This window comes from Schistocerca nitens, chromosome 1 (assembly GCF_023898315.1).
Source record: "Schistocerca nitens isolate TAMUIC-IGC-003100 chromosome 1, iqSchNite1.1, whole genome shotgun sequence".
In the NCBI taxonomy this organism is placed as follows: domain Eukaryota; kingdom Metazoa; phylum Arthropoda; class Insecta; order Orthoptera; family Acrididae; genus Schistocerca; species Schistocerca nitens.
In genome coordinates this window covers 863,532,139-863,676,317 of record NC_064614.1, presented here as the reverse complement: position 1 = coordinate 863,676,317, position 144,179 = coordinate 863,532,139, and the positions used below count along the sequence as shown (strand labels likewise).

The following is a 144,179-nucleotide window of genomic DNA, read 5'->3' as shown; positions in this document are numbered from 1 at the left end:
CTAAAATCTCAATAGTTTTATCACTTCACTTTAAAAACATGACCCACAGTAGCTTTCTGTTTATGTTTGCAAACTACGTGCTAGGCATAAAGAGAAAATTATTTTATACTACAAATCATTGCATTTGTACAAAACCTAAAATCTATTGATGGAGAAAGTTTATCATCTGTATCGCTTCTGCCTTACTTTCTTTACTTAGAACTGCGTAGCAAAAGAAAAGGAATAATTGCATCCATGAAAATGTTACTAAGATTACATCAAAATAAGTTTCCTGTTATTTTTCATTTCATAATATTAATGAAATTACTTTCCTTAAAAGGTTATTCCTGAACTTCTACTACTAGAGTGAAAGATTGTTGTTCAGCAAAAGGTTTACTTAAGATCTACTTATGCACACGAAAAAAATAAATATGTCTTAAGACTACTGTGTACACTGTGAAATGTCTTACATACTAACACATTTACAAATTCTCATAATATTTACATAGGTCCATCCACTCTAGGAAGTGTTCACTCAGTAAAATATTTCTTTATATCTTGTTGTAACATGTGACGGATTTCATTCGATACAGCTCCTCTGTTGGCTCACGGGACAGAACAGATAGAGTGGCAAAATGTTTCGTGAGGCTTCACTTGCATTGTATACGCATATCCCTTAATTATACTGAGCTTTTCATCAGAAACAGGTATATATTTGCTTAAAAGGTCAGTCAGTTCGTTTTGTTGTACAATGTTTAGATAAACTGATAAATAAACTTTGCTTTGTATTTCTTATCAGCAAGACTGTACATCAAACTGCTGTTGACTGGACTGTGTTTGATCTGTCAGCATAGGAAATTGATTGTCACGTAAAATACCCTCTGGTTTTATGTATTTGATTCGGGCTCCTTGACATAACTTACTGTGAACCGGCTTGCTTTTAATGAGTGGAATGGATATCCCCTACCCATTCACTTTTAATACACATTTGTCTTATTACTGCATCTCTTTCGTGTAAGAAATCTACTCCCCATATGCAGCTCACTGATAAGCCTTCACAGACCAGGAATGTGCTCTCCATAGCTTCATTACCTGCCTCAACTAATACATGAGTCTGCATTTGTACTCCCTTTGACTTATTTCCAAACGCACCAATGACCCTACAATTGTTTATTGGCAGTGTATGTGGTGCCTGAAGTTCACAAATCTTATTATAGACTTCTAAAGCCAAACAATTTGCAGCCGCACCCGAGTCGACAGTAACTATGGTTGGTATTCCACCTACTACTGCGGGAAATACAGCTTGGATTATTTCCTTTTCGGCTAGTTTACACAAATAGTTTTCTTCGCATGGTTCATCATTCAAATTTTTGCCTGATTATATCTTATTAAATACACGCTCTCACGACATTTGCCTCCCGCTTCTTCCGCGACACCTATATGAGGGCTGTATGAGGTCGAATTTAGTTTAACGCCTCTGAAGTGCTGGGCGTAGTGTTGCCCACTACTTCTATAATTCTTACTGGTGGCTGTTGTATTCAGTTTTGTCCAGAACTATTGTGTTCAGCGGCACTGTTAGGTAGTGCATAAGTGCCAGGTGATTATGTATGGGTCCTGTATTAGGATGCCAATTACTGTTTGACTGCTGTGGTATTGGTTGCGAGCGGTTGGGCTGATTATTGTTATTACTACTGTAATTACTGTAACCCAGATGATATCTGTTGTCTTGCCTACGCATCGTGTTAAAAGGAGGAGAATGTCTTCCATCGCTTTGTCCTAGTTTATTATTACCATTGTAAGATTGAGGCGAACTATTCCAATTGTTGTTACCATTACCGTTTTTATTGTGATATTGGTAATACTAGTAGTTATTAGTGTTGTTGTTTGACACTTGAGCATTACTGTCCCCGTTCAGTTTCCTTCTTAATGCAACAGGCCAATAGAATCAAGCGTTGACATGAAAAGGTGTATGTGTGAGTCTGGTACATGAAGTAGTTTTTCTTCTATTCAGACTGGTAATTTTGATTTTAAAAGCCATATGTCTTCTTGTTTGAGCACTGGTTCATCCCAATATTTCGTTTTATTTATATACTTTTCAAAACATTTACGCGATGTACCTGCTTTACTATTGTAAATCTCGGGATTATGCACTTCACGTCTTGAACGTTGTTGTGTTTTTGCTGACCAATACTTATTTAAAAAAGCTTTCTCGAATTCCTCATAAGTATGACAATAATCTATTACTTGACTAGCCCATAAGGCTCCATCACCTTGAATGTGGGTAGTGATAAACTGTATTTTCTGTTTATTATTCCATGACTTTGGTAGTATACCACGGAAGCTTTTGAGAAAAATAATAGAATGTGGTATTTGGCGACTCAGTGCATAACTTAGGAACTGTCTGTATTTTAGCTAACTCTCTTCCACAAGTATGTTAGAAAGAGAACTGGCCGCCTCCTGTTCACAAGTTACGTGAACGGGTTGCGGGCTGAGCACTGTTGCTGCTCGAGATTTCACAGTCTGCGTCTCTGGCAACTTATTGATACGTAAATCAGACTCGCCTGTTGTGTTTTTTATCGCTGCAAGCTCCTTCTTTAACGTGTCTACTTCTTGTGTAAGTGTCTGTTTCCAGAAACCTGTTCGGCGTTTTCACCTAACATGTTTGCTGCAACAAAGTTTCGTGTGTCGCTTTCTTTACGGTTACAGGTAGTTCGTTCCGTAAATATTCTTGAAATTGGTTATCTTTCATGTTCAATCAGTTTACAAAGTCAAGAGTAAACTGACTGCCTTTCTCTACAAACTTCGCTTCTACAGATTTCTATTTTTCGATAGCGAGTACCTGTACCTGTGTAGCTGTTTGCTGCACAGAATTTTCTAATGTACTTTGTGCTGCATTAACTGGCACCAGCTGCTTGGTTACATCATTGACAGCTTCGGGCTAGTGCTTGTATGTCTTCTCGTATTTCGTCAAATTCATCACTAATATTTTTGAAGTTAGTTTCTGTTTTACTGAATTTTCAATCAAGGTCGTCACGAATTGGTATAGCAACATTTTCTTGTATCTGATGGCGTTCAAATTTTCGTTTATTAATTTTCTTATATTACTTTGAATGTAAGTGGCCACAGTTTGAAGTTTTCTATTTAAACTGTCAGTCTGATTTTGAAGTTTTGCGTCTAAACTGTCAGTCACGTTTTTTAGTTTTGCATCTAAATTGTCAGTGACATTTTGTAGTTTTGCACCTAAACTGTCTGTTACATTTTTCTGAACTTCTATAAAGTGTGCATTTTGTTCGTGAACAGCGCGTTGTAAACCTTGCATCTGTTCCTTGAAAAATGTGAATAGTTCCGCGAAATTAGTAGGTACTGATTCACTCTGCGTGGGTTCTTCAGTATGTTCGGCCATATGTGCATTTTCACCCACAGATAATTCATTATTTTGAGTTTCGTGACTGGGCGTATTTTGCTCGTCATTGTCTATATCTGACTCTACTATGGGCGGTGTAGTCATTTTAATATTTCTACCAACTTTGTCCATGAATTTAAAAAATACACCCCACTGAATTTAATAAAGTTTACCGTTAATTCTCCTCAAGTTATACACGGCAAATGTTATTTAATAAGAATTACTGTTAATGTACAGCGATTTATGATAAAACTATCTAGCGACGATTCTCGGTCGTTCTAGAAAGCGGCCATCTTGCCGACATTTCGTTTTGCAAAAGTCACAAACACAAATTTGCAAGCTATTGTGAACAACTTTTCTTTTTAATTTAACACTCCATAACTGACTTTTACACACCAAAGCGAAGGAAAATAGTAATGGCCTTACTTCCTTTCTTACTGCACTTCAGCAATGTATCGAGTCGTAGTTTTTTCTTGTAAGGATCATGCTCCACATCTCGTATTACCCAGCTTGTTGAAAGTGTCTCATATCTCATTAGAGTGGTTTTTCATGTAACAGAAATATACAAATTTTTTAAGATACGAAAATTACAATAATACATACACATACATGTGTACATACATAGATAGGTTAATTAGCTAACTGAATCTTCAATTAAATCAAGAAAAATTACTTACTTGCAAAATCATATAAAAATATTTTTTAAATATTGAAATTGGAATTTAATTATCACCATCATGATTCATTTTCCTTTTTTTTCTTTTTTTTTTTTAGCTAGGCTCCTCTTGTCTGTTGGCGAATATAATTTTGGGATTAATTTGCGCCTAAAGGCCGTCTGACTTCATTTTGTGAAAAGTGAAACTTTAGATGCCGGTTCTATTCCGAAAGCAAACCAAACGTATTGTACTTACTGGTGCCATTAATACGCAATCATTCACTAACAGACATCACCACACAAAGTAATCCACATTTAACTATCAAATTCATGAAAAAAGCTGAGGAAAAAAAGGTATGATTAGTCGTAATAACAAACACAATGAAATTAAATGGTTATTGTTATGCAAATAGAGCGCAAACAACAAAATCTCTATGTAACATAAACCATGTTTTATTACGATTGTAGCAGACGATGGCTGACCAGGAAGAGAGATGACAAAAGGTTGCGAGTCCTTGTTAGCTTAAATTTCAGAAATATTAATTTCGTTGTAATCACACTGTCTTTTTTTTTTCAACGATAAAATCGTCTCAGCACTACCTCGCGAAAACACACAGTCACGAAATCCGCTAACACTTGGGGGAACATTATACCGTGTCCGCGCAACTTGCGTTTGGCCCCAAACTAAAACGTTTCTTCCAGCAGCTTCTTTCAGGTTTTTCTCATTGACATGCAAGACTTGGGTTCGGTGTGTTAATACTGTCGAATCGATTGTCATTCATTTGCATTACATACTGTACATTTTGATAGGAAAATCTCCGCATTATCGTCGAAGTATTGAAACACGTGTGTATTCATTACCAGCGATGGCGAGGCATGACAGAATCTCTGACCAGAGAGTTATTTATCGTTGCTAGTCTGCGCGTAACCGCGCCGCGCGAGACGACTGCAGTTGCGTGTAGCGAGTCGGCAGGAACAGTAGTTCAGTTGTACTCTGTCTGTAATAGTAGTCAGTCGACAGTAGTAGCGAGTGGACGGTTGTACTGAGCGGGCGTCGGCATGCGTCGACGGCGTGCTCTTCTTGTGACTCTGGTCAGGATTGTGGTGGACGATGAGTATTGTTGTAGAAGGTAATGAAGCAGCATTGCGCACATCTAATAATGTATGTTAATTGTAATTAATTTGTTCAAAAAATGCCCCAATAATAATTTTTATAAAGTAACTGTTTTTAAAGAAAAACATTCATTTCAATTTAAAGAATATTTCCTATGCATTTCCTCCAAGAATCAAAATTAAATATACGCCAGCATTGCAAGAAGCTGTGTCGATAAATAAGAGCAGATATAGTTGCAGTTTTTATTGAGGTAAGAGTTTTTGCTTCTTTATTCAGAATACAGGGCCGAAGGTCAGCGTCGCCAAGTGTAACCTCCCCACAAAAATTAAAGAAAAATCAATATTAGTGAAATTGTCCCAAATGTTGTCTCCCCACAAAATTAAAGAATAATAATTGATCATAAACCCACAATAATATTAATCAAATAATGAACCATCAACCGTATGTAACATCTCAACAGAAATAATTAAACCTGAAAAATTTTATAAGGGCAGCAGCGCTGACCTTCGGCCCTGTATTCTGAATAAAGAAGCAAAAATTCTTACCTCAGTAAAACTGCATCTATATCTGCTCTTATTTATCGACACAGCTTCGTGCAATGCTGGCGTATATTTAATTTTGATTCTTAGAGGAAATGCATAGGAAATATTCTTTAAATTGAAATGAATGTTTTTCTTTAAAAACAGTTTCTTTAGAAAAATTATTATTGGGGCATTTTTTGAACAAATTAATTACAATTAACATACATTACTAGGTGTGCGCAATGCTGCTTCATTACCTTCTACAACAATACTCATCGTCCACCACAATCCTGACCAGAGTCACAAGAAGAGCACGCCGTCGACGCATGCCGACGCCCGCTCCGTACAACCGTCCATTCGCTACTACTGTCGACTGACTACTACTACAGACTACAACTGAACTACTGTTCCTGTCGACTCGCTACACGCAACTGCAGTCGTCTCGCGCGGTCACGCGCAGACTAGCAACGATAAATAACTCTCTGGTCAGAGATTCTGTCATGCCTCGCCATCGCTGGTAATGAATACGTACGTGTTTCAGTATGTCAGGTGACATATTCATCTACGAAGTATAAAATCTCATGTAAGGTGCTAATTTGATATTTATTCAAGCTGCCGCCTTACACCTTAGACACAGTAAACTATAATCAGTTCAACACAACTGAAAAATCAATTTACGCATTAGAAGCACGCGTTTTTCGTGTGTTGTCGTTCACAGTTACAGCCGCGTTTCCGTTTTTTGAACCTAGTATTTGTTTCGTTGTCAGAAAAGGGTATTCATTACACATTTACCAAGGAAACTCGGATGATTAAGACACTGTGTGGAAATTGTCGCTTTTTCTATTTTCGCAGAGTTAGCTAGCACATTGTTGTAACTTCCTCCAAAGTGAAGTGTCGTTAATGTCCGCTCTTGAACGACTTTCCTTTACGTAAGTCAGTAGCCTTCCACTGCCGGCTTCATTTTGGACAAAATAATTTTGTGTATTGGGAAGCGTCATTCTAAACTACTAAAACAACTAATTGAAGAAGTTCTGACCGGTTTGTTGCAGTCTTCTTCAGGTGTACTCACTGCTTTATAATGGTGAATACCTTTATATACTGTCGGTTTTGGTTATCTGGGGGCTACCGACGTGACGTATCTGAGATATCATTGGCCAATTTGAAGAGGTTGTTATGGAGGGTTGGCTGCGGCTGTTGTAGAACACCACCAGGAAAGTGGCTGTCGCATCAGTTTTCAAGAACCTGGCGAGCTTGTTCGCCAGCCGTGGATGCAGCAACGTCAGATAAGAGAAGCTACTGGAATAATCAAACGCCCTAACAACATGAACAGGGGGACGGCTGCACATTACCTACGGTATGGCTGCCAGCAATTCCAGCCAGGCGGAAGGCGAGCGTTCGCCAACCAGCAGAGACACTTGACCGAGTTTAACGGCATGCTTTTCTCGAAAAGTGATGAATGGTTGAACTCTACAAAAAAAAAAAAAAAAAAAAAAAAAATCGCCTGTAATCTGCAAATTTTTCTAGTTTTTCTAAACTTTGCTCAGAAGTCATGTTGTAATCAGGGAACTGACCACTATTTGAGTATTACTGATAGTCAGTGTTAGAGGGTGAAAACCGACTTGTTTTTCGTGTTAATGCGGAAGTGCTGCAACACGTCGTGGCACGGACCCGATTAATGTGTGAAGTAGTGCTGGAGGGAAATGCAGGGCTGTCCACTACTCCGTAAGAGTACGAGGGGATGAAGACCTCTTCTGTACAGCACGTTGCAAGACATCCCAGATATTCGCAGTAATGTTCACGTCTAGGGAGGTTGGTGGCCAGCGGAAGTGTTTAAACTCAGATGAGTGTTCCTGGATCCATTTTGTAGCAATTCTGGACGTGTGGGGTGTCGCTTGTCCTGCTGGAATTATCCACGTCCGTCGGAATACACAGTGGACATGTATGGAAACAGGTGTTCGTTCAGACAGGATGCTTACGTACGTGTCTCCTGTCAGAGACTTATCTAGACGTATCAGGGACCCCTTTTCACTCCAACTGCATACGCCCCACACCATTACAGAGTCTCCACCAACTTGAACAAGCTCCATCGATTGATGAGGTTGTCTCCAACCCGTACACCTCCATCCGCTCGACACAACTTGAAATGAGATTCGCCTGACTAGGCAGCATGCGTCCAGTTATCAACAGTCCAATGTCATTGTTGAAGGGCCCACGCGAGGCGTAAAGCTTTGTGTCGCGCAGTCATCAAGGGTACACGAATGGCCCTTCAGCTCCGAAAGCCCATACCGAAGATGTTTCATTCAGTGGTTCGCACGCTGACACTTCTTGATTTCGCAGTACTGAAATTTGCAGCAATTTGCGGAAGGGTTGTACTTCTATCACGTTGAACGATTCTCTTCAGTCGTCGTTGGTCCCGTTCTTGCAGGATCTTTTTCCGGTCGCAGCGATGTCGGAGATTTGATGTTTTACCGGATTCCTGATATTTAAGGTACACTCGTGAATTGGTCGTACGGGCTAAATCCCCACTCGTCGCTACCTCGGAGATGCTGGCCCCCATAGCTCGTGCGCCGACTATAACATCATGTTCAAACTCACTAAAAAATCTTGTTAACCTGTCATTGTACCGGCAGTAACCGATTTAACAATTGCACCAGACGCTTACTGTCTTATATAAGCGTTGCCGACCGCAGCATCGTATTCTGCCTGTTTACATATCTCTTTATTGGAATATATTACGTCTCCATGTGGGTCGTCAATTATGGGGTGTCTAGGAATCCAGGGTGCTCGGTTCACTAGACAGTCAAATAAAGTGGGTCGTATTAATGAGTTTTATTACAAAAAGTAAATTTACAATAATTAACTTTGCAATTACACAGAATTTCACAAGCAAAGTGCGACATACAAAATATTTAATCCTGCCTAGTCGTCGAACATGGGGTGTCTAAAAAACCTGCTTTCTCGGATCGATAGACAACAATTCAAACAAATCGCATTAATGAATTTTATTAAAAAACGAAATGATTAGAATACTTAACTTTGTATTTACACAGATGTGTCGCAAGCAAAGGGTGACAGACAAAGTAAGAAATCTCTTCAGTATAGCAAATCCAAGTTTGAGCTACATAGAGTGTACCAGCCAAGTAATGAGCTTAGACGCTTCTCGGAGAACTGGGCCGCGTCCAGTTGGCCCTGGCACTTTATGTCCTCTTCGCTTAGGAGGCCGCTGCCTGGAGAGGGGTCAATCAGCGTGCGATTGGCTGACGTCTTGTCATAGCCTTCTCTGCTCTGTCGTTCCCGACTGGTATGCCGGCGCTTGACTTTACGCCGTAACATTCCCCCAGCCCGCTCCCCACCCACCCCCAAAGCGACGGACCCTCGTCGTATAGGTTGCTCGACAACGCCGGGGGAGGCAGAAGCGTGGACACTGCGCTAGGCTGAAAGCTGTGGCTGCAGGGGAAGTCAGTTTTCCAGTCGTACCCCGTCATCCGGCCTTTGATCTGGCGGAAACGTCCCCCGGAAAACGACCGGAAGGGTACGTGTCCAACTCCTGAGGCCCATAACCAGATGTAGAAGGTGTCGCTGGCTACTGCTGCATGGGCGGATCCAGCTCCGGCGGTAGGACGAGAGGAGGCGGAGGAGGCGAAGTTTCCGTCTCCGTGGGGTTGTCCCGCGGTGTCGTGATCACACCCTCTGGCGGCTACTGTGGCCGCGTTGTCCTCTGGATCCGAGAATGTGGGGGAAGAAATACAGAAGGATCACCGCGCACATGACAGTGGCGAGTTTGAATGTGATGTCGGCGCTGCATTCCGCCTGGGCCTAAAAAGAGATACATGCATGCGTCGACGAAGGATTTCGCCTAGCGCCCACCATCTGATGCCGCTAAAACCATGTAAAACACATCATGCCGCCTTCCTTCGGCGCCGGATGCGGAGGAGGGTAGAGCAGGTGGAGTAGTGTCAGATGGCGGCGGCCGTGAAGCAATTCCGCCGGCGATGGTCCATCTCGTGGACGCGAACGATATGAGGCGAGAAACAGTTCCAATGCTTGATCCATGGCGTGCTGTGCGAATTTTGGCGATTTGCTGCTTGAATGTTCTGACAAACCGTTCCGCTTCGCCGTTTGACTGTGGATGGAACGCTGCACTACTTAGATGCTGCATGCCATTACGTTCGTAGAATGTTTCACATTGATTTGGCGTGAACTGAGGGAACCTCTGATTTAAAAAATAGAGGACAACGCCTGAATTTGTCGAGTTCTTCAAATCGGAATCAGCTTCCGTGGCCTGTGCAATTTTCCCGTAGTTCAGAGGAAATTCAGAGGAATTCAGAATCTTGCGCATCGATGTGACAACGAGATGCAGCAGAAGCATCAAAGTCTGTATCAGGACCAATCGGAAGATGTCAAAGTACGTCCACATCATTATGTTGAACTGTCGGACGATACACAATGTCGTATTGGTAGTTAGACGACGAATCCCATCGTTGCAATTTTTGGGCAGTTCGGACAGGAACGGGCTTCATCGAATGAAACAAACACTGCAATGGCTTGTGATCCGTTACTAAGTAGAATTTTCTGCCATACAAATAGTGGTGGAATTTGGCGACAAAATACACAATAGCAATGCCTCTCTCTCTATTTGTGAATAGTTACACTGAGCTTTGGCCGGCCGGAGTGGCCGTGCGGTTTTAGGCGCTACAGTCTGGAGCTGAGCGACCGCTACGGTTACAGGTTCGAATCCTGCCTCGGGCATGGATGTGTGTGATGTCCTTAGGTTAGTTAGGTTTAATTAGTTCTAAGTTCTAGGCGACTGATGAACTCAGAAGTTAAGTCGCATAGTGCTCAGAGCCATTTGAACCATTTTGAACACTGACCTTTGGACAATACTTTTGATGTGAAAGCAATATGACTGTCTTTATCACTAATTCTGTGCGAAAGCACTGCACCGGCTCCGTAAGAGAAAGCGCCCACTTGCAACAGAACTGGTTTCTCAGGATCGAAGTCAACCAAGCATCGAACACTGAGCAATGTAACTTTAAGTTTTTGAAAAGCTTCTTGGCACTCATCTGTCCAAACAAAGGGAACGTTCTTGCGACGCAAGCGATGCACTGGAGCTGCGATTTGTCCTGCATTCGGTATAAACCAAATATAATAGTTCGTCTTCCCCAAAAACTGACTGCAATTCTGTGACATTGCGAGGAACTGGCAGATCACGTATGGCTAACAAATGTGACTGAAGAGGGTGTACACTTTGACTGTTTATGTCATAACCAAGATACTGTAACATAGGTTTAAAAAAAATCACACTTGTCCAGTCCACACTTCAGTCCTGCATCAGATAACACATGAAACGAAGCACTCAAATTTGCAACGTATTTTTCAGATGTACGACCTGCTACGACAATATCGTCCAAATAGTTGAAGGGTTTGGTACTTGAGTAGTCAGCTGTTCCAAACACCGTTGGATAATAGCGGGTGCGGAAGCATTGGCAGAAGGCAAACGTAAATAATTAAACAAGGCCAAATGAATATTCAGAACACAAACGTTTTGACATTATTCATCTAGTGGTAATTGAAGATATGCGTAGAGTAAATCAATTTTTGAAAGCAACGACGAGCGCCTAATCTGTCCATGAGATCCTCTGGGCGTAGCAATGGATAAGAATCAATCACAGTTTGTGGGTTGACTGTAGACTTAGTCAACACAGAGGCAAACGCGACCTGGAGTTTTGCGGAGCAAAACCAGTGGTCTTGCCCACTAACTATCTTGTATGGGTGCAATAGCTACACTGCCTTACAATTTTTTAAGTTCAGTAGTGACCTCGTCCCGTAATGCGAGGCGAACAGTTCTGGCGCGGCCAAATTTCGGCGGAGCGTTGTCTTTCATAGTACTATGTCCAACGAAATTGTTAGCCTTGTCTAAAACTTCAAAGAAGAGTTCAGGAAATTCTTTCAGCAAGCTAGCTACACTGTCTTTAGCATTGAATGCAGTCACTAAAATGTTCAGATGTGTGTGAAATCTTATGGGACTTAACTACTGAGGTCATCAGTCCCTAAGCTTACACACTGCTTAACCTAAATTATCCTAAGGACAAACACGCACACCCATGCTCGAGGGGGACTCGAACCTCCGCCGGGACCAGCCGCACAGGCCATGACTGCAGCGCCCTAGACCGCTCGACCAATCCCGCGCGACTGCAGTCACTAACAATACATTTCTTTGAATTTTAAAGCCCAACAAATCAAACGAATCAAGGTCAAATATCTTTTCACAATCGCGTGATGGTAGCACAGTGAAAGTCACAGTTCGCGTATGCTAGCGATGCTTAGCAGGCGAAGTATATTTTCCGAGAACGGGAAGGTCTTGTCCGTTATAAGCCGTCAGGTGCGTTCTGGTTTTAGACAGGCGCGGTGAGCCTAACAGTTCATATGTGTTACGATTCAGTAATGTAACAGAGGCACCCGTGTCCAACTGAAATTTCACACTTTTTCCACTAGTATGCAATTGAACGAAAAGTTTGTTGGACTGGCGTGACACTGAAGAAACTATGTTGCTAATGCCCCCAGCAGCTTTGGAATATATTCCATTAATGACATGGGCCTTGTTACCAGATTTTTGTGACTGGCCAGAATTCTTATATTCGTTCCTTTGCAGACATACGGATTGTACGTGACCTTTCTTGCCACAAGCGTAGCACTGTGCTTGTCGGGTGGGCGGTCTTGGCATTTGTGCCGTGAATAGCATGACTTAATTCTGTCGTTGCCTACTGGGCCGGTCGTAAGAAAGGGACGACTCAAGACAAATTGGTGGCTGCTCAAGTTTATCGGCCGATACAGCACCTGAATCGTCCTGATCTAGTATTTGCACTAGGTGTTGAAATGATGGATGTGACTGTTTTAAAATCTGTTCCCTAAGTCTGACATCAGTTACATTGTACACGATCGCATCATGCAACATAACGTCTGAATATAAAGCACCACAAGCACATTTGAATTTGCACGTCCTCATTATACCCTTAAAATCTGTGACCCACTCGCGATAAGTTTGTTCTGAGCGTTTCTTGCAATTAAAGAACTGGTGCCTATCTGCCATCACATTCATTTGTTGGTCATAATAGTTAGTTAGCGAATCTATAACTTGTTCATAGGAAAATTCATTCGGAATGGCGTGAGTGAACAATTTCTGAATGAGGCAGAACACTGCACTTCCTAGTGTTGACTAAAAGTATTGTAGTTTCACAGTGCCTGGTACGTTGTGAGCAATTATGTGGGCTTCAAACTGCTGCAACCATTCCAGCGACTTCTCGTCTTTTTCATTAAACTGATGAAAAGGCGGTAAGTCTCTCGGAGCTACAGGTGTTGATTTGCACTGTATTCGTTTGATTCCCCAGAAACTGCTGTACCATGTTTAGCAGCGTGGCTGTTTGTTGGATCCGAAAGTGAAACATCTGTTTTAGCTGCATTACAACGATCGCTTGCAGCTGGGGCGCCAGAACAGGGGGTGGGAAAAGTGGGTTGCTCATATCAGAAAAGAAAAATGCAATAAGCAGACAAGGCAAGCAATAAAAATAAGCACACAAGAAAAGAAAATTTCCGCAACGCCCACCTGCAAACACTGAAAAGCAAAAACACTAGAAGAGATACTGTTAAAGCAAGTAAACACACGCCCTTACTCGTCGCTAAATGTTGAATCCTGCCTAGTCGTAGAATATAGACTGTCTAGGAAACCTGCTTCCTCGGATTTCTAGACAACAATTCAAACAATTTGTATTAATGAATTTTATTAAAAAAGGAAATGATTGCAATACTTAATTTTGTATTTACTGAGATGTGTAGCGAGCAAAGGGCGACAGACAAAATAAGAAATCTCTTCAGTATAGAAATTCCAAGTATGAGCTACATAGAATGTACGAGCAAAGTAATGAGCTTTGCCGCTTGTATTCAGATCACTGGTCTTGAAGCTTCTAGTAGAACTTTGCCGCACCAGTTGCGTTGTTGTCCTGGAGAGGGGTCGATCAGTGTGCAGTTGGCTGACGCCTTGTCACAGCCCTCTCTTCTCTCCTGTTCCCGACTGGCGTGCCGGCGCTTGACTTAACGCCATAACACGAAATAAACAAACTGCTTCAGTATAAACAATTTCAAGTCTGTGCTACATAGAGTGTATAAGCGATGTGAATAGCGTTGATGCTGATCTAATCTTGAAGCTGCGATTCAACTGGGTCGTCGCCAGTCGGTCTTGGCGCATATGTCCTCTTCACATAGCGTCCGCCGCTGTCGCGTTGTCGTCCTGGAGACGAGTTGGTCAGCGTGCGCTTGGCTGAAGTCTTCTCACAGCCATCTTTTCTCTGTCGTTCCCACCTGGCGTGCCGGCGTTTGACTTTACGCCGTAACAGAATATGTATGCGTATACCAGTTTCTTTGGCGCTTCAGTGTAAAATAATGCAACATTTCAAATCAATGCAAATATTACGAATAAAAATTACTCTTTTGAAAAAAGGTTTATTTAAAAACGAAACGTTTTAGCACTGCTGCTACGGCTAATTAAATTTTCGGTTTGTTTAACGGATAATAGGTAATAGAAGAAATGGTAAAATAGCCATATCAATTTCAACTGGAAGTTTTTTTCATCCTCCCTCAGATTTCTGACATCTTTAGGACCAGATAACCGCTTTTTTTTTTAAGTCGTCGGTCTTCTGACTAGTCTGATGCGGCCTGTCCGAAATTCCTCTTCTGTGTCAACCTCTGCATCTCAGAGCAGCACTTGCAATATAGGTTCTCAATTACTTACAGGATGTATTCCAGTCTCTGCCTTCTTCTATACTTTTGCCCTCTACAGCTCCATCTAGTACCATGGAAGTCATTCCCTGATGTCTTAAGAGATGTCTTCTGTCCCTTCTCGTTGTCAGTGTTTTCCACATATTCCTTTCTTCTCTGATTCTGCGCAGAACCTACTCATCCCTTACCTTATCAGTCCATCTAATTTTCAACATTCGTCTGTAGTGCCACATCTCAAATGTTTCAATTCTCTTCTGTTCCGATTTTCCCACAATCCATGTTTCACTACCATACAATACTGTACTCAGAAATTTCTTCCTTAAATTCAGGTTTATGTTTGATACTAGTAAACTTCTCTCGGCCAGGAAATTCCTTTTTGTCAATGCTAGTCTACATTTCATGTCCTGCTTACAGCGTTCGTCATGCGTTATTTTGCGGCCTAGGTAGTAGAATTCATCTACTTCGTAACCATCAGTCCAGATGTAAGTTTGTCACTGTTTTCATAACTTTCGTCTTTCTTCGATTTTCTCTCAAGTCTCAATCCATATTCTGTACTCATTAGACTGTTCATTACATTTAGCAGCTCACTTTCACTTAGGATAGCAATGTGAGTAACGAATCGTATCATCGATATCCTTACATCTTGAATTTTAATGCACCTCCTGAACCTTTCTTTTATCTCTACCATTGTTTCTTCGATGTACAGACTACTTCTCTGTTTTACACCCTTTTTAATCCTAGAACTTAGTTCTTGGTCGTCTACTCTCATTATTCCCTCATGGCTCTTGCATATATAGTATGTTACCCCTCTCTCCCTATAGCTTACGCCAATTTTTCTCAGAATTTCGAATAATTAGCACCATTTTACAATGTCGAACGCTTTTTCCAGGTCGACAAATCCAATGAACATGTCTTGATTTTTCTTTAGTCTTGCTTCCGTTATCAATCGCAATGTGAGAATTGCCTCTCTGGTGCATTTACCTTTTACCTTTCCTAAAGCCAAACTCATGGTCATCTAACACATCTCTAATTTTCTTATCCATGTATGCTATTCTCGTCAGCAAGTTGGATGCATGGACAGTTAAGCTGATTGTACGAAAATTCTCACACTTGTCAGCTCATGCTTGTGGGGATGATATTTTTCCGAAGGTCAGATGGTATGTCGCCAGACTCACACATTCTACACACCAACGTGAAAAGTCGTTGTGTTGCCACTTCCCCCAATGATTTTAGACATTCTGATGGAATATTATCTATCCGTTCTGTCTTATTTGATATTAAGTCCTCCAAAGTTCTCTAAATTCTGATTCTAATACTGTATCCTCTACCTCTTCTAAATCGAATCCTATTTCTTTATTTTATCACTATACGCAAATCATCCCTCTCATAGAGGCTCTCAATGTACTCTTTCCACCTAACCGCTCTCTCCTCTGCATTTAACGGTGAAATTCGCTTTGCGTTCTTGATGTTACCACTCTGACTTTTAATTTCACTGAAGTTAGTTTTGACTTCCCTCTATGCTGAATCAGTCCTTCCGACAGTCATTTCTCATTCGATTTATTCACATTTTTCGTGCAGCCATTTCGTCTTAGCTTTCTAGCACTTCCTACATATTTCATCCATTATTTCTGTATTCCCGAATTACACTGAACATTTATGTTCTTCCTTCTTTCATCGATCAACTGCAGTATTTCTTCTGTTTTCACGGTTTCTTCGCAGTTACCTTCTTTGAACCTATAATTTTCTTTGCGTTTCTGTGACTGCCCTTTTTAGAGACGCCCATTCCTCTTCAACTATACTGCCTACTGAGGTATTTCTTAGAGAACTTCAAGCTTATCTCGACACTTCTGAGTACTTTGTATCCCACTTCTTTGCGTATTGATTCTTGCTGGCTAATCTCGTAATCTTCAGCCTACTCTTAATCACTGGTACGTTGTGGTCTGAGTCTATATCTGCTCCTGGGTACTCCTTACAATCCAATATCTGATTTCGGAATCTCTGTCTGATCACGTGCAATCTAACTGAAATCTTTCCGTATCACCCTGTCTTTTCCAGGTATACCTCCTCCTCTTGTGATTCTTGAACAGATTATTTGCTATTACGAGCCGCAATTTATTACAGAACTCAAGTAGTCTTTCACCTTTCTTATTTCTTGTCCCAAGACCGTATTGTCCTGTAACCTTTACTTTTATCCTTGCCCCTACTATTGGATTGTAATCTCCTGCTGCTTCTAGATTTTCATCTCCCTTTAGCTATTGTATTACTCTTCCAAGGTCCTCATATACTCTCTCTATCTTATCAACTTTGTCTTGCGACGTCGGCATGTATACCCGGACTACCGTTCTCGGTGTTGGGCTGCTGCTGATTCTGATAAGAACAACCCTTTCACCGATCTGTTTACAGTAACACACTCTCTACCCAACCTTCCTATTCATAACGAATCCTACTCCCGTTATACCATTTTCTGCTGACAATCCTACAATCATATGACCATAAATCCTTGCGTTCTTTCCACTTCACTTCACCGAACCCTGCTATGTCTACATTGAGCCATTCGATTTCTCTTTTCAGATTTTCTAACTACACTACCACGTTCAAGCTTCTTAAATTCCACGCTCCGACTAGAAGAACGTTATCCTTTCGTTGGTTATTCAAGCTGTTCCTCGTGTTCACCCACCCCCATGGCAGTCCCCTTCCGGAGATCCGAATGGGGAAATATTCCGATATTTTTTTGGCAATGTAGAGATCATCGTGACACTTTTTCAATTACAGGTTCAACTGGTTCAAATGGCTCTAAGCACTATGGTACTTGACATCTAAGGTCATCAGTCCCGTAGACTTAGAACGACTTAAACCTAACTAACCTAAGGACATCACACACATCCATGCCCGAGGCAAGGTTCGAACCTGCGACCGTAGCAGCAGCGGTTCCGGACTGAAGCGTCTAGAACCGCTCGGCCACAGCGGCCGGACAATTACAGGTCACGTTGTAAGAGGTCCGAGCAGATGTAATTTCGATGTATTGCTCATGCGCTGCCTGCGATATGCAAGGTATAAGAAAATCTCTGACCAGAGAGCAGTGTTGACTGCAGTAGGAACTGTGTAGCTGTAGCAGTAAGTTGTTGCTAGTCTGGAGTCTGCTCTGGTCTGGTATGGTGTATCGTGTTGGCTGGCCCGGTCGCGGTGCAGCGATCTCGGAGCCTGAGTATTATTGTATAAGGTAAAAAGCAGCCTCGCGCATATGTAGTAATGTTATCTTACGTCGCATGTAAATGTTTTAAAACTCTCGTAATAATGATCTTCCTCATAAAAAGTAACTTTTAACAACCATTCATTTCAATTTAAAGAATTTACTAATTTCTCCCATCCATGATCATCCCGATTATTGCAATAGAAAAATCAGTTGCTTCCTTTCATAAATGACAGATAGGTCGGCCAGCATTGCACAGAGCTGTGCCGGAAAAATTTATTGTAAGAGCAGATATATCCGGCGACTTCACTGAGGTAAGAATTTTTCCTTTTTTTTTATTCAGAATGATCTTTCAGGGCCATGACGCAGCACTGCTGTCGTCCAAAATTTACCAGGTTAAATTCACAGTGAATTATTGAAAAGTCATAAGTGAGCGACAATTTAATTGAGAGGTTAGTTACATTGTATTGTTACCAGGTTACTGAATTTTTTTTTATTGGGACGTTACACTGAATGTGAACGACATAATTATAATTTTTAGTGTTGAGAGGTTTAGGAATTTTTCTGTTTTGAGCTTACACTAAACGTGAATATTGTTTATGTCTGTTTTGAGGTTACACTAAATTAGAATCATATTCATATTCATATTTATTTATTTTATTATATTTTGTGGGGAGGTTACACTTGGCGACAACCGGCCAGGATCGTATTTCTTTGTGAATTTCTGAGAAGTAGTCATATATCTGCTCTTATTTACTTAAATGTAGTTTGCATCTGGCGCAACGCATTTACTAATTTGTCACTCTTTATTTCACAGATGATCGGCATTTATTGCTCTTTGTTGTAATTGTGTTTGTTCCATTTTTGCTTTGTCTTTGTTTCATTTTGTGCTTAATTTTGATTAGTGAAAATGTCGCGAAAAACTGTTAACAGTACATCGCGAAGTGCAATGAGTGAAATAGCCGACTCTAATAATTTGACCGATAATCCTTGCGACACCCAGTGTAATAGTGATAATCCTCTAATTACAGATAATCAGTGTCTGCCGATCACTAGTAATGATTTTAATTCTAATGATGGGCAAACAAATTCAATTATGTCCACAGTAAATTTAACAATTGATGACGCGACACGTTCCGATTCAATGAACGCTGCCCAGTTTGACACACCCGGTTTGCAAAATTTGAATTGTGAACAGATAAATTTTTCTCACGGAGATGAACAATGTAGTCAGAATACGTCAAATTTATTTGATTCCGGTGTAGTGACCAACAGTGCACATCCAATTGGCGAACTTTTTCAAGAATCAGAAAATGACCAAATGGTTACACAAAACGCGACAAATGCAGATACATCATCACACAGCACAGAGAACAGAGTAGGTAATATTGGCATGGATCAAGTTATGGCATTATTGCTACAAATTAATCAGTCGTACAAACAACTTAATGAAAAACTAGACAACAATTCCAAACAGTCGAATGAAAAACAAGACAAGATAACTGAACAGAACAAACAACTTAGTGAACAGATTACAGCCGTTGCCGTGCAATGTCACGATACTGAAGAACAATTACGTGAGGAAATTAAGGCTTGTGCTAGGAACAGTAGTAAAGAAATTAGATCTGTTGCACAAGAATTAAGTAATACACATGCAGCCACAACGAAATTACTTAGAGATGAAATTAGTGCAGTCGCTAAACAATGTTCTGAAAACGCAACACAGTTACGCGACGAGTTTAAATTAATGTCATCAGAACTTTCACGCACACTGGATGCGAAAATAGATACGATATTTGAACAACAAAACAGTCAAATAGACGAACGTTTTAATCACCACCTACAAAACAGTGAAACGCGTTACAGTAAATTTATATAGCAACAGAATAAAGTAAAGCAACAAGTCATAGAAACAATTACTGCACAGAGACAGGAAGATAAGCGTAAATTGTTTACGAAAGCAAAAACATACGTAGACAACAATATTGCTACAGGATCGGACGAAATCAAACAGTTGAACACCGAATTGCATGATGAAATCTCCGATCTTAAAACAAAAACAGACACACACACTTTAGACTTTCAGGCAATGACCAACAGACTTGAAAAGTTGGAACTAATACAGGATCCCGATGCCATAAGCAGTCGTTAAAAAATTGAACAAAACTACACGTAAAATACAAAAACAAATTAATGCTTGTGATACTAAAAACGATGATCAGGTAAAAGTACTGAACGAAAAATATGATGAATTGGCCAGTCGTATTAACGTTATAGAAAGTAATAATGACACCAAATCAGACGATACGTCACCTGTTTCGTTTAATCAAACATCCGAATTCCAAAATTTACAGCAGACGATCAGTGAGATAGGTTCGTCCAATAATACATTACGTAGAAAATTGTCAACTTTACAGCACGAAATGACGGAGATGAAAAATATTTCAGCCTCTAACACGGCACAGCATACGCCACATTCGGAACATTTCTCACACTCACACAGCCAGTATAATTTAGGTAATTTACAGAGAGTACGTGTCTTAGATTCAGAACAGTTACAGACAAACAGATTGTTACACAAACCTGAACCTGCTGTCATGTAGAGACGATAATTTTGATAATAAGCACTTTCTATTGATGAGAAAATTTAAGGAATTTAAGAATGATAGAACACAGATTCACTCTTTCGACTGGATACGACAATTTGCTTTTGAATTTTCACCGGCATTGCCTGTAACGCAGAAACTAAAATTTATTTGCAGCGCGTAATTGACCTCAGGGGATTCATTACACTTTGATGAATATGTGCCGTAGCGTGCACAGGGCCCGAGCCGTAGTAGTGCTATTTCATCTTTAGTTTTCTACACTGCTGCCTTCTCTTTTACTATCCTTTATATCTATCAAAACAACTCTTCAACTATCGATCTATCTAGAATTAGGAATGAATAATGAAAACTTGATATGACAAGTTTTACCGAAAGTGACAGTTTTCTTTAGACACTCCCGAAATGACAACTACCGCCGTAATTTTAATAACAGATAAAATTTTAGTCATCAGTATGGACAAAATTTTCAGCTATCGCAGACGCATTTTGGCAACAATAGAGGGTTTTCCCCGCAACAGCATCAAAACCAGCCGGTTAGCATACCTAACCAACAATGTAATGTGCAAGGTCAACCAAGCTTAATGTTTCGCCGCCTACACGTATAGCGTCGGCTCCACCAAATAGTAACGCACAGCAACAAGGAAATCAGTACGTACAGAAAACACACCATTTCAACTCATATCGCAATGCACCGTATAGAAATGACTATCATGACAGACGTAAAAGTAATGAGCACAATTTTCAGCGTACGTTTAATAACAGTCGGTCTTACCAGCAGCATAATCAACCACAACAACAGATTATCATGAATGAACCAGACATTCGGTATCATCCCGAACGTAATACGTCAGGAAGAAATAACAGAACAGTACAAATAGTCGAAATGCCACAGCATCCTCCCGCAAATAACAGCACGTCAGATAGAATTTGACTAGATACAGTACAGATTGAACCTTCCAGCGATGTAACACCCAGATCTTACTAGAAATTTTTCCATTGCCACCGACAGTTCTAACACCGCTTTAGGCGTACACATTTTTCAGGAAATTGAAGAAGGTAATACAGTAATTAAAAACATCGCCTTTGCGAGTCGCATTCTGTCACCTGCTGAACGCAATTATTCTGTCACAGAACTTGAAACATTATGTGTAGTATGGGCATTTGCGAGATTTAGGCATTTTCTTTATGGAAGACACACTACCGTTTACACGGATCATAGAGCTATACAGTTTTTACTTTCAGCAAAATTTACACATGACAGGTTAAGCAGGTGGAAACTCTATTTACAGGAATTTAATTTTACAATTGTTCATATTCCCGGTACGCAAAATATTGTAGCAGACCCACTATCCAGTTCTCTCAGCAACAATCAGCAAGACATCGCAACCAACTTCTGCCAAGCAAATTTTAGCGTCATGTATATTCAACAAGTTGCATTTGAAAATTTTATTTCGTCATCATTACGAGACATAGCACAAGAGCAGAGTAAAGACAACGTGTGGAAAGAAATTAAACACCTTTGGCAAGATAGGAATAATGTTACCATTAGAAACCATTACACTGTATGCAATAATATTCTGTTTCACTGCTCTCACCCTGACAGCAACAATTGGTTACTATGCATTCCTGACGAGCTTGTTAACAAATTAATTTGGTATACTTATTTAAGTTACGCACATTACGGAGGCAGAAAATGTTTTCTTATACTGAGACAGAACTGTTATTTTGCCAACATGGAGAAACGTATTCGACGAGTTTTAGCGTCATGTAAAATCTGCCAGAAAGCTAAGTCAGACACGACTTCATATATTCCTCCGTTACATCCCATTGTACCTGTTAAATTGAGACACATGGCCACTGTAGTCATTTTTGGTCCGATTCCCAGATCTAATAGAGGTTTTTGCTACATCTTTGTCGCTGTTGAACTCACTTCAAAATTTGTTATCTTCACTCCGTTACGCAAAGCTACTGCTAAATCTGTTTCGAAAGCATTTGTAAAACATTTTCTATTTCATGTAGGGCATGTATTGAAAATAATTTCCGACAATGGACCACAGTTTCGATCTGCTATATGGACACGTATGTTACGAACAAGAAACATTTCTCCGATCTATATATCCAGGTATCACGCTTATTCGAACCCTTGTGAACGACTAATGAAAGAAATTGGTAAACTATGTAGAATATGCTGCTATAAAAAACATATTGATTGGGATACACACATACTGTCATTCCAGGATGTAATTAACTCCATACCAAATGAATCTACTATGCTATCTCCGACTGTCATATTGAAAAATGTTGAACCACCTAACAAAATCAAAGAATTAGTATCCTTTCCTACATCTCGTCGACTACGACACCATGAAATAATTGACATTGCGCTGAACATCAAACGTGCCGCAGAGCGCCGGAGAAGACAGCAAAAACAGGTTTGTACACGCCGTGACTTTCACATTGGACAGAAGATATTAGTACGCACACATTATATATCCAACAGAGGAAAGAGTAGATGCAGTAAATTTGAGCTTTTACACGCAGGTCCGTATCGAATTTGCAGCATTCCTCACCCCAATGTAGTACACGTCGAAACTCTGAGAACCAGAAAAAGTAAAGGCAATCACTATGTCTCTAATATTGAACCCTTCATTGAATAAACATACTTTATGATTTGTCGCACTGTAATGCCATTTGCAGATATTTATATGAGCACTTACTGATGATTATCGTATTTTTTCTTGGCAAGTACCCGGCAAGGTAAGGGTAGCAGGTCGCTTTTCTTGTCGTTACACATCAGACCGTGCACATTTTTCCAGATAAACTTACATATTTTATGACCAATTATGCAATTCTATCTAGTGACATATTAATTTTATCTAATTCTTTCTCCATTAAAGTCTTCAACTCTCGCCTCTATCAACTACACAACATACAAGCTGAACACAAAGAAGGTCATTTCTTATCGTTATATATCAGACCGTGCACGTTTTCCATTTTTCGTGTATGTATGATTGTTTTCCTGTTTTGTTTGGATGCACTACGAAGTCTTTAAGATATAACAAACACCAGTTGACTTTAAAATTTTTCCTTGTGATATCTCAATATCTTGACTATTCTACACTTTTGGCTACTGCATTAGGAGACTGTGTGTACATTTTTGCACCTGAACACTCTCTATGTTTTTGACATAATACGTTTTCTGTCATGATATGCTGTATGCTTCATTATATCACTAGAAACAAGTTTTTATTTAATGGGTATATGATGTAAATGCAAGATATTAATCCTTATTCATCATTTTCAGAAAGCAATAACGAGTAAAAGAAATAAATTAAACAAACCACAGTGGATTACTATGAAATGGGAATTTGACCTTCGGAATGAACGAAAGAAAATGAAATATCTTGTGATGAAGAGTAAATGGATCAGAATTAACAAACATTAACAAGAATATACTATACACATCGTATGATAGCAGTCTTAACTATTTTTTTTCTTTCAGAATACGAGGCGATTGATGCAGGCTGTCAGACAGAACTACACATCTTAGTTTTAGTGATGAAATATGCTAGAAATAAGAAACTCTCTACTATGAATAGTTATATGAAGTAAATGGTAATATGAATAATGAAGTGTGTTTTTTGCAGATGATAATGAATGATGATGAATAGTTATATGAAGAATATGCTAATATGAATAATGAAGTTTTTCTTTGCAGCTGATGATAGTGATGAAGTTATGGTAATATGAATAATGAAGTTTTTCTTTGCAGATGAGAATAATGATGAAGTTTATATATTTACTGTTAGTTAAGAAATGCTATGTAGTTATTTAAGTATTTGTAGCAGTTCGTTTTGACAGTATGTCTTATATCGCATGGTATAGTGACTGAATGTTTTGGAAAGGACAGCTAGAGTACACACATATTGATTACACGTTTCATTACCTGTTAATTCGAAGTTCACTACTTTTCAGCATAATATGCGTTTCTTCTTTCAGCTGAATAATCCATTTTGTATTTTTTCCAGGAGAAGCTATTCATGAAATTAATGTGCTATAAGCAGTTAGTTATTAAACCAGTTCTAGTACTTGCATTTTTTTTTACCCATTTGCGTGTGTCATTCATGAATGTGATCACATATACTCTACTTGTTTCATAACCTTGTTACAGCTGACTCATGACGAATGACGTTATTAAACCTTATTTGCAGCAATAAGTCAAAAGCAAATATTTTCATGCCCCAGCAATTAATTATCGATCCCAACGCAATGCATTGCTTGCACAAAAAATTTATTACCAGTCCCAAATAATGCTACTAGTTTAAGAGATATTTATAGTACTAAGTATAATGCACATTTCTCAGATTTATTTAATACATTATGTCTATGTATTATTGGACCACAGACCTTGAGTAATAGTTGCAGTGTGTTGCATTTTAAATATGTCTTATGTCACTTGAATGATGAGTTCTGAGTAAAACTGAATGATGTTTTGTAATAATGCATAAATGCTATGCCAATAATTTCTGTAAATAATATTTTTGTTATACTCTATAAATGCTATGCCAATAATTAACTCTCATTTTTAATGATGACTACTGAATAATACTGAATAATGTTTTATAAAACTATATGAATACTTTGTAACTGGCCAATGAATGCCACTGTTCCTTATATTTTAAACTTGTCTTATGTCACTTACATGCTATTATATATGAATACCAGTAGCTTGATGCTACACTCATTAGCTCCTGTTTTGAATGATGACTTCTGAATAATGCATAAAAATGTTTTGTAACTGGCCAATGAGTGCCAATGATTACTATAACTAGATGAATTATGTAAATGGTATGCCATTAATTAACTCTTGCTTTGAATGATCACTTCTGAATAATGCATAAAAATGGTTTGTAACTGGCCATTGAGTGCCAATGATTACTATAACTAGATGAATTATGTTAATGCTATACCATTAATTAACTCTTGCTTTGAATGATGACTTCTGAACAATGCATAAAAATGGTTTGTAACTGTCCAATGAGTGCCAATATTTAGTGTAATCAGATGACTTATGAATAATAATACTCCATACATAGTACAGAAATGTTTAGTAACTAGGCAATGAGTGCCAACAATTACTCAAATCGGTTGATAGACTAGTGTAATTCTCTATGATGACTAGCATAAGACTTAATGTCCTTCACCTTCTGACCTAATTACCAGAAATTACTGCAATATCCGTTTGTCCTGTCAATCCTCATTATCATGGAGCACTATATTTGGTTTTTGCACTAATTCTACGTTGGTGTACCTTACAAGAATGTAGTGTTGACACATCATGCTGTCCACCAACTTGAACGATGGAGATGTGATTATGGTCCCACGGTTTGGTGTACCTAATGTACTACCAAAATGATAACATTGAATATTAATACAACATTTCAGTGTCTTGGCTACACTGATTAATACTTCAGGGAAGATAACTTCAGATTGTCTCACTTGGTGTTGTGCATCTGTAGAAAGATATGGACTTTCAGTGCAGCTACGTGCAACCTACTGTGCTACAACCATGATGCAATCCTTCCCTTTCCTTTCCTAGTTCTTATAAAATGGTAAATATATATATATATATATATATATATATATATATATATATATATATATATATATACAGTGCGTGTGCACTTTGTCATTTATTAATATGTTTAGTACTCATTGCGTACCCTAGTTCTTGTAAAATGGTAAAAAATTTATACAGTGCATGTGCACTTTATGTCATTTGTTAATGTGTTTTGTACACATTGCGTATACATTTTGTCATTGCTTGATATGTTCTGTACTCAGTGCATGTGCACTCTATTTCATTTCATGTTCTGCACTTATATATATACACTCCTGGAAATGGAAAAAAGAACACATTGACACCGGTGTGTCAGACCCACCATTCTTGCTCCCGACACTGCGAGAGGGCTGTACAAGCAATGATCACACGCACGGCACAGCGGACACACCAGGAACCGCGGTGTTGGCCCTCGAATGGCGCTAGCTGCGCAGCATTTGTGCACCGCCGCCGTCAGTGTCAGCCAGTTTGCCGTGGCATACGGAGCTCCATCGCAGTCTTTAACACTGGTAGCATTCCTGCGACAGCGTGGACGTGAACCGTATGTGCAGTTGACGGACTTTGAGCGAGGGCGTATAGTGGGCATGCGGGAGGCCGGGTGGACTACCGCCGAATTGCTCAACACGTGGGGCGTGAGGTCTCCACAGTACATCGATGTTGTCGCCAGTGGTCGGCGGAAGGTGCACGTGCCCGTCGACCTGGGACCGGACCGCAGCGACGCACGGATGCACGCCAAGACCGTAGGATCCTACGCAGTGCCGTAGGGGACCGCACCGCCACTTCCCAGCAAATTAGGGACACTGTTGCTCCTGGGGTATCGGCGAGGACCATTCGCAACCGTCTCCATGAAGCTGGGCTACGGTCCCGCACACCGTTAGGCCGTCTTCCGCTCACGCCCCAACATCGTGCAGCCCGCCTCCAGTGGTGTCGCGACAGGCGTGAATGGAGGGACGAATGGAGACGTGTCGTCTTCAGCGATGAGAGTCGCTTCTGCCTTGGTGCCAATGATGGTCGTATGCGTGTTTGGCGCTGTGCAGGTGAGCGCCACAATCAGGACTGCATACGACCGAGGCACACAGGGCCAACACCAGGCATCATGGTGTGGGGAGCGATCTCCTACACTGGCCGTACACCACTGGTGATCGTCGAGGGGACACTGAATAGTGCACGGTACATCCAAACCGTCATCGAACCCATCGTTCTACCATTCCTAGACCGGCAAGGGAACTTGCTGTTCCAACAGGACAATGCACGTCCGCATGTATCCCGGGCCACCCAACGTGCTCTAGAAGGTGTAAGTCAACTACCCTGTCCAGCAAGATCTCCGGATCTGTCCCCCATTGAGCATGTTTGGGACTGGATGAAGCGTCGTCTCACGCGGTCTGCACGTCCAGCACGAACGCTGGTCCAACTGAGGCGCCAGGTGGAAATGGCATGGCAAGCCGTTCCACAGGACTACATCCAGCATCTCTACGATCGTCTCCATGGGAGAATAGCAGCCTGCATTGCTGCGAAAGGTGGATATACACTGTACTAGTGCCGAAATTGTGCATGCTCTGTTGCCTGTGTCTATGTGCCTGTGGTTCTGTCAGTGTGATCATGTGATGTATCTGACCCCAGGAATGTGTCAATAAAGTTTCCCCTTCCTGGGACAATGAATTCACGGTGTTCTTATTTCAATTTCCAGGAGTGTATATATATATATATATATGTTTTTTAACTATATACACTCCTGGAAATTGAAATAAGAACACCGTGAATTCATTGTCCCAGGAAGGGGAAACTTTATTGACACATTCCTGGGGTCAGATACATCACATGATCACACTGACAGAACCACAGGCACATAAACACAGGCAACAGAGCATGCACAATGTCGGCACTAGTACAGTGTATATCCACCTTTCGCAGCAATGCAGGCTGCTATTCTCCCATGGAGACGATCGTAGAGATGCTGGATGTAGTCCTGTGGATCGGCCTGCCATGCCATTTCCACCTGGCGCCTCAGTTGGACCAGCGTTCGTGCTGGACGTGCAGACCGCGTGAGACGACGCTTCATCCAGTCCCAAACATGCTCAATGGGGGACAGATCCGGAGATCTTGCTGGCCAGGGTAGTTGACTTACACCTTCTAGAGCACGTTGGGTGGCCCGGGATACATGCGGACGTGCATTGTCCTGTTGGAACAGCAAGTTCCCTTGCCGGTCTAGGAATGGTAGAACGATGGGTTCGATGACGGTTTGGATGTACCGTGCACTATTCAGTGTCCCCTCGACGATCACCAGTGGTGTACGGCCAGTGTAGGAGATCGCTCCCCACACCATGATGCCTGGTGTTGGCCCTGTGTGCCTCGGTCGTATGCAGTCCTGATTGTGGCGCTCACCTGCACGGCGCCAAACACGCATACGACCATCATTGGCACCAAGGCAGAAGCGACTCTCATCGCTGAAGACGACACGTCTCCATTCGTCCCTCCATTCACGCCTGTCGCGACACCACTGGAGGCGGGCTGCACGATGTTGGGGCGTGAGCGGAAGACGGCCTAACGGTGTGCGGGACCGTAGCCCAGCTTCATGGAGACGGTTGCGAATGGTCCTCGCCGATACCCCAGGAGCAACAGTGTCCCTAATTTGCTGGGAAGTGGCGGTGCGGTCCCCTACGGCACTGCGTAGTTCTTGGCGTGCATCCGTGCGTCGCTGCGGTCCGGTCCCAGGTCGACGGGCACGTGCACCTTCCGCCGACCACTGGCGACAACATCGATGTACTGTGGAGACCTCACGCCCCACGTGTTGAGCAGTTCGGCGGTACGTCCACCCGGCCTCCCGCATGCCCACTATACGCCCTCGCTCAAAGTCCGTCAAGTGCACATACGGTTCACGTCCACGCTGTCGCGGCATGCTACCAGTGTTAAAGACTGCGATGGAGCTCCGTATGCCACGGCAAACTGGCTGACACTGACGGCGGCGGTGCACAAATGCTGCGCAGCTAGCGCCATTCGACGGCCAACACCGCGGTTCCTGGTGTGTCCGCTGTGCCGTGCGTGTGATCATTACTTGTACAGCCCTCTCGCAGTGTCCGGAGCACTTATGGTGGGTCTGACACACCGGTGTCAATGTGTTCTTTTTTCCATTTCCAGGAGTGTATATGACGGTAGTATCTGTTCCCGAAAGAACTGTTACCGTGGATGACCATGCAGCTTTGCTAGAAATGAAATGATAATTAAATAGACACCCTATCTGCAAGCAGGCGTTGATACACTCCATTGGGGACATGTTGAAAATATGTGCCCCGACCGGGACTCGAACCCGGGATCTCCTGCTTACATGGCAGACGCTCTATCCGTCTGAGCCACCGCGGGCACAGAGGATAGTGCGTCTGCAGGGACTTATCCCTTGCACGCTCCCCGTGAGATCCACATTCCCAACATGTCCACAACACTACATTCGTAGTACGCCTAATAGATGTTTGCCCATCATACTCATTACTCGTGGCAGATTAATCTACCAAGTCCCGTACGAGTTCGGGCATAGCGTGTGCGTTCGCACAAAAAGGTCAAAGGCCGGGAACCCATATTTTTTAACTATATATATGACGGTAGTATCTGTTCCCGGTCGGGGCACACGTTTTCAACATGTCCCCAATGAAGTGTATCAACGCCTGCTTGCAGCTAGGGTGTCTATTTAATTATCATTTCATATGTGTATGTATATACTCTGTGACTGTAAACTTAGTTAATTAAGCAGATTTTAGAAAAATTTGTTGCACGTGGCAAGTCCAATTGACTCACCATCGCTGTCAAATTCCCCCCCCCCCCCCCCCACCCCCCCAGTGGAGGGTTATGTAAGAGGTCCGAGCAGTTGTAATTTCGATGTATTGCTCATGCGCTGCCTGCGATATGCAAGGTATAAGAAAATCTCTGACCAGAGAGCAGTGTTGACTGCAGCAGGAACTGTGTAGCTGTAGCAGTAAGTTGTTGCTAGTCTGGAGTCTGCTCTGGTCTGGTATGGTGTATCGTGTAGGCTGGCCCGGTCGCGGTGCAGCGATCTCGGAGCCTGAGTATTATTGTATAAGGTAAAAAGCAGCCTCGCGCATATGTAGTAATGTTATCTTACGTCGCATGTAAATGTTTTAAAACTCTCGTAATAATGATCTTCCTCATAAAAAGTAACTTTTAACAACCATTCATTTCAATTTAAAGAATTTACTAATTTCTCCCATCCATGATCATCCCGATTATTGCAATAGAAAAATCAGTTGCTTCCTTTCATAAATGACAGATAGGTCGGCCAGCATTGCACAGAGCTGTGCCGGAAAAATTTATTGTAAGAGCAGATATATCCGGCGACTTCATTGAGGTAAGAATTTTTCCTGTTTTTTATTCAGAATGATCTTTCAGGGCCATGACGCAGCACTGCTGTCGTCCAAAATTTACCAGGTTAAATTCACAGTGAATTATTGAAAAGTCATAAGTGAGCGACAATTTAATTGAGAGGTTAGTTACATTGTATTGTTACCAGGTTACTGAATTTTTTTTATTGGGACGTTACACTGAATGTGAACGACATAATTATAATTTTTAGTGTTGAGAGGTTTAGGAATTTTTCTGTTTTGAGGTTACGCTAAATGTGAATGAATTTTGAGCTTAGATTAAATCAGAATGAATTTTTCTGGGGAGATTAAATGAGAATGAATTTTGTGGGGAGGTTACACTGTGAAAGAATTTTGTCTTGAGGCTACACTAAATTAGAATCATACTCGTATTATTGATTTTAATTTTGTGGGCAGGTTACACTGAATGACGATATATATTAACATTAAAGATTCTAAATTATTGTGGGGAGGTTACAACGTGTCCTGTGGATACATGTTATGTGTCTTTAATACAGTAGTTTTCATTGCCTGCTGCGACCTCACGCCTTTGATCATATCTGATTGTTCCACCTTTAGGGGCAGTTTCCCACCCCAAAGAGAAGAGAGTGCCCTAAATTTCTGTACGCTCCAGCACACTCTTTGTTAAGTCCGTTACCAGAATGAGGGTGACTCCTTATACCGGAAGTCTTCGGCCGCTAATATTGATTTTTAATGATAACTTAAGCGGTTTCGGGTTCTGAAGCCGGGAACGAGGACGTTTTAATTACCTGTCGAAGACGCTAACCCTGCACCACGGTTGAACCTATAATGGTATTATATAAAGGAACACATTGAATAGTACATAGCAGTGAACTGCTGTGAAGAGAGCAGCAGCAAGTCGGCCTAAACGGCAGAATTTACTTTTTTTTTTAGCAATTTACAACGGCGCAGCCCAATATCTGAAATTATTTCATCGAAAAAAGACTTTTCCCTTTATTACTTCATGGTCCATAACGTATATACGACAACCGTTACGTTCGATAAACTATTCACGCGGCCAGGTGGGTTTCAGGACTACTTCGTTCGCTCTTGTGACGTAAGCGGTGAGGCGGTGTCGAGTACCGGACCTCTGGCGAGGCGAGCCTGGCTGCAATCAGGAAACTACTCAGCGCTCATTTCGGGGTGCGCCGGGGAGTATTAACGGCGTTCCGGTCATCTGATTCAATCTGGCGCAAGCTGCATTACGCCACGACGCTGCAGGTTTATTAGACTTAAGCAAGTTTGAGGCGTAACTGCGTCAATTTGCACGACGGCGATGGCGTCTGTTTACGCAGCGCCAGCACGTGTGCTGCCCGGCACTAATTGATTACTGCGCAGGACACAGCGCCGTGGATTAATATATTAATATCCGGCGTAATTAGTGCCCAGCTGGCGGGCGATGCAGCACCGCAGCCAGCTTCTGATGGCACCGCATCACTTTTACGACGCCGTCGTCACACGGTTACCCGTCTGTCGCATAATATTAAAACTTTTAGCAACCCTGGGGGAGGATTTTGAAGCCGACACGTGCTTATCACTAACTGGGCCGGTTCTAATGCGAAACTCGTTAATCGACAACCACGAAAGAGTTTCCTTACAAAATACTCATACTCGCAAGTTTTCAGTAGGCTATCTGTATAGAAAAATGGAGAATATTCAGAAAAATCAGCGTCACAAAAACTTCTAACAGTTTCTAGATGGAGATGCTACACAAAAGAAGTTTTTCATAACGCGATCGCATAGTCCTAAAATTTCGAGATGGAACGTTGCACTATGCGTAGAGAAACATATTTCTTCCTACATTTATCTATCATATTGGCGTACTGATTGCGGTTCTAAATTAAGATAAGTTAGGAATAATCTGGAGGCGTATTGACTGTCACAATTTCCGGGCACCATTTGCCGACAGAAGAGGGTGGCGTGATACACTATGAACCTTCCACCATAGACCGTATCCACTGTTTTCGGAGTACTGACGTGGTAGTTGACCGCGCCTAGTTTATTGAAAAGCCGTATATATACATAAAGAGATATAATGTCATAAACAATGAGATGCATGAAAAACTGTTGCATCATCCGTGACGTTTAAATTTATAGTTTCTGTGCTACTAACTCTATTGCTAATAAATTTCGCAGACGCTATCCACGTGTGGCACTAAATGCACCTAAAAAAACATAGTTTGATACCACGCAGTGTTCACGACATATGAGGTGATAAACAATGAGATGCATGAAAAACTGCCGCTTCAGGAATGAGGTTTAAATTTATCGCTTCATTGCTACAAACTCTATTCGCAACACATTTTTCACACAGTACCCACATTTGCCGCTTAATGTACTCACACAAATAAATGATTCTACGACATATAGTTCAAGAAATGTGACATCATAAACATTGAGAAGCATGAAAAAATGCCGCCTCATGCATAAAATTTTAATACATTTTTTATTTACTGCTAAGACACTGCTAGAGTCAACTTAAGAAAATCACTGACACCTGGCAGCTTTCAATTGCGAAGCGCAAACGGTTGTAGACGAAAACAAAAGACATCTCTCTGGAGCTATGAAGAGGCGTTACCATAGAGACGTTTATAAAATCCTGTTGCAGACACGCCAAGCAGCTGCGTACAGAAACTCCCCAGGATCTTTGTACGACTGTTTCATAATTTCAAAAATAATATAACAATGTAAACACAGTTCATTTTTTTGTTTTCGTTTCTAGTAGGTAATTGGCAAAATGAATACCCAGGCAATGTCACGTTTGTCAGCTAGTATGACGATAAAGTTGAAAGCGTGTCTACACCCTTCTAATATGGTGTACGGCCACAACAGCCTGATCCTTCTGTGAATCGATACGCCAAATAAAAGGTTCCACAGCTGTTCGCTGAACATAATGAGCCCTTAGTTTTCTTCAGTACAGAGCACCGTCTGTCAATACGTGGCATTCAGATAAGAACACTGTGGAGACCAGGAAATTTATGTTAGTTCATCATCATATAAGAAAACCAGTTTTGGATATTACCTGCTATTTTAATGAGTGTGCTTTCATCTCGTTACCTGTCGACACTGACAAAGAACTGTAGGGTGGTATACGTACAAACAGAGAAATTTAGCACACAGAATGACTTACTACGACTCAATATAGCGGAGCAGTTGATACATGAATGTCAGTACTTTCAATAAACGTAATAAGGAGAATGAGTGTTGAACGTTAAGGGTGGAAAGTGCGGAAAGGTTTGTAAATCCAAACGGTAACATTTGGAAGGAGTCAAGTTCATTTTCTACACCTTTCATCACCTCGCAAATCCTTACAGTATACATTTATTAACTGTAGTTCAGGTATACATGCCGACAACGCAAGCTGAAGATGAAGAGATATAGAAAGTATAGAAAGTATATGAGGATATTGAAAGGGTAATACGGTACGTAAAGGGAGACGAAAATATAACACTCATAAGAGACTGGAAGGCAGTTGTAGGGGAAGGAATATAAAAAAAGGTTACAGGAGAATATGGGCCTGGTACAAGGTATGAGAGAGTAGAGAAACTAATTGAGTTCTGTAACAAGGTTTCAGCTAGTAATAACGAATTCTCTGTTCAAGAATCACAAGAGGAGGAGGTATACTTGGAAAAGGCCGGGTGATACAGGAAGATTTCAGTTAGATTACATCATGGTCAAACAGAGATTCCGAATCAGATACTGTATTGCAAGGCGTACCCAGGAGCAGATAAGACTCAGATCACAATATAGTGCTGATGAAGAGTAGGCTAAAGTTTCAGACATTAGTAAGGAAGAATCAATACGCAAAAATGTGGGATGCAGAAATACTAAGGAATGACGAGATACGCTCGAAGTTCTCTAAGGCTACAGATACAGCAATAAGGAATAGCTCAGTAGGCAGTACAGTTGCAGGGGAATGGATGTCTCTAAAAAGGGCCATCACAGAAGTTAGAAAGAAAAACATAGGTACAGAGAAGGTAACTGCGAAGAAACCATGGGTAACAGAAGAAATACTTCATTTGATCGATGAAGGGAGGAAGTAAAAAAAATACTCCGGGAAATTCAAGAATACAGAAATACAAGTCGCTCAGAAATGAAATAAATATGAGATGAAGGGAAGCTAAGATGAAATGCCTTGCATGAAAAATGTGAAGAAACCGAAAAAGAAATGATTGTCGGAAGGACAGACTCAGCATACAGGAAAGTCAAAACAACCTTCGGTGACTTTAAAAGCAAGTGTGGTAACGCTATGAGTGCAACCGAAATTCCACTGCTAAATGTAGAGGAGAGAGTGGATAGGTTGAAAGAATAATTGAAAGCCTCTATGAAGGGGAAGATTTCTGTGATGTGATGGAAGAGGAAACAGGAGTCGATTTAGAAGAGATAGGGGACCCAGTATTAGAATCAGAATTTAAAAGATCTTTGGAGGACTTAAGATCAAATAATGCAGGAGTGATAGATAACACTCTATCAGGATTTCTAATATCATTGTAGTAAGTGGTAACAAAACGACTATTCACGTTGGTGTGTAGGATGTATGAGTCTGGCGACATACCATCTGACTTTCGGAGAAATTTCCACAGAATTCCGAAGACTGCATGAGCTGACAAGTGTCAGAATTTTCGTACAATCATCTTAACTGCCCATGCATCCAAGTCGTTGACGAGAATAATATACAGGAAAAAGAAAGTTGAAGATGTGTTAGATGACCATGAGTTTGCGAGAATTATCACACAATCAGTTTAACGGCTCATGCATCCAAGTATCTGACAAGAATAACATACAGAATAATGGGAAAGAAAATTGAAGATGTGTTAGATGACGATCAGTTTCGGTTTAGAAGAGGTAAAGGTACAAGGGAGGCAATTCTGACGTTGCGGTTGTTAATGGAAGCAAGACTAAAGAAAAATAAAGACACGTTCACAAGTTTTGTCGACCTGGAAAAAGCCTTCGACAGTATAAAATGATGCGAGACGTTCGAAATTTTGAGAAAAATAGGGGTAAGCTGTAGGGAGAGACGGGTCATATACAATATGTACAACAGTCAAGAGCGAATAATAAGAGTGGACGACCAAGAACGAAGTGCTCGGATTAAAAACGGTGTAAGACAGGGATGTAATCTTTCCCGCCTATCGTTCAATCTGAACAGCGAAGAAGCAATGATGGAAATAAAAGAAAGGTTCAACAGTGGAATTAAAATTCAAGGTGAAAGGATATTAGTGACACGATTCGCGAATGACAGTGCTATCCTGAGTGAAAGTGAAGAAGAATTACATGATCTGCTAAACGTAATGAACCATATAATGAGTACAGAGTATGGACTGGTTGTAATCGAAGAAACACGAAAGTAATGAGATGCAGCAGAAGTGGGAAGAGTGAGAAACTTAACGTCAGGATTGATGGTCACGAAGTAGATGAAGTTAAGGAATTCCGATACATAGACAGTAAAATACCCAGTGACGGACGGAGCAAGGAGGACATCGAAAGAAGATTAGCAGTGGCAAAAAGTCATTCCTGGCCAAGAGAAGTCTATTAATATCAAATATAGGCCTTAATTTGAGGAAGAAATTTCTAAAAACGTACGTCAGGAGTACAGCATTGTATGGTAGTGAAACATGGACTGTGGGAAAACCGGAACAGAAGAGAATCAGATGTGGTACTACAGACGAATACTGAAAATTAGGTGGACTGATAAGGTAAGGAATAGGAGGTTCTGCGCAGAATCGAAGAGGCAAGAAACATGTGTAAAACACCGATAAGGGAAAGAGACAGGATGATAGGACATCTGTTAAGATGTTATTCTGAGTAGCTAGAAATAATTGCCGTGAAACAGAAGTGGTCCCTAACCCCATTAACCTGATCGTTTCTAAATACGAGATCGCTTGTATAAATGTGTGCTTCCATTCTTTCCTAACACGGAATGCCAATCTTTTTGGCGTTACCACTTACGTCTTTTGAGATGGCTTTGTACGATCATTCAGATTTATCTCTTTTTTTGCATTATCGCCGGTCATCGCATGTACGATGTCATGCGAAATTGTGCAAAAATTCATGATTAAGACCTGGTGAGAATGATAACCACGGAAACCACATACTTATGTTCTCTGTACTACTGTACAGTGGCGACAGATTACTCGTACCTACAGAATTCGCATCGGCTTTCAGTGCAAGTCTTAAATATGTGTACGACAAGAAAAAGTCTGTGAGGGAGAAGGATGCCCTCATTACTGAATTTACATAGACTGCATGGGTAGGCGGAGCATGAGGGGGAATTAGACCAACTGGAGGTCATATCTTATACAGACAGACATTTATTATAGTGAAACTCTGCTATCTCACAGAAGACAACGGTTACTAGGCTAAGCAGGCACTGACTGCATGTGATCCCTTATACACAGAAAGCATTAATGCTCTTCGTTAACCTAACCGACGGCAAAGAGCTCTCAAGAAAATTTAGGACAGTCGGGAATTGATGTGGAGAGAATAATTCTGGACTGCCGCAAAAAATAACACAGGGGATGAGAGATATCACATAGGGGAGGAGAGAACGGAAGTCACTGCATGCTATTTCTGTAGAAGCAGGGTCCCTTGACTACAGGGCGCCACAAGGAATAGAAACTGAAATCCATTACACTTGTCAAAAAATTATTCTGATAAAACGTGATACAAGGGAACATTGACATGCATATAGGGTTTCGTTGTGTTCGCTAAGTTTAGTACTATGCGATTACAGAAGGTAGTTAGAGATGGACAACAAGATCAGAGCAAATTTAATAAATACAATATCTCCAATAAATTTTGTTACATGAAATGATTATCCTTATATAGGGGTTCATTACGCTCAGTGACTTTAGCTCCCACTAATGGGAGGGATTCCTAACCATAAACCGCAGATTCAAAAATGAATGGAAATCGATGCCACACAAATATGTTCGATCTAACACACGTAGAATATAAAGACAAGCCATACAGATCGAGGATGCCCTTGTGCACTAGTTCGCTGAGGGTGATGAAATGATATTAGGTACGGAGCAAACACTGAGCTTAAGCAGAAACGACTATTCTAAGGCCACGTTGTCCTAGTCGGACTAAGAATAAACCATTACCGCAAGATCATTCATTATACGCGAATTTAACTACATAAAATACATAATTTCACTAAGAACACTGTTCATTGCTAGTTTGATGTAAACACGAAGTGTGCCTCATCTCCATCGATAATCTAGGGTACACAAAGCAGTCTGAACTTACAACAGACCATGTTCAAAAGAACAGAGATACTCGACTACTGCAGCAAGAGTGTCTTAGAAAGCAGACCTGGATGGCTGTTGGGGTCCTTTTTCCGTGGAGGGTGAGGGCACCGTTACAGGGACCTAACCAACTGGTTGGACGAAAAACGCGGGAAAGTTCAGACTTTTCAGCATGAAGTGATATTGGACATCTACAAAATAGACCAATGGAGGTAGGTATTTTTATGTTCTGAGGGAAGGGAACTTCCACAGCTGTCCACCATACATTTGAAATACACTCAACAACACATTTAAGTCGCAAAGAAATTGTTCAGGGCGTGGCAAAGGAGAGGAAGTGGTTGCTGATCTTAAACTAAATAAAACATGACTGCTCCATTGTAACCTTCTTCCAAGCACCGACGCATACTCGACTAGACAGCGAACAACGTCCTTGAGACCTTATTACGGCATGAAATTTAAAAAATTGAAAGAAACCTTCATAGTCCGGTGGCAGTTATATAACCAGCAGTTTCTAGTTTCTCGTAAGAGACACTAAGATAAATTTAGTGACCTTCACACTAAAATTTGTTGAACGGGCAATGTAATGTTAGTTCTGTATTAAATTGGGAATGATCACGACCATATTGAGCAAGAGATATAGAAACCCACTTACACTGATGCTTCCAGGAGCTAAAATCACTTATATAACTCGTTGCACTGACGTAGAAGCAATATAGACGCTTATCTTTTTGTTGCTTCTTAATGCTGCAGCAAAGTAGGTAGGGGGGCAGAGAGTGAATTATTGTGAATAGTTTAGTGATAGGCTTATTCTGATAGAATCGACATGAAACCAACCCCGACAAAAATGTACTAGCCGCTGTCACAAGCAGAAGATGAAGAAACTGAGGATGTGTACGAGGAACATACTCTCCTAGAAATTGAAATAAGAACACCGTGAATTCATTGTCCCAGGAAGGGGAAACTTTATTGACACATTCATGGGGTCAGATACATCACATGATCACACTGACAGAACCACAGGCTCATAGACACAGGCAACAGAGCATGCACAATTTCGGCACTAGTACAGTGTATATCCACCTTTCGCAGCAATGCAGGCTGCTATTCTCCCATGGAGACGATCGTAGAGATGCTGGATGTAGTCCTGTGGAACGGCTTGCCATGCCATTTCCACCTGGCGCCTCAGTTGGACCAGCGTTCGTGCTGGACGTGCAGACCGCGTGAGACGACGCTTCATCCAGTCCCAAACATGCTCAATGGGGGACAGATCCGGAGATCTTGCTGGCCAGGGTAGTTGACTTACGCCTTCTAGAGCACGTTGGGTGGTACGGGATACATGCGGACGTGCATTGTCCTGTTGGAACAGCAAGTTCCCTTGCCGGTCTAGGAATGGTAGAACGATGGGTTCGATGACGGTTTGGATGTACCGTGCACTATTCAGTGTCCCCTCGACGATCACCAGTGGTGTACGGCCAGTGTAGGAGATCGCTCCCCACACCATGATGCCGGGTGTTGGCCCTGTGTGCCTCGGTCATATGCAGTCCTGATTGTGGCGCTCACCTGCACGGCGCCAAACACGCATACGACCATCATTGGCACCAAGGCAGAAGCGACTCTCATCGCTGAAGACGACACGTCTCCATTCGTCCCTCCATTCACGCCTGTCGCGACACCACTGGAGGCGGGCTGCACGATGTTGGGGCGTGAGCGGAAGGCGGCCTAACGGTGTGCGGGACCGTAGCCCAGCTTCATGGAGACGGTTGCGAATGGTCCTCGCCGATACCCCAGGAGCAACAGTGTCCCTAATTTGCTGGGAAGTGGCGGTGCGGTCCCCTACGGCACTGCGTAGGATCCTACGGTCTTGGCGTGCATCCGTGCGTCGCTGCGGTCCGGTCCCAGGTCGACGGGCACGTGCACCTTCCGCCGACCACTGGCGACAACATCGATGTACTGTGGAGACCTCACGCCCCACGTGTTGAGCAATTCGGCGGTACGTCCACCCGGTCTCCCGCATGCCCACTATACGCCCTCGCTCAAAGTCCGTCAACTGCACATACGGTTCACGTCCACGCTGTCGCGGCATGCTACCAGTGTTAAAGACTGCGATGGAGCTCCGTATGCCACGGCAAACTGGCTGACACTGACGGCGGCGGTGCACAAATGCTGCGCAGCTAGCGCCATTCGACGGCCAACACCGCGGTTCCTGGTGTGTCCGCTGTGCCGTGCGTGTGATCATTGCTTGTACAGCCCTCTCGCAGTGTCCGGAGCAAGTATGGTGGGTCTGACACACCGGTGTCAATGTGTTCTTTTTTCCATTTCCAGGAGTGTATAATTCAATTTACGAAACAAATACAGGGGGAAGAAAGACAACTGGGAAAAATTTTCAGGTAACTGAAGGAATACTTCAGTTAACCTGCGAAAGTAGTAAGGAACAAATTTAGCAGGAAAAGACAAGAATACAGGAATATAAGCTAATAAGAAAGAAAGAAATAATAAATGCGGGAAAGCCATGGCGATAGTGCGCAGGCAAAACTATTAAAAATTACAAAAAGAAATGGTCGTTGGAAAGGCGTGTGCAGTGTAAGGAAAAAATCAGTGTTCGGTGAATGTGATGAGGATTGGCCAATCTGGAAGTCCTTGAATAGGTTGAGGTCAGGAGTGGGCAGGTCTCAGATTAAAGTGGCAAAATGGGGATACATTTAAGAACACAAAACTCAATGTAACTGCGGGGAAGATCAGACTCTTTTAACATATGCTTCATTGTCGACTGTGTCCAGCGACCTGCACGGAAGATGACATTAACCAGGAAACGAAAAATGCACTGAAAATGGTCAAATTTTGGTCAAAGATTATATAAACTGCGTTGATCTGTCAGCAATTGAATAAACCGTGTTTTATGCAGGTTTCTGACAAGAGAATAAATAAATAAGTAATACAACGCTTTTTTTTGTCGGCCAGTTTCCGTTGAAAAAAATGGTTAGTTTCTTCTCGGACACAGTGCAATATTCCCGCTTCAGCCCCTATAGCTTTGTCAAGTTCGCGGCGCTATACGTAGTTTTCCAAATGGCGTCTGTAACGGAGGCGCATTCCAAGCAGAGCGCTGTCATTAAGTTTGATTTTGGTGAACTCCAAAGCATCGCAGACATTCACAGGTGCTTTTGGAATGTCTACGGAGTCCAGACAGTGAACAAAAGAGCGGTGAATCGTTGGGCGAGGCGTATCTCATCATCACAACAAGACAGCGCAAACTTGTCTGTCCTCTCTCCTGCGTGCTGCCAGGCCGAACACAGTCGTGACTCCTGCAATGCTGGAACGTGCGGATACGGTTATTCGAAGCGATCTATGTATCACAATCAAACACATCGCTGGACGACCTGACGTCTCTGTTGGAAGTGCTGACACACTCTTCCACCAGTTGGAGTACTCAAAGGCGTGTGCCCGCTGGGTTACTCGCCGCCTAACAGAAGACCATAGAGAGCAACGAAAGACCAGCTGTGCGGAACTGCTTGAGCGTTGCGAGGCCGATCATGACATTTTTTCGTTGACATCGCCACACGCGATGAAATACAGCTTTATCACTTTGAACTGGAAACAGAGCAATAATCCTTGGAACCACACCACCTCTACTCCGGAAAAAAAGTTCAAAGTCGCACTCTCAACCGACCCCTGTCTTCTGGGGCTCTGAAGGCGTTATTCTGTTTGTTCTTCGCAAAAAAAAGTGCAAATGAGCTTCTCCTTCTCCATGAAAGTGCGAGGCCACACACGAGTCTGCGCACCCGAGGGGAAATCACTAAATTTTATTGTACTGTACTTTCTATTACGCCCTACAGGTCGTACCTAGCACCTTTCATCTACTTGTCCCAATGCTGGATGCACTTTGCGGGAAGCACGACGTGGATGCATGGGACGTTACTGATGCAGCAAGACATTGGCTCCGACGTTGATCGGTAGAGGGGTACCATGAGAGCATGTAGGCCCTCCAAGTAAGGTGGCGTGAAGTCATCGCATTGATCGGAGAAGGAAAAAAAAAAAAAAAGATTTTGTAGTCAAAAGAGTGGAGAATAACATGGTGCGTTGGAATTATGAATAATACCACCCTGCTTTCAAAGAAAAATGTGTTGAATTACTTATTGAAACACCCTCGTAAAAGCAAAACATTCAACACTGGATACGCAAGAGGAATCTCAATGTTAGACACAGAGGACAAAACGTGTACGTGGGAAGGCGTCTGCAAGGGTGAGAACTGTCTGCTGACATAGTGGAAGAGGAAATGTCGATATGAAAGTCATACAGGATCCAATATTAGCTACAGCTTAGCAGAACTTTGTAAGACTTTCGATTAAGTAAGGCGGAGCGCTCGCGTAACACGCTATCTAAACACACATATAAAAAAAAAATTGCGTCACCCCTGTTCCCAGAACTCCTGAAGATAGACGTTGACCGTGGACATTGTATCACAGATATAGTCTCTTTGACTGTTCAGAGATGTCACTAAACCCGCCCAAAGATGTAAACAACCATGCATGAGCAGCTCCTATTAGACGGATGGGGTCCGACAGCCGATCAATTCCAGTCATTCCACCAGGAAGGAGGTACACGGCTCGTGTTGTCAGCAGTTCAATCATGCTTAGACGGTCAATACCGCGGTTCGAACGCGTCCGCATTGTTACTTTGCGCCAGGAAGGGCTCTCAACAACGGAAGTGTCCAGGCGTCTCGGAGTGAACGAGAGCGATGTTGTTCGGACATGGAGAAGATACAAAAAGACAGGAACTGTCGATGACATGCCTCGCTCAGGCCGCCCAAGGGCTACTAATGCAGTGGATGACCACTACCTATGGATTATGGCTCGGAGGAACCTTGACAGCAACGCCACCATGTTGAATAATGGTTTTCGTGCAGCCACAGAACGTCGTGTTACGACTCCAACTGTGCGCGATAGGTCGCATGATGCGCACCTTCACTCCCGACGTCCATGGCGAGGTCCATCTTTGTAACCACGACACCATGCAGCGCGGTACAGATGGGCCCAACAACAAACATGCCGAAAGAACCGCTCAGGATTGGCATCGCGTTCTCTTCAAATGGCTCTGAGAACTATGCGACTTAACTTCTGAGGTCATCAGTCGCCTAGAACTTAGAACTAATTAAACCTAACTAACCTAAGGACATCACACACATCCATGCCCGAGGCAGGATTCGAACCTGCGACCGTAGCATTCGCTCGGTTCCAGACTGTAGCGCCTAGAACCGCACGGCCACTCCGGCCGGCTCGCGTTCTCTTCACCGATGAGTGTCGCATATGTCTTCAACCAGACAATCGTCCGGGACGTGTTTGGATTCAGTCCGGTCAGTCTGAACGCCTTAGACACTCCGTCCAGCGAGTGCAGCAAGGTGGAGGTTTCCTGTTGTTTTGGGGTGACATTATGTGGGGCCGACGTACGCCACTGGTGGCCACGGAAGACGCCGCAACGGCCGTACGATACGTGAATGCCATTCTCCGACCGATAGTGCGACGATATCGGCAGCATATTGGCGACGCATTCGTCTTCATGGACGACAATTCACGCCCCAAGGCCCCCATCTTGCACATCTTGTGAATGACTTCCTTCAGGATAACGACATATCTAGGCTAAAGTGCTAGCATGTTTTCCAGACATGAACCCTACCGAACATTCCTGAGGATTGAAAATGACTGTTCATGGACGACGTGACGCACCAACTACTCTATCTACGCCGAATCGCCGTTGAGGAGTGGGACAATTTGGATCAAGAGTGCCTTGATGAACTTGTGGATAGTATGCCGGTGTGTAGAGCAATCTGGACCACCATCTCTGAAGGTCTCGCCATATGGTGGTACAACATGCGATGTGTGGTTTTCCTGAGCAATGAAAAGGGCGGAAATGGTGTTTATGTTGATCCATGTTCTAATTTTCTGTACAGGTTCCGGAACTCTCGGAACCGAGATAATGCAAAACTTCTTTTGATGTGCGTATCTAATATTTTTCGAGGAAGTCGCAACCAACCAAATATCCAAGTTGGTTTCTAGAACCTATGAGACTCGAGACCTACCATAAGACTTATCATCAACTAAAATCCTGAAAGTAGCAAGGGCAGAAAGTTCCTAGAACTATTGTGCAATCAACTTAGTAGTTTATGCATTACAGCTGCTTACGAGAGTAATTTACAGAACAATGGAAAAGTAATCGCAAATCTGTAATGTTGTTAGTTAGGCTTTAGGAAACGTGAAGGCACCAGATAAGCAGTCCTGACGTAGGGCCTGAAAATAGAACCAAGACTTAAGAAAAATCAAGACGCGATCTAGGTATATCTTTCGGCTATGTAATTCGGCACAAGGCCTTCTAATTTTTCAGAAAAATAGTTGTAAGATATAGAGAAAGAAGAGTAATGTACAATATGCACAAAAACCTAGAGGAAAAGAATGAGTATAGAAGACAAACTAATTGACACAGTGGGAAAGGGTGTTAGAAAGGGATGTAATACTGTCCCATCTATAAATCGAAGAATTCAGGTTGAAAGAATATCAATAATCAGATTTGATGATGACATTGTTATATTCAGTGAAAATGAGGAATAATGACAGGAATTTCCGAATGGAATGGATAGTATAACGAATACACAAATGATCGGTAGTAAGCAGACATAAGGTGAAACTAAAGGAGGACACAGAAAGCAGACGATTACAGCCAAAGAAGGAATCCACGGCCAAAAGAAGTCTATTAGTAACAAACAATGAACTTATCTGAGAAAGAAACCTCTGAGAATGTACGTTTGAAGCGCAACATTTTATGGAAGTAAGTCACTATGTGGAAACCAGAAACAGGAGAATCTAACTGTTTGAAATGTGGTGCAATGGAAGGATATTGAAAGTAACATCGAATTATAAGATAACAAATGGAAAGCTTTTCCACAGAATCGTCGAAGAGAGGAGCACGTGGAAACACTGACAAGAGGGAGAGAGAGGATGGTAGGACATATGTTAACATATCAAGAAATAACTTCCATGACATTTGAGGGAGCTGTAGAGGATAAAAGCTGTAGGGGGAGACAGTGAAGAGAATATATTTAGGTGGAGACGTTGACACATGAGAGGAATTCGTTGTTAGTGACATGAAAGCAATTGACTAATTTCCCCCCCTCCCCCCTCTCCCCCCTGCCCCACCCCCCCGTCATAAAAGAAGAAATATTCTTTAATCTGAGAAACCCCGCCCTGAGGTTGTTACTGGAGCTTGGAGCAGGCGAGAATTTTTTTATGAATTTGCAGTTTGCACTGGGGTCTCTTTAGTAATCTGATGCAGATCTGCGCTACGTGGAATTTTCGTGGGTTTACAGCGTGAGCAGTAGTGACCTCTTGCTCAACAGTCCCATTCTTTCCAAGCAGGCTGAAGTTATCAGCGACATTCTTATTTACTGAAGGAGGGATACAGCGGCCACAATACTGATGAGTCATTCAGTTATAATTCACTACTGAAGTGCAGAACCTTTCTTGGAAGTCACCGCCACGAAAGACTTCTTGAATCTAAGGTTTTCTTCGTTTGTAGAATTGTATATATTGATTTTATTTGCAAGCTATAGCACATGCGACTAGAAAGTTTTTATACGTTGTCAGGCTATAGATTCAATGTACGTGTTGTATGTCAAATGTATTACACTACTTAATATAACATAGCCAATATAAACATCGAAAAAGGGGATATTCATCGTAGATTTTGGCTATTAAAGCTTCATATCACTTCGCACAATATGCGTGAGTAATATAGCGACAATAAAAAAAAATGTTTCTGAGGAAGTTGAAAATAATAGTAATTTGATGCAGGGCGTGGGATGTATGGATTAGGATCGAGAAGATATTCGCAGTTTCTAAATTATGCCGGAGACACCGGTTTCAGAGAGTTACCTAGTCTAGAGGCAAATACACCCGCGGATATTCCCTCCCGTGATTAATGAACGCCTGCCGCGCTCCGACATGTTATCGTTTCGTAGGATTTATCGGTGAACAACGATTTGGTGCTCTCACTTCCTTCCGCGGCGAGGGAGGGTTCCAGCAAGGGTTACCTGCTCTCCTCGCCTATCCTTCCGGAGGGCTGCAGGTCAATAATTCATGCGGTAACTCCCGCCAGTCGCGCAGCCGTGCGCCAGAGAGAAATAGCGAGCACTCCCAACGACACGCGATATTTTCCGCTCTCGCAGACCGCGGCGGCTTTTATTTGCCGACAACTTTGTCGGACTGTTTCTCTCTCTCTCTCTCTTTGTCTCCGAATTAGCAGAATGGGAAGAGAGAGAGAGAGAGAGAGAGAGAGAGAGGACCTCACGGAAAGGAGTTCTCAAAGCGCGGAGCCTCTATTAGTTTTCCAGTGCGCCTCACGGAGGGGCTTTATTTATAAGGTGCGCCCGGTGACCGAGTCCGGGCGGAGCTAGATAAAAGACGCTAGTGAAAAATTGACCGGCGAGAGCCTACTAACAAGGTTTTGTCGCAGTCTGTCGCTGAATTATTGAAGCGGGCGGCTGTTTGGGTGCTCCTGCGTGGAGGTTTGGTCCTGCCCGCCAGCACGGCGCCCGCTTTGTTGCTGTTCCCCAGCTGTTGTTTACCTGCTGTTCTTTCTGCAGACAGACGTGCGCTACCGGAGCAGCTGTTGCCCTGCCTTTCCTCAGTGGGGCACCTGCCCTAAATCCCGTATGTACTCGCAATCACTACTTGGAGAAAGTGAATCAACCAAGATACTTTGGCAGTAGATCTATCAGTTAATTTTCAGTTGCCTTGGATAACTTCAGATCTTTTGTTTAACATTTCGCTTGGTCTAGCGCCAGGTACAGGTACTGAGCTACAGAAGCCTTTAGCTTCCATTGTCTTTTTACTTTTTTTATTCTTTAGTCATCTATCTTCTGATTGGCTTGATGCGGCCGAGCACGAGTTCCTCTCCTGTGGCAACCTCTTCGTTTCAGAGTACCAACATCCTCAATTATTTGCTGGATGTATTGCAAATCTCTATCTTCCTCCACATCTCGCTCTAGTACCAATCAAGTTATTCCCTGAAGTCTTAACAGATGTCCTACCGTCTTGCACCTTTTCTTTGTCAGTGTTTTTCACTCTCCTCGTTCCTTATCACTCCTCAATCCTTACCACATCAGTCCACACAATTTTCAACAGTCTTCCTTAGCACCACATCTCAAGTGTTTCGGTAAGTTATCATTTTCCGGTGTTACCGCAGTCCATGTTTCATTACCATCAGTTCTGCTACTTCTCATTACTTTCATCTTTCTTCAATTTACTCTCAATCCATATTCTGTACTCATTAAATTGTTCATTCCATTAAGCAGATCCTGTAATTCTTCTTCACTGTCACTGAGTACAGCAGTGTCATCAGCTAATCTTATCACTGATATCTTGTCACCTTAAATTTTAATCCCACTCCTGCACCTTTTTTTTTTATTTCTGCCATTGCTTCTTCGATTTATAGATTGAGCAGCGGGGACGAGAGACTACAACCATAGCACTTCGTTCTTGGTCTTCCACTCTTACTGTTCACTCTTGGCACTTGTAGGTATTGTATATCACCAGCATTTCTCTATACACAATTCCAATTTTCCTCACAATTTCGAACATTTTGCACCATTTGACACTGTCGAAAGCTTTGTCCAGATAAAAAAATCCTATGGACGTGTCTTGATTCTTCTTTAGTCTTGCTTCCATTATCAGCCGCAATGTCAGAACTGCCTCCCTGGTGCCTTTAACTTTCCTAAAGTGAAACTGAACGCACCTAACATATCCTTAATTTTCTTTTCCATTCTTCTGTATATTACTTTTGTCAGCTGATTGCGCGATAATTCTCGAAGTTGTAGGCTCTTGCAGCCTTCAGGATTGTGTGGATGATGTTTTTCCCTAAGTCAGATGGAATATTGCCAGTCTCAAACATTATACACACCAACGAAAATAATCGTTTTGGGCCACTTTTCCCAACGACTTTAGAAATTCTGATGGAATATTATCTATCCCTACTGCCTAATACGATTTTAAGTCTTCCAAAGCTCTTACAAATGCTAATACTGGATGCCATATCTCATCCCTCTCACAGAGGTCTTCAGTATACTGTTTCCACCTGTCTGCTCTCTCCTCTGCATTTAACAGTGGAATGTCCAGTGCGTTCTTAATGTTACCACCCTTACTTCTAATTTCACCGAAGGTTGTTTTGACTGTTCTGTGTCCTTCAATCATTGCTTTTTCGATTTCTTTACATTTTTCATGGCCCCATTTCACCTTAGCTTCCCTGCACTTTCGATTTATCTCATTCCTAAGTGACTTGTATCACTGTATTCCTGAATTTCCTTAATGATTTTGTACTTCCTTCCTCATTCGATCAACTGAAGGATTTCTTTTGTTACCCATGCTTTCTCCGCAGTTAACTTCTTTCTTCCTTCCCACCATCTGTGATGGCCCATTTTAGAGATCTTCATTCCTCTTCACTCAGTTACCTATTAGGCTATTCCTTATTCCAGCATTTAAAGCCTGAGAGTACCTCAATTTCCTCAATTCTTAGTACTTTCGTAACCAACTTCTTTTCGTAGTGAGTTTTCCCGATTAGTCTCTTAAACTTCAGCCTACTCTTCATCATTACTAAATTGTTATCTGAGGCTATATATGTCTACATCTGCTTACACTAGGACAACGTTATTGCTGTCGATAGACACCTTAGCTGAGTGAATTGACAAGTTTCGCAAATAACTTCTTTTTACAACACTGCATATTGTTATCAATCTGCATTGCACTAAATGCTGTTATCGTGTGGGTCTTTATTCAATTTGAATTTGTACTCAACAAATGTAGAACGTGTTTACAGTTCATATTACCTCCTTTTTATCTTTGTATCTTGATGCATTTTTTCTTTTTTTCTTTAAATCAGTGCAGTGACTGATTCGTTGTGATCAGTCACGATTTCCCTTCATGCGCCAACGCCGCCACCTCAGAGTAGCGTTTACAGCCAACGCCCTAGATTATTTGTCGGATGCATATTTCAATCGCCATCCAGTACTGCGGATGTTACTCCTTCACGTCTCAACAAATGTCCTGTCCTTATCTATAGTCAGTGTTTCCCCATTATCCTTTGATGTTTGATCAATGAAACTCTTTCTTATCGTTTCAGCCCATTCAATTTTAGCATCCTTCTGTAAAGCCACAAATCAAATGACTCTCTTTTCTATTTTTCCTACAGTTCATGTTTCACATTGTAACAATGCTCCGCCCCACATACGAGTTCTACGAAATTTCTTCCTCAAATTAATGCCTATGTATATATAGCAAGGGGGAATCAAATAAAAACTGAACGCTCACCACAACGGGACAATGGAATGTTCCATTCAAAAGTAATCACTACACGCGTTAAAACGTTTGTCCCACGGAAGACGAGACGTTCTATCCCTGTCTCGCAGAACGCAGTCTGCCGCTGAGGGATCCACAACCGCAGCTATTCTTGCACTTCCTGGTCTGACTGAAACCGACGTCCATGCATGTCTATCTTCAAGCCGCCAAAGAGAAATATGGGCCGCACGGAGGATGTTGCACTGTTTCCCAACTCGATCGCTACAGCGTAACCTTCGTGCGATTGGCAGTGTGGGAGCGGGCGTGATCGTCCATCTTACTGGAACTTGTTTGAACAGCTTTGGATTCCTTCGGCGTGGGAAACGTGGGATGTTTTCACTGTTGGCTAGGCCGTTTGCTCTGTGTCACCATGTAAGATTATGATGAGGTTCTGCTTCGACTGCTGTGGCCCTTGCTCGTTGAGTTCGTCGAGCATGGAATCAGAATCACTGCGCAGCGTTATGACGCTCTGCATAGATTGCGACGCGCCATAAAGTCAAAATGCTAAGGCATAATGTTGGACGGAATCATCCTGGACGGAATCATCGTGGACTGTCAAGCAAACTGAGAGTACACATTTCTGTAATTTTCATAGCAACTGCAACGTGTCGGAAACGTTAGAAATTGTTCGCTTCCCCATAAATAATAGTTTAGTATTTTTACATTGTGCAGTAAAGTAGGTCATGTGCCTATTTGAAATGTGGATCAGATTTTCGTTCAAATGAATGAACAGGAATGACTACCTGCAAACAAAAATAATTTGCCTTGGGTGGTTTATTGCCAAGGGAAATTCACCGAAGTTATTACTGGTTTCGTTCTCAAAAGTGGCTGTACTCAAACGTTGCCGTACTTCTTTAGGGAGCAGTTCACTTCCGGTACGTCCCACGAATGGACGCATAAACAGAGACGTCATGAAAGTGCACAATGTGCTACTTAAGATCGGTACTGACACTAGAATGAAATATTTGATGCCATAGGTATATCACAAGAAAGAGTGAAATACGTCATTATTTGGCAAAGAATTAACTATCAGAAAGCTCCCTTTATTGCCTACTGATAAAAGAAAAGTGCGAAAACTAGTTACTTATCACTATGCGGTTCATCTTAAAATGAATCCAGCTAAGTTCGTTTGTCGAGACACTATTGCGGTAGAGAAATTGATCCACAACATTACTCCAGGTCGTTAGATTTTTCCAGTACCCCAAAACCAAGAAATATGAAGGAGAAATTCATCTTCCGCGTATGGGACGCGTATGGAATTTTCTAATTGATTATCTTAAAATGGCTCTGAGCACTATGGGACTCAACTGCTGTGGTCATAAGTCCCCTAGAACTTAGAACTACTTAAACCTAACTAACCTAAGGACAGCACACAACACCCAGCCATCACGAGGCAGAGAAAATCCCTGACCCCGCCGGGAATCGAACCCGGGAACCCGGGCGTGGGAAGCGAGAACGCTACCGCACGACCACGAGATGCGGGCTTGATTATCTTAAACGGCTAGACTAAAACCTAGTGAACAACATTCAAGAGATCTGTATCACAGGACGAAAAAAAATACATTAGATGAGGCCGTGACAGCAAACTAAAAATGCATCTTTGATAATAAACAATGCACTTGCAAATATATATCCTTGTAAGAATGAGCACCGAAGGATTGGAGTACAAACTGTTATAACATGTACCCTGATCACCACATATGACACTCTGGTTTCCACATATGCCCAAATCTTGTGCCTAGGAAACGTATAAAATCTAGAGATGAGGATATGATAGGCTTAGCTGAGAACTTTGCAGACTCTTCAGAATTGCTCCTGAAAGATAGAATCCCCTCGCTGCAGAATGTTGGACAACATTCACTGACATAAATGTGGACTTCACATAAAAGTAAGGGCATTTGTACTTAAAAACATAGTATTTTTTATATCGATCGAAGAACCATTCAGTTAGTCCTTGTGACAAAGATGTGAGAATATCGTGCCTACAGTTTGGCGTGACACTTATCAGATTCCTCACCTCTTATTGAGGAATTCTTTCATTAAACTTTTCAACTAGTGTTATGATTATATTATGGGAACTTAGATCCGCTTATTATGCAAACAACTTCTGTTTATAAATGCCTGAACATGTTTCGGCGCCTTTTTGCTTCCGTAAAGTTTTTTGCGGTTACTTTGTGTTACAGTCGAAGGAATCAGTCCTAATCTGTGAAATATTTCCACATAACCGAAATTACATTCATATGTAAAGTGATTTGTTAACTCGCCAACCAAAATCGCAGTAACGCCACTTAGTTACAGATGATGAGCTGCCGGTACAGAATAACCTATACAAGATCCTGCAGAAGCCATTTATAAAGAAAATAACAACCACAATATACAAATTGTTTTCCTGTCTAACATCTTTAGCATAATTAAAACTTGATTATTACTTTTTACATTTGACAGAACTGAGCATAATTACGCACTGAGGATCGCAGAAAGGTGTTGATAAATGTTCGGGCACTTATAAAGAACTTGCTCTTACCCGCGGCTGTGCTCGCATTGCAGTAGTTTTGTTATGATGAATAATGAAGAGTACGAAGCTACTAATTTATAAATGTCTGTGTGTGTAGAGGTCTATAAAAATGTATGCAGAGGCGGTATGTAGTTACATAATGAATCTGAAAGCATGCATTAAATTTTCTAATTACATTTAAAAGGTGCCTCGATTCGTTACATTCGTATAGAAATAGAGTTTTTAGAGGTTTCTCTGGCTCGCCTAGTGCTGAATGTGAAATTTTGCCACCAGTGCAACATATACCAGTCGTTTCTCCGTCCCATCTCAGTGCATTGCAGTCCCTAAACTTTTGGTTCATAACCTTAAGATGACTGATTTATGATTAAAATAGTCAACTAATAGATCATAAGCAAATGCAGCCTCACCAAAAGCCGCCCACGTTCCCCATGTGAAGGTGTGACGTCTCTGTGTTTGTCGTACAGCCTATAAATGACGCCTTCGTTGTGAATCTTCAGACGTTCTTGGAAGCTGACTGTTCTACTGGCTCTGTAGCTCTTAAGGCCATCTGACGTTCTGCATCCAAGTTCAGGTGGATCTGAGATAGCTCCAAGGTTTCTTGGATTCGAATGACGTTCGCAGCTAGAGCTTTCTTACAACCCTGGATGCGCTAAATTAGACTTACGTTTTCGAGGCTTATCGTAATCGTTTTAAACATGGTTCTCAGGCTTACGGCCAGATTTTATTGTTGTACCTCGACAAAAACTCTCCAGATATGCCACGTGGTGTAGTAACTCAATTTCGTAAACTGCGCACAATAACATTGGATGTGCACTGTCACGGAATAATCTACAAACACTAAGAGTCGCAGATCATCGCGCCGGCGTTGTCTGAATCCCTGTCACATGTACCACGTTTCAAAATGTTAGTGATGTACAAAATATACAACTTTAAAAAGTTGCCTATGACCATCCTCAGGGTTCAAGCTACCACCAAACCAAATTTCATTGGAATCTGCTCAGCGGTGAAATCGTGAAAACGTAACAGACACAGTTACTCCTCATTTAACAATACTGGTACTGGAACGGCGGTATGCATTTAACACATAGTGAACTGAGTAAACATTCTGTTGATTACGTTGAAATGTATTACGTAGAACATATCAACCAATAAAAGCCTTTTCACGAGTGTCATGTGGTTGAAAAGTGAAAGAGTAAGTAGCTTTTTCAGAGAGTAAATATTTTTCCTTAATTTGCCTAATATTCTTCAAATCAATAAATATCTCATACTACACACTTTGTAAAGCATCTGTTTTCTTCCTCAGGGTTAAGCTAAATCATATCTGTTCAATGATTTAGTTGCGAAACCGTAACACACAGAGCTACTTTCGCATTTATAATATTAGTGTGGAAGTATGGATTGGTACGCATTAAGCACGTTGACGATTATATAAGCGTTGTATTCTATCTGTTACTCGCGGTTGCGCTCGCATATCAGTAAAATGAAATAAAATAAAGATATGGCTTCATTGGCTGGGAGATCCAGGCCGCCTTGTTCAGGAGTTTCGTACAAGTCATTTTATTTGACGTCGATGATGATAAAATGATCACGAGGACAACACATACATTAAGAAAATGAAACGCCTAGAGCCGTCCTCATGATCTTATTTATTGTGTAGCTACCAGTTTCGGCGCTTCATGCACCATCTTCAAGCATCAGCTAAGACCTAAAGATGGAGCACTGAAGCGCCGAAATTGGTAGCTATACAAGAAATAATTCCATAAGGACGGCTGTAGGAACTTCATTTTCTTACAATAGTGAACGGCCGTTGTCCCCAAGACCTGCAGTCAAAAGGATGGACATAGAAAAACACTTACATACAGTCGTGAGCGGGAAAAAATCCGATTCAGCTGGGAATCGAACGCGGGATCTTTCGGTCAGGAGTCTAAAACTCTAACCACATAAGCACGACCTCTTACTGCAAATCCAGGTGAATCTTAGAAGTTACGAAAGGCCCGTGACCCTCAGCGCTTAAAATGCGACGGATTTGTGATTGATATTAGTATCGAAGTATGGATTAAACACGTAGAAGATTGTAGAAGCATTCATTACGTTGAATCGTATTTTGTAGAACATATCGAACAATAAAAGAATTTTCACAAACATGAAGTTCAAAATTCAAAAAGTAAATAGTTTTCTCGAGGGGTAATTAATGTTCCACATTTTACGTTACATTCCTCAAATCAATAAATGTATTGTAATACACTTTCCCTATATTGTCCTTCAACATTCAGTCTATCTCCATACTAAATTTCAGGAAAATCGGTTTAGTGGTTTAGTCGTGAAAGCGTAACAGACAATGTTACTGCCACATTTATAATATTAGTTGCACAATATGTGGACCTGAATTACTATGAAAACACAGTTTCTGACAGAGCTTCAAAGCAAAACGATGATTAGTTACACTCATGCTTTTAAGCGGTTCTCGAATGTAATAAGTACTTCTCTAAGAAAAAGAACAGAAACAGAATTTGTTTAAATATCTCAAAATGTATACAAGCTACAAACACCGATCATATTGCAAAGTACTCACCCTAAAGCGGAACTGAAGTCTGTCGATAAAAACACTTTTTCCAGGAATATTTGAAAGTAACTAGTGTCACTATGGCTGCATACCTCTCTAGGAACCGGAGAGGAAATGCAACATTGAAGAATTTCTCTGTAATTAAGAGGTACTCCTCAGCATGTGTGTATTTCCCAAAGTGAAGGCAAACAATTAATGCCGTACAAGTACACGATATAGTTATTCAGAAGCTTTGTGAGCAGACAAACAGGAGCTCCTTCTGGATCTGACTTCTTCTGCAGCCGCCGTTCTTCGCGGCGTCGCCATTCATCATCGCAATTGGCAGCCATCTGCAAGCCCAGGGGCCGTGCAACACAGCTCTGGGCGGCCATTCATTATCTCCGATCCTTCGACAACTCTTCTTTCACACTCCATCACTCCCTCATTATTGCATTTTTATTCCGGTCCGGGCAAAGGGGTGGGCGGTGGGAGAAGGCGTTCTGGCTGGAGCAGGAGAGAAAAGAGAGGGGAAGGAGAGTTTGGGGAGGGTGGGGCAGCGTGGAAATGAAGGCGCCAGAGCTGGAAATTAACTGACGAGGAAAAATTAAGTGACTTCATTGTAGCGCGAAGAGTTGAAATTATTGCTGGCCGCCGCCCCCTGCCGCCGGTGCTGCAGGCGTCTCTCTCACACATTTCACGGCTTCTACCAGAAGCAGTGCCGGCGTGCATTACTTCTTGTCTCCCCTACACAATTAGTGCGTCTATCTGGACGGCGCAGAGGGGGCGCCGGCGCGCAGAAGGAGCCCGCCCGGGAATATTTCGGCCGGGGGTTCCGCCCGGAGCGGCGGCTAAAACTCGCTCGCCTACTTGCCGAAATTTGTGCGCTGTCGAGTGTAAGGGCAGGGCGCTGCGTAAGAAGATTGTCGGCGCGCCGCCGCGGCTGGCGACGTGAGCTGCAGGTTGCCGGCACGGCAGGCGCGAATGCCGAGGCGCCGCGCCGCCGTGGCCTTGGAATTCTTCCAGAGGGGCCTCCAACAGTTCCTAAACTCGAGTGCGCCGCCAGTCGCTCCCCCCGCGATGCGGTGATAAATCAGCGGCGACCCACCACTTGACGGGTGCTTTTATTTCCGCATGAGGAGAGTGGGGAAGAGTGAGGAGGAGGGAGGGAAGGGCGACACGGGCGGGCGTGTCCCACTTGAAATACAGCGGCACCACGCCCCGCGGATGAAATTGCATTTCTCCCGGCGAGGGAGAGCGGGAAATGGTGGGGTCTGCTGCAAAATCGTACGCGTTAAGCGGGATTGTAACCCGGTATTTGCATCACTTTCCTGGGGAACCCAGTAGCATTACCAACGGCTGTTGTCTAAAAATGGTTCAAATGGCTCTGAGCACTATGGGACTTAACTGCTGAGGTCATTAGTCCCCTAGAACTTAGAACTAGTTAAACCTAACTAACCTAAGGACATCACAAACATCCATGCCCGAGGCAGGATTCGAACCTGCGACCGTAGCGGTCTTGCGGTTCCAGACTGTAGCGCCTTTAACCGCATGGCCACTTCGGCCGGCGGCTGTTGTCTACTTTTGCTGTTTATCTACGGGTGAAATTCTCTCCACGAGATCTATGTTTCTCACATATACCTGTTTCAATAACACACTAGATCAGAGAGCATCATGACAACTCAGTTAATATAATTGTGTTTTACATAGCCGATAGTATGGATAATAGCTCTCTGTATCGTATCTTTGCTGCTGTAACTCCCTGCTACATATCCTCAGGCGTTGTACCAAACTATCACATACCAATGCCAGTTGTCTCGAAACAGTGCATGATAGCGGGTGAAGAGCTTTCCAACGTCACTTGATAGTCTTGCATATTTCATCGAAAGAATGTAACTTTTCACACATTTTCAACTTCGTCAACGTCTACTGCCCATTGCAAAAGCTTAGCAATTTTACACATACCAGGAATGTCACCATTTTCTTAGAACACATTTTTGAAATTTTGTTTAATAGCTTCTTCTTTCGAACCTAATTGGCAGTGTCGTGCACTTCATTAACTGTCTCCGTTAACAAGCTGGTTGTTCCTAGAATGTAAAAAAAAAAAAACCTTCAGGTTTTCAGATGTGTAAGACAATTCATTTTTTAAGGTACTGTAGTTTATTAAGTATTTCAACTGAAGAAGCGTTATCCTTATTCGGTTCATCAATCGCAGAATTACAATTTTCAAAATTGTTGGCTTCATACACCCTTTTTTCCAACCATTCCCCAAAGAGTAACTACAGGTCTAAGCGGAAGTGTCACATCTAAATTTTTGCTCTGAACAAATCAGTTCTTGCTGGCGCTTTCATAAAAACGTTTTTGCCACTTGTGATCAATTTGTCCACTTTAGGATGCGCTGTGTAAATCGTGTACCATAGAAGTCGTCTACATCATTTGAGAAGCTGCCTTCTTCATATATGGAACAGCACCCGGCCTTAAGAGTAAAGTACTATCAAATAACATCGCATTTTGGTATAACAACTGCAGAGATTCATTGGATAAGCGAACCATTGTTATATGAATTGATGCTGATATTCCTTTACACGCTAATAGGAAACCCCGCTTGGAAACTGTTTCATCATTTTCTATCACATCTACCACAACATTTCCCACTTTACTACCGCTGGTGGTTCTTCAATGTTTGCCAATTTATTATTTTATTTTTTTATTTTCAGCAACATGTTGTTGCAAACGAGAGTGAACATTTGAATTTACTTTCAGCATTATATCATCAATCACTTCATTTAGCCGGCCGAAGTGGCCGTGCGGTTAAAGGCGCTGCAGTCTGGAGCCGCAAGACCGCTACGGTCGCAGGTTCGAGTCCTGCCTCGGGCATGGCTGTTTGTGATGTCCTTAGGTTAGTTAGGTTTAACTAGTTCTAAGTTCTAGGGGACTAATGACCTCAGCAGTTGAGTCCCATAGTGCTCAGAGCCATTTGAACCATTTTTTTGAACCACTTCATTTAAGATACCGTACTGGATAAAGGCTGTGATTTAAATAAGACGAGGGCAACGACGGAAGACTGTTGTGTACATTGTGTCAGCCATCCACACTATAAAAAAGGGATTCCCCTTTCAGATTGCGAGGAACCACGTGTAGTGGAGTTCACACGCTACGCAATACGTTTACGAATGAAGTTCATTAAAATTGCGTTCTCATGATATGACAATGCACGAGGAGATTTTTTACTAAGTTTAAAATTTATAACAAAGAAAATGACAAATTGTATGTTTTTAACAGAAGTATTTAAATATTTATTTCCATAAAGTATTACAAGTATATGCATTTTTATGTGAAATAGAATTCCGTACACGATTGAATTGTGCTTTTTCCGGATATGGTGTACATAAAAATTCGTTTCCTAATGATCAGTTATATGAAAATATTTAGCTTTATGAAAGATAAAGGTATGAGAGACGCAGTTCTATCATGGTGTGTGATAATGAAAGCAAGGATTAAGAGAAATCAAGACACGTTAGAGGATATCTCAACGCACTAATAGCTTTCCATAACGGAAAATGATGCCAGCTCTAAATTCTCAGGATAATGGGTAGAAACTATAGGGAAATGACGGCAATGTAGAATATGTACAAGAACAGAGAGAGAAAAATAAGAATGGAAGACTAAGAACGAAATGCTTGGATTAAGAAGGGAGTCAAAGACAGGGATGCTGTTTTCAGCCCTACTGTACAATCTATACATCGGAGAAGCAGTTGCGGAAATAAAACTAAGATTCATTAGTGGAATTAAAATTAAGATTAAGTGATATCAAATGTCAGATTCACTGATGAAATTCCTCAGTAAAAATTAAGAAGCAATACATGATCTCTTAAACAGAAAAAATAGTTTAATTAGTGAAGAATTTGTACTGTGGATAAACGGAAGAAAATGGCTCTGAGCACAATGGGACTTAACTTCTGAGGTCATCAGTCCCCTAGAACTTAGAACTACTTAAACATAACTAACCTAAGGACATCACACACATCCATGCCCGAGGCAGGATTCGAAACTGCGACCGTAGCGGTCGCGCGGTATCAGACTGTAGCGCCTACAACCGCTCGGCTACCCCGGCCGGCTATACGGAAGAAAGATAAGAGTAATTAGGACCAGCAGAAATGAGATTAGCCACAAACATTACATCAAAATTGGGAGCCGCGAAGCAGAGGAACTGAATGAATTCGGTTACCTTGGCGGACGAAGGAAGGAAGACATGAAAAACATACTAACACGGAATTAGAGGGCATTCCTGGCCAGTGCTGGTACAATGCTATGATAAATGTCTCGGTCACAGCGGCGACTATGAAGAGAAGTAGCTGGAAGGCGTAGCTATATGTTACAAATAAAACTTTTTTGATTTTCACTGTGGTTTTCATTTCGCGATCGATGAGATCTTACTTACCGAATAATCCTTGTATTCGAGTGTGGCTACTTTACACTACGTCTAAAAAGAGACATCCCTATCGATTTTGGTTTGAAATTCTCCGAAAAGGTCTTTCACCGTCATCTCATTCAGTGTACTCTCGATCTAGATACAAGTGAACTGAGATTTTTTCCTGTATAGCTACAAGTATGTTTTTTTTTTAACAAAGAAATCCAAGCAATTATTGCATTTGGAATCAATACGTACGTGACTGTCGGTAATAGCTCGTGGAAACCATTCCGAGCTATTCACCAGCAGTCACAATCGGTGATGACACTAACACTCTTCTCCCTGTTGTATAATCTTTTTACTTTATTCTTAAAACAAAAAAATGTATTTATATTTCAACCTCAAATTATTGTTATTCTAAATAAGTTATTATTTAGTGTCAAATGTTGCAGATAAAAACAAAACAAAAACTCCAAAGAAAGATGATGAACGAAGACTGTAATATGAAAGACCACTTTACAATATCGAGTGAAAGGTCTTCAAAATTGGAATAAATACATAGATAATAAATTTTTAATGAGAACCTCAGTGCAAATTAGGAGCTCTTACCAACCAAACATTTTATTTGTTCTACATCTACATCTACATCTACATTTATACTCCGAAAGCCATCCAACGGTGTGTGGCGGAGGGCACTTTACGTGCCACTGTCATTACCTCCCTTTCCTGTTCCAGTCGCGTATGGTTCGCGGGAAGAACGACTGTCTGAAAGCCTCCGAGCGCGCTCTAATCTCTCTAATTTTACATTCGTGATCTCCTTGGGAGGTATAAGTAGGAGGAAGCAATATATTCGATACCTCATCCAGAAACGCACCCTCTCGAAACCTGGCGAGCAAGCTACACCGCGATGCAGAGCGCCTCTCTTGCAGAGTCTGCCACTTGAGTTTATTAAACATCTCCGTAACGCTATCACGGTTACCAAATAACCCTGTGACGAAACGCGCCGCTCTTCTTTGGATCTCCTCTATCTCCTCCGTCAACACGATCTGGTACGGATCCCACACTGACGAGCAATACTCAAGTATAGGTCAAACGAGTGTTTTGTAAGCCACCTCCTTTGTTGATGGACTACATTTTCTAAGCACTCTCCCAATGAATCTCAACCTGGTACCCGCCTTACCAACAATTAATTTTGTATGATCATTCCACTTCAAATCGTTCCGCACGCATACTCCCAGATATTTTACAGAAGTAACTGCTACCAGTGTTTGTTCCGCTATCATATAATCATACAATAAAGGATCCTTCTTTCTATGTATTCGCAATACATTACATTTGTCTATGTTAAGGGACAGTTGCCACTCCCTGCACCAAGTGCCTATCCGCTGCAGATCTTCCTGCATTTCGCTACAATTTTCTAATGCTGCAACTTCTCTGTATACTACAGCATCATCCGCTGATATTCCGTAGGCTCTTACTTTGTTCATCAGGCGACAGTGCGGAACTGTATCGAACGCCTTCCGGAAGTCAAGAAAAATAGCATCTACCTGGGAGCCTGTATCTAATATTTTCTGGGTCTCATGAACAAATAAAGCGAGTTGGGTCTCACACGATCGCTGTTTGCGGAATCCATGTTGATTCCTACATAACAGATTCCGGGTTTCCAAAAACGACATGATACTCGAGCAAAAAACATGTTCCAAAATTCTACAACAGATCGACGTCAGATATATAGGTCTATAGTTTTGCGCATCTGCTCGACGACCCTTCTTGACGACTGGGACTACCTGTGCTCTTTTCCAATCATTTGGAACCCTCCGTTCCTCTAGAGACTTGCGGTACACGGCTGTTAGAAGGGGGGGGGGGGAGTTCTTTCGCGTACTCTGTGTAGAATCGAATTGGTATCCCGTCAGGTCCAGTGGACTTTCCTCTGTTGAGTGATTCCAGTTGCTTTTCTATTCCTTGGACACTTATTTCGATGTCAGCCATTTTTTCGTTTGTGCGAGGATTTAGAGAAGGAACTGCAGTGCGATCTTCCTCTGTGAAACAGCTTTGGAAAAAGGTGTTTACTATTTCAGCTTTACACGTGTCATCCTCTGTTTCAATGCCATCATCATCCCGGAGTGTCTGGATATGCTGTTTCGAGCCACTTACTGATTTAACGTAAGACTAGAACTTCCTAGGATTTTCTGTCAAGTCGGTACATAGAATTTTACTTTCGAATACACTGAACGCTTCACGCATAGCCCTCCTTACGCTAACTTTGACATCGTTTAGCTTCTGTTTGTCTGAGAGGTTTTGGCTGCGTTTAAACTTGGAGTGAAGCTCTCTTTGCTTTCGCAGTAGTTTCCTAATTTTGTTGTTGTACCACGGTGGGTTTTCCCGTCCCTCACAGTTTTACTCGGCACGTTCCTGTCTAAAACGCATTTTACGATTGCCTTGAACTTTTTCCATAAACACTCAACATTGTCAGTGTCGGAACAGAAATTTGCGTTTTGATCTGTTAGGTAGTCTGAAATCTGCCTTCTATTACTCTTGCTAAACAGATAAACCTTCCTCCCGTTTTTTATATTCCTATTAACTTCCATATTCAGGGATGCTGCAACGGCCTTATGATCACTGATTCCCTGTTCTGCACTTACAGAGTCGAAAAGTTCGGGTCTGTTTGTTATCGGTAGGTCCAAGATGTTATCTCCACGAGTCGGTTCTCTGTTTAATTGCTCGAGGTAATTTTCGGATAGTGCACTCAGTATAATGTCACCCGATGCTCTGTCCCTACCACCCGTCCTAAACATCTGAGTGTCCCAGTCGATATCTGGTAAATTGAAATCTCCACCTAAGACTATAACATGCTGAGAAAATGTATGCGAAATATATTACAAATTTTCTCTCAGTTGTTCTGCCACTAATGCTGCTGAGTCGGGAACTCGGTAAAAGGAGCCAACTATTAACCTAACTCGGTTGTTGAGTGTAACCTCCACCCATAATAATTCACAGGGACTATCCACTTCTACTTCACTACAGGATAAACTACTACTAACAGCGACGAACACTCCACCACCGGTTGCATGCAATCTATCCTTTCTAAACACCGTCTGCACCTTTGTAAAAATTTCGGCAGAATTTATCTCTGGCTTCAGCCAGCTTTCTGTACCTAAAACGATTTCAGCTTCGCTGCTTTCTATCAGCGCTTGAAGTTCCGGTACTTTACCAACGCAGCTTCGACAGTTGACAATTACATAACCGATTGCTGCTTGGTCCCCGCATGTCCTGACTTTGCCCCGCACCCGTTGAGGCTGTTGCCCTTTCTGTACTTGCCCAAGGCCATCTAACCTACAAAACCGCCCAGCCCACGCCACACAACCCCTGCTACCCGTGTAGCCGCTTGTTGCGTGTAGTGGACTCCTCACCTATCCAGCGGAACCCGAAACCCCACCACCCTATGGCGCAAGTCGAGGAATCTGCAGCCCACATGGTCGCAGAAGCGTCTCAGCCTCTGATTCAGACCCTCCACTCGGCTCTGTACCAAAGGTCCGCACTCAGTCCTGTCGACGATGCTGCAGATGGTGAGCTCTGCTTTCATCCCGCTAGCGAGACTGGCAGTCTTCACCAAAGCCAGAGAGGATTTCCTCCGATCCATAGCGACACACATCATTGGTGCCGACATGAGCGACCACCTGCAGATGGGTGCACCCTGCACCCTTCATGGCATCCGGAAGGACCCTTTCCACATCTGGAATGACTCCCCCCGGTATGCACACGGAGTGCACATTGGTTTTCTTCCCCTCTCTTGCCGCCATTTCCCTAGAGTAATAATTACAGGTATTATTATATAATGCATGCACTTAATTGAGACATAAAATTGTAAATATCTTCTGCTTCTAAATATAAATTGAAAACAGATTATTGGAAGAAAATATTTTGTAGAGATATGATCATAAAAGTGAAAATAAGCTTCCTACACACGATATTAATTGTAGATTAAGATTTAGCGTAGAAAAGAAAAAGACATTGAATCTTTCTGGTGCCACTCATTATTTTTATACATGTGCCAAACCTAATAAGTTTTAGACCTATTTAGTTCCTTCCTCTGGACGACGTGGATAAAAATTGATGTTCTGTACCTTTGTCAACTACAATCAAATGTGGATAATTGATAGTTCCAGCAAACACGAAATTTATCTTCTTCAGAGTGATTTCTGACTTATAAAGTTTTAGATGTGATTCCTCTCATTTGCTGAGATTTTTCTTTATCCAAGGATATCAGGTTTACATATACGTCTCCCACTCACCGAGATTTAAGAATAAAGGGAAAAAATTGCAATTGCAGTATCTAAAAAAGGTTATCTACAAAGATTCACTTAGATAATTAATCGGTCACCTTCCTTTTGCTTTCCGTTATGATACTTAAATATGTCTCTCAAGCTTATTCATATTTAAAATGTACTGATCAGTGTCGATTAAACATTCCAAAGATCTGTAGACTGACGTAACTACTTCGTCATAATTCGCCAAAGCATTCAAGTCATGCAGAGAAACAATAACCGTGGGTGCTTTTGGATTACTTTTTAGCGTGGGCACTAGACATTCCATTTCTGGGGTGTGTACAAATTCGATTTTTCAAAATATTGATGTGTATAGTAACGTACACGTATCAGCATAAATTTAAAGTAATACGTGAAAATACTCTATAGATATGTTTCGTGGAAGATGCTCTTTGGAGGTGAAAGATCAGGAGATCTTACTTAAAGGAGTCGGCGCAGGAAAACTGTTGGACAGATAGACATGATTTAGGGAGTAAAAAGGACGGGACCTGAAGATTAGCCCGCCGGCCGCGGTGGTCTCGCGGTTCTAGGCGCGCAGTCCGGAACCGTGGGACTGCTACGGTCGCAGGTTCGAATCCTGCCTCGGGCATGGATGTGTGTGATGTCCTTAGGTTAGTTAGGTTTAACTAGTTCTAAGTTCTAGGGGACTGATAACCACAGCAGTTGAGTCCCATAGTGCTCAGAGCCATTTGAGCCATTTTGAAGATTAGCCACATTTACGGGGTTTTCTCACTTAACCAGATTTAACTGCATTTCTATTCGTATTGTTACGCATGTAGGCATGATTATAAGAAAATTACACAAGAATCGCATGTACATGTACATGTACGTGCTAGTACCTACGACGTTACTCATTGTCTTGGTGTAGAGTCTGTGAAGAAGTCCGGCGACTGGTGATCAAGATCCTATTCTTTCCACAAGTTTGTGAAATCCTCTAGACCTGCGGTGCTGGCAGGCGCTGGTCTGTTATACTTGCTTCACATTGCAACGTTGTGAGCTCATTCGTGTGACCATTTACAAATATTTATACATATACGTATAGATGACTCTGCAATCCACACTTAATTGTTTGGCAGAAGGTTCATAGAACTATTTTCTGATTTTTTCTTAACAATTCCATTCTACACTAGCACGTGGGAAAAACCACCACGTAAATTCTTTCTGTGAACTCTGATTACTCTTATTTTTATTATGATTTCATTTTTCCCTATATGAAAGTCAACAAAAAATTTCCGTTCTCGAATGAGAAAGCTGGTGAATGAAAGTTCACGACGGTTATTTGCAGATGACGCTGCCGTTTATGGACTAATAAAGTCATCAGTAGATCAAAAGAAACGGCAAAAGATTTTAAAAAAACATCTTAATGCTGCGAAAAGTGGCACATGACCATAAATAAAGAAAAGTGTGAGGTCATCCACATGAGTGCTAAAAGGAACTCGTTGAATTTCGGTTACACGATATCAGTGTAATCTAAAAGCCGTAAATTCAGTTAAAGATCTAGGTATTACGAACAACTTAAATTGGAAAGAACACACAGAAAATGTTGTGGGGAAGGCTAACCAAAGACTGCGTTTTATAGGCAGGACACTTAGAAAACGTAACAGACCTACTAAGGAGACTGCCTACACTACGCTTGTCCGTCCTCTTTTAGAATACTGCAGCGCGGTGTGAGATTCTTACCAGGTAGGACTGACGATGGGAGAGAGTGTCACAGAAATGATACAGGTGCGGCTGGTCCCGGAGGAGGTTCGAGTCCTCCCTCGGGCATGGGAGTGTGTGTTTGTCCTTACGATAATTTAGGTTAAGTAGTGTGTAAGCTTAGGGACTGATGACCTTAGCAGTTAAGTCCCATAAAAAAATGATACAGGATTTGGGCTGGAAATCATTAAAAGAAAGGCGTTTTTCGTTGCGACGGAATCTTCTCACGAAATTCCAATCACCAACTTTCTCCTCCGAATGCGAAAATATTTTGTTGACACCGACCTACATAGGGCGGAACGATCACCACGATAAAATAGGGGGAAAAATGGTTCAAATGGCTCTGAGCACTATGGGACTTAACTTCTAAGGTCATCAGTCCCCTAGAACTTAGAACTACTTAAACCTAATTAACCTAAGGACAACACACACATCCATGCCCAAGGCAGGATTCGAACCTGCGACCGTAGCGGCCGCGCGGTTCCAGACTGTAGCGCCTTTAACCGCTTGGCCACCACGGCCGGCAAAATAGGGGAAATCAGAGCTCGTACGGAAAGATACAGGTGTTTATTCTTTCCGCGCGCTATACGAGATTGAAATAATAGAGAATTGTGAAGGTGGTTCGATGAACCCTCTGCCAGGCACTTAAATGTGATTTGCAGAGTATCCATGTGGATGTAGATGTAGATATCCCACCGCAAAGAAAAATGCCTTTTTACGTTTGCCATCCCAACTCGCTTATTACAGCCCCTATTTTGCGATAAAAGAAAACGAGATGCTCTTCCTTGAATATTTTCGATGTCTTCTTTTAGTCCTATCTAGTAAGATTAGAGGATGGACAAGCGTAGTGTAGACACCCTCTTTAGAAGATTTGATGCATCCAGTTTTGTAATTATTGTCCTTTCGTATTTAATTGAATCCACCACTTTTAAATTTTCGTGATTTATCGTGTAATCGAAATTTAATTAATTCTTTTTAGTACTTACACTCTCTGTTGTTGAAGGTCTACTGCCACTTTTTGTATCATGTGTATATCACGTATAAACCATTTTGTAATTTGTTTTGAGATTCTGATGGTATTACGTGACAGTAAACGGCGTCATCATCAGCAAACAAAGAAAGAGGGCCTCTAAACAGAGGAGATAACTTCCCTTCAAATATCACATACTACGACCTTTCTGACAGGAAATCACGAAACCATCTCAGAGACTGAAAGTTCTTTCTATACTGTTAGTACTCTCATACAGTATACTCACTGCATTAGACCTTACTGTGTATACGTTCATCCTTTGCCACGATACTATGTATGCTGCCTTCATTTTCCCTTGTGATTCGATCCGTTATTGAGCCAATATACGCTTTTCAGGGAAACATCTATGACAGACTTTAGTGGTAAGTTTGGAATGTTGAAATCCGTTAGGTGTTGATGGACTGGGCAGCCAAGAGTGGGAGTTTGTAGCTGGCAGCTAAGCTCTCAAAGTGTAAACAAAAACACTTCTTCCTGCAAGATAATTATTACCTGGGATGCCTTGTTGCATATTAGCATAGGCGCTTTTCTGTCGAAGCTTTATTCTTTGTTGATAAACTGTGTACAGATCGTGCTGTAGTTGACACTGCCACGATCAGTTTCAATCATTTTGGGACCGTCTGGAAAAGACGTTAAACACACAGCGATGCTACTCACTTCAGTTGCCAGTTGTTAAAGCTCGATAGGAAGTTCATCTACATCTACATGGATACTCTGCAAATGACGTGCAAGTGCCTGGCAGAGTGTTCATCGAACCACCTCCACAATTCTCTATTATTCCAATATCGAATAGCGCGCGGAAAGAATGAACACCTATATCTTTCCGTACGAACTCTGATTTCCCTTATTTTATCGTGGTGATCGTTCCTCCCTATGTAGGTCGGTGTCAACAAAATAATTTCGCATTCTGAGGAGAAAGTTGGTGATTAGAATTTTGTGACAAGATTCCGTCGCAACAAAAAACGCCTTTCTTTTAATGATTTCCAGCCCAAATCCTGTGTCATTTCTGTGACGCTCTCTTCCATATTTCGCGATAATACAAAACGTGTTGAATTTCTTTGATCTTTTTCGATGTACTCCGCCAGTCCTATCTGGTAAGGATCCCACACCGCGCACACAAAAGAGGAGGGGCAAGAGTAGTGTCGGCAGTCTCCTTAGTAGGTGTTACATTTTCTACGTGTACGGCCACCAAAACGCAGTCTTTGGTTAGCATTCCCCACAACAATTTCTATGTGTTCCTTCCAATTTAAGTTGTTCGTAAATGTAATACCTAGGTATTTAGTTGAATTTACGGCTTTTAGATTAGACTGATTTATCGTGTAACCGAAGTTTAACGAGTTTCTTTTAGCACTCATGTGGATGACCTCCCACTTCTCGTTATTTAGGGTCAACTGCCACTTTTAGCACCATTCAGATATCTTTTCTAAATCGTTTTGCAGTTTGTTTTGATCTTCTGACGACTGATGTTCCACAATGCGATCCTGCAATGTGCGCGTCGTTTGCCCTACGCAAGGCACACGGCATTCAAACGGAATCCTGTAAACACCTGCCTTGCGCAACTGTAAGTCAGCTTTAACAGAGCCCAATAGCGTCGAGATTCTGGAGGGAAGGCGAGATTTCTTTAACTTTACATCTTCCAAATATTCTGCCTACTTTCGCAGAAGATGACTAGAAGACTCTGGGCCGAAATATCGTGGCAGCAAGTTGCAGACACGGGCATTTCCCCCGAAATTTTATGCAACTATGTAATATCACTTTCAGACTCCAGATATTTTTCTGCCCTGGGGAAGTCCATTGCAAGTCGTTCGGCACGTGACTTGTCTTTTATAACTATACATAATTGATCGACTATTCATGCTGTATAACACAGGTGTTAAAAATTCTAAATAAAAATCAGAATGAAAATTCCAGTAGCCTACAATAGCTGTATTTATTGAAGTCGATTAGAGACTCACAAAACCGATTTCGCAACTTTTAAGTTGTATCTTCTGATATATATCCACATAGAAATTTTTATAAATTAGTACTCTGATAATCGAAAAGTGAAGTTATCTAAGACATTTTCAAAGTAATAAGTGAATAGATTTAAATTAGGAAGGAAATATTGTGCGTCTAATTAGGGAACTAGGCGTGGATCACATATGCCCCACAAAGAACGTGCGTCTTTGTGTACAATAAATAAGATTTGAAATTTCATACCAAAAGATGGCCATACTTTTAATCGGTTAAGTGAAGACAGATACTCTTGATTTTAACGCATGTCGGGTCCGTTTTTGTCTGTTGTTCCACACTATTGCAGCTATTGATTCACTGTTCTTTAGTCAAGGACCCGTTTCTGATTGCTAATTCCATTCCTTCGTTTTTACAGACGTGACATTCATCACTGATGATGGTTTTTACGAACTGAAGAAAGCTGAGAAATTTGCCTAGCCATGCCAACTGTTAATCTGCGGCAGTCTTTGATAGCTTCCTATACCGTACGATATAACACTGCCAGTAACCAACTTTTCGTGTGAAATTACAAATCCTTTGTGGGGCGTATGTGATCCACACGTAGTTTCCTAATCAGATGCGTAATATTTTCTCCCTTCCTTAAATCCGTGCACTCGGTACTTTGAAAATGTCTCATATAATTTCCCCAATATCAGAGTATCATATTATAAAAAAATTCTGTACAGTTATACATCAGAGGATACAACTTAAAAGTTGTGGAACCGCTTATGTGAGTCTCTAATCGACTTCAATAAATACAGCTACTGCAGAGAATTAGAGTTTTCATTAATTCTTCTCTTTTAAAAGTTTTAAAACCTGTATGTGACCACCTGTGTTATACAGTATGAATGGTCAATCAGTTACGTGCAATTACTTTAGCTTTGATTTTAAAATTATCGTTTATAGTTAGTTGCCTCGTTACGCAGAATGATGCTGCTTGATAGCCAAAATGGTTTTATTCATAACGACAGTTCGAATCCAGCAATGGTGTAAGAGCTGCGGCACAGGTGCGGCGGTGCTGCGTGCAGTGGTGCGTCAGCCCCCCCCCCCCCCCCCCCCCTCCCACACATGACACCACGCCTCGGTCCGCGCTGTATCTGCTGCATGCAGCACGCACATACAGACAGCTCTCTCCCATTTTTATGCGTGCTACAGCAACAGATACGCACGTGCGTGCGTTTGTACACGCGTGCGTGCGAAACGAAAGCCGGTGGCGCTATCTCGGTCGCGTTACGGCGCGACGGCTGTTAGTCGAACTATCACGCGCCGTTGGCAGATCTGCGAATAACTAAGTGGCGCTTGGTCGTTGTCGATAACGGACGCGTGCAAAACGCATCGGCGTGCCTCACTACATTAGTGCTACAGTAGATGTAAAATATCATCAAAAACGGCTCTATGCACACTGTGTGCGTGTTCTAAACGTTTCGTGAAAACGTGAAGACCTGATTTTCTGATATCAGAACTACAGCTCAGCCCACGTCTTGTACGTTTCCTGTACTTGCTCGTGGTTAGCAACGCTTGTGTATTTTTCAGTAATTTAAACGATATTTCCGAGGCCAGCTGATTTCGAAAGTAGCAGCGAATTTTATTTCTGTTTTGTTTAAATTATTCATTCCGGTGGTCCCCTCTTCGTTAACAATTCTAGGGCGTGGATCTATTTGTTCCCAGAGCGTGGACGGATCTGTGTGTTGGCAGTCGCTGGAGATGACGAGCAGCAATTAATGTGGACGTAGGAAAGCTCGATTTGGATTACGTCTGCGCTTCTTAGATTCAGCTACATTCTTCTTGTTTGAAAGTCGATATCGTGATCATTGTTGCTAAACTTTACTACAGACCAAACGAGTTTTTATACATATCCCAGAATGTTAATTTAAGACGAATTATATTAATTATTCCGTGAAAGAGTGGTGCTGAAACTTTTAGAAGTTTAATGTCACAGACCACGCTCTGGAAGTGCAAAGTACTAAAAACAGGAAAGTAATCTCTAGGTTACGCTGCATGGTTTTCACAAAAGACAATTTTACTTTTATACAGGGTGAACATTAATAAAACTGGCGAACTACAGGAATGGACTCGTGACGGAAACTGAGGAAAAAAAGCCTGGAAATGAATAGTGTGCATGCAACAACATATCGTCCCAGAACACAGTACAGAGCTACATCGCATCCACTTCGCAATAGAACTTCAAAGTGGCTTCCATTGGATTGCAGATGATAGGGATACTAGCGGTTATCACGTAGGATACAATTATACACCATCTTTGCTGTCCACTTGCCTGGTGCTTGTACTAGGATTCGTCTCAGTATCCTGTTGAACCCGATCTTCCAAATGTGGTGTGCACAAAGACCGCTGCCTCCCTGCACGCTCGCCTGTCTGAAATGATCCACGACCACAGGAACGTTCAAAAAGAGCTTGAAGTGTTTCGTGATGTGGTTGGTGTCTGTGAGGGTACCTGTTTTGTTATTAGATGTGCTGTCTCTCGACCGTTTCCGTCTGATTGGCCGTACACAGACACCATCTTGGCTTCTTCCCGACGTGAATACCGGACCATTCTGCTGCTTATAGTACTCTGTGTCAATCGCACAATCCGCAGCACACAGGGAACACTCGGCACGCGGTCAGAGGAGTTTTCACTTGCCAGCACCATCTATCGTGGGTGGATACGGTGCATTTACGGGCACATGTTCATAGGATAGGAATCGTCCCTGCAGTTTATCGATTTTATCAATGTTCACCCTGTATTTACCGTCGTAAAACTACTAAAATCTTTATTATAAGGCAACTAGGTTTAACAACTTATGTTGTCATCCCCAAGACTTTGAAGTTTCAAATTGATTATAGCATTATACATTATTGTAATACATTATATGTTTTACATCTCGTTAGTGCTGTCGAAACAACTGGTTTAAGTTGTTGACACAAAGTGCTTCAGGCCACGACACTACTAAGTTACAGACGAAGCAAGTAAAGACAAAAGTGGAAAGCAACGGTGGAAAAGAAATAACGTCCTGTATACGAAATCTCACATTTTTGCCATGTTAAGATATAATTAACTCCCTTTGAGTAGGGAGTCAAACGAAAATAGTGAGAAGAATATTAGCTCAAGGACTGTAAATCCCCAGGTATTATTCATGAGAATGTGGCAGACAGAAACATAAAAAAATTATGTATAAAATTAAGACGAAAAGTTGCTTTATCATCTGCATTGTAGCCACATATGGTTTGGAGAGCTGGACCATGCTAGTTCCGGAAAAAAATCGAACTAAATGTGGCAATGAATGTCATGGACTGAAGAAATAACCAGTGACATGTGCTAGGAAAAGAAAGGACAATCAGACCATTTAAATGAGGTATTTGAGGAATGAGGAAGTAGATTAATATGAAGTGCTATAAGACATTCGACATGCCGCATCATTCTTTTGGTCGGGAAATTAGAGGCAAAGAGAAAGAAATGGCGACGAAATCTTATAATTTCCATAAAAGAGATACCAGTTATACATTAGTAAAAAAGAGGGCCCTAAACAGGTCACTGACTGCAAGCTGTCAAGCTGTGTGAACACTACCTACCATCCTGACGACTAAGGAGGAAAAGAAGAGGAAACACATAATACTGTCAACATTTCATAAACAGAGCACACACATGCACCACTTTCGTTAACGTGTGAGGCATGCAGAATTTCCTGTCGCATAACGTTCATACACTCGCCGATACAGATGAGCAAGCTGCAGCCTAGTAGCGAAAATAATCAGGCGGGAGAACGGTTAACAGTTACGCTTTACAACTGGAATCCTCGTCTCCTGGGCAACAGACTGCATTTTTAGGTATTTAGAATTCGGCTGCTGGCCAGGCTTTGGTGTGTGTGTGCGTGGACGAATAAAGAAAAAAAAAACATATGAAGGCGCTCCAAACTTCAGTGACGGGAACGGTCAGCAACAATTTAAGAAAATAACGTAAGGCAGCTGCCTATGTTCACCTTATGCCACCAGCAAATTTCCGCACCTGATCTCTCGACAATCATGAGGACAATCAGTGAAAATTGTACTGAATGCTCCGACTGAGTGAACAAAAATGTTTAAGAACGTTGATGCTTTCACTCTACAGCAGAATGTGCGAAGTTTGAAAACTTCCTGAGACATTAAAACTGGCTGATTAACCGAAACTCGAAGGCGAAATTATTGCTTTAATAGGCAAAGTTCTTACCTCCGAGTTGCTCTCCTAGCCCCGTACACGGTTTTAGTACCTCAGTAAGTCCCAAATTTAGTAACGTTTGAAATGGGTTGGAATAAATTGTCAGTCCTTAGTGCGAAACGGTATTGCCAATAAAAGAATGAGACAGTAATTTAACCACGAGAATGTTCGTAGAGCTTGAAGGCTGTGGATTTAATCGCTCCAAGAAACACAAAAGCCAATATTTTTTTATATACAACACCTGGCACAATTAAACTGCCATTTTTTAAACACCCATTCCGACACAGAAGTTGATAATTTGTATCAAAGGTGCCTACTACCTTCCTGTGTAACTGACGCAAAAGCGTGGCGCCCAGTAACGTCACCCTTTGGCTTGGTGACGCTTCAAACGGAAAATTGTTGACTCATACGAAAGGAAGAAGAGATCTCAGGAGTTCGTGTGAGGTGCAAAATGTGTTAATGAAATCCCATTGCCAATAATTTTCGCCACAGTTCTGCACAACGGCCAACGGTGGTAAGATCACCACACCCGCCTTCAAGCTTCCATGATGGAAGTCAGAACTGCGGTTTTCTTATGGGTGGCCAGTGAAAACATTCCAGACACACCGCCGTTCGGAATCGACACGAGAAGACCTCAGGAGGTGACAGAAAGGGCGTCACTGGAACCACCCCTTCCATAGCGGCGTTAATTTTTACACAAATGACTCGCCAAGACGACACTTTGCAGTGCCATGTTTAACGTGGCGACGTCTTTGACAAATTTTGGCACCGCTGACACCTACGCGATGCTTCAGCCGTTTTCTAAGGCCATCGCGTAACTGCAGTTACTCTGACCCGTGATCTCATTCCTTTGAAGCGTAGCTTGATCTCAAGTTTCGCTTTGGTATACAGCACCGTTCAAGCACTAAGCACCGTTCAAAACGACTGGGCGAAAACTGAATGTGATCTGGTACAAAAAAGGGTGTTCATGGTTTCTCATCACTGCTTTTCTCCACTCTCCTGTGTCATTTGACGGGTAAGGGGGTGAGGGGGAGGGTGCGACATCGAAATGCACGTGAATAAAGTAGCAAAGTATCCCTGCAAGGTTCCCAGTTGAGCAACATCTTAGGAGCCACATCCGTACCTTTCTTTGGCACCTTGATAATGTTTCTTTCGGTGCCTTAATAATGTTTTTGTACACATACACCCATCTGACGGGCTCTAGCCGCCGCCCAGATAGGCAACCCTTTCGACAGGCGTCTGTCTTCGTATGCAGCCCGTAGGCGCAAGTGTGGAGCAGGTCGCCTGTCTCACTTGCGTTCTGGGATCGGTGAATGACTATCATTTTTGTACAAGAACATTTTTAAAGTGCCCAACAAGTTCTTGAGTCCCACCAACTGTGTTTCACCTCTTTTAAGTGTGTATCAATGACATCGCCACCGGCACCATCACCCCCCCCCCCCCCTCTCCCCCATGCACACGCGACAAGAGGCACAAAAATGGAGGGATATAAAATCATGATCACCCTTTTCCGCTATCTTCGAATGCTTTAGACCCGTCCCTAGTTTTTCCAACGTGTATATCACAGCAAAAACTGCGCTCATGCTACACTCCAAAGGGATGAGATCACAATGAGATTGCAGCAACGCGATGTCCTGTGAAAAGGGTTAAATCGTCCGAGGGTTGTCAGTAGTGACAAAATTTGTCAAGAACGTTATCCTGTTGTACATCACGCAAAAAAATATCTTTTTCGAGTGCGAAATGTGTGAAAATGACCTCCGCTAGGGTTTTTGTGTCACATTGTGACGCCTTTCTGTTTCTGTTCTTAGCGGCAGCGTGTCTAAATTCTTTCCCTCGGGCACCGCGACAAAACCACATGATCTGAACGCCGGGGGTCTGATCTCCAACGAGAAGACGTCAGAGGAAGGGGTGAAATATGGGCAAGGGGAAGTGCAATGACCTTTTCAACTTGTGACACGTCCACTGCGCCATTTTCATCCATCTTAATTCTGTGTAATAAAGTTATATCTTGACCAGTACAATGTTTCTGCCGAATGAATTCTGAGCACTATAGCAGCCTTTTATTTACTGACGTTTCTTGTTTTGATTTGTATAAATAACACTCACGATTTCAGATGATCGATGTAAAGTGAACGTTTTTAATTTCGCGTACATCTACATCTACGTACACATTGTGCAAGCTATCATATTTTGCATGGCAGAGCTTACTGCAACATTTTCTGTCTGTGTGCTACCGTGTGAGCCCAGACTTCTCGTGTTTTACGAAGAGATCATCGTCTTTCCTCCAGGGATTGCCACGTGAGTTTACGCAGCATTTTCTTAACACTTGCGCATCCATCGAGCTACCAGTAACAAATCTCAGAACTGATTCGATATTCTTCCTTAACCCGACCTTGAAGGGTACCAAAGAATGCGTCGCAAGGGTATTTAATACACGGTTTACTTAGCCGATGAGCTAGAGTACAATTCCCTCTTTTAATCATTCGACTTCATTAAACCGATCTTTCTTGCTCTTGTGATTTCATATCGCTTTGCAATGTGACGCACTTATATTTAATCGATGTGACGCTGCCACCGGCACACCACCAATACTGTACTCGACCATTACAGGAGAGTTATCATGAAGCTCGTAATTAGCAGTTAAACGTAGAAACTCCAACCAGTTCACACGAGACGCCGTGCCACGGAGGGCAGAGGCAGACAGAAGAATCGAAATTTTGTAGGCCACTGCACTGTAGCATAGTGGTCCTTACATAGTTTATGCACCTTGTTTTGCTTCTGCTGGTGAGTATGGCACTTACTCACTAGTCCATATATCATTTTCTTCTGTTGGTTGAGATCTTTTTTTATTTAGAAGAAAATTCAAACCAAACTTACGCATTCTGGAGCAGCGGCAAAGACGTCTTCAGTAGTCGCTCAAAATTGGACAAAAGTTCCATAGTGACACGACTAGGGATGCTCTGCGCAACGTCGTACAGCGTGGGCCGGTTCATCAGCTGAGCACGCGCTTGCAGTATCCCAGCGAGATAAGGTACTGGACATGACTGACAGCCGTCGCGCATATTTCATGAGCTGTGCGGCGCGGCTTACCCCGCAAGCCGCATGACAGTGGGCGAGGGGCAGAGACACACAGTGCAGCCGTTCTAGCTGTCGCTGCTCTGCCAGAGACGACTACATTGTGTTGATGACATCAAGACTCTTTGCTCCACTGAAAATAAGCAAATCATCCACGTCAGATGTCTTCAATGTTTCGAAATTAATTATTCAGGCTTAATTTCACTGAGCCACTTCTGACTGACATTTCTCATGCTAATTAATGATGGTTTGAGACGCACTGCAGGACTGAATGTCGCACTCGGGAACCATCTCAGCACCAAAACAACTCGAAGGGAAATTCATAAGGTGGGAACTGCAGGTCAAGCTGGAATTCCAAAACCAAACATCAGCGATGCAAATGCCCATAGTAGGAAGACGTGGTGCTGAAGCCATAAAACCTGGACTATGGAGCAGCGGATTTGTTTTCAGTCTGCGTCGTCCCATATGAGCAGCGTGACGTCCCCATGAGGTGGAATGCCGACCTCAGTGGAAGTTCAAAACGAACTAGGAAAAAATGTGAAAGCTCAAAGTGATCGTGAGAGCGCCATTTTGTTTCCTGAAGGCAGAGTACAAGGGACTGCTGCGATGCTAAAAGCAGCCGCAGATACTCTTTGTGGGACTGAAGGCCGCGAACGTTCCATTGGAGGAGTCATGATGAGGAATAGGCAAAAGCGTGTCACCTCGGCAGTTGCCGTGTGACAGCCTGCGAAGAATCACAGGGCACAGAAGCAGGAGGATCCTGCTCCATGGGGTCCACTGAAGCATCGGTTTACTTGTGCTGTCGGCCTGAGGAGGACAACGCAGAAAAACGGTTTCTGGTGCGCAATGACGAAACGGAGGCCGGCCAGGCCAAGGTATCACTTGGCAACACCGTCGAAAAGGATTTTCGAGTCGGCGAAGGAGGAGGCCATTTGCTGTTGGTGGACTTCTTCGAGACTTCTTAGTTAGCAGAGGAAGACTTGGGTGTTGGTTGGCTGGAGGGACGTAGGAAGTCTTCGCGAGAGTACTCCTTCTGTCCTTTCCGGCCTACCGCTTGTGTGGCTAGTGATTTCGCCCCTTGAGCCGAGAGTTGGATGGCTTGTTGCACAGCTGGACGGCGGGATGGCGATGCTACCTTGACACTGGGCGATTTCACAACCTCAGAGCTGAATTTGAGGTCGCATGTCTGCGTGGCCATGGAGCGAGGGGTAACAAGAACAGAACTATAGTTGCTAGACGGTAGAACGCAGGGTTTGCGACTAGCCAATAACTTGCGAGCGACTGGGTAACGCACTTTTTCCTATACCCGGGATCTCTTGGACAACCCTCTCATCAAGATACACGAGATGATCCCAGAGGAGGCGGTGTGGCCGCCGCTGCAGTTGATACAGCAGGGAGCAGGAGGCGCACAATCGCCCTCGTGTGCATCCCTACAACAGGTTACACATCTGGCTGGGTGTCGACAAGACGTTCTAGTGTGTTTGAAACGATGAAATTTGAAACGATGAAACTGGTAGCAGCGCATTGGATTGGGTTCAGAATGTACAGTCGGACTGTGATAATTTCATAGACTGCTTTTATCTTGGACGGAAGCACCACTCTATCAAAGGTGAGGAAAAGAGTCTAGGTGGGCCCTATGGAGGAATCTAACTTCTTCATCACCAGCTGGACGGATGTGACACCCTGATCAGAGAGGTAAGACTGGATTTCGGCCTCGGGCCAAATGTAAATAACACCATGGAAAGAATTCAGAGTTCTATGGGCCTCAGTACGAACAGGGTAGCCATGGAGAAGTGAAGCGGCAAGCAGTTGTTGTGCCTGAGAATCAGAAGTACTCTCCGGCCTTCAGGAGCGCACAAGGAGGAAGAAGTAAAAGAGGAACCTCAAACGCCGAAGCGGAGGAACGAGAGGAGAAAGGAAACAAAGACTGGAAAAGGGAACGAAAAACAGTGGTGTGACTGTTCTAATGTCAGCGAAAGACAATGCAAAACGTTACCAATAACAACCCAGATATGTTCCCCAAAAGAGGGGAAAAAGAATAGCAAGAGGATGGACATGCTGCACGGAAGGGAAAAGATGCTGCAAAGGCTGGGGCCCGCTGGTAGCCAAGCATAAACCCGCCAAATAGTGGCGAACCCCCTGGGGGTGACGAAATGCGTGCGTATTAACTGTCATAAGAGTTACACACCTGTTTCCATCGCACATATATTGACATTGTCATGATCTACGTACCGTAGACGTTACATGAACCCCATACATATGTACAGAGGGTCGATAAAAATATGGAAACACTGAAATCACCCAAAAGCACAACAAATTACCATGCTTAGCACGGTGTAGCAAGACAGTTGGCTTTCAAAACAGCTCCCAGTCGCCTCGTATTGGGCCTCTCCCTGACCACCCATCTTGAAGCTGTTGCAGTTCGCCTTTTCCTTCCTCACCTGACTTTTTCCTTCTGTTCCATTTGTGTCCCTCCGTCATTCGATGTCACCAGGGCAGACTTCCTTCATCTTATTGGGCAGCTACCGCCCCCATTTCTGCTACTCGGTGACTTTAACGCGCATCATCCCCTTCGGGGTTCTCCCAGGACCCGTCGAGAGCTGCCCTCTTGGCTGATCTTAATCAACTCAACCTCTTCTGCCTTATCATTGGAGCACCCATTTTCCTTTCCGACTCCTCGCACACCTGTTCCCATTTGGATCTCTCCTTCTGCACTGCCCAGCTTGCTCATCGTCTTGAGCGGTCCGTTCTTTCTGACATCTACTCAAGCGACCAATTCGCATGTGCTATCCGTTTTCTGACTCCTACCCAACGTGTGTGCACACCAAAATGCCAGCGTATGAAGGCTCACTGGAGGCTTTACTCTTCCCTGGCGACCTTCGGAGAACAGGATTTTCCCAGTTGTGATGACCAGGTGGACTTTCTCACAAACGTTATCCTTACTGCTGCAGAACGTTCCATTCTTCGCACTTCCTCTTTACCACGCCGTGTCCCAGTCCCTTGGTGGACTGAAGCATGTAGCGACGCAATTCACGTAAGGAGACGTGCTTTCCACGTTTTAACCAGGTCCTACGATGGCAAACTGCATTCAATATAAACAAATGCGTGTAAAGTGTCGTCGCGTTCTTCGGGATAGCAAAACAGTCAGCTGGATTTCATTCACTAGTTCTCTTAATAGTTCCACCCGTTCCTCTGTCATGAGGCCCAACTTCCGACGGTTCCTGGGTACAAGATCCGTTTGCCAGTTTCCGGCCTGACAGTAGCAGACAATGTTATCGTAGACCATATCGCTATCTCTAACACCCTGGCCCGCCATTTTGCGGAAACTACGAGCTCTTCCCGCTACCACCCTGCCTTCCTCCATCGGACACGAGCGGAGGAGGCTCGGGTGATACCCTTTTCACAATCGTGGGTGCTACAATGCCTGATCCTCCACCCCAGGGCCAGACGCTGTCCACATTCAGATGTTGCAGCACATTTCTCTTGTGGGCAAGCACTTTCTACTTAACGCGTACAACCGCATTTGGGCAGAGGGCACATTTCCCAGACGTTGGCGTGAAGCCACCGTCATATTCATATCTAAATCCCGTAAGTACAAAAACCTTCCTTCTAGCTACCGTCCCATCTCTCTCACCAGCTGCGTTTGCAAGATGATGGTATAGTGGCTCGAGTCTCGCAATTTACTAACGACTGCGCAGTATGGATTTAGAGTGCTGCGTTCTGCAGTTGACCATCTCGCTACTTTGTCCACTCATGTCGTGAACGGTTTTCTGTGGCCGTGTTTTTCGATTTGGAGAAGGCCTACGACACCTGCTGAATGACTGGTATCCTCCGTTCTCATTACAAGTGGGGCTTCCGTGGCCGCCTGCCCTGTTTCCATCAGGAATTTTTAAAACACCGAGTTATCAAGATGCATGTGGGTTCTGCCTTGTCAGACACCTTTATCCAGGAAAACGGTGTGACTCAGGGTTTAGGCCTGAGCGTTGTCTTCTTTGCTGTCGCCGTTAAACCCTATAATGGCCTGTCTCCCACCGGGCATCTCCGGCTCCCTTTTTGTTGACGATTTTGCCTATTGCAGTTGTCGAAGGACCTGTCTCACTGAGCGGCGTCTTCAGCGATGTCTTGATCGTCTTTATACCTGGAGCATAGACAATGGTTTTCGTCTTTCCACTGACAAAACTGTTTGTATGAATTTCTGCCGGCGCAAATGGTTTCTCCCACCATCTTTACGCCTTGGGCCTGTTGCCCTTACGTTCATTGAAACTACGAAATTCCTGGGGCTCATGCTTTAAAGGAAACTCTCTTGGTCCTTCCACGTGTCTTACCTGACAGCCTGCTGTATGCAGTCCCTGAATGTCCTTCGTGTCCTCAACGGTACCTTCTGGGGTGGCGATCGAACCATCCACCTCCGTTTGTACCGGTACCGGTCCCTTGTCCGTTCGAAACTTGAGTATGGGTGATTTGTTTATGCGTCTGAATGTCCGTCCCTCTTACGCCACTGTCCACCATCGTGGCTTCCTGTTGGCCACTGGCGCCTTTTACACCAACCCGGTTGAGAGTCTATATGCTGAAGCTGCTGAATTACCACTGTCCTACAGCCGTGACTTTCTCCTCAGCAGGTATGCATGCCGTTTGTCTGCCATGCGTGGCCACCCATCCTATGCCTCCTTCTTCGATGATTCTTTTGATCGCCAGTATGGGGCGCGTCCCTCTTCTCTGTAACCTCCTGGAGTCCGCTTTCGGCGCTTGCTTCGACAACTTAACTTCACACTACTTGCATCTTTCCCAGTGGGTGTGAACCCTTCACCACCTTGGCTCCGTGAAGTTGCTTGTGTTAACCATGGCCTTCATTCACTTCCTAAGGACACTACTCCAGCCTCGCTCTATTGCTTTCAGATTCAGATCTTCACGTTGAATTTTGCGATGATACCTTTGTGTACACTGATGGCTCTCGGACTGACCGTAGTGTCTGTCGGCTGTACCTTCGTCATTGGCGACCACATCTTTGGATATCGGCTTCCGGAACACTGCTCAATATTTACAGACGAGCTCTTCGCCCTGTATCAGGCCATGGAGTACATTCGGAGACACCGACTTTTCAACTGTGTCTTCTGCTCAGACTCTCTCAGCGCCCTTCAAAGTCTATGTGCGCTCTACACCGCCCATCCCTTAGTGCATCGAGCCCAGGAAAACTGTCACTTGCTCACTCTTGGTGCAGCCACTGTGAAGTTTATGTGGGTTCCTGGTCATGTCCGTCTGCCAGAAAACAAGGTTGCTGACGCTGCTGCCAAGACTCAGCCCACTAGTTCCTATATTCCCTCCGGTTGTGTTGCCGTCTGTTAGGAGGTGGCGTCCCTTTGATATCGCCATTGGTCCTTCCTTCAAGGGAATAAGATGAGGATTATTAAGCCTCTCCCAACGGCTTGGACGATCTCCTCTCGGCCCTCCCGCAGGGAGGAAATAATTTTATCTCGGTTGCTTATTGCGCACTACCTTTTTAGCCATCATCATTTGATAAGTAGCGCTCCCCCACCACTTTGTACACATTGCGCCCCAAGTTTTAACTGTCAGCCATTTCCTGAGCAATGTCCTTTTTTTTAACCGTTTACGTTCCCGCTGGAGTTTGCCATGTGAGTTTTGGGCCGTTTTAGCAAATGACGCGCGGGCTGTCGACCGCGTTTTACTTTTTATCCGTCAGAGCAATATGGCGAAGGTCATTTAATTTTTAGGTTTGGGCCTCCGTTTCTGTATGGTATGATTAGTAGCCCTTTCTCCACGTGACTGTATTAGCTGTCTTCTCTTACGTCAATTGGGATTGACGTTTAGTCATTTTTTAACTCCTCTTTGTTTTCGTGTTCTATAGTTTTGACATCGGTATGACTCCATTGTTTTTGCGCCCTAAAACAAGACAAAACAAACAACACGCATTTCGTTCATTGCAGTCACGTGCAAATGAGGTTCTGGTCTGAGAGCCGATGCAAAAGAGGCTTACATTGGTTTTGGATCGGTGGGAGGTGCAACAAAAATGCAAGAAATATTCCATAGTACATGGTAAGCCACAATTACGTACATATTCTCTATGTAGGCTAGCAATATCTTCCTCGAAAATCGTTTCTCCATTATTGCAGTGCAGGTGCTACGTCATTAGTGTAATATTACCACCTTTTCTGCTCATTTACAAGTTTCTCCTAGGTCAGTGTTACGTTATTATCGCTACGCAAACCCAGCTGTTATGGATTGAACCTCTGTGTTGCCGTATTTTTTACGTTAATATTATAAATACTGTTTTTTGGCAGTCATCTTCCGGAGAGCCAAACGGGGGACTATTCCAGAATCTTTTGCCAATAGAGAAATCATCCTAACACTTTTTCAATTATAGGCCACATGTCCTATGGATATGTGTCTTTAATGCACTCTTTTCCATTTCCTTCTGCAATTCATGCCGTTGGCCACGGCTGGTCTTCCGCCTTTACAGGCAGTTTCCTCCGACCTCCCTGACAACATCATTGACTGAATGAGGCTGCTTCTTACGCCGGAAGTCTGCAGCCGCCATTGCTATGACTTTCATTCAGAATTTTTAGTGGTGGCGGAGTTAAGACACGAGGCCGATGATATTTTTATTACGAATCAAAGACGCTATCCTTTTTTCCGCTTAAAGTATTTTTATTTTTTAATTTTATTCTATTCTATGTTTTACAGGAAAGAACGGGCAAGTCACCTTCAGACGAGGTGGAGACAAGGAGGTCCGGGGTCGAAACCCGAGGCCTGGCACCGATGCCTGTCCCACTCCTTTCACTGTGCTGGTCCCTCACATGGACATAATACTAAGGTGTTTCTTTATTTCACGTTTTTAATTTTTATATTCTTTCATATTTTCGTAAACCTTTTCTTTATTTTTATTGTTATTTGTTTGATAAGAGAACACTCGTTAGACAAAAATTTCACAGTCCTGGGACTTAAAAGGAAACAATTTTTTCTCTAGGAAGAACACAATGAGAGAAGACTGCAAAGAAAGAGTGAGAGAAAGAAAAAAGAACTACCCTGTTCCTTGACGATTAAAGACAAGGTGGAACGTATTTGCAAAGTAAGCACGATAATGAGGAAGCTTCTGCCCCTTTCAATGAACAGTCACCATATATTGGCGGAAGACAAGGGGGCCTGAGGATCGTTGTCACACCCAAATACATAGTGGGCGTAATGTCCGAGGAGCCATACGATCGAATTAGTTTTGGTTCAAGGGAAAACGGAAAAGTCTGGACACAGAAGAAGCTCAACCGAGAAAGCAACTTCAGCCGATCGGGTAAGGAAAGCCAGTTGTCGGCGAATCCAGAGCCAGCGTTCTCGTGATAATGTGATAATGTATTAGGTTGATGACATGAGTCGTGGAGCTGGAGAAAAGTTGTGGCCTTTACTCAGCGCTGATATAGAGCCGTCGTTCAGTTCTTGGTTGGAAAGATTAACAACCGTTCTATGGGCCTTATCGGGTTTCAGAACTGTTCTTCCGTGATCCAGTCGGTCGAACTTGGCACATTGCTTCGATGTTGCCTCGAATAAACTTGCATGTTGTTGCGCTGCCGTGGCTACATCCACTTTCTCCCAATCGAATGGTGACAAGATGACAAAGAGAGTTGACACTCAAGTGAATCATTAGAATAGGCCAAACGGACTGTATTCCTGCCATACTGTGGAGCAACTAGCAGTAAGTTAGGGCGTCTGCTGCAGAAACATGGGCTAAGACCAGTGTTCCGGCCCGCCCCCAAGATACGAGATATGATGCGCCCTGTTAAAGACGACATTAATCTTCGAGTGTCCGGTGTGTATGGTGTACCCTGTGAATGTGGCAGCATGTACATTGGACACACAATTGGCACGGTTGCGGAGCGTTGTACTGAGCACAAGCGCCATATAAAACAAAGGGAGCTTGACAAGTCGGAGATAGCGGAGCATTGCCTAGAAAACGGACATAAAATACAGTTCGAAAATAGAAAAGTGTTGGCCCATGCGTCTACATATTGGGACTCTGTTATAAAGGAAGCGGTCGAGATTCGCTTAAACAACAACAATTTCAACAGAGACCAGGGATACACACTCAGCAGGGCATGGAGACGGGCGTTGGACATCGAAAGAAAGCAGAGACGGATGCGCGACGTGGGAGCGGCAGTTTCAAACGTGGCGCCTGCCCCTGGCGCCACCTGACGTCACTGCTGCTGCCACGGGCAATAGCTCCGCTAGCTGGCCGGGTCGACTTAAGCGCGCGCGCCACATTGGATCGATCTGATTGGCTGCTGATGATGTCATGCCTATATAAGCGAGAGACCGGAACAGGCCCGGCAGCCAGTGAACTCCTGACGACGATGGCGGAGATGGCCATCGAAAGCTCGAGAATTTTATTCGAATTGACGCGGCTGGAAAACCGAGAACTTTTTATTCAAGTTGATGACATTTGTCGCAAAGACCAGTCGGACTAAGACCAATGCGATGGAGGCGTTCGTTGGTCGGGATCCGATTGTGAATGACCCTGTACCGCGATGACGCGACTTCTATCGGGAGGATACCACAGTGTTTTCCAGGATACCAACGGCGCAGCCGTTTCAACTGAGGAGAGGGATGGTTGTACTCCCCAACGAGAAAGCAAGGTTCAGCCATAAAATTCACGTACGTGTCGCAATTTAGAGCGGATCCGGCCAGCATCTTCAGACGGAGTCATACTAGGCGGTCGAATACACGCAAATAAGCGAGATGTTATAGAATGAGTTGCAGAGTACACGTATAAACAATACTGAAGCCTTCACTTTGATATTGGGAAGTCTCAACCCTCCAAGGAAACGACCGGACATTTGCATCAATTTGTTCGCCATCATCTCGGGGAGCGGGAACATTTGTGCAACATAGTGCACTTTGCTGAAAATTTAGAAATCTAAGACTAGGGAAACGGCGTTCGTATTTACGAATTGCCCCATGAATTCGATACATCACCTCCCGCCAACTGAGTGCAGCCATTTTCATCGGACAGCGATCCATGGTAATTCCCAACGGTATGTGGCGAGCAACAACCGTTGCCCATTGAATGATAACATGTTTAAAACGCTGCAGTGGTAATTGGTTACATGTCCGTCCATTAATGTAGGCATCAGAAACAGAATAAAAAAATCTAATACGTCCTTGAGCAAAGAAATATCATCGACATGACATAGCAATGCCATAACATCATCCGTGGAGGCTCGTACCTAGAAGGTTTCTCCTAATATCTTCCATCCACGCAACTTATCAGCAATACGGCGACGCAGGGACTCTAAGGACAAGACAAAAAGCAACATCGAGAGGGGCTCCCCTGCGGTAAGCCCCATTGGATGGTGATCTGGGGAGTGAGTTGTCCATTCACTACGACAGATGCGTGAATAGCAGTAAAAAGATTGGATAAAACCTGACACGCAGTATGATTGAGACCGGTCGTCTTGAACACCCGCATTAAGAGACCGTGACTGACCTGATCAAATGCATTTTTAAAATCAATAAAAAGCAAGGCTCCAAAGACAGATGTCGCTACAGCCATTCGACTACAGAAGTCAGAATCGTGAGCCCAGGCACACAACTTGGGTGAACAGCAAGACGTTTCTCTAGCAATATCGACAAATAGTTATTAACCTCTCTGACAACAGTTTTGTAATCTAAAGTAAGTGATGTGATCGAGCGCAATTTATCAATGTCTGGACGTCCAATTGTATTCGGAATTTGAACGATTTTACCAACCTTGAACGGGTCAGAAATCAGCCCCCCTCCGGATCACCTCATTTACCAATGACGTAATTGTATACATCAAGTTAGCTTGCATTAGGTATAACCTACAAGAGGCCAAAAATGCACATAAAATTCCTTAGGAATACTGTCGAGTCCTGGCGGTTTTTGCGATGATGAATAAACAATAAGGCGATATTTATCACCACAAGTAAAGTGATTTAAATATTTTAAACATAGCTGCACAACAGCAACGGTTTCACGTAATAAAATTATAAACAGCCGACCAGTTGCAATGGATAAAGAAATTTGCAACTGGTCGGCTGTTTATAATTTTATTATAAAGTGACTTAGAAAGTCATCTTTCAATTTGGGAGTAACCACGCAATCGACAAGATTAATAAGCTTATCAGGGACAATCGTAACAGTAGCTGGATCATCATAAAGGTCGATAAAGTACTTATAGATCTCTGTGGAGATGTTACGTTGGGATGTCAGTATGTGACCATCAGAGTGAGTAAAGGACGCGTCCGAAAACGGATAAGGTGATATAAGGTCAGTTCAGCCTGTAGGAAGGAGCTGGAGCTTGATCGCACCCTGAGTCCTTCCAGTTGGTGCCCCTTTAACCGAAGAAGTTTCGCCTTAACATGGCGGACGTCCATAATCCGTAACAGAGCTTGTCTGACACAGTCATAAAGTTGACTAAAGACAGAATAGCAAAATTCCTGATAGAGATTTCTAGCCCTCTCAGCGCCGTAACGCATTAACGCTTTCCGGAGCAAAGGTCTGGCATGTCATGACGACCATTCCATAAGAGAAAGATAGCGGTCCTACGAACGCAAGCTACGCGCCCAAAGCTCTCGAACGATAACCTTGAAGGAGGGATCCATTAAGAGGGATCTGTTCAGCATCTATGGGAGGCGATACAGTTTTGCTGGTTGCGGCACATGATTCAAAGCTACGGCTATGGCACTGCTGTGTTGGCAGAAGAGCCAACACCGTATTGCTAGAGGAGGCCGAAATGCACGCGTTTAATTACACGCAGACTGGCGTGAGGTCTGGAACAGGTCAGAGAAATGAGAACTTAGAAAAACGGACGCAGTTGCTGTAATACTTAACTTTAATCCATAAATGGAGTACATCGCTCTTGACGGTACATTAATATGCTCAATATAAACTGGTAATGGCGCCTTGCTAGGTCGTAGCAAATGACGTAGCTGAAGGCTATGCTAACTATCGTCTCGGCAAATGAGAGCGTAATTGTCAGTGTAGCATCGCTAGCAAAGTCGGCTGTACAACTGGGCGAGTGCTAGGAAGTCTCTCTAGACCTGCCGTGTGGCGGCGCTCGGTCTGCAATCACTGACAGTGGCGACACGCGGGTCCGACGTATACTAACGGACCGCGGCCGATTTAAAGGCTACCACCTAGCAAGTGTGGTGTCTGGCGGTGACACCACAGGCACCGTGATCAATGGAACAAGCGGGTGTCATGTCTGTCGCTAATAGCTGTCCACGCAAAGTGTCAGAAAGATAAAAGCGATAGAATCGGCTGCTGGATGTAGGTGTAAATTGCGTATACCTGATGAGAGTGGGATATTGACAGATCCACGTATTTCGTATTTCCGAAGAACGCACCAAATCGTCTGGTTCCCGACTGAAATTAAAATTGGTGGTCTGATCCACAGAACACAAAACACAATTAAAATCTCCACCTAAAAGAAGTTTCTGCGAGTTTTACGAAATAAATAAACTACATCTCTTTATAAAAACACCTACGATCTGTGGAATGACCAGATCCTGAAGGGGCATAAAAAAGAATTAATGTAAGGTCGCAAAAGGTGCAGCCTATTCCCCGGCCGTTATCAATAACTTCAAAATCAGTCAGTGGTATGTCCTTTCTGTAAAACAACGCAGTACCAATTGACAGTTCAAGAGCCACATTGAAGAAAGTAGAAAAGCTCGGAATAGAAAAACTGGCAAATAAAGCTTCTTGCAAAAATATCACGTCTGCACCTGATCGTAAATAAATTGTCACAGCACTGCAAGTCTAAGTTCGGAAATTCAAGAAAAGAAATGTAAAGGTCTGCATCTATTGATTACCAAAACAGTGCAGTTTATTACTTGCAAATGACCGTTAACAGAGTCAACGAATGAATTTGAATGTAAAGAGGTGGATCCCTCTCTTCCACCCTCTTTGTGTTTTCTCTTTCTTCACGATGCCGCGCGATCAGTTTGTAAACGTTGTTGGTTGCGGCTGTGCGGGAAGGCATCTATCGCGTAGGACAACGTGGGGGGGGGGGTCTTGCGGAAATTCAGTTTCAGATACAGAGGATGGACCCCATTGTTCCATAGGTGGGCGGTGCGGCTCCTCGGAATCATGTGCATTTAAATGGATCTGAATGTGCAACTGTGGAAAAAATTTGGCCCACAACTACACTCCTGGAAACTGAAATAAGAACACTGTGAATTCATTGTCCCAGGAAGGGGAAACTTTATTGACACATTCCTGGGGTCAGATACATCACATGATCACACTGACAGAACCACAGGCACATAGACACAGGCAACAGAGCATGCACAATGTCGGCACTAGTACAGTGTATATCCACCTTTCGCAGCAATGCAGGCTGCTATTCTCCCATGGAGACGATCGTATTAGATGCTGGATGTAGTCCTGTGGAACGGCTTGCCATGCCATTTCCACCTGGCGCCTCAGTTGGACCAGCGTTCGTGCTGGACGTGCAGACCGCGTGAGACGACGCTTCATCCAGTCCCAAACATGCTCAATGGGGGACAGATCCGGAGATCTTGCTGGCCAGGGTAGTTGACTTACACCTTCTAGAGCACGTTGGGTGGCACGGGATACATGCGGACGTGCATTGTCCTGTTGGAACAGCAAGTTCCCTTGCCGGTCTAGGAATGGTAGAACGATGGGTTCGATGACGGTTTGGATGTACCGTGCACTATTCAGTGTCCCCTCGACGATCACCAGTGGTGTACGGCCAGTGTAGGAGATCGCTCCCCACACCATGATGCTGGGTGTTGGCCCTGTGTGCCTCGGTCGTATGCAGTCCTGATTGTGGCGCTCACCTGCACGGCGCCAAACACGCATACGACCATCATTGGCACCAAGGCAGAAGCGACTCTCATCGCTGAAGACGACACGTTTCCATTCGTCCCTCCATTCACGCCTGTCGCGACACCACTGGAGGCGGGCTGCACGATGTTGGGGCGTGAGCGGAAGACGGCCTAACGGTGTGCGGGACCGTAGCCCAGCTTCATGGAGACGGTTGCGAATGGTCCTCGCCGATACCCCAGGAGCAACAGTGTCCCTAATTTGCTGGGAAGTGGCGGTGCGGTCCCCTACGGCACTGCGTAGGATCCTACGGTCTTGGCGTGCATCCGTGCGTCACTGCGGTCCGGTCCCAGGTCGACGGGCACGTGCACCTTCCGCCGACCACTGGCGACAACATCGATGTACTGTGGAGACCTCACGCCCCATGTGTTGAGCAATTCGGCGGTACGTCCACCCGGCCTCCCGCATGCCCACTATACGCCCTCGCTCAAAGTCCGTCAACTGCACATACGGTTCACGTCCACGCTGTCGCGGCATGCTACCAGTGTTAAAGACTGCGATGGAGCTCCGTATGCCACGGCAAACTGGCTGACACTGACGGCGGCGGTGCACAAGTGCTGCGCAGCTAGCGCCATTCGACGGCCAACACCGCGGTTCCTGGTGTGTCCGCTGTGCCGTGCGTGTGATCATTGCTTGTACAGCCCTCTCGCAGTGTCCGGAGCAAGTATGGTGGGTCTGACACACCGGTGTCAATGTGTTCTTTTTTCCATTTCCAGGAGTGTACTTTGCCGGCCGCGGTGGCCGTGCGGTTCTGGCGCTGCAGTCCGGAACCGCGGGACTGCTACGGTCGCAGGTTCGAATCCTGCCTCGGGCATGGGTGTGTGTGATGTCCTTAGGTTAGTTAGGTTTAAGTAGTTCTAAGTTCTAGGGGACTTATGACCTAAGATGTTGAGTCCCATAGTGCTCAGAGCCATTTGAACCACAACTACTTTAGTTTGAAGTGTACTTTAATTTACTATTTTCTGAAATCCAGACATATCAAAACACGGTTTCCACAAAAATAGTTTGGTGCAAATCCTGACTCCGATAAATTCGTTTACTCATTATCTTACACAAATCTCATTATCCCCAAATATCTTAAGTTTAACAAATTACTTGTGACCTAACATAGGTCTGCCCATGTGATGGTTTAAGTGAGATGTACCTTATTCATAACAAATTCAAAGAGGGTAGCGTAATCCAAACTAGACAACATATTCCAGCAACACAGGCTGGTGAACATACAAATACGAAAATTATGCAGAGGAAGAAAATCTCTGCAAGTACCCCAGGGCATAATTCGTAGATGATGTGAGTTCAGAGACTGATAGTAACGTCTGCTGTTCGTTATATGACCACTTAAGATGTTAAACCCATAAATTCTCCTAGTGCTACGCAAAAAAAAACTCCTATCACACAATACCATAGGCTACACCATCTAGACTCTAATATAATTGACAGGAACTATTTATTTACCCAAAGAAAGATGAATCATCACACAAAAAAACTTGCGCCATACAACACATGGACAGAATGTTAAAAGAAAATGCGGTGAGGCACTGTAAAAATAAGTAGATAAACAATTAAAATTTATGGGATCACTACATCGCGTCTAGCCACCTTAGTCATCCTAGTAGCTTCTGAAAGGGAACAACTAGTGGGTATCATCAGGATGCACTGTTGATTTTAGCCGATTGTAGCTGTACTTCACTATCTAACAGACATTTACATTCAAAGCTCCAGCGGCTTATGCATCATTCTACTCCTGACTTGCACTCAAAAGGTACAAACACATACAAAAACGGCTGAAACCACAATTTCATAAAAATTACACAAAAACTTACTGATGGACACAAACAGGAGCTTTACCAATTTTAGTATCTACGCAGGACACTGATACTTCACTGTTAGGCACCTCGGTCAACAGGTCGTCTCTCACCTCGAGGTTTTTATGATATTCAGAGTGTAGACAAGGCTGCTGTCTGCAGTCGTTCTCTAGTCACTATTTAGCCAAGCTTGTTGACCACTGTCTGGGCCTGGGTGCAGTACTTCAACTATTTCCACTGCTCCAGTTCCTGCTCCCTTTTCACATAATATATGGGTCTCTGACTTCTGCAATTATATCTATGATTTTGAGCCTGCTTATCATTGTTACATTCACTTACATTCCCACTCGTACGCTTGTACGCTGTAAGAGCCTACGGAATATCAGACCAGCTGTGTGGCTGGATTGAAGAGTTTTTATCAAACACAACGCAGCATGTTGTTCTCAATGGAGAGACGTCTACAGGCGTTAAAGTAACCTCTGGCGTGGCACAGGGGAGTGTTATGGAACCACTGCTTATCTCAACATATATAAATGACCTAGTAGATAGTGTCGGAAGTTCCAAGCGGCTTTTCGTGGATGATGCTGTAGTATGCAGAGAAGTTGCAGCATTAGAAAATTGCAGCGAAATGCAGGAAGATCTGCAGCGGATAGGCACTTGGTGCAAGGAGTGGAAATTGACCCTTAACATAGACAAATGTAATGTATTGCGAATACATAGAAAGAAGGATCCTTTACTGTATAATAGCGGAACAAACACTGGTAGCAGTTACTTCTGTAAAATATCTGGGAGTATGCGTGCGGAACGATTTGAAGTGGAATGATCATATAAAATTAATTGTTGGTAAGGCGGTTGCCAGGTTGAGATTCATTGGAAGAGTCCTTAGAAGATGTAGTCCATCAGCAAAGGAGGTGGCTTACAAAACACTCGTTCCACCTATACTTGAGTATTGCTCATCAGTGTGGATTCCGTACCAGGTCGGGTTGACAGAGGAGATAGAGAAGATCCAAAGAAGAGCGGCGCGTTTCTTCACAGGGTTATCTGGTAAGCGTGATAGCGTTACGGAGATGTTTAATAAACTCAAGTGGCAGACTCTGCAAGAGAGGCGCTCTGCATCGCGGTGTAGCTTGCTGTCCAGGTTCGAGAGGGTGCGTTTCTGGATGAGGTATCGAATATATTGCTTCCCCCTACTTATGCCTCCCGAGGAGATCACAAATGTAAAATTAGAGAGATTCGAGCGCGCACGGTGGCTTTCCGGCAGTCGTTCTTCCCGCGAACCATACGCGACTGGAACAGGAAAGGGAGTAATGACAGAGGCACGTAAAGAGCCCTCCATCACACACCGTTGGGTGGCTTGCGGAGTATAAATGTAGATGTACTTTACATACCCCTATCTTTCCATTGCAGAACTCACTCTTCTGTCTTCCAGCGCATACGCATCGAGATCCATTAGAATTACTTTAAACAGCTCCAAATCTCTCTTTTTCTACACACAGAAGAGGTCTCTTGGGTTCTGTTGCAATCGTGTTAAGAAACAATTGAATCACTCGCCACTGCTGTGCGTGAGGTCGCAATGCTGATTCCCCATTGGGACCCCGAAGACACACTTTGAGTAAGACGGCATAGTGCTGCCAGTGGCGGGGCTTTTATAATGCTCAGGTAGACCCTATTTTGTTATGCAACAGACCATACAACTTCGTAATTTCGGATTCGAAATCTGTACAAGCTGTACGTGGTGTTGTGGCTGGTAAAGTTTATGCATTTACAACTCGGCTCAAGTGGCTACTCATGAGCTCCAGCGTTCTCCGAATTGGCCAGGAGTTAGGCAGGCTGTCCTTAAACTGCCCAATCCGCATTTTTATATGTATATCTCTTCCTCGGGAAGAAGTGTGAAATTTTGCAGCGAAAAGAAATGCATATTACCAGAGTCCTGTCGACTGACGGAGGTTGACACCAGTGCCGCTCTTGTATCCTTCACAAAAATATTCCGTAGCTGACAGCTAGCCGCTAGGCTTTGAATTTTCACAAATATTCCGCACATTATTAACTAAGCCCACTCTCTGTTAGGTGAATTAACGGCTCCTTGGCTACAAGTTGCTCAAGCTCTCTCCTTGCATTCTCTAGATATCAGTGAGAGAGGCATTCTCCTGTGTTCTTGAGACTTGAACCGGTTGTGTAGCTTCAGAAGCAGCTTGCTCCTCACTATTTGGGATACTGAGGAGCTAGTTTCCTCTACAGTTTTCATTTTTTGAGAAAGCGAAATACTTGCTTCTTCTACTTTCTTCAAATATGGCCTAACCTAGGCCCGCTTTGTCACATTACTTTCTACTGTTTATGAAACACTTTCCTATGTTTCATTTGCACTTCTTTTCTGACTGCTTCTGCTTATACCCTATCTGCTTCTGCTTGTTTCTTGCTGGTCTCGGCTTTCCTATCTCCTTTGCTTCCTTATCCCTCTCCTGCACTTCTTTCCTTTATTTTTCTGCTCTCTATGGCATTCGTTTGACTGAGGGTGGAATATCCCCCATGATTCCTAAATCGCTTGTCTTGATAGTTTCACTCTGTTCGGTTGTCGATGTGGTTTTCTAGGTTACAGGCAACGCAACTGCTGCTGACATCTCCGCTTCAGAGAATCCCGACGCGACTTCCTGAGATTCCATTGAATCCTCCTGGCTGAAAATTTTCCTTGCCTTTCTATATCATGCTCAGCTGGCCCTATTCATATACACTGAAGAGCGAAAGAAAGTAGTACACCTGCCTAATATCGTTTAGGGCCCCCACGAACACGCAGAAATGCCGCAGCACGACGTGGCATGGACTTGACTAATGTCTGAAGTAGTGCTGGAGGGAACTGACACCATGGATCCTGCAGGGCTGTCCATAAATCCGTAAGAGTACGAGCGGGTGGAGATCTCTTCTGATTAGAACGTTGCAAGGCATCTCAGATATGCTCAATAATGCTCATGACTTTGGTGGCCATCAGAACTGTTTAAACTCAAAACGGTGTTCCTGGAGCCACTCTGCAGCAATTCTGGACGTGGGAGGTGTAGCATTATTCGGGTGCAATTGCCCAAGTCCATAGGAAAGGATAATTGACGTGAATGGATGCAGGTGAACAGACAGGATGCTTACATATGTGTCACCTTTCAGTGGAATCTAGACGTATCAGGAGTTCCATATCACGCCAACTGCTCACGCCCCACCAATTTGAACTGACCCCTGCTGACATGCAGGGTCCATGGATTCATGAGGTTGTCTCCACACCCGTACCTGTCCTTCCTCTCGACAGAATTTGAAACAAGACTCGTCCGATCAGGCAACATGTTTCCAGTCGTGGACAGCCCAATGTCGGTGTTGACGGGCCCAGGCGAGGCGTAAAGATTTGTGTCGTGCAGTCATCAAGGGTACAGCAGTGGGCCTTCGGCTTCGAAAGGCCCTATCGGTGATATCCCGTTGAATGGTTCCCGCGCTGACACTTACTGATGGCTCGGCAGTAAAATCTACAGGAATTCGCAGAAGGGTTGTGCTTCTGTCACTTTGAACAATTCTGTTCAGTCGTCATTGGTCCCTTCTTGCAGGATATTTTTCGGGCCGCAGCGATGTCGGAGATTTGTTGTTTTACCGGATTCCTGATATTCATGGTACTCTGGTGAAATACTCGTACGGTAAAATCCCCACTTCATCGCTACCTCGGAGATGCAGTGTCCCATCACTCGTGTGGCGACTATAACACCACGTTCAAACTTACTTAAATCTTGATAACCTGCCATAGAAGCAGCAGCAACCGATCTAACAACTGTGCCGGACACTTTTTGTCTAATATAGGCGTCGTCTATCGCAGCGTCGTATTCTGACTGTTTACATATCTCTGTATTTGAAACCGCATGCCATACCAGTGTCTTTGGCTCTTCAGTGTATAAAAGGAATGAAAATAGAATGTACTACACAGTTAACTATCGCTATCACAGATCTGCCATGAGTACAAAAATATCTCTCCTCACATAATACAAGAAACTGCATAAGCAACATAAATTTACCCAATATATTCCCCCCGAAATACAATACGTACAAAATAAACATATTATAAATAACATATAGTTCGCATGCGCAAAGTGAAAATGTGCTGCAACTGCAGATTTACGAGAAAGATAGAAGGCGAGACATTAATGTTTACTACACCTTCTTGCAGCCCAAGGTGTGGCATCTTTTGCAGGATAGCTAAAGAAACCATGAGTATGATCATACGATCGGTTAACCCTACACCTGCGTTATGCTATGATGTTGTTGTAAAATGTCGTTACTGATTATGTCTCAGTACTGCAAAGTCGTTAGCTAATTAGTCATGTAACAACATGCAGTTGCAGGATAGCTAAAGAAACCATGAGTATGATCGTACGATCGGTTAACCCTATACCTGCGTTATGCTATGATGTTGTTGTAAAATGTCGTTACTGATTATGTCTCAGTACTGCAAAGTCGTTAGCTAATTAGTCATGTAACAACATGCAGTAAACTTATTATTCAAGGGTAAATAGACAGAGCTTGGTGTAGTCACTAAACAGAATTATAATGAAACAAAACTGAGAAACTTCAATGCTCATTATCTTCAGTGAACGTAAGAGAATGAGCATTGAGTTTGGCAGCTGTACAACCATAACAATGAGAAAGGCAAGCCGAGGTGTGTATCATGTTATATTTTCAATGGGTCGCCTAACCAGGGAAAAGGTACAGGACGATATGAAAGTTTTTGTAATGTTAATGAAGTCTGAATATAACCGAGTTTTATTTGCTCTAATTGATGCACGCAGTTTACAGGTAGTTGATAGAAAGCGAAACTCCCAAAAAACCTGAAAGAATTTACACAGGAATGATACCTGGAGAAAGTGCAAAACGTTATTGTTATCTATGCGAATTCAAAGATAGTGGGATGGATCACAAACCATAATCGGATGGACAACTGAAGTTACTGAAGTTACCAATAGCAACAAGTAAATAAGGAGTTGCTACTGAAACTTTCCGAACTTACATTTCCCAAGAGTCACCAAAGTGCTTCCATGAGATGCGGAAAGTGACTGGGTGACTTCTCAATGCTCTTACCAGGGTGATGCCAGAGGAATGCAGCTGAAACTCCCCTATCTTTGAGTGCAAAATTCACATTAATAAACAAGAGGTTGTTACTCACCTCTTCGGTTGATCGGCCTCTTCACACCATGCATGGTGGCGGGGAAACTCGGTTTAATTGGACGACTAAAATTTGGGAACGAAAGCAACACTTTTTCCCTCAGCGGCTGGGTGGCACTGCGGCATGTCGACCTTTGATATTCATACAAAAAAGTAAAAAACGTCAGACTCAATTATTCTCTGGTGATGACAGTGGCAGCACAGTGCCCTGCCCTCAGCTAGGGCAGGTGTCAGGGCTGCGCAGAAAAACACGAACATCAGTTCTGTGAAAACTGACCATCTTAGCGGGGAGGGGCATATCTGGTAATGCGATTCTCTGACAACCTTCTGCCGACAACGGGGCCCTGAGATTAGAACAGGAATTGATCCTCCCAGCACGAAAAATGCAAATCCCTCCTCCAGATCCCATATGTCCAACAGACTCGATAAAATAACGACAAAATAATGCCATAAAGCGAAACAATATTGCTTAGCGATATGTGGCAGTAATGTCACTATAACTGACGCATTCATCGCGAGAGAATTCGATAATTATATTGATATTGAAAAAAGATATTTATAAATGTCATTTATTTTTCGGCCCTAGTCACATATTTTTCAGTATGACTAGTTTCATTCATCCTGGATCAGTGTAAAACTAAGTATGTTCTTTCTACTATTTTACAAACTGTTTAATTTACCTGTCTATTTGAAGCAACAACCCATATTTTCTGTATTGGAACTGCACTTCAGAATATTGTAGTATGCAACTGTTGTCTGTGTTTTAAACAGGTGACTGGTGAAAGGAGGGGGGAATAAGAAAAAAGGGGAAAGAGGGAGAGAGAGGCGAAAAAGAAAGCAGGAAAGGTGAGTGCGAGTGACGTCAGCATAACGGCATAACAGATTCAAATTCTGTAAAACATTACAGTAAATCGCACAAAAAGAGAGATTCTTACGCTAAAATAACAAAAATTAAAGTTATGTAAAAATTTTCGTTAAAATATGAGCATAACGGACTTACATTACGTAAAACACTGTGGTAATTGGTCTAAAAGACGGAATATATTGCTGAAATTCTCCGTCCTCAATTCCAGGTTCGGAGTGACAACCTTGTTGTACATGGTCACTAACTGTTGCCACCAAAAATAACTCTGAAAGTACGATAGGAGCTGAAAAGTTTGTGGGACAAAAGTTGCATGGGACAGCGGGGGCCACAATATGGCGTTAGTTTTTTGTTGCTGGGTGGGATCCCTTCAGAGATATGAAGGTCAGCTTTGTTCTTTTAAATGGGATGCTATTGTTTGATACTTATTTTCTGAGAGCGGCTATAGAGACGAGTCCAATGATGTGTAACAGTAAGGTCTTTGAAGGTCAACGAAGGTCACAATGGTGTCATGAACGTCCATTTACAGAAGGCATTCGAAGTGATGACCATTGGTATCAATACAGTGCTGCAGTCCTGTTATCATTGATTGAGTGGTATTCCCTATCACATCGGCACTTATCGAAGCACATACTCTGAAAATTCTCTCACGCGTATCTTCAGGTGTAGTTGGAACGTCTTTATAAACAATGTCTTTTACGAATCCCCACAAGAAAAATCCAGAGGCGTCAAGTCTGGCGAACGAGCTGGCCACGACACATCTCCACCACGTCTAATCCAACGATTTGGGAATTGTCTCTGCAACTCATTTCTCCCATCAGCGAAAAATGCGCCGGACACCCATCGTGTTGATACAACATTCTGTTCCTCCTTCCTAAAGGTATATCTCCCAATAACAGAGCTAATGCTTCTTGCAGTAATGTGGTGTACTTCCTACCATTAAGATTTCTTTCGATGAAATAGGGGCCTATAATACTGTCCTCCAGAATCCCACACCAAACATTCACCAACCACGGTTTTTGGTGTGTAAGTTGCCGCAGCCAACATGGTTTTTCAGTTACCCAGTAACGCATGTTATGCAAATTAACATTTCCTTGGTTAGTGAATGTAGCCTCGTCAGTAAATAAAATCAAATTAATGAATGCGTCATCCCTTTGAATCATAAGTTGAGCCCATCGGCAGAATTCAACGTGACGCATATAATCCGTACCAGTTAATTCTTGCTGAAGACTGATATGGTAAGAAAAATATTTATGGCGATGCAGAACACGAGCATCACTACTCTGGCTCATGCCAGATTCCCTTGCGATTTGACGTGAATTAACATAAGGATCTCGAACCACAGTGGCAAGAGTAGCAATTTCCATTTCTTCGTTAGTAAATTTCCTTTGCCGAATATCTTTCCGATGCGTTAAAGATCCAGTTCTCAATTTATCACACACATACTTAATTGTATGACGTGTAGGGTGAGTACGTTGAGGATATTCAAATGGGTCTGCGCACTATAGGACTTAACATCTGAGGTCATCAGTCCCCTAGAACTTAAAACTACTTAAACCTAACTAACCTGACATCACATACAACCATGTCTGAGGCAGGATTCGAACCTGCGAGCGTAGCAGTCGCGCGGTGTCGGACTGAAGCGCCTAGAACCGCTCGGCCTCAGCGGCCGGCGTTGAGGATATCTTTCCGCGCATTAGTCTCTAGCTATCACTGAATTTCGTTGGCATTCTTCGTAAATGAGAAGTATATCGACTTGTTCTTCGAAGGAATACATTATTCACATTCGCTTCATTCGACGATACTAGTCTTACCGTACCTATTAGTGTTATATTGCGAAACCGTCAAATGGTGTTTACATGTCTATGACACATTAGATGGATACGCCGTATTCGGCGAATATTTACTATTTGCACGATATACGAGAGAGAACTGCAGGGCATGTGCTTCGATAATTGCAGAAGTGATAAGGAATACCACTCAACCCATGATAAGAAGATTGCAGCACTGCATCGTTAGCAGTGCTCATCACTTCGAATACCTTCTATAAATGGACGTTCATGCCACCTTTTTGACCTTCAAAGACCTTACTGTTACACATCATTGGATTCGTATCTATAGCCGCTGTCAGAAAATAAGCACCAAACTATAGCATCCCATTAAAAAAAAGTTTTCCTTCATAACTCTGACGCAACAAGAAAAGTAACGTCATATTATGGCCGCCATTATCCCATGCAACATTTGTCCAACAAACTTTTCAGCTACTATCATACTTTCGGAGATATTCTAGGTGGCAATAGTTAGTGACTCACCCTGTATAATAGACACAGGTTTTATTACATTTAAATTGACTTCGCTCGTTGTGTTTATCACTACAGTTGGCAACAATTCTTTTTTTCTAATCTTTGCCTCGATAGGTTACCATAAAAGGTGAAACTTATTGTGTATAATGAGTGCGTGCCATAGAAATACTTGGGTGTGGTCTCAGAGGTAAGAAGAATCTTATTCTATGAGACTCTTAGCCCTGGACAGCCTTTCCATATTTTATTGCTGTCACAGTAGCGTCTTATACGATCAGAAAGTGTGGCCGTTTAGCATTTCTAAAAAGTACACTCGACGATCTGTGTACTGCAGAGGTAAGGCGGGCAGTGGAGCCTATCATGGCCATGCAGATATGGTTACGTTCAGGCATATAATTAAAATTTTACATATTGAAGGGGTTCTATGTTTTCTAGATCCACATCATTTTAAAAGTTTCATACGTGACAGACACGTCATTTGAAGTGTACGTGTATGTAAGTAATCTTATGTTTTTGTTTTAGTGTATACAAAATGTTCTGTGTTATCGGTATCGATACGAAACAATTGTTTATTTACTACCTGCATCAGATGACACTGATGGTGCGTTATGTGTCCAAATAAGAGTGTGACTAGTAAAAGCATCTGTAGAGCAGCTTACGGTGTACAAAAATGTATCGTTCATCAGATAAATAAACTCATAGAACTGGAGTAACAACGTGCGGAATGATATCTCTTCAATCATCTGCATCTCTGTAACCAATAAATACTGGACATAACTCATACACAATGTTTTATTCGACTTAGTTGAAAGATGGTCGTTTCGTACCGGGCGCCTTTGATACATTACGCAAACGCATGTGCGCAAGTCACTTGCTAATTCACAGGCAGTTATCCACGAGTCGTGTCCGCCCGTGCGAGTGACGCATCTTTGCCAAAACAAGGAAGGGCAGACATCTCTCACCACAAGGCTTAAGTTTTAGCCGAGGTCCACCAATGAAAGCACTATATGTGTCGCTTTCGTTTACTTCCATTTTGCATTTCAAATACAAAGACACTGTCGTCTCGTTCTTCGCCATCACCAGCACGCAATAGTATGCAGTATTTAAAGGTTTGCTTTGTGGTTTGGTATGGACGTAATTGACCAGCAACCTTCGGTGTGATGGAGAAATTTCAGCATTCAGTGAGCATTTCCGTTGCACTTATACGCTGAGGTGACAAAAACCATGGGATAGTGGTATGCACATATACAAGCGGTGCCGGCTACACAAGGGCAATTCATGGGCAGAGCTGTCACTTACGTGATACATGTGAAAAGGTTTCCGACATCGTTATAGCCGCATTGTTGGAATTAATCATCATCATCATCATCATCATCATCATCATTTAAGACTGACTATGCCTTTCAGCGTTCAGTCTGGAACATAGCCCCCCCCCCCCCCCCTTATAAAATTCCTCCATGATCCCCTATTCAGTGCTAACATTGGTGCCTCTTCTGATGTTAAACCTATTACTTCAAAATCATTCTTAACCGAATCCAGGTACCTTCTCCTTGGTCTGCCCCGACTCCTCCTACCCTCTACTGCTGAACCCATGAGTCTCTTGGGTAACCTTGCTTCTCCCATGCGTGTAACATGACCCCACCATCTAAGCCTGTTCGCCCTGACTGCTACATCTATAGAGTTCATTCCCAGTTTTTCTTTGATTTCCTCATTGTGGACACCCTCCTGCCATTGTTCCCATCTACTAGTACCTGCAATCATCCTAGCTACTTTCATATCCGTAACCTCAACCTTATTGATAAGGTAACCTGAATCCACCCAGCTTTCGCTCCCATACAACAAAGTTGGTCGAAAGATTGAACGGTGCACAGATAACTTAGTCTTGGTACTGACTTCCTTCTTGCAGAAGAGAGTAGATCGTAGCTGAGCGCTCACTGCATTAGCCTTGCTACACCTCGCTTCCAGTTCTTTCACTATGTTGCCATCCTGTGAGAATATGCATCCTAAGTACTTGAAACGGTCCACCTGTTCTAACTTTGTTCCTCCTATTTGGCACTCAATCCGTTTATATTTCTTTCCCACTGACATTACTTTCGTTTTGGAGATGCTAATCTTCATACCATAGTCCTTACATTTCTGATCTAGCTCTGAAATATTACTCTGCAAACTTTCAATCGAATCTGCCATCACAACTAAGTCATCCGCATATGCAAGACTGCTTATTTTGTGTTCACATATCTTAATCTCACCCAGCCAGTCTATTGTTTTCAACATATGATCCATAAATAATATGAACAACAGTGGAGACAGGTTGTAGCCTTGTCTTACCCCTGAAACTACTCTGTACCATGAACTCAGTTTACCGTCAACTGTAACTGCTACCTGACTATCCATGTAAAGACCTTTAATTGCTTGCAAAAGTTTGCCTCCTGTTCCATAATCTCGTGGAACAGACAGTAACTTCCTCCTAGGAACCCGGTCATATGCCTTTTCTACATCTATAAAGCATAGATACAATTCCCTGTTCCACTCATAACACTTCTCTATTATTTGTCTTAAGCTAAAGATCTGGTCCTGACAACCTCTAAGAGGCCTAAACCCACACTGATTTTCATCCAATTGCTCCTCAACCAATACTCGCATTTTCCTTTCAACAATACCTGAGAAGATTTTACCCACAACGCTGATTAAAGAGATACCTCTGTAGTTGTTACAATCTTTTCTGTTTCCATGTTTAAAGATTGGTGTGATTACTGCTTTTGTCCAGTCTGATGGAACCTGTCCCGACTCCCAGGCCATTTCAATTATACTGTGTAGCCATTTAAGACCTGACATTCCACTGTATTTGATGAGTTCCGACTTAATTTCGTCCACCCCAGCTGCTTTATTGCACTGCAATCTATTGACCATTTTCTCCACTTCCTCAAACGTGATCCTATTTCCATCATCATTCCTATCCCACTCTACCTCGAAATCTGAAACATTACTGATCGTATTTTCACCTACATTGAGCAACTCTTCAAAATATTCCCTCCATCTGCCCAAGGCATCCACAGGATTCACCAGCAGTTTTCCTGACCTGTCCAAAATACTTGTCATTTCCTTCTTACCTCCCTTTCGAAGACTGCTGAATTAAACAGATTTTAAATGCGGAATGGTATTTGGAGCTAGACGCATGGGACATTCCATTTCTGAAATCATTTTGGAATAGAATATTACGAAATTAAAGTTGTAAGAATACCAAATGTCAGGCGTTACCTCTCATTACGGACAACGCAGTGGTCGACGGCCTTCACTTAACGACCGAGAGCGATGCCGAGAGTGATGGCATCTACATAGACAGCGCTAACAGACAAGTAACAGTGCGTGAAATAACCGCAGAGATCAACGTGGGAAGTACGACGAACGTATGTGTTAGGGCAGTGGGCTATGGCAGCAGACGAGCGACACGAGCGCCTTTGCTAACAGCACGACATCGCCAACAGCGCCTCTGCTGGGCTCGTGACCATATCGGTTGGACCCAAGGCCACTGGAAAACCGTAACCTGGTCAGATGATTCCGTACTGCATTTTGTAGGAGCAGACTGAAGCGCTCGAGTGTGGCGCAAATCCCACGGAGCCAAGGACCCATAGTGTCAACAAGGCACTATGCCATCTTGTTGCGCCTCTATAATAGTGTAGGCTGAGTTTGCATGGAATGGACTGAATCTTCTGGTCCAACTGAACCGATCATTGACCCTAAATGCTTATACGATATTGCCATGCCTGTGTTATTCTGATTACGACGCAAAATTCCTTTGGACTGTGTGCATGTCCAGAGGAAATGGTTACGTTCGGCTACTTGTAGACCATTAGCAGCCATTCCTGGGCTTCATGTTCCTGAACAACGATGTAATTTTTATGGATGACAATGCGCCATATCACCGGGCCACAATTGTTTCCGACTGGTATGAAGAACATTGTCGACAATTCGAGCGCATGATTTGACCACCCAGTTCACCCTAAATGGATCACAGAAACGTTTATGGGACATAATCGAGAGGTCAATTCGTGCAAAAAATCCTGCAATATAATTCGCAATTATGGATGGCTATAGAGGAATCATGGCTCATCATTTCTGCAGCGGATTTACAGGGACTTTTTGAGTTCATGACACATTGAGTTGCTCCACTACTCCGGGCAAAGGGAGGTGCGACACAATATTAGGACGTATCCCATGATTTTTGTCACCTCAGTGTATCGTTGGGATACATTATAATATGTATCTTCGGAAAAATCGTGTCTTTGTCGAGTTTCTTTTTGCATGAAAAGTTGTCATGCAGAATACTGGGTCTCTGCTTCGGAAGATACGGTGGTCGAAATCTGTCTCTGTGCTGAGCATCTGGCCGGCCGGTGTGGCCGAGCGGTTCTAGACGCTACAGTCTGAAACCGCGCGACCGCTACGGTCGCAGGTTCGAATCCTGCCTCGGGCATGGATGTGTGTGATGTCCTTAGGTTAGTTAGGTTTAAGTAGTTCTAAGTTCTGGGAGACTGATGACCTTAGAAGTTAAGTCCCATAGCGCTCAGAGCCATTTGAACCATTTTTTTTTCTGAGCATCTGAAAAACTAAGTTAGTTACAAATAGCTTCTCTCATTCGCAACTATGTTTAAACACAATCTTAACATTATTGTTTTCAGTAATTCGGTGATATGATGCTCGGAAGGAACGTCAGATATTCTGACTCGATGTTCGTTCGTAGCCACCACAGTTAAATTTTACATCTGATCTGCTTGTATATTACATTGGGTTTCCCACATGCTTCGACATACCGAATTGATTACCTCACATCTTTCCCTAGATCTACCAACTCTGTCAGGTGTATTTTGACTTCATATTTGAATTTTTGAGATTGGTTTCATGAGAAATTTGTTCATATACTTGCGTCGGATCTTCCTCAGGAGTTACATTGCAATGCGTCCCCTCTTGCATTTATTTTTCGTAAGAAATTGTAGCAGTCCAGTGAGTCAACACTGAAGCGTTTCTCCTAGATACCCGACGACAACGACGACGTAATTGCAAGTCATCACATTCACCGCACAGGCTCTTTATTTTCAGAATGTAAGGCAGTGTAGGTAACAGAAGATAAAATCATTTATTCTCTTCTTGTAGCGGTGATCCTAAGGCTGTTGCCGCATCCCGCATGTCCGTCGACAAACGCCCCTATCTCGCCATCCTTAATTATCCTCCTCTGTCCGTTTCCTTGATACCCCTTAGCCACCCGTTTCGTGGTCTTCCTCTTTTTCCCCTTCAAGGAGGCTGTCATGAAAGTGTTCTCTTTCTACATATCGTAACCATCCCAGCTGACTTCCTTCTAATTTCCCCGTAATAATATTATGGATCTGAATCGTTTCTCTTATGTCCTTAGTTGCGATACTTCCGAGTAACTTTCTCCCTTTGTCATTCCTAATTACAAAACCTTTGTCATCTGCTGTTGCTATTACAAAGACACATGGTATAAGCCACTGAATAATATTTACTGTTTTGGGAATATATTACAGGGCATAAACCGTGTTAGCAACCTGTATGAACACTTGGGTACAGTTTTGAAAGAAGTTTCAAAAAAATGGCCCTGAGCACTATGGGACTTAACATCTGAGGTCATCAGTCCCCTAGAACTTAGAACTACTGAAACCTAACTAACCTAAGGACGTCACACACATCCATGCCCGAGGCAGGATTCGAACCTGCGACCGTAGCGGTCGCGCGGTTCTAGACTGTAGCGCGTAGAACCGCTCGCTTTGTAACAGGTAGGTTTTTTAAATTAAAATACAGAACATAGGTATGTTTGAACATTTTATTTCGATTGTTCCAATGTGATACATGTACCTTTGTGAACTTATCATTTCTGAGAACGCATGTCTTTACAGCGTGATTACCGTTAAATACCACATTAATGCAATAAATGCTCAAAATGATGTACGTCAACGTCAATGCATTTGAACCATTTGAACATACATTAACCCGCCAAGGTCGCAGCCATCGTGGATTTTCCGTTGCTCAATAGTGCATATTATGCCGGTTTACGTTACCGCTGTTGGTGAATGACGCTTCGTCGCTAAATAGAACGCGTGCAAAGAATCTGTTATCGGCCCGTAATTTCTCTTGTGCCCAGTGGTAGAACTGTACAAGTCGTTAAAAGTCGTCGTCATGCAAATTCCTGGTGCATAGAAATATGGTTCGGGGGCAATCGATGTTGATGTAGCATTCTCAACACCGACGTTTTTGAGATTCCCGATTCTCGCGCAGTTTGTCTGCTACTGATGTGCGGATTAGCCGCGACACCAGCTAAAACACCTACTTGGGCATCATCATTTGTTGCAGGTCGCGGTTGACGTTTCACATGTGGCTGAACACTTCCTGTTTCCTTAAGTAACGTAACTATCTGGCGAACTGTCCGGACACTTGGTGATGTCGTGCAGGATACCGAGCAGCATACATAGCACACGCCCGTTGGGCATTTTTATCACAATAGCCATACATCGACACGGTATCGACCTTTTCTGCAGTTGGTAAACGGTCCATTTCAACACGGGTAATATATGACGAAGCAAATACCGTCCGCACTGGCGGAATGTTACGTGATACCACTTACTTATACGTTTGTGACTATTACAGCCCCATCTATCACAAAGCGAAAAAAGTGGTTCAGCTAAAACATTCATATTTCTTTACGCACTACACGAATATGTGATAAAAAATGGGGATTCCTGTTTTAAAAAAACGCAGTTGATATCCGTTTGACGTATGGCAGCGCCATCTAACGGGCCAACCATAGCGCCATCTTGTTTCACCCTTCAAGCTAGACGAGTTTCGTTCTTTGTAGTTTTTTCGTTTGACGCTTATTTCTTGAGATGGCCCGGTCACTATCAATGGACAACCCTGTATATAGTTGTACACCTCGTTTACGTAGACGGAGACCAGAGTGTCATGAGGCAGTAGTGTAGGCAGCTGGAGAAGACGCGACGCTCCCGTCCCCACGGGCGCATTCCTCAGATGGCGACCATCAAATGGCAGCCGCCGCCCATTTACGACGGCGCCGACGTGTCCGGCATGGGCGGCGCTCATCTCACCTCACTTCGGGATTTACGCACGTCTGCTGCACGGGCGGCACGTCAAAGGCGGCGGGAATGGTCCCCCTACTGCTGCTGCGGCCCTAAAAATACCTGCCGGCATTTAACTGCAGAGCGGCTCGTGGGCAGACGACAGCGCGAGCAGGAATGTACCTCCTGCACTCCAGCCCCGCCCTGCAGGGGACAGCTCGGCTCCCTCCCTGCAGACACTCTCGGCAGCCGACGACCACTGCTGTTACTGGCGTCCCCACATCCCACAGTGACGTGTAGGAATAACGGTTCTGACGCCATCGTACAGTACTGAGAATGTTATCCACCAATGTGATTTATTTACCATACAATGTTTCGGGTGTACATTATCCCATTATCAAGCCATTAGGCATTCTTAGTGAAACCTTTCTAAAGCCAAGATCGCATAATATTTCTTCATTTACAACAACTGGTATCGACAGACTTTGCTGCAATCTTAAGGTTTTCAAAAAATTTTATTATAAAAGCTGCTCATTTTGAGCTGAAACCTCACGCCAAGTTGTCACATTATGTACAGATTTTTCATGAATAAAACGTATAAAATAAAAAATCACCTTGTGCTAATGGCCATGACCAAATAAGTAGCGCTTACGTGATAAAAACCACAGTGCATAATAAATTTCAAAGTAGTACATCTGTTTACGTTAGACGGACATGTTCTAATAATTGAAGTTTCATCTTTTACAGCGCATAAGGCGCAGCTGCAGTAATGATCAAATTTCTCGGACTTGGATGCTGGTACTGTTATGGCAGAACACGTTGTGCAACGCCGGCCGATGTGGCCGAGCGGTTCTAGGCGCTTCAGTCTGGAACCGTGCGACCGATACGGTCGCAGGTTCGAATCCTGCCTCGGGCATGGATGTGTGTGATGTCCTTAGGTTAGTTAGCTTTAAGTAGTTCTAAGTTTTAGGGGACTGATGACCTCAGCAGTTAAGTCCCATAGTGCTCAGAGCCATTTGAACCATTTTGAACCACGTTGTGCAACGATCAAGTCAACATGATCTACGACATAGTTTTGTTGATATAGTTTCTAGCGTATTATGGATACAAAGAAACACAGCACTGGTGCAATATTCTACAATATTAATTTCTTTAAAGTTTTTTGTAGGGAGAAGTTTAAGGCTGTCAAGTATTTGAAGAAAAGCATTTTGAGCCACCAGTGACTTGCAACAAATGATGATGCCCAAGTAGGTGTTTTAGCTGGTGTCGCGGCTAATCCGCACATCAGTAGCAGACAAATTGCGCGAGAATCGGGAATCTCAAAAACGTCGGTGTTGCGAATGCTACATCAACATCGATTGCCCCCGTACCATATTTCTATGCACCAGGAATTAGCATGGCGACGACTTTGAACGACTTGTACAGTTCTACCACTGGGCACAAGAGAAATTACGGGACGATCACAGATTTTTTGCACACGTTCTATTTAGCGACGAAGCGTCATTCACCAATAGCGGTAACGTAAACCGGCATAATATGCACTATTGAGCAACGGAAAATCCACGATGGCTGCGACCTTGGCGGGTTAATGTATGTTCACATGGTTCAAATGGTTCTGTGCACTATGGGACTCAACTTCTGAGGTCATTAGTCCCATAGAACTTAGAGCTAGTTAAACCTAACTAACCGAAGGACATCACACACATCCATGCCCGAGGCAGGATTCGAACCTGCGACCGTAGTGGTCTCGCGGCTCCAGACTGCAGCGCCTAGAATCGCACGGCCACTTCGGCCGGCGGGTTAACGGATGGTGCGGCATTGTGGGAGGAAGGAGAATTGGCCCCCATTTTATTGATGGTAATCTAAATGGTGCAATGTATGCTGATTTCCTACGTAATGTTCCACCGGTGTTACTACAAGATGTTTCACTGCATGACAGAATGGCGATGTACGTCCAAAATGATGGATGTCCGGCTCGCGTGCGGTTGATGCGATACTGAATAGCATATTTCAAGACAGGTGGATGGGTCGTCGAAGCACCATACCATGGCCTCCACGTTCACTGGATATGACGTCCCCGCATTTCTTTCTGTGGGGAAAGTTGAAGGATATTTGCTATTGTGATCCACCGACAACGCCTGAGAACATGCGTTAGCGCTTTGTCAATGCATGTGCGAACATTACGGAAGGCGTCGTTACACGTATTGCCAAATGCACCTTTATTCTCAACCGGTTTCAGTTTTATCTGCCTTCATTCCAGAGGACCTTAAAATAAAGAAACAGAAAAACATATGTGGTATACGCAGACAAGCCTTAAAAATAAAGTACCGCATATGTGCCGAACAATCACCTGGAAAATACTTACAAAACTGTAGATCGATTCATTAAAAATGCATTAAATTCAAACAGCATACAGCTCCATATCCAATACAAACCTGTTTCATAACAGCATGCATTAGATCAGTACCACAGAAATACATCAGCGGATACTAGATGAATCTTAACTGTTTACAACCAGTACCTTTGGTTTTACACAGATACATATCACTGACGTACACCAAAGACAGTACTGTTAAAGTTTACGAGAACATATGAAGATCTACAATCAAAAAAATGTGGTGTTTATGCTTTAGAGGCTTCCAGAGGTACACATTACACGCTAACTGGTAAAGACAGTACGGTCAAAGAGTGTAAGAACAAATGAAGATCTACAGCCATAGAATGTGTGACTTATGCTTTAGTCAATATTGGCAACAAATGGCGTCCAGAAAATCTATGTCTTATAGAAGTCTGTAATGTCATTTCATCCAGTCATCATAATACATTTAAGACAATCATGATTATTATAAAGTGGTTAAAAGAATCTTGCATGACTCAAATAGTATGTCTAATAGGTGTTAAATAATGAAGCCACAATAAGGTAGGCAAATATAACAATTTTCCAGAAATAATAAGGTACAGTATCAGTCCTTTTTATCTGTTAGACAGCATTAGAACAATAATAGAAATTACGCATCACGATTATCGCTTCTTAACAAATGGTTCAAATGGCTCTAAGCACTACGGGACTTAACATCTAAGGTCATCAGTCCCCTAGACTTAGAAACTACTTAAACCTAAGGACATCATCACACACATCCATGCCCGAGGCAGGATTCGAACCTGCGACCGTAGCGGTCGCGCGGTTCCAGACTGAAGTGACTAGAACCGCTCGACCACTCCGGACGGCTGTGGAAAACAACGTGTGAAATTTGTGAGGAAGGTGTAGTGTGAAAGTAGGTTTAAAAAAATAACTGATAATAGCAACCGAAAACCATGAACCAATTAGGTTCAGTAACCTGGATATGAGTGCTAATAGACGAAATTAGACGCAGTTACATTGATACACTAAACGTATACCTTGGGCACCTAAAGCCTTAAAAAGCAGTCAGTTACTATTTGTTCAATGCATAAGTGGAATATACATAAATATTAAGCACTGTAATCAAGTTATGGATAATCGTTAAACAAAAGACCCAACACAGACTGTGCTGGCCAGATTCACTGGAGCTATACCTCAGGTAATTACTAACCTAGATATTGTACACAACATGTTGTAACATGTCCAACTTATTTCAGAACATCATTACTTAGAAAAGACAGTAGATGCCTGAAACAACGGTTTAAACACTCATAAGAAGAAGAAATTACCATTACATATAAGATACCTACCATACAGGCTCACAATTTATATGAAAATTTATTTTAAACTACAGTTATATATCATGGTCCAAAATTAATGTAACAGTGTCGTTACATAAGTTAAACAATACACAATACAAAACACTTGAACCTTAGGCCTTGCCATTGGTGGGGAGGCTTCCATGCCTCAGCGATATCGATAGCTGTCATGTATGTGTAACTACAACAAAGGGGTATCTATTGAGAGGCCAGATAAACGTGTGGTTTCTGAAGAGGGGCAGCAGATTTTTCAGTAGTCGCAGGGGCAACAGTCTGGGTGATTAACTGATCTGGTCTTGTAACATCAACCAAAACGGCCTTATGTGTTGGTATTGAGAATGACTGAAAGCAAGGGGAAATTATAGCTTTAATTCTTCCCGAGGCCTGCAGCTCTACTGTATGGGTAAAAGATGATGGTATACTCTTGGGTAAAACATACCGAAGGAAAAATAGTCCCCGATTCGGATCTCCGGTCGGAGACTACTCAGGAGGACGTCATTATCAAGAGAAACAGAACTGGCGCTCTACGAATAGGAACTTGGAATGTCAGATTCCTTAATCGGACAGGTACCTTAGAAAACTTAAAAACGGAAGTGTATAGGGTAAAGTTATACAGGGTGTTACAAAAAGGTTCGGCCAAACTTTCAGGAAACATTCCTCACACACAAAGAAAGAAAATGTGTTATGTGGACATGTGTCCGGAAACGCTTACTTTCCATGTTAGAGCTCATTTTATTACTTCTATTCAAATCACATTAATCATGGAATGGAAACACACAGCAACAGAACGTACCATCATGACTTCAAACACTTTGTTACAGGAAATGTTCAAAATGTCCTCCGTTAGCGAGGATACATGCATCCACCTTCCGTCACATAGAATCCCTGATGCGCTGATGCAGATTTGGAGAATGGAGTATTGTATCGCAGCCGTCCACAATACGAGCAAGAAGAGTCTCTACATTTGGTACCGGGGTTGCGTAGACAAGAGCTTTCAAATGCCCCCATAAATGAAAGTCAAGAGGGTTGAGGTCAGGAGAGCGTGGAGGCCATGGAATTGGTCCGCCTCTACCAATCCATCGGTCACCGAATCTGTTGTTGAGAAGCGTACGAACACTTCGACTGAAATGTGCAGGAGCTCCATCGTGCATGAACCACATGTTGTGTCGTACTTGTAAAGGCACATGTTCTAGCAGCAAAGGTAGAGTATCCCGTATGAAATCATGATAACGTGCTCCATTGAGCGTAGGTGGAAGAACATGGGGCCCAATCAAGACATCATCAACAATGCCTGCCCAATCGTCCACAGAAATGAGTCGCATGTCAACACAAGGACCGAAGTCAACATTACCTTCCTTCAATTGGGCCAACTGGCGGTGAATCGAGGAAGTACAGTACATACTGACGAAACTAAAATGAGCTCTAACATGGAAATTAAGCGTTTCCGGACACATGTCCACATAACATCTTTTATTTGTGAGTGAGGAATGTTTCCTGAAAGTCTGGCCGTGCCTTTTTGTAACACCCTGTACGTATATACTACGAATTAGTGAAGTTCGGTGGCAGGAGGAACAGGACATGTTCAGGTGAATACAAGGTTATAAATAGAAAATCAAATAGGGGTAGTGCAGAACTTGGTTTACTAATAAATAAAAGAAACAGGAATGCTGATAAGCTACTATGAACAGCACAGTGAACGCCTTATTGTAGCCAAGCCCACGCCCACCACAGTAGTACAAGTTTATAAGCAAACTAGCTCCGCAAGTGAGGAGGAGGTAGAGAAAAATTTATGGTGAGATACAAGAAATTATTCAGATAGTGAAGGGAAACGAAAATTTAATAGTTATGGGGGACTGGGAATCTTTAGTAGGAAAAGGTAGAGAAGGAAAAGTAGTTGGTGAATGTGGACTGGGGGAAAGGAATGAAAGAGGAAGCCTCCTGGTAGAATTTTGCACAGAACATAATTCAATCATAGCTTACACTTGGTTTAAGAATCATGAATGAAGGTTGTGTACTTGGAAGAGACCTGAAAACACCGGAAGGTTTCAGATTGATATAATGGTAAGATAGAGATTTCGGAGCCAGATTTTAAATTGTAAGACAGTTAGAGGAGCAGATGTGGCTATAATCTGTACATTAAAACTTAAGAAACTGCAAAATGGCAGATTTTAAGGAAATGAGACATAGATAAACTGAGAGAAACGGAGGTTGTAGAGCGTTTCAGAAGGAACATTATGCGACGATTGACAAGAACAGGGGAAAGGAATACATCACAAGAATACTGGATAGCTTTGAGACATGAAATAGTGTGAAGGCAGGAGAGGATCAAGTAGGTAAGGAGACGAGGGCTAGTAGACATTCTTGGGTAATACAAGAGATTCTGAATTTAATCGATGAAAGGAGAATATATAAAAATGCAGTAAATGGAGCAGACTAAAGGCAATCCAAACGTCTAAGAAGTGAGATAAAAATCGTAGAGGGAGATCAAGAGATAAATACAGTAAGCAGATTCAGAAGAATGTAGGTAGCAGTAGTCACTCGGAGATGAAGTGGCTTGGACAGGATGGAGAGCTGCATCAAACCAGTCTTCGGACTGAAGACAACAAGAGCAACAGAGATACAACCACGCTGTATCCGTTGGTCATTTAGAACGAGCGAAGTGGCGCAGCGGTTACCACACAGGACTTGCATTAGGGAAGGTGACGGTTCAAATCCGGGGACGGCCATCCAGATTTAGGTTTTCCGTGATTTCCCTAAAATTCTCATGGAAACTGCCTGGTTGATTCCAATGAAAGAACACGGCCGATTTCATTCTCGTCCTTGACACAATACGAGCTTGTACTCCGTCTCTAAGTCTCTATGTGGACGGGACGTTAAAAACACTCTTCGTTCCTCCCTTCCTTCCTTCCTTCGTTCCTTCTGTCCTGGCGATTTAGACTGCAACAGACAATTTTAAATATCATCGTTTGTAGTGTGCCTCTTTTTTAACTATTAAACATTATTTGTTTACTTTGTTTTATATTTTTATTTATTCTATTTAGGCATAGTATAAATAGGAACTGACGTTTAACGCTTAGTTGCCCAAGGTATAGGTTTAGTACATCAATGTAATTGTGTTTGATTTATATTATTGCAACTCATATACAGGTATAATGAACCTAAGAGCTTCACGGTTTTCGATCAGTATTATCTATTTTTAATTTTGTAAATTTAATTTCACACTACACCGTACTCACGGTTTTTACAAGCTGTTTTCAATAAAAAGGGCGATAACGGTGATGTGTAATTTTTACTATTGTTCTAAAACTATCTAACAGGAAAAACAAGACTGATATTGTATCTCATCGTTTCTAGAGTGTTATTTTATTTGACTGCCTTATTGTGGCTTCACGATTCACTCGAGATTCCCTTAACTCCATTTTGACACTCGTGATTGTATTAAATGATTTATTATGATTAGACGAAATGTCACTACACTAATGTTGTGGAAGCTTGTTGAGAGTATTGACGATTATTGCCAGCCTTCACTAAAGCGTAGGTCCTGCGTTCTATGGCTACAGATCTTCACGTGTTCTTACAATCCGTCAGTTTTGTCTTTGACAGTTAGTGTGTAACGTGTGCCTCTATAAGCCTGAACTACTAGCTGTTAGCAGCTAAGAGTCATATAGTATACATCATTGTACGTCTATGGTATTTAGTGCATTGAAGGTTATTAAATTTGTGAATGTTGTTACGAAGCAAATTTTTACTGGACATGCAACTGTATCATGTTTGAATTTAATGTATTTTTGATCCATTGATTTACAGCTTTGTAAGTATTTTCCAGGTGACTGTTCCCCTCACGTATGTGTGTTTATGTTGAAAGCTTGTCTGTGTATACTAGATATGTTTTTCTGTTTCTTTACTTTATATTCCTCTGTGAGGATGACTGCTAAAACTGAACTACATCTACATCTACATTTATACTCTGCAAGCCACCCAACGGTGTGTGGCGGAGGGCACTTTACGTGCCACTGTCATTACCTCCCTTTCCTGTTCCAGTCGCGTATGGTTCGCGGGAAGAACGACTGTCTGAAAGCCTCCGTGCGCGCTCTAATCTCTCTAATTTTACATTCGTGATCTCCTCGGGAGGTATAAGTAGGGGGAAGCAATATATTCGATACCTCATCCAGAAACGCACCCTCTCGAAACCTGGCGAGCACGCTACACCGCGATGCAGAGCGCCTCTCTTGCAGAGTATGCCACTTGAGTTTATTAAACATCTCCGTAACGCTATCACGCTTACCAAATAACCCTGTGACGAAACGCGCCGCTCTTCTTTGGATCTTCTCTATCTCCTCCGTCAATCCGATCTGGTACGGAACCCACACTGATGAGCAATACTCATGTATAGGTCTTACGAGTGTTTTGTAAGCCACCTCCTTTGTTGATGGACTACATTTTCTAAGCACTCTCCCAATGAATCTCAACCTGGTACCCGCCTTACCAACAATTCATTTTATATGATCATTCCACTTCAAATCGTTCCGCACGCATACTCCCAGATATTTTACAGAAGTAACTGCTACCAGTGTTTGTTCCGCTATCATATAACCATACAATAAAGGATCCTTCTTTCTATGTATTCGCAACACATTACATTTGTCTATGTTAAGGGACAGTTGCCACTCCCTGCACCAAGTGCCTACCCGCTGCAGATCCTCCTGCATTTCGCTACAATTTTCTAATGCTGCAACTTCTCTGTATACTACAGCATCATCCGCGAAAAGCCGCATGGAACTTCCGACACTATCTACTAGGTCATTTATATATATTGTGAAAAGCAATGGTCCCATAACACTCCCCTGTGGCACGCCAGAGGTTACTTTAACGTCTGTAGACGTCTCTCCATTGATAACAACATGCTGTGTTCTGTTTGCTAAAAACTCTTCAATCCAGCCACACAGCTGGTCTGATATTCCGTAGGCTCTTACTTTGTTCATCAGGCGACAGTGCGGAACCGTATCGAACGCCTTCCGGAAGTCAAGAAAAATAGCATCTACCTGGGAGCCTGCATCTAATATTTTCTGGGTCTCATGAACAAATAAAGCGAGTTGGGTCTCACACGATCGCTGTTTCCGGAATCCATGTTGATTCCTACATAGTAGATTCTGGGTTTCCAAAAACGACATGATACTCGAGCAAAAAACATGTTCTAAAATTCTACAACAGATCGACGTCAGAGATATAGGTCTATAGTTTTGCGTATCTGCTCGACGACCCTTCTTGAAGACTGGGACTACCTGTGCTCTTTTCCAATCATTTGGAACCCTCCGTTCCTCTAGAGACTTTCGGTACACGGCTGTTAGAAGGGAGGCAAGTTCTTTCGCGTACTCTGTGTAGAATCGAATTGGTATCCCGTCAGGTCCAGTGGACTTTCCTCTGTTGAGTGATTCCAGTTGCTTTTCTATTCCTTGGACACTTATTTCGATGTCAGCCATTTTTTCGTTTGTGCGAGGATTTAGAGAAGGAACTGCAGTGCGATCTTCCTCTGTGAAACAGCTTTGGAAAAAGGTGTTTAGTATTTCAGCTTTACGCGTGTCATCCTCTGTTTCAATGCCATCATCATCCTGGAGTGTCTGGATATGCTGTTTCGAGCCACTTACTGATTTAACGTAATACCAGAACTTCCTAGGATTTTCTGTCAAGTCGGTACATAGAATTTTACTTTCGAATTCACTGAATGCTTCACGCATAGCCCTCCTTACGCTAACTTTGACATCGTTTAGCTTCTGTTTGTCTGAGAGGTTTTGGCTGCGTTTAAACTTGGAGTGAAGCTCTCTTTGCTTTCGCAGTAGTTTCCTAACTTTGTTGTTTTACCACGGTGGGTTTTTCCCGTCCCTCACAGTTTTACTCGGCACGTACCTGTCTAAAACGCATTTTACGATTGCCTTGAACTTTTTCCATAAACACTCAACATTGTCAGTGTCGGAACAGAAATGTTAGTTTTGATCTGTTAGGTAGTCTGAAATCTGCCTTCTATTACTCTTGCTAAACAGATGAACCTTCCTCCCTTTTTTTATATTCCTATTAACTTCCATATTCAGGGATGCTGCAACGGCCTTATGATCACTGATTCCCTGTTCTGCACATACAGAGTCGAAAAGTTCGGGTCTATTTGTTATCAGTAGGTCCAAGATGTTATCTCCACGAGTCGGTTCTCTGTTTAATTGCTCGAGGTAATTTTCGGATAGTGCACTCAGTATAATGTCACTCTATGCTCTGTCCCTACCACCCGTTCTAAACATCTGAGTGTCCCAGTCTATATCTGGTAAATTGAAATCTCCACCTAAGACTATAACATGCTGAGAAAATTTATGTGAAATGTATTCCAAATTTTCTCTCAGTTGTTCTGCCACTAATGCTGCTGAGTCGGGATGTCGGTAAAAGGAGCCAATTATTAACCTAGTTCGGTTGTTGTGTGTAACCTCCACCCATTATAATTCACAGGAACTATCCACTTCTACTTCACTACAGGATAAACTACTACTAACAGCGACGAACACTCCACCACCGGTTGCATGCAATCTATCCTTTCTAAACACCGTCTGTACCTTTGTAAAAATTTCGGCAGAACCCGAGAACCCGAGAATAAACGTGTATATGCGCAGCTGGTGGCTCAAAATGCTTTTCTTCATATTTTCATTTTGTTTTACAAATCGGTTGTCGACGTTTTTGTCAGCATCATACACAACCCTTAAATAAAGGAACTTTAAAATATCATTCTATTTTCTCTCGCTATGGGACACATTTTTCTCCGTGGTAAAGATAGCACTTCAGCTTTGCAAAAGTGTGGAGTACAAAAATCTCTTGTGATTGTGGCAATTTCTATATAGGTCATTCTGGCGGGGAACTATGCACCCAGGTGAAGGAACACCATAGAAGTTGAAGACTCAGGAAAGAAAGCACTACTTTTGGGTAACATCTGCTTGAAGACGGCCATAGTTACTAGGCACAACAAGTTTTGCATCACATCCATAAACGGAGGAAGATGAGCTATCTTGGAATAATAGTAATTTTGCCAAGTTTAGTACTCAATACTCAGACACAGTTCCCTTACTCGCCACTTCTAACTGCAGATAATACTCATAACTCCAGCCAGAACATTTTGTAAATTATCCCTCTTACTGACATGCCCCAGTTTTCAGATGCTATAGTTTTTCTTTCCCTGTTTATAATTTTGCTTAGAAAACTCACAGTTTCTTCATTATATGCTTAATATAGTTACTAATATTTTAGCTGCTTGTATTATTGAACCTTTTAAAGACAAGATTACCTTGTTCAGCCATCCCTTTGGAACAAATCATCGACGTTTGTTGTTCAGTATATATTATTCCCAGAAGGGTTGATGTAATTTGTAATTTAATTCATTATTTAATGTGTAACATGTTTTAACTAAGTTAAATAGAAGCACATTGCACTTTCGGTTACGTAATATCTCTCGTTTTAGTCCCAAATCATACATTAAAAATGGTCATCTGTGAAAAGCAAATGAGGTACTCAGCAGATGCTGTAGTTTAAAATCTTCCGGCCCATAAAAGATTCACAGACATAAATATTTATCTGCGTTCCTGATGCTGGTAATGCTGGAACTAACAGTCGAAAATCAGTCTGTAAAATAAAATATTGTGTTTTCCTTCATAACCTTTAAATTATTCAACAAAGGAACGACGGAATCAGTGCTTTCTAAAGTAGTTTTCAACAAACGGTTGAACCAGGAATATTTAGCCAAAAAAATTGTTCTTTTCGACGATTTTAAAATCTATGGAATTTAGTAAAGTATTATGAGTGCAAAATAAGTTTTCTTTGATCTCGGAAGTGAAAACAGGAGCTCGAGATTTAGATAAATTGTTGAATTCACTGTCCTAGTCATATTTAATTTCCATGGATATGCGATTTACGCTTTACAGCCATCAGATATCTAAGAGAAAAATAGAAATGGGGCATTTTATAGATTATGAAACTTTTATGTAGAAAAAAAACAAATATGTAAAGTAAGGTCATTTACCTTTTTTGGCAGCGATGCAGCAGACACGTAGTTGTTCTCTAAATTGACAAACAATATACTAAATAAATAATGGATGAAAGTAAGTAAAAACTTAAAATCAGATTAAATGCCGGGCATTGTCTAGTTTTACCACTGGTGACCAAATGCTGATGAACAAAAAGATACCTTGGAAGTTTCCTCGGGTTTGCTGCCGGATCCTAAAATCAACTCGATTCGATATTTCGGTGACACAACCGGTCGCCATCTTCAGGAGAATGCTACTCAGCGGGACTCATCAGCAGAAGCAGCATTCTCCTGAAGATGGCGACCAGTTGGGTTGCCGAAATATGGGAATATAGTTGATTTTAGGATCCGGCAGCAAACCTCAAGAGACTTTCGAGGCTTATTACGCCGGGAAAGCTTACGACGTCACAAAAAGATAGCTTAGTTTGTGTAATAGAAGATATTGAAATCTATGCTAGAGTAAAAAGTAATCATGTGAAATACCTTCATGAACAATAAGAATTTCGATATAATGCTTACTTTGACATCTTCAAAAATGGTTCAAATGGCTCTGAGCACTATGCGACTTAACTTCTGAGGTCATCACTCGCCTAGAACTTAGAACTAATTAAACCTAACTAACCTAAGGACATCACACACATCCATGCCCGAGGCAGGATTCAAACCTGCGACCGTAGCGGTCGCTCGGTTCCAGACTGTAGCGCCTAGAACCGCACGGCCACTCCGGCCGGCCTTGACATCTTCAGACTTGTTATAACAAACTATATTGCAGTGATATTTAGTTGGGTTCTGTCCTAAGTCTCCGTCCACATTCTGTGATCTACTAGCCGGGGACAACACCTGTACAGTTTACGGGTACAAGCACGACCCAGTCGCTCCCAGTACATCGAAAATGTATGGAACACCTGCACCGCAGCCCATTATACAGCTACTGCAGGGTGATCGACTGCCAGACTGTAATAAAACTGCAGACGTCACATCGAACTACCACATCCTCAACATACCTGTTTCGTTGTTTCGTTTTTAATTATTATTATTTGCTTAAGAAAACGAGAAAGGTGGAAGAAAAGGTAAGCAAACTGTTCATTATTACAAAAGTAATCGCCATAACTGTTAACACTTTAACCCTCTGTGAGACAAGACGGTTAGTGCCTTCGCGGAAAAAGGTATGCGGTTGCCTACAGAACCATGATTGTTCCTAGGGGCGCACTCTTCGTCCGAAGGAAGGCAAAGGTCACGAATGCCTTTCTTCAGCGCGAGTACAAATGTTGCCAAGGTTGATCCGACTGCACTGCAGAAGTCTCGCTGGAAAGCACTTACAGATCCTCCGTTCAGTTACGATCTCTCCAGTGCGATTTCCATATTTTTGATGGCCTGATGAAAGACACTCGTGGGTGTGGATTTCCTTCGGGCGAAGAAGTACACGCCTTGTCCCAGAGTGAGATGAATGTGTTAACAGTTATGGAGACGACTTTTGAAACAGTTTACTTATTTTTTTCTATTTGTTTTGCTTTCATTTGACTTCCATTATATTTGCAGACGTATTTCACATTCCTGCTATTACTTTTAATACACTTGTGACGAACGAAGTGAAGCGCCAAGAAGATATGGTCGAATGTAAATGCAACTTTGTACTTGGCGGGTATGTAAATCAATGGCAGTTCTCCTTGACACGTGGAACGGCCGCAAGAGTGAATTAGTGTAGTTCGTTTCTAGCGTTTGTAGTTTCCAGTGTTGTTCTCGGATGGAGATTAATATTTGCAAAGGACAAGGATATCGTATACTCGTGTGAGAGTTATCAGCACCTGACCGAGTTTGAAAGGAGTCTTATTGTGGGTCTGAATTTGAGCAGCTGGTCAAATCATGCCTTATCGAACTCTGACGGGCATTCGGATGCGAAATTGATGTTACTGTAGAGTGTATAATAACTATGTATAGTAATTATATGTTTTTTTGCTTGTTCAAAGCAGAGATCCGGCAGAAAAATACGTAAAGTCGTATTATAGGTTAAGCGAACATTGAACGTCAAGCCACAATATTCGGAAGCGGCAGCAGTCGAACTAGGAAAGCCGGCACGTGTGTCGACATTGCTCACGTTTCTGCCCAACATGAGAAGGCCGAACACCAGCAGAGTTTTCGCAGCAGCAGTCAGCACTTGAGCAGATCAACGACCGAGCAGACGGGCAATGCTTCCGAGGAGAACAACGGCCAGCAAAGTTCGCACATCAGCGGTGAATGGTCCAGGAACTGTCAGCATACGGAACTCACGTGCATGACGTGTCTGGTGATGCGGAGAAGGACGACAGGCCAATGCCCGACCACGCCAGAATGGGGGTAAAACAATGGAAAGCGGGCACATGTGCCGACGTTGGTCACGTTTCTGCCCAACGTGAGAAGCATAGATCAACGACCGAGGAGTCAGTCGCCGTAGAAACTTTGTGACATTGGTGAAAACACCGAACAAATACCTACCACTAACGGGCATGGAGGCGTCCTTCGAGGGGAGAAAGAAGACACGAAGAAACGCCGTCTGGACGGACGTACCGACGGTTAGTCAGCGGACGTCATACTTCGCTGCAACGTCTTATCCGCTACTCGGTTTGACAGTTGAAGATGTCGGTACAGCTCCAATTGGTGAACGCAGAAGATGCCATTCCAGGTGTTACCAGAAAGAAGCTCATGTTGTACTTACCCAGGTGCTCAACTCCGCCAGAAGAGGCCGAACCTGAAGGTCGCTAGCTCGATTCCGGGACGGAGCACTCCATGCCACGGCTTAGCCGCTTGGTAGGAACTCAACAATGAAATTCACAAGGAGAAGACCGCGCCACCGCCGAAGCGAGTCACTGTTACTGTACTGAATGGAAGAATACGCCGCTAGCGTCCCGCTGCAACACTAGCCGCCGGAGTACCAGCGGTCACTGGAATCTCCACACTACGACTCCGCCGCTCCGCAGCTGCGAGGAATTGATTGTCTTGAAACACATTGTACTGCTCTGTTTGTTTAAAGGGTCTTATCTCTCAGAACACAATATAGTAGTAATGAAGAGTAGGTTGAAATTTAAGACATTAGTCCAGAAGAATCAATATGCAGAGAAGTGAAATACAGAAGTACTAAGGAATGACGAGACATGGATGAAGTTCTCTAAGGCTGTAGCTACAACAATAAGGAATGGCTCAGTAGGCACTACAGTTGAAGAGGAATGGATATCTCTAAAAAGAGCTATCACAGAATTTGGAAAGAGAATCATAGGTACTAAGAAGGTAACTGGGAAGACAGCATGGTTAACAGAAGAAATACTTCATTTGATCAATGAACGGAGGAAGTAGAAAAATGTCCTTAGAAACTCAGGAATACAGAAATACAAGTCGCTGAGGAATGAAATAAATAGGAAGTGCAGGGAAGCTAAAACGAAATGGCTGCATGGAAAGTGTGAACAAATCGAAAAAGAAATGATTGTCGGAAGGACAGACTCAGCATACAGGAAAGTCAAAACAACCTTCTGCGACATTAAAAGCAATAGTGGTAGCATCAAGAGTGCAATGGGAGTTCCACTGCTAATTGCAGAGGAGAGAGCAGATAGGTGGAAAGAATACGTTGGAAGCCTCTATGAGGGGGAATATTTGTATGATGAGACAGAAGAGAAGACAGGAGTCGATTTAGAAGAGATAGGGGATCCAGTATTAGAATCAGAAATTAAAAGAGCTTTGAAGGATTTAAGATCAAATAAGGCAGAAGTGATAGATAACATTCAATCAGAATTTCTAAAATCATTGGGGAAAGTGGCAAAAAACGATAGTAGCAGGGCCAACTATGTTGTGGAAAATTTTGGTAGTGTGGGTTGCCTACATCAGGGGCAGCTATGCACTCAGGTGCAAACCTAATGTTCTTCTTTGATTGACAGGTCATTAACCCATTGTTATGTCAAGACCATCCTTCCTTTTGATTGACAGAACCTATTGTTCTGCTAAGAGAATCCTTTCTTTTGATTGACAGTTACTAAACCTATTGTTCCTCCACCAATCCCTCCTCCTCTCTCTCCACCCCATCCCTCAGGAAACCAACTCACCTCCTCTCCCTCGCTGATAAAGGTACTGGAATAGCCCCTCTCACTCTTATTAATTTCATTGACTACTTAATTAAATTGACCAATTAACTAACCCATCCCCCTGTGGTAACCCACTCCCTCCCTCCCATCCTCCTGGAAATTGATAGGAAAAACCTCAGTTGATTGGTAATTCGGACGGAATGCGATATCAGTGAAAGGAATCTTGTTTAAACACTTTAGACTATGTATGGAATATTGTTTAATTATTTATAGCAATGTATAGTATATAGTTTATTTCTTTAGTTAAAGAATTTGTCAGGAAATCGATTGCAGTATATGTAATATTGTTTAAATAATTTAGACAATGTGTGGAATATTGTTTATTTAAACAATTAATGGGACTCAAGTCACTGCATGGAATATAGTTTATTAATTTATTGAAGAGTTTTTCAGGAAATCGGTTCCAAGACGATGAGAGGTAGCAGCAGCAACTATTCAGAGAGTAGTTTCAAGAGGCATACAGTTCTGGAGACAGGATTACCAAGTGAGTAAATAATTTGTATTTTTAGTGTAAATTTTCGTGCGTGTGTTAAATTCGCCTTATTAATTCCATCTCCTTGTCATAGTACAATTCCAGGTGAGGAGAGATGGGAGGGGGCTGGACCATGGCAGACTCTCAAAGTCCAGCCTCCTGTGGTAGGTTCACAGCCAATATTGCCATGTGAGTATAATTTTCATTAAAATTTGTTCTTCTATAGTAGCGATTCAAAATTTTCTTATTTCATACTTGTTTTTCGGTTTATATATCTTGTTTCTTGTTGTTATAGGCGAGACAGACCAATTGCCAGACGTCGATTCTGACGGGGATCATTACAAGCCTGAATGGGTCAGACAAAGCGCCACCGAACTAGAGGAGGAGGGGGAAAGGCGCTGTGATTTGGCACTATCAGATGATGATGATGATGATGACTTCTTTGAGCATGTGGATGAGTCGCCTAATGAAGTGTTAATGCCTTGGAGCTAGAACAAAATAGGTAATTACTCACTCTGCTTATAACCTTGTGATGGTCAGAATTGTTTCTTTCACTGCAGCAGCAGTGGTAAGCAATGTACGTAACTATTTTCATCACTTCTTCTATAGTGGTTGCCTCTCTGCAGTCGCAACACAGTGTGATGCACATGCCGGTGGTGGTTAAACCTTCTTCCTCCAAAAGTGGCGCCCGGTAAGGCACACATCGCCTATATGGGGGCCACTAGTCGCTGCACGGGAAGCCATTGTCGCCACCCCAGCACCGCCGCTCTGGCGTCTGTGGGCCAAGCAACGAACCCCCCCCCCCCTAAGTTACCAGGTGGGGTTTGCAGCAACAGCAACAAAAGCGTAGGGGACCATCACCTCTGCCCAGCTGTTGCAATCGGTCTGACCTGGTAGAACCTCAGCAGGCTGCTCTGTCATCATCATATCAGCCTCATCAGAATCGGCGTAAATGCAAGATGTGTGTGCCTCAGCGCATACCGACTTGCCCCTCCCCAACACCATCGTCAACAGGGTGGACTCAGAATAGCATTAATAAAAATAGAGAAGATACTGTGGCTAGTGGAACTTCTCTCTCCTATCCTTCTAGTGAAGGACATCAGGTCAGTGATACCGTACCACAGTTAGAATACTCGGTGATTGCAGACGCCTTTGAGGAGCGAATCCCGTTCATGAGGATCGAGAACCTGGCAGGAGGGCACTGCGACCTTGTTGGTTTTCTAAGGGCATGCTTTCCTGTCGAGGAAACTTGCAACCTTCTGGCCTCTCTCAGTTTCAACCAAGACTTTAATAAAATGTCAACGATAATGTGAATCAGAACACTGGGAGGAGTTGTCCAAATAACAATTGATTTGTTCATTCTAAACATCATATGACAACAGATGGCTGAAGAAACGCCACACAAACATTTTTATCCGACAAATGCTTTCAGTAATATGCAGTAATATGGTAAACAAAGTGATCATCTGCGGATCAACACACCACACTAACCACAACTAATTGCTTTATCTGACTTCATAAATATGAATCCGCGGTATGGCCCAAGAACTGTGCCACTATCAAGAATCTGTATTCTACTATTCCACCAAGAAAAATATGGTTCCAAAGAACAAGGCGCTGAGAAGCAGATATTGTAGCCCCACACTGTAGCGTCGAATAATTTACCCCTCTACAGGTGAGGGCAGCACATCACAAGGCGCTCTCTAACTGCAGTCATGGACAGCGGCCATCTGTTATTAACGGCAGTTTCGTGTTCAGCTTCCCTATGAGTCTCTGAAACCCTGGTGGATTCCAGTGTGCAGGTGGACCCGTTTGCTGGGTATGCCAAACCAATCTGACTCCGTGATACAACTACGTGGGACAGAATATGTCAAACTTTTAGACAGCCAACACAAAACAAATAACTACACCCACACATAACTCGCTGTGTGAGTGATGCAAGAAGCAGTACCTCTGATGGTTCAGATGGTGACTGACCAGGATCTAAGAGGCACGCTAGCAAAGGACACAAGTCTCACCATCTAGGTAAAGACCTGCTTTTCTTTACTAGTGAAGCACCAGTACAAGAACGATCTTCTCTTTCTCTACAGCTTTCCTCCAGTATCATAGCACATTTACATACTTAGACTACACACACTTTAGTACAAACCAATCACGAGCTGGATGAGCTCGGCATTCGAAGGAGGGAGACCGTCCTCCCCCCCCCCCCCCCTCCCACCGCTCTGCATACACAGAGTTGACCAACCAGCGACTTTAAAAATTAATTTGGAGAAAAGCAAAAAGGATTCAGCTTCACACCCTCTTTCCCACACATTTACGCTGTGTATTTGCCAAAAGCATGACTTGGATGGAACCGCAACCCTCCATAGAAGAATCGTTTATCTCCCCTGTTGCATCCATTTTGAACTTTCCAAAGAACGGCCATAAACTCGCTAAAAGCCTCATGCCTTCACAAATATGTTTTTCAGCAGAGTCTTGACGCCTGGGCGCCACTGCCCTGTCGCGCAGAATTCTCAGACGCTCTCAGCTGTCTCATCCGCTTTCTACCAAACAAGAGCTCATACTCTGCTTTACTGCCAACCATCAGATCTTACAATGTGCTGCTCATAGCTGCATCGACTCCTCATTGCTATTCAGCCTAACTCGAGGCGGCCGCCGACTAAATGGCGCCACCTACACAATGAGACCCAGGGACTTGGCTGTCGCCAAAAGTATTCACCCAGGTTCTGCAGAAAAAAGCTCCCCTCAGCTCTCAGCCACCGTACACTTTTACTTGTCAATTAGCTGGGCACCCTCTTCCTTCAAACACAGGTAAAGCCTACCCCTATGCATTCACTAGAGCACACAAACAAGAGCATTAACTGCTGAATTGAGTCAGATAGTAGTAAATATAGCAGCATGACACTGTATCAAAAGTGAGAGTGCCCTGCAGTCTCTCAAATGGAGTTTCTAAAAGTAGTCAATGATATGCAGTATCCTGCCATTAAATGCAGTGCGGCGCTCTGCATCAAATTATCGCACCCCCGATAGTTGATTCTGGTGTTGAAGAGACAACTCTTCATTATCTTTGTGGGTAAAATGGCATGATAACGCGGAGCTCTTCAGTCGGCAACTGGTTTCGTAAATTTTTTCAAGTGGGGGTATATCTCTGCTTTTGCTTAATGTTGTGTATTAACACCCTTTACACAGCGCAATATCTCCTGTAATAGCTGATACTTGGGGTGAAACAGTGTTTTTGAGAATACACAAACATGTTCAAATCGGACTGCATGTGTTAGCAGCGTCATGAGGACATTAGTCTTGCCACAATTGGATGGACCTACAATAATTGCTCGTATATTACCAGGAAGGAGAATTCCGTTCTTCTTCTTCTTTAGGCCCTCTTTTGCATCTTCACAGGACCACTCACCGAGAACAAAGTCCTTGTGATGAGGATCTTTCACCTACCCTCCCATGATACTAACTAAGCCAGGTACTGACAAGTAGTTGGCATATGTAGAAGATACACTTGAAGGGAGAGTAATAGTATGTGTAGCTCCATCACTTAACTGACTGAGCTATATTTGCTATACAGATAAATCAGCTATATATACTTTTTCCGTCAAGAGTAACATGATCATTCATTTTGTCAATAACTGGTTAGGCGATGTTTGGCGTGATTGTCTGCTGCTGCTTCATTATAGGTGTAGCATTGAAAAATAATGATATTAATAAGAGTAATACTTGGATTATGATGAAAGAGGTATGAAATAAAACACTAACACAGTTTGAGATTATGTATATACACACTTCTTCTTCACACCTGCACAGTATTTCCTAAACAAAGCTTTTTGATATGCAATAAATTCCGCGCGTATCTTTCTCTCTCAAACCAATGGATACCTCACACTATTCGGGTTTTTCACACTCCCATTTAATCTGTTTCTCTTTTGGTTCAGCGTTCATGTGAAAACAAAGGTACTGCTCCAAATCATCAAAATGTACACTGTGCACACGTAGGAAGTTACAACATCATTGTATGCAGAGCTTATGCTCGGCAACCAACGATTCAATCTCTCCAACGCAAGGTGTATCACAATATCCAAAATGTGTAAGTTCATAACAGAGGCGTGCCATAGATAAACAGATTTGTCACTCAATTTCACACATAGTGCACTGTCATCATACACTGTTGTAACAGGTAGTGTCATACCAGTAAGGCAAATGTCTGGGGGGCGGGGGGTCCGAGTTCGATAATACTCTGTAGTCATCTGATGATTGATGTTACGCTCTGCACGACATATTTCGCCCCAGTCCAGCGCAGAAATTGACACACCCTTCGATGCATTTACAATTTCTGTTATTACATGCAACCCCCAGCCAGGATGTGCTTCTATACCAATGTTTACACATTTCGTCTCACTGGGAGTTAAACTGCATGTTGAACTGAAAAGCTTGGTACACTTGATGCCTTCTTGTCCTGTGCCTCTGCACTCTGTGCCTGCTCTAACACAGGGATGCTCTGCTGGGATGGGTTGTATGTTGGTGACCAGTACTGTCCTCCATCTTGTTGTTTTTTAGGAGCACCAACAGTGTTCGATGTGTTGGGAGCAGACTGCGTGTCCTCATCACACAAATCAATGAGTGGGATGGACAATAACAACTCCTTGTCCTTCTCCAGTAAGTGGTCTATGTATGCTACAGGATCTCACGTGGTCGCTACAGGTTCAGACACGCTGGAGGTTGGTGCTGCTGCAGGTTCAGAGGTCAGTGTAGGTCTTGAAAAGATGGCAGCTGGGGTTGCTGCATGTCCGGGGGCGGTAGAGGTCTACATGTTGGTGCTCGACCCTGAAGGCTTGGACATGTCGAGGGCTACTGCTGAGCAAAGAGGAGGAAGCACTACATACGATCCAAGACAAAAAACAATAATAATGATGATAATGCTAACAACAGACAAAGATCTGGTATGAGATACTTACTTTTCCGCTTGTTCCTCTTCTGCAGGACTGTGCTGGATTACAACTGCTGCTGAGGCTTCATGGTTCCTCTTCTTCTTGTGCTGTTGCTGATGCTGCTGGCCGAAATCTAACACATGACTGGATTAAATGTTCCTGTTGGTACACGCTATTTTTCCCACAGACTGCCATCTTGGATCACATCACAGAAAGTATGACAGCGCCATCTGGTGGCAGTACTGTGTACTAGGTCAGTTGGACTCAGTAACTTATGGTGAACACACTGAATGGAGATACTGCCTCTTACAACTCAAATTGTTTAAATAAAGTCTGCCGAGGAAACAAAGACTTACGTCCATCCTATCGAGCAGCTCAGCACAGTCTGAGTATTTTTCCCTCCAATTCCAAGGAAGAGGTTGCGTTTGGATGACTTAGTGGAGGTAGACTATTTTCCCGCAAAAATTTTCACACCATTTTCTTAGGTTAGTGGAGGTACCCAAGTGACGTTTTTTACCCCCAAAATATAAACTTTCCGCCATTTTCTTGTGGAGGGGTGGGGAGGGGAGGGAAAGATGGGGATTAGGTTAGTCGAGGTAGCCCAACTGACCTATTGTCCCGCCAAAATTAGAACTTCCCGCCATGATATCATTGCGACGTTGCCACATCTATAGCCACCATCTCGGATCCGCCATCTTGAATAAATTTGGCAACAATGCAGAGTGAGGTGGTACGAAGGTTGTCCTACTATTAACGATTATTCCCGTTGGTGTGTGCAATGTATGAGTTTGACGACAAACCATTTGACTTTTGAAAAAATATCATCCCCACAATTCCGCAGACTGCAAAAGCTGACACGTGCGAGAATTAGCACACAATCAGTTTAACAGCTGATGCATCCAAGTTGCTGACAAGAATAATATACAGAGGAATGGAAAAGAAAATTGAGAATGTGTTAATGACGATCAGTCTGGCTTTAGGAAAGGTAAAGACACCACAGAGGCAATTCTGGCGTGCAGTTGATAATGGAAGCGAGACTAACGAAAAATTTGTCAATCTGGAAAAGGCGTTCGACAATGTAAAATGGTGCAAGACGTTGAAATTCTGAGAAAAATAGGGGTAAGCTGTATGGAGAAACTGTAATATACAGTATGTAAAAGAACAAAGACGAAATAATAAGAGTGGATGACAAAGAGCGAAGTGCTCGGATTCAAAACGGTGAAGACAGGAACGTTGTCTTTCGCCGTTACTGTTCTGTCTGTATATGGAAGTAGCTATGATGGAAATAAAAGAAAGGTTCACGAGTGGAATTAAATACAATGGTGATACAATTCACTGATGACATTGCTATCATGAGCGAAAGTGAAGAAGAAATACATAATCTGCCGAAAGAAATGCACAATCTGATGGGTACATAATGTGGATTGAGAGTAAATCGAAGAAAGACGAAAGTAATGAGAAGTAACTGGAATGAGAACAGCGAGAAACTTAACATCAGAATTGATGTTCACGAAGTAGATGAAGTTAAGGAATTGAGGCACTAAAATAACCAATGACGGACGGAGCAAAGAGGACATGGCACTGGCAAAAAGGGCATTGCTGGCCAAGAGAAGTCTACAAGTGTCAGACATTGGCCTTAATTTGAGGAAGAAATTTCTCAGAACGTACGTCTGGGGTACACCATTGTATGGTAGTGAAACATGGACTGTTGTAAAACAGCAACAGAAGAGAATCGAAGCATTTGACATGTGGTGCTACAGGCGAATGCTGAAAAATTAAGGAGACTGTCATGTAATGAAGTTTTGCGCAGAATCGGGGAGGAAAGTGGGAAACACTGATATGGAGAAGGGACAAAATGATAGGTCATCTATTATGATATGTGGGAATGACTTCCATGGTACAAGAGGGAACTGTAGAGGACAAAAACTATAGAGGAAGACAGGGTTTGGAATACATCCAGCAAATAATTGAAGACGTAGGTTGCAAGAGAAACTCTGAGATGAAGACGTTGGCACAGGAGAGGAGTTGCTGGCGGGCCGCATCCAGCCAGACGGAAGACAGATGACCAAAAAGAAAAAAGTCTCAATAAATGACTGTTAGTGGAACCTACAGTGTTTCACTCACGCCTCACCCTCTGAGCGTAGCAAAGAGCCCACTCCACCGTCCTCAAAGTGTCGCTTTCCCTCCCGCCACCCCTGACAATATAATGATCTTTGCTCCCCACTGTCACTGAGTCTTAGTATCTAGAGTCACCGCGAGACCGCTACGGTCGCAGGTTCGAATCCTGCCTCGGGCATGGATGTGTGTGATGTCCTTAGGATAGTTAGGTTGAAGAAGTTCTAAGGGACTGATGACCTCAGATGTTAAGTCCCATAGTGCTCAGAGCCATCTAGAGTCACTAAACCCCGACCCGCGAAATTTTGTTTGAATGAATGGCAATGCGAGAGCAGGCGTTCTGGTTGTCAAGATTCCGGTTGACCACGTCTGACCACTACAAAGGTGAATCGCCTTACTGTGTACCAAACCCGTCGCAGACCGTTCACACGTGAGCTGCCATCCGACAAGAACTAACGGACTTCCCACAACTCTCCGTATCATCCTTCACCGTTGGTCGGAGACTAGCAGCAGCCGGGCTAAACGAAATATCCGCGCCTTCCTGGTTTGTGGGTGTCAGTTTGCCAGTGAGGTGCTGGGACCCGGCAGTGGAATCTGCCAACTGCCTACCACACTTTCGTAGTCAACACAGAAACGTTATGCAAGCATGTCTATGCGTTGTAAACCGTTAAATAAACAAACAGCGTAATTGCGGTAACTGAATCTCTCCATCATCTCAAGACCAAGATAAATACAAATGAAAGCAATTCTCATTTATCATTAGTTATATAAATGAATTAAATTTAATGCAGCACACATTAAATACTCTAAAAAGGGGCACCTGTTTTACTATGTAATTCCGCCACAGTGAGAACGCAATTTAGATATGCAAGGAAAGCCAGTTGTCTTTTGTTATATACCTCGGGACATTTGTGGGACAAACAACAAAAGCAAAAACGTTCCTAAGGATTAAGGCATGACTTTATTTTTCTCACATTAAATATTTTACAATTATTCTTCTGTGCAAAAGTGAATATCGGTTTACATAATGAGGTCAAAAATGATAGCTTAATTGAAGCTAAAATATGTAATGCGCCTCAAAATGAGTTTACCATATTCCAAATTTAATGTGATCAGAGTTGACTGATTAACGAAGTCACTTTCACAATGGAATAAGAATTAATGTACGAGAAAATTCAGCAAAAGACTGCTTGAGTGACTCAATTTGTACAGAACATACTGTTTATAACTGGTAGGTACGTCAAATTATATGGAAAACTATTACGGAACCGCGATTGACATACCAGATGTGTGCAGCTCGCAAACGCAAGGTAAAAACGGACCTAAGGTGCTCGTAGATGAAACCACTAAAGAAGCAACACAATTTGCGAATAAATATCGCAAAATGTCAACTGCTCAGAGCAAAGGCGGCGCTAACGCTGAAATCAGCGCCTTTTCAGGACTCAGTAAACTACACGAGCTGGGAGCAGGTGCCCCGCCCCCCCTCTCCCTCACCTTTCTCTCCCCCTCCCCCACTCTAGCGCACCGACACTGTCTCCTCATCTGCCCTACGTTCCTATTCATGCAATAAACGACGGTTAGGAGAGGAGCATTCACGAATTCCGCCACACCTACGGGCAAAAATTTCCCTAATCACACCAAAACACAGGGAAAGGCTGGCAAAACGTCTCCACCATCACTTATACTAACCAGAGGTCGACCCATTGTATTTGCTGTGTCGCACCTCACTCACTCAGACATTCGCGCCACAGCTATAATGATGATGAGTAACTTGAATGGTTGCCTACATCCAGAACGTAAAATTTAGAAATTTTCTCACACTGTAGACGGTGAAATATGGTTCCGAGTGTTTGCATTCGTCACATTAGCAATACTCAGGAAACCTGCAGCCACTATGCTCGAATATCAAAGGTCCATGCCGACGTGAAGACAAGGGAACTAGGTCAGCTTTGACCGAGCAGTTCTACGAACCCGCAGCTCCACAGTAGGTTGGAAGCTGTCCCGTACTCAAAGCGCCAAGACCACCTGCCTCTTTCGCAATGCATCAGCTCTGGCCCGGCTCAGGGAAGAGAAACTTAAGAACCTTACTGCCGGCCGAAGTGGCCGTGCGGTTAAAGGCGCTGCAGTCTGGAACCGCAAGACCGCTACGGTCGCAGGTTCGAATCCTGCCTCGGGCATGGATGTTTATGATGTCCTTAGGTTAGTTAGGTTTAACTAGCTCTAAGTTCTAGGGGACTAATAACCTCAGCAGTTGAGTCCCATAGTGCTCAGAGCCATTTGAACCTTACTCCAGAAGCCAGTTGCTGCGCCTCCAGCAAATGAAATACACTTACGGCATTTAATTAGTATATCATAGCGATATGTGACTATATTGTCCGACAGAGAATTATTGTCCCATTCGTAAGCACCAGTTAACACCACAACACAAACGTCTGCGTTTGTAATGGTCTTACGACTGGGAAGCACCGACTGCTGACGAATAGTGTCACACGAATTGTCGTTTTTCACTACCCCGGATGAACATCGTCGCCAGTTGTAGTGGTGACCCAGGAAAAGGTCCCATTCTCCTAATGTTTTGGGGTTGCTGCTAGGCACCTACAACCATCAAAAAGAAACGCAGTCTATTTAAAATAGGTGATAAATATGCTCTAACGCCTTTTTAATAGACAGTTTCCACTCCTTCCGATCTGGTCACGTAAGCGTACAAAAGATGTGGAATGATTTCAGAGACATAGTATCGATGGCAATTGAGAGATATATACCACATAAATTAATAAGTGATGGTACTGATCTCCCATGGTACACAAAATGGGTCAGATCGCTGTTGCAGAAGCAACGCAAAAAGCATGCCAAATTTAAAAGAATGCAAAATCCCCAAGATTGGCGAAGTTTTGCAGAAGTTCGAAATATAGCGCGTGCTTCAATGCGAGATGCTCTTAATAATTTCCAGAACTAAACTCTGTCTCGGAAACTGGCAGAAAACCTAAAGAGGTTCTGGTCATACATAAACCACACCAGTGGCAAGCCGCAATCAATACCTTCACTGAGCGATAGCAACGGTGAAGTCACAGATGACAGTGCCACTAAAACAGAGTTATTAAACACCGTTTTCCGAAACTCCTTCACCAAAGAACACGAAGTAAATATTCCTGAATTCTAATCAAGAACAACTGCCAAGATCAGAAACATTGAGGTAGATATACTCGGTGGAACAAAGGAGCTTAAATCATTTAATATAGGCAAGGCCTCCCCTCCAAACTGTATACCAGTCAGGTTCCTCTAAGAATATGCTGATACAATAGTTCTATAATTAGTACTTGTATACAACCGCTCTCTCACAGGAAGATCCATACCTAAAGACTGCAAAATTGCTCAAGTCATACTAATACCCAAAAAGGGATGCAGACGTAATTCGCCGAATTACAGGCCCATTTATTGACACATAGCACAGATTCAGAAAATATCGTTCTTGCGAAACACAACTAGCTCTTTATACTCATGAAGTAATGAGTGATATCGACAGGGGATATCAAACTGATTCCATATTTTTAGATTTCCAGAAGGCTTTCGACGCCATTGTTCACAGGCGTCTTCAAATCAAATAGCGTTCCTATGGAGTATCGCCTCAATTGTGAGACTGGATTCGTGATTTCCTGTCAGAAAGGTCGCAGTTCGCAGTAATAGACGGAAAGTCATCGAGTAAAACACAACTACTATCCGGCGTTCCCCAAGGAAGTGTTATAGGCTTGGTTCAAATGGTTCAAATGGCTCTTAGCACTATGGGACTCAACTTATCAGGTCATCAGTCCCCTAGAACTTAGAACTACTTAAACCTAACTAACCTAAGGACATCACACACATCCATGCCCGAGGCAAGATTCGAACCTGCGACCGTAGCGGTCTCGCGGTTCCAGACTGTAGCACCTAGAACCGCACGGCCACTCCAGTGTTATAGGCCCTCTATTGTTCGTGATCTAAATTAACGACACAGGAGACAATCTGAGTGCCCATATTAGAATTTTTGGAGATGATGCTGTCACTTCCGTCTTGTAAAGTCATCAGATGACCAACACGTATTACAAAATGATCTCGATAAGATATCCGTATGGGGCGAAAAGTGGTAACTGACCCTGAATAAAGAAAAATGTGAAGTTATTCACATGAGCACTAAGAGAAATCCGCTAGATTTCGACTACGCGATAAGTCACACAGATCTTAAGGCTGTAAAATCAACTAATTACTTAGGGATTACAGTTACAAATACCCTGAACTGGAACTACCACATAGATAATGTTGTGGGTAGAGCAAACCAAAGACTGCGATTCATTAGCAGAACACTTAGAAGGTGCAACAGATCTATTAAAGAGATTGCTTACACTACACTTTTCCGCCCTATTCTGGAGTATTGCTGTGCTGTGTGGGATCCGCATTAGCTGGGACTGACGGAGATCATCGAAAAAGTTCAAAGAAGGGCAGCTCGTTTTGTATTATCGCGAAATAGGGGAGACAGTGCCACAGAAATGATATATGAATTGGAGTGGCAATCATTAAAACAAAGGCGTTTTTCGTTGCAACGGGTTCATCTCATGAAATTTCAATCGCCAGCTTTCTCCTGTGATTGCCAAAACATTCTGTTGGCACCCACCTACATAGGGAGAAATGACCATCACGATAAAATAAGAGAAATCAGGGCTCGCACAGAAAAATTTAAGTGCTCGTCTTTCTCGCTCGCCGTTTTATAGTGGAATGGTAGAGAGATAACTTGAAGGTGGTTCATTGAACCATCTTCCAAGCACTTAATTGTGAATAGCAGAGTCATCACGTAGAGGTAGATATAGATGTAGATGTAGAGACGCAGCTGTGTTACTCCTTGGGTCATGCTGTGGGGAGCCGTGGTTTATGACTTCAGGTCACAGTTGGTATTGATTGAGGGAACCATGACGTCACAACGGTATGCTGCGGCCATCCTGCATACTCATGTGTTACACCTGTCTTACGATAGTATCGAGGTGACAGTTTTCATCATTACAATGCTCGTCCGTCCTGGCACTTGTCTCTATGAACTGACTGCATAATGTCGAAGTTCTCCCGTGGCCAGCAGTATCCCCAGATGTTGGGCAGACTCACGCTACTGTTGAACATGTCTAAAATAACTGCTCACTTACCGTTCAAAAATGGTTTCTTACTGACGTATTTCGGGGACAGACTATCATTAGAATGTCATACAAAATGTGCAGTCTTATGTCTCATCCTTAAGTATCACCATTATACTCTCTTTAATGGACTTAAAGTTAATTGCTGAGTAATTTAAGAAAAAATTAAGAATTCTGTCAATTCTGACTGGGTGACGTTGCACATTCAGCTATCCTAGTCGGACCACGATTCACGACGCACTGAAACTCAAAACTTTATACAGCTGTTTGTGTGAATGGTTTCGTGACCAGGCAGCTCCTACATACAGGCTGCACAGCTTGTGTTATCGGCGACTAGCGTAAGGCAAAGAAACAGGTTCCAATAAAACAGTTTTCTGCGTCAGTCGCCGGCCGCGGTGGTCTCGCGGTTCTAGGCGCGCAGTCCGGAATCGTGCGACTGCTACGGTCGCAGGTTCGAATCCTGCCTCGGGCATGGATGTGTGGTGTGATGTCCTTAGGTTAGTTAGGTTTAAGTAGTTCTAAGTTCTAGGGGACTAATGACCACAGCAGTTGAGTCCCATAGTGCTCAGAGCCATTTGAACCATTTGAAATCTGCGTCAGTCACTTATTTTGCCACTACGCATCTGGATGGTTGTCACCATCGTCTTCAGAGCCGAATTGTTAAGCTACATAGGAGGTGTCAGTGAAGAGCAGAGATGCATTTCAGCAAAGTAAATAAATGACTGACGCAAAAACTGTTTTATTTATATTTATCAACAGTCGCGTCACTCATTAGACAATCCTTTGCGGACGAAATATTCAAAGCAACAGGTTACAAACGCAGTCTACTAAGAGATGGCAGGTAGTTTTCAGGTTCTTCATATAATAGATACTGTTGTTGTTGTGGTCTTCAGTCCTGAGACTGGTTTGATGCAGCTCTCCATGCTACTCTATCCTCTGCAAGCTTCTTCATCTCCCAGTACCTACTGCAACCTACATCCTTCTGAATCTGCTTAGTGTATTCATCTCTTGGTCTCCCCCTACGATTTTTACCCTCCACGCTGCCCTCCAATAGTAAATTGGTGATCCCTTGATGCCTCAGAACATGTCCTACCAACCGATCCCTTCTTCTGGTCAAGTTGTGCCACAAACTTCTCTTCTCCCCAATCCTATTCAATACTTCCTCACTAGTTATGTGATATACCCATCTAATCTTCAGCATTCTTCTGTAGCACCACATTTCGAAAGCTTCTATTCTCTTCTTGTCCAAACTATTTACCGTCCATGTTTCACTTCCATACATGGCTACACTCCATACAAATACTTTCAGAAGTGACTTCCTGACACTTAAATCTATACTCAATGTTAACAAATTTCTCTTCTTCAGAAACGCTTTCCTTGCCATTGCCAGTCTACAATTTATATCCTCTCGACTTCGACCATCATCAGTTATTTTGCTCCCCAAATAGCAACACTCCTTTACTACTTTAAGTGTCTCATTTCCTAATCTAATACCCTCAACATCACCCGACTTAATTCGACTACATTCCATTATCCTCGTTTTGTTTTTGTTGATGTTCATCTTATATCCTCCCTTCAAGACACCATCCATTCCGTTCAACTGCACTTCCAAGTCCTTTGCTGTCTCAGACAGAATTACAGTGTCATCGGCGAACCTCAATGTTTTTATTTCTTCTCCATGGATTTTAATACCTACTCCGAATTTTTCTTTTGTTTCCTTTACTGCTTGCTCAATATACAGATTGAATAACATCGGGGAGAGGCTACAACCCTGTCTTACTCCCTTCCCAACCACTGCTTCCCTTTCATGTCCCTCGACTCTTATAACTGCCATCTGGTTTCTGTACAAATTGTAAATAGCCTTTCGCTCCCTGTATTTTACCCCTGCCACCTTTAGAATTTGAAAGAGAGTATTCCAGTCAACATTGTCAAAAGCTTTCTCTAAGTCTACAAATGCTACAAACGTAGGTTTGCCTTTCCTTAATCTTTCTTCTAAGATAAGTCGTAAGGTCAGTATTGCCTCACGTGTTCCAGTATTTCTACGGAATCCAAACTGATCTTCTCCGAGGTCGGCTTCTACTAGTTTTTCCATTCGTCTGTAAAGAATTCGTGTTAGTATTTTGTAGCTGTGGCTTATTAAACTGATTGTTCTGTAATTTTCACATCTGTCAACACCTGCTTTCTTTGGGATTGGAATTATTATATTCTTCTTGAAGTCTGAGGGTATTTCGCCTGTTTCATACATCTTGCTCACCAGATGGTAGACTTTTGTCAGGACTGGCTCTCTCAAGGCCGTCAGTAGTTCCAAAGGAATGTTGTCTACTCCGGAGGCCTTGTTTCGACTCAGGTCTTTCAGAGCTCTGTCAAACTCTTCACGCAGTATCGTATCTCCCATTTCATCTTCATCTACATCTTTTTCCATTTCCATAATATTGTCCTCAAGTGCATCGCCCTTGTATAGACCCTCTATATACTCCTTCCACCTTTCTGCTTTCCCTTCTTTGCTTAGAACTGGGTTTCCATCTGAGCTCTTGATGTTCATACAAGAGGTTCTCTTTTCTCCAAAGGTCTCTTTAATTTTCCTGTAGGCAGTATCTATCTTACCCCTAGTGAGATAAGCCTCTACATCCTTACATTAGTCCTCTAGCCATCCCTGCTTAGCCATTTTGCACTTCCAGTCGATCTCATTTTTGAGACGTTTGTATTCCTTTTTGCCTGCTTCATTTACTGCTTTTTTATATTTTCTCCTTTTATCAATTAAATTCAATATTTCTTCTGTTACCCAAGGATTTCTACTAGCCCTCGTCTTTTTACCTACTTGATCCTCTGCTCCCTTCACTACTTCATCTCTCAAAGCTACCCATTCTTCTTCTACTGTATTTCTTTCCCCCATTCCTGTCAATTGTTCCCTTATGCTCTCCCTGAAACTCTGTACAACCTCTGGTTCTTTCAGTTTATCCAGGTCCCATCTCCTTAAATTCCCACCTTTTTGCAGTTTCTTCAGTTTTAATCTACAGGTCACAACCAATAGATTGTGGTCAGAGTCCACATCTGCCCCTGGAAATGTCTTACAATTTAAAACCTGGTTCCTAAATCTCTGTCTTACCATTATATAATCTATCTGATACCTTTTAGTATCTCCAGGGTTCTTCCATGTATACAACCTTCTATCATGATTCTTAAACCAAGTGTTAGCTATGATTAAGTTGTGCTCTGTGCAAAATTCTATCAGGCGGCTTCCTCTTTCATTTCTTAGCCCCAATCCATATTCACCTACTACGTTTCCTTCTCTCCCTTTTCCTACACTCGAATTCCAGTCACCCATGACTATTAAATTTTCGTCTCCCTTCACTATCTGAATAATTTCTTTTATTTCATCATACATTTCTTCAATTTCTTCGTCATCTGCGGAGCTAGTTGGCATATAAACTTGTACTACTGTAGTAGGTGTGGGCTCCGTATCTATCTTGACCACAATAATGCGTTCACTATGCTGTTGGTAGTAGCTTACCCGCATTCCTATTTTCCTATTCATTATTAAACCTACTCCTGCATTACCCCTATTTGACTTTGTGTTTATAATCCTGTAGTCACCTGACCAGAAGTCTTGTTCCTCCTGCCACGGAACTTCACTAATTCCCACTATATCTAACTTTAACCTATCCATTTCCCTTTTTAAATTTTCTAACCTACCTGCCCGATTAAGGGATCTGACATTCCACGCTCCGATCTGTAGAACGCCAGTTTTCTTTCTCCTGATAACGACATCCTCTTGAGTAGTCCCCGCCCCGAGATCCGAATGGGGGACTATTTTACCTCCGGAATATTTTACCCAAGAGGACGCCATCATCATTTAATCATACAGTAAAGCTGCATGCCCTCGGGAAAAATTACGGCCGTTGTTTCCCCTTGCTTTCAGCCGTTCGCAGTACCAGCACAGCAAGGCCGTTTTAGTTATTGTTACAAGGCCAGATCAGTCAATCATCCAGACTGTTGCCCTTGCAACTACTGGAAAGGCTGCTGCCCCTCTTCAGGAACCACACGTTTGTCTGGCCTCTCAACAGATACCCCTCCGTTGTGGTTGTACCTCCGGTACGGCTATCTGTATCGCTGAGGCACGCAAGCCTCCCCACCAACGGCAAGGTCCATGGTTCATTGGGGGGGGGGGGGAGGGGTAATAGATACTACTCGCTCATTATGGAAAAAGCGAACAAATGTCATTTACAAACTAGTTTGTTGAACCATCCGTTTCATTGGATCCAGTTCCCTAAATATGTAAAGTTGTCAGCCCTCCCGATCATTACGTGCCGGATCACCATGCACTTTTACTGAGTTTAGCTACCTGCTTTTTAATATGTCATCGACTTTTCCGTTAGCTGTTTGGATATTACTGTAATATGACTGACAAAACCTTGGCATTTCGCATCAAATCTTCCTCGTCTGTGCCCAAAACTGAATCATTCGATGCCCTTCTCTGGTAATGTTTTTGTTTCCATTCGTTTATTACAATATCCTATTCTTAAGTGTTAAGATTGGCGTCTTGCTGAAAACCCGGTTTAATTAAAGACGCTTCTGAAATGTCTTTGAAAAGTGCAACATCTGTTGTTGTCTGTGAACATTGCTCAAACTCCTTGCTTACGTTCCTAGTGTTAGGAATAACATTCGTCGATCTGTAGAATCTTAGGCCTTTAGAATCATAAGTTCTGCCTAAAACCAATGAAGGCTATGAATTGTTGACAGTTTGTTGTGGAAATGATCTGATGCCTCTGAATTCCGTTTTGTACTTGGGAGTTGTGTGCCGTGCGAGTTCCACTACCTTTTGCTTTTGAAAATTTTACTAATGGCAGATAGTAAGGATAAGCCTACTTAATTCTAAGCGTCAGTTTTGTCCCCTTTCTTCAGCAGTGGGTTTATGGTGTTTTATTTATGGCCGGCCGGTATTTCTCCTGGGACTCTCTCTCTCTCTCTCTCTCTCTCTCGCTACGAGCGTTTATTCCGTCGTACGGGGTCGGCTGCTTTTTATGATTTGGCAGCTTTATAGTTATTTTCACTTTTTGGTAGGGTAGATGACGTCGTGAATGAAATTCTATACGCGTGACGTGCACTGCGTCAACTACCTGAAAACCATAGATGTTCGAGAAACGGTATTTCAAACTAGTGTTTGGTCAAGCTCAAGTATGACTCTAAGGATTCATGGAGTTGTTATGTGGGTGTAGACGATTCTTGGTGCTACTTTACACTCGAGGAACATAACTGACCCGCAGAGATGTACTATATTGAAGAGTATAAAATGCTTACGGCTTACTACCGCATAATGTTACTGGACTACTTTCGTAACAGGCTGAGGTACAAGTGATCGAGATTAGCAGGCAAACAGTACACGTACACCAGGACACTGCGTCGAAATATTCCCCATGTGTTCTCTTCCACGGATTTGGTCCAACGAAGGAATGAACGTTTCGTCGGAGGCCGTATGTACTTTCAAAACGTATTATGCCGATCTGGAAATAAATTTATTTTCATTGGTAACAAAAAATTGTAAATTCGTCGGATTAAATGTTATTAGCAAATTGGAGATTTTGCTAGAAATGAATTTTTCTTTCTTCCAAGAGGAGATTGTTACATTTCCTGTCAAATCTATCACCCCAACTTCGTAGAACACTCGCTTTCGTTTCTCTGTTCGTCTGTAGTGTTGACACGTCAGGACAGTCAGCTGTAATAGAGAAGAATAGCTCTTGGGCCCGTACAGAAGAAAGTAAATATTCTCATATTTGTTCGATATGAACAGTGGTGTTGTTAAGGAAAGAGAAAATTATAATTATTATTTGATTTTAAACTTTGGCTGAAGGAATTACCATTACCTTTTTTGTGGCTTATGTCTTTCCATTTGCCCAGTATGACCTACGTAGAGACCAGTATGATTTACTTGCGTGTACAATGCCACCCTATACCACACAGATACCCCAATCACGTGGCACGACTGAATTACGTACCCAGCAGCAATTGAACAGACGGAACAATCGACGCGCACAATACCTGGCATTAATGGTAGGAGACCGATACTATTTCCTACGAATTAAGACAACCACTTAGCCAACGTCATTTAGTTGCTGAACAGATGATGACAGTTCAGGCGGCTAGAATTAAAAACCGGACAGGAAAATTAACTTTTGTTTGCAGGACTTACCGACAGTATATTTAAGGTCTGCAGATTTTCCCGCCACTGTCTGGTCTCTGTCCGTAGTTACAGACATCTCTCCCCGGTCTTAGGTGCAAACGTATCGTACTCATTCTTTCACAAGGGAATATTTCACTTTGTAACTCAGACTGTTCTGAAAAGTGCCTTGACGGTCGAATATACGCAACGACCAATCCAAAATTTTATGTTTAGATGGTAGTGATACACTTCAACATTGCCATCACTACACAATCAAAGGCAACATTTAGGAATAGGTTTGCCATTATGACTCAGTCATTCTCCTGCTTACCCATTCCCTTTAATCATACAGCATTTTATTTTCCACGTATCAACATATCATGGCGTCCCTAATAAAGGTTCATTACGATCATTGCAGATACGGGTACAACTATCTCAGATGTGAATTCCGTATGCAGTAAGAGAAAATGCGACAGTACTGTTTTTGTCTGTACGCCGGTGTACAACACATTAAAATACGTTTGTTTCACAGTTTAAAACTCTATAACAGTGTTTCATCGTGATAATCATAAAATCCTTAGTAAATCACAGTTTGGATTTGGCTCAAATGGCTCTGAGCACTATGGGACTCAACTGATGTGGTCATCAGTCCCCTAGAACTTAGAACTACTTAAACCTAACTAACCTAAGGACATCACACACATCCATGCCCGAGGCAGGATTCGAACCTGCGACCGTAGCAGTCGCACGGTTCCGGACTGCGCGCCTAGAACCGCGAGACCACCGCGGCCGGCATTTTGGATTTCATAGGGGCTTCTCGGATGGTAATTTTATCTATGGACAGGGTGTCTCAAATATTTTCAGTTAAATTGAAACGGATGATACTGGGTCCACAACTCATTATATTGAGATAGCGAATCAAAGGTCGGAAATGTATATTTATTAAGTTATTGACATACACAGAGTACACCGCATAACAGCAACAACGTAGCTCATAGTAATTGTTCAATGTAACATGAAGTGCTTCCGCACTCTCTCGGTGTCTGTTGTACCAGAAAAGAGACTGCTCGAACCCTAGCGAGCAGATCTTCACCCTTTTCTACACGGGTTTCAAACACCAAAGTCTAGACGTATTCCCAGAGGGAAGCCCACAGATCTAAGATCCAGCGATCGCGCTGACCATGGGGCAATACCTTCCTTTCCAATCCAACAATGAGAGCACCTGTTTTCCAGATGCTCGTGGACATTAACATAGTTAAGTAGGCTGTTTAGGTTTTTATGTTGGTAACACCATGTAGCGCTCTATATGAAAATCCCTGACTGTTCTGTGTAAAGGCTGTGGTTGGTTTGCATTGTTGGAGTAATATTCGCCATTGTAGTGTTGGGCAGTTGGCTGTTAACAGCGCGTAGCGTTGCGCAGTTGGAGGTGAGCCGCCAGCAGTGGTGGATGTGGGGAGAGAAATGGCGGAGTTTAGAGCGCGGATGATCTGGACGTGTGTCCATCAGAAACAGTACATTTGTAAGACTGGATGTCGTGAACTGCTATATATATTATGACTTTTGAACACTATTAAGGTAAATACATTGTTTGTTCTCTATCAAAATCTTTCATTTGCTAACTATTCTATTCAAAGATTTAACCGGAGACGAAGTCCTCAGCGTCGTTAAATGAAGTCTCATATCCTATACACTGTAATATTTTGAACTTTTGTATAGCTTCAAATAATACGATGTTTACAGATGTACATTACAATTACAATTTCTGCATTTACTCCAATTATAGCGAATGGAATGCCCAACAGTATAGGTAGAAAAAAATTTCAGCAGTGATGAGTGCTATTAAAAAAGGAAATTCAGTCAACTCCGAATGTCGAGTATGGCGCTGTTATTGCAGTCTGAGTAAATGTCTGCGTATTAAGGAACTATGCATACAGATTCGGTAAAAAGTTGAAATTTTTAGCGACTCGTTCTACTGGTAATGTTTGATCATTTATGCACATATCACACACGTGTATGCTATCGAAATGCGTTTTTCTGCATGCAAATGGACTGATACCACCGCCTGTGATCGAAATTACTTCTGATACCACTGCATTTCGGTTTATCGCTTTGCATATATTGTCCATGGAGGCCATTTTCTCATCGCTGTTCACGGAATCGGTAACACTCAATTGAAGGTGTTGTTAGCAGTGTTGCTATATTCCAGACTTTACTGACGTTATTAATTTTATGCTCTGAGTCATAAAATGTTTTATGATTGAATAAGCGTAGCTGCTGTGTTTATATATGCTTCATGCCACCCGCAAAAAATTTTATAATTCAAATTTCTTTAATTTTTATTTTCCTTTATTAACAAAATATTGTATAAAGAGCTACTTATATGTAATTAAGGTGCTGAAACTAAATTTCTTTTAACACTCTCTGCAAAAAAGCATTTATTATATTTCACTTTTTTCATCATGTTAGTTTATTGGTCTTATTTTCTTGAGGTGTATCTCTCTTCACTGATAGTAAAAGTCATTACAGAGTTGCTGAAATAAAACTAATGTTTTAGGTTGAATGCAGTAGATTATACTACATACTTCCTGGGATCACCTATTCATCACTTTCTTCGGAAATGTCTTCACATTTGGAACATATAACAGTTTTCTTGCTATGTTTACTGCATGCGTACCTCTTGCAGTTGTTGTTATGTTCACTACTTTTGGCTGGCTTTCACGACACCACAGATAGTTTTTTCCATGAGGTTCCTTTGCAGCGAAATTGTGCTTGATATTCCGTCCGAGAATACCTCCTATGCTTGAAACCACACACTTCTGAAGTCGTCTAACACTCGTAGCGCATTATTCAATGTATGGATTCGGGAGCTGTAGTCCCAGTTCTTGACGAAAAAGCAGTCGTTTATTAGATATAATGTAATAATATAATATAATATAATATAATAATTTAATTCTGTCCACAACAATACAGAAAATAGATAGCAAGCACCTAATAGCCCCATTAGTTGAAAATTCATTTACTATTTAATCGATTGTATCAACGCCACCATTCATCTCAGTGTATACTGGCCATTAAAATTGCTACACCACGAAGATAACGTGCTACAGACGCGAAATTTAACTGTCAGGAAGAAGATGCTGTGATTTCCAAATGATTAGTTTATCAGAGCATTCACACAAGGTTGGCGCCGGTGGCGACACCTACAACGTGCTGACATGAGGAAAGTTTCCAACCGATTTCTCATACACAAAAAGCAGTTGACCGGCGTTGCCTGGTACGCATTTCTCCTCCTTGCACGAGGCATCACAACAATCTCTCACCAATTTAACACGTCTGGTCAATGGTGGCCGAGCAACTGGCTCATCACAATACGTCAGTCACTATTCTTGATGAACTGTGGTATCGTGTTGAAGCTGCATGGGCAGCTGTACCTGTTTGACTCAATGCCCAGGTGTATCAAGGCCATTATTAAAGCCAGAGGTGGTTGTTCTGGGTACTGATTTCCCAGGATCTATGCACCCAAATTGCGTGAAAATGTAATCACATGTCACTTCTAGTATAATATATTTGTCCAATGAATACCCGTTTATCATCTGCATTTCTTCTTGGTGTAGCAATTTTAATGGCCAGTAGTGTAGTAAACCTTGTTGCCATACCGTTCATAATCAGGGTATCAAATGGAGGTCAGTGCAAGACTCCGCTCTGTAGTTCACACTAAAATGCCTTGAGGAATGTACGGATGCTTGACTAGTCTGCACAGTTTCCTGATTTTTCATCCTTAGTGCATGTCTAGTATGAGATGGAAAGGCGAATACTTTCGTATCAGCCCGTATCAACTGATACAGAGTGTGTTACCGACTTGCCAAGAACTTCATAAAAATAGCATTGGAAGATTGTTTGCTTCCATTGCACAACGAATAATTGTTCCGTTGGCGGTCCCAGCTCACACTGATCTATATGATGAAGGTAAGCTCCAAATGGAATGAAAGTTTGATGATGTACATCGTCCAGTCAGATTAATGTGACCACCTGTCGGATAAGCACCTCTTGCAGCACGGACATTCAGGAACAGGATCAACGAGTTGATCCATGGTGCGAACAGCCTGATCCAGTTGGTCCTACAAGACTACAGAAGACTTATCCTGCTGCTCTTAGAACAATCTACGTACACTGCGAGCTGTGTAACACCACTGTGTTGCCCTGCTGGTAGATATTGTGCTGAGGAAGAAACAGACTGCATGTAGAGGTGGACATGGCCTCTAAGCACAGATGAAAAGTTGTTTTGATCCATTATGCCTTTCAGAATAACGATATCACCCAAGGAATGCCACCGAAACATTACCCAGACGCTAAAGTTATCTCCTCCGGTCTGGACCATTAGGACGATTGTTGGAGGGCCATTCAAGCCAATGGCAACCTATCCGACGGAATATAGAACGTGATTCTTCTGGAAAGGCCACCTGTCACCGCTCCAGATGCGCTATTGGCCTGCAAATTCCACCCAAGCTGTTGGGTGTATCAACCAGGTGCCTGCTGCGGAGATCCATACGCTAGCGGTCGTTGAGGAGCCACTGTTGGTAAGCCCTTCGTGCATCTGGGTGGTAAGCTGCTAAACAGTTGCACTTCTGTTCGACGGTACGTATCTCCACAGCGTCGTTAGCCACTGTCATCTTTGGCCCCTGGTGCACGGACAGTTACCTCGGCGTCGGTTTTGGATAGAGCCATTTTGCCATGATC

The 144,179-nt window shown here is 42.8% G+C and overlaps 1 non-coding gene across 1 annotated transcript; it reads right to left on the bottom strand.

Moving 5' to 3' along the window:
• Positions 1-29,143: 29,143 nt before the first annotated feature.
• Positions 29,144-29,218, bottom strand: Trnat-ugu (transfer RNA threonine (anticodon UGU)). The gene has a single exon. It is a non-coding gene; the product is annotated as a tRNA-Thr (tRNA).
• Positions 29,219-144,179: the final 114,961 nt, after the last annotated feature.